General features: G+C 45.9%; 2 protein-coding genes and 1 pseudogene across 4 annotated transcripts; 1 reads left to right on the forward strand and 2 right to left on the reverse strand.

Annotated features, from left to right (window-relative positions):
- Positions 1 to 6,568: 6,568 nt before the first annotated feature.
- Positions 6,569 to 72,364, forward strand: Txndc11 (thioredoxin domain containing 11). 2 transcript variants are annotated; one of them, XM_036195531.1, is made up of 12 exons: positions 6,569 to 6,938; positions 11,798 to 12,014; positions 18,389 to 18,486; positions 21,758 to 21,887; positions 34,568 to 34,661; positions 49,542 to 49,654; positions 52,023 to 52,223; positions 56,234 to 57,026; positions 60,706 to 60,848; positions 61,200 to 61,309; positions 64,706 to 64,786; positions 71,625 to 72,364. In XM_036195531.1, the coding sequence occupies exons 1-12, from the start codon at positions 6,691 to 6,693 to the stop codon at positions 72,247 to 72,249; spliced, it is 2,853 nt and encodes a 950-aa protein (XP_036051424.1). In that variant the 5' UTR covers positions 6,569 to 6,690; the 3' UTR covers positions 72,250 to 72,364. The 2 variants fall into 2 exon arrangements, with proteins under 2 accessions (XP_036051424.1, XP_036051425.1); XM_036195532.1 differs by lacking the exons at positions 6,569 to 6,938; positions 11,798 to 12,014; positions 18,389 to 18,486; positions 21,758 to 21,887; positions 49,542 to 49,654 and having other exon boundaries at positions 34,600 to 34,661.
- Positions 72,365 to 73,052: 688 nt separating this feature from the next.
- Positions 73,053 to 81,042, reverse strand: Snn (stannin). Of its 2 annotated transcripts, none has more exons than XM_036196074.1 (2): positions 80,896 to 81,042; positions 73,053 to 75,397 (listed from the first exon to the last, which is right to left on the reverse strand). In XM_036196074.1, the coding sequence occupies exon 2, from the start codon at positions 75,308 to 75,310 to the stop codon at positions 75,044 to 75,046; it is 267 nt and encodes an 88-aa protein (XP_036051967.1). In that variant the 5' UTR covers positions 75,311 to 75,397; positions 80,896 to 81,042; the 3' UTR covers positions 73,053 to 75,043. The 2 variants fall into 2 exon arrangements, with proteins under 2 accessions (XP_036051967.1, XP_036051969.1); XM_036196076.1 differs by lacking the exon at positions 80,896 to 81,042 and adding an exon at positions 80,160 to 80,368.
- Positions 81,043 to 99,625: 18,583 nt separating this feature from the next.
- LOC118588233 lies at positions 99,626 to 105,939 on the reverse strand (annotated as a pseudogene).
- Positions 105,940 to 143,570: the final 37,631 nt, after the last annotated feature.

The following is a 143,570-nucleotide window of genomic DNA, read 5'->3' on the forward strand; positions in this document are numbered from 1 at the left end:
TTTTTAAGACAGGGTCTCCCTGTGTAGCCTTGGCTGTCCTGGAATTATGTAGACCAGGCTGGCCTGAAACTCACAGAGATCTGCCCGCCTCTGCCTCCCAAGTGCTGGGATTAAAGGCCTGTGCTACCACCGCCCGACTTGTTTGCTTATTTCTTATCTACACTTTTTTCCAAGGAGAATAAGATATGTAGATGTAACTGTCTTGTTAAATAAGAAACACAGAGCCAATTGCAGAATTAAAAGCCAAGAGGTCAGAGCAATAGCTGAGAGCTGAAAATTTTACCCTTCACTGCTGCTGCTGCTGTCTTTCCTCTCTGCAAGAGAGCTACTTCCTGTTTTTCTCTTTTTTTATAGACTTTTTGTTCTGCCTTCTCATTGGTTGTAAACCCACCCACATGACCTCCTCTTCACTGCCTGTCTGTACAGACCTCCAGGTCTTCTATGGTTGGTATCGAGATTAAAGGCGTGTGTCACCATGCTGGCTGTGTCCTTGAACACACAGAGATCCTGCCTAGCTCTGCCTCCCAAGTGCTGGAATTAAAGGCGTGCACTACCACCGCCCAGCTTCTGCTATGGCTTGCTCTGACCCCAAGGCAACTTGGTTAATATACATTTCAGTATAAATAAAATATCACTATATTTCCCCTTTTCTATTTTAATAAAAAGAAAAAAAGGAAAAAAAGTTATAACTAATATAAGAAAAACTATATACAAAAGTACAATAACTATATATACCATATATACAAACAATAAATACCTAAACAATGTCTAGTCCATTTGTATTTGACAAATTCAGAGAAAATAATTCCATTATCTATACTATTTTGGTAAGTCCAGAATGTACCTGATTCACTTTCTATCCTAACATATTACTAACAGAACTGTCTTATAACATCTTTCAAATTTATACACTTACACATCTAGTGAGTTTCTTTTCAGAAATTCTTAACAAGGAAAACTGTAACTAACAGATCTTCAACTCCCTCGGAGACCCAAGAAGGAAATAATACTACCTAATAAAAAATAAAAATAGGAAGTGCATGCAAGCAGCTTCCAAAAAAAAAAAAAAAAAAAAATGTGAGTTGACAGAAACAGCCAGCTGCCTGGACAGTCACCTGAGGTTTTTCCGCAGTGTTGGGGCATCATCTTCAGCCTATAGGCTTAGCGTATCTGACAGACAGAATTGAGATTAGTAATAGAATAGTCCCTTAATTAATTTGGTTTTTCGCCTGTCCCATGTCAGAAGATGGCTCTTTCTTCTGGTATGATATAGGGAGTTTGCATTTTCCTTTTAACAACATGCTTGAGTTTAAAGAAGGAGAGAGCCATTCTCCAACTCCAAAGCCAGCTTTAAATTTTAATTGAACTGGGACTACAAGAAAACCAATAGTGTTATTTTTTTTAGAGAAGAGCAGAAACAAACATTTAGGAAGACTTATGAAATTTTGTAGATGATATACCAATAGGTGTTATCACAGCAATAGAAACCCTAAGTACCTAAGATAAATTGTAAAAATAATTACATCCAACAAAAGAACCCAGCCATCAGTATATTTCATTTCTATGAAACATGTTTGATGGGCAAATTTCACAAAGACAAAAAGCAGTTTCATGATTACAGCTTGGGAGGCAAAGGGAGTTAGTAGACTTGGGAAATACTGGGTAGAAGGTGTGATTTTTAGGTAAGTAAAATATTACAAAATTGTGTCTAGCTCACACCTATCATGCCAACACTAAAAATGCTGAGGCCAGCCTAGGCTACAAAGTGAATTATCTTAATTTTTTCCCCCAAAAGTGAGGTTTATATTATGAATAGTGTATCAGTAATTTTTTTAAGCCAGGCCTGGTGGCACACAACTATGATCCCAACTACTCCAGAGAAAAGACAGGGGGACCACATGTTCTAGGACTACACAGAGAGTTCAAGGCAGCCTTGGCAATTTAGCAAGGCCCTATATCAAAATTAAAAAGGTCCTGGTTGAGATTGGAGACGTGTCTCAGTAGTTAAGAGTGTATACTGCTCTTGTAGAAAACCCAAGTTTGGTTCCCAATACAGGTAGTTCACAACTACCTGTAACTCCAGGTCATCCATTGCCCTCCCAGGATACTAAATGTACATGTACACACCCACATATACATACATATAATTCAAACCTTTTATAAATGTGATGGGCAAGTGGAACTAGTCCAGTATGTTTGAGGCCTTTGGTTCCCTCCCCAATACCAAAAATTTTTAATTAATTCAAATGCTGCCAAGCATGGTGGTGTATACCTTTAATCCTAGCACCCTCAAGAGGCAGGAGGACCTCTGGTGAGACAAGCCTGATTTCCGTAATGAGTTCGAGTCCAGCTAGCATTACAAAGGGAGGTCTTGTTTCAGAAAAAAAAAAAAAATCAAATGTTAGTATGAAAACCACCTGATGGGGGGCTGGAGAGATGGCTCAGTGGTTAAGAGCACTGGCTGTTTCTCTAGAACTCAGGTTCTATTCTCAGCACCCACATGAGGCTCACAAAGGTCTACAGCTCATCCCAGGGTATCTGACCTCCATGGGCACTGGGTATGTATGTGGTACACTAAAACATGTAGGCAAAACACCCCTACACATAAAATAAAATTACTTTAAAAATAAAAACTACCCCATGGATAACCAAGTCCTAACTGACATACCAATTATTATAGCTCCCCAAACTGTCATTAGGGGACAGGAGGGGGCCATCACTCCCCCCACACACATTACTTTCTCTGTCCAGTAGGACTAGGTATGATCTACCCACAGCATGAACAATCTCAGTGTTGTGATACAGAGATCTAGGCTGTGGCTGCAAGCCAGAGCATGAAATGGGCTGATTGAGGCAGAAATAGACTTTTCTGGAAAGATGCAAACTGCTGAGCAGGTGGAGCAGAGAGGATGAAGGGGAATTTGAGGGACAAAAAGTCATTAGTATGCCTGAAACCTCAAACTTTGTTCCCTAGTCTAGATTCCAAAGTTTAAATGAGTGTGTGGTGCTGAGAATTACAGTGTATGTGTAGACAAGTGCTCTACTTCACAGCTCTGTCCCCAGGCTACAATTCTTTCATCTTTAAGATGCAGCAGCAGCAGGAACAACTTCTCGGTGTATCTTTCTGGTGATATTTTATTTATGGGGTCAGACAGAGCAAGCCATAGCAGAAGCTGGGCGGTGGTGATGCATGCCTTTAATTCCAGCACTTGGGAGGCAGAGCTAGGCAGGATCTCTGTGTGTTCAAGGACACAGCCAGCATGGCGACACACGCCTTTAATCTCGATACCAACCATAGGAGGTCTGTACAGACAGGCAGTGAAGAGGAGGTCATGTGGGTGGGTTTACAACCAATGAGAAGGCAGAACAGAAAGTCTATATAAGAAAGACAGGACACAGGAAGTAGCTCTCTTGCGGAGAGGAAAGACAGAGCAGCAGTGAAAGGTAAAGTTTTCAGCTCTCAGCTATTGCTCTGACCTCTTGGCTTTTAACTCTGCAGTTGGCTCTGTGTTTCTTATTTAACAAGACTGTTACATGTACAAACACCAATAAAAGCTACTTGGGGAGGAAAGTGTTTTGCTCACATTTTCCCATCACAATTCATCATTGAAGGAAGTCAAGCCTGGAAACAGGAACTGAAGCAGAAGCCAAACAAGAGTGCGGCTTATTGGCCATCAGCTTGTGTTCTTATAGAACCCAAGACCACCTGCTTAGGGTAGCACCACCCCTTTGTGGATTCTCCTACATCAATCTTCAATCAAGAGAGTGCTCCATAGGCTTTCCAACACTGGATCTTACAGAGACATGTTCTCAATTGAAGATCCATTCTCTCAGATGGCTATAGGTTGTTTCAAGTTAATAAAAAAACAAAAAACTACAACTTATCAGAACGGCACTTCATCCCTTTTTGCGGCCAAATAGTATTGTATTGTGCGACAGACTACATTTTGTTTCCTCATCTACCAGCTAATGGATGTGGGCTGTTTCCACTGCTTGGCTGTTCTGTCTGTGCACATCACTGTGAACTTTGGTGCCTCCAGTTTCATTGGTTGTGGTAAACCTCCCCGTCTGTCCTGGAACAGTCTGAGGTGGTTGCAGGTTGAATCCCTCCTACTCTCAGGGATCCTCTTCTGCCCAGTCACTCCTACCCTATCATTTAGGTGCTGAGTGGCAAGGCTTGCTCCATTCTCCTCAATCTTTCTTTCTTCAAGGCTGCTTGTCTTCTGGGGACCTATTACATAACACTCACTGGTGAGACTTAGGTCCAGGGATTGTGATCAGTTGAGAAATGAAAGGGCAGTATCCCCAAGCAAGTGGTACAGCTTAAAAAAATCCTTTTAGCTAGAGACTGGAATCCAGGCTTCTTATGTTTGTTGTAAGAGATGAATGCTAACCTGTGAAAAGCTCATTTTAGGGTCATGATACAATGTCTCCATGGCTTGGACATAGAGGCTGAGGTAGGATAGCTAAGTTTTGGCCAGCCTGTGCTACAAAGTGAAACTCTCAGAAGAAAAAAGGGGCTGGGAAGATGGTTCAGTATGTAAGATACTTGCCATACAACTGTGTGTGGACTTGAGGTTGGAGCCCCAGTACCTACATTAAAAAGTGACCACACTGTGGCCATCTTTTGTAACTCCAGCAATGGGGAGGCAGATCCCTGGAACTTGCTGACCAGCATAGCTGAATTACTGAATTCCTGGGTCATAAATCTGGTAGATGGCATGGGTAGGTTTTCACTTCAACATCTGCCTCTTAGCCATGGTTTAGTCTGTGTGTATGTGTTCATATTTGTGCACATGAGGGAGCTAGAGGTGTCCTTAACCATTCTCTGTCTCTGCCTTATTTCTTTTTGTTTTTTGAGACAAGAGTTTCTCTGTGTAGCTTTGGAGCCTGTCCTGGAACTCACTCTGTGGACCAGGCTGGCCTCGAATTCAGAGATCTGCCTGAGCGCTGGGATTAAAGGCATGAGCCACCACTGTCTGGCTTCTGCCTTATTTCTTTAAGGCAGGGTCTCACCTTGAACTTGTAGCTAGCTGGTCTCTCCCCCACTTTCCCCCAAGCTAACAGAAGCAGCAAACTTCATGATTTTGTCTCTACCGTCCAGAGTACTGGGTTACAGGTGTATGCAAGACCAGGCCTGGCTTGTTATGTGGTTGCTGGGATCTGAACTCAGGTCCTAATGGTTGCCCAGCACAGCACTCTTAACTACTGAGTTCTCTCTGGCCCTCAGTTTTTTGTTTTTTGTATACATCATATGGCCATAATATTTTCTCTCTTTTGGTTGAGGCAAGGTCTCATGCCATAGCCCAGGTCTCACACTCTAGGCAACCCTCCTGCTACTGCCTTCACGTGCTGGGCTTTCAGATACAAGCCACTACACCTAACTTCTCTCAACGTTTTGTTTGTCCTGTACATCATTGCTGCTACCAGGGGAGCACAGTAGATTGCTAGGTTCCTCAGCTGAAGCCGGTTTTGGGTCAGAATTTCTCACTAACTTCCTGACCTCAGTGAAGTGAGTTTTCTAAGCCTGTCTTTCCACCAGTAAACGGAGTATGAGATGGTAGGACTGCAGTCAAGAGAGGCAGTACCCGGACACACTGTGTGATGGCTAAGGAAAGCTCTATTTTGTGATAGGCACCTATTCTAAATTCCTAAAAGATTTGCTCCCAGCAAATCGAATTCCTTGTCCCCTCCCCGGAACTGTAAACTGCCGAGGTAATTAGCTGCTTGCTTTGGCTTTTGTAAACTCGCTTATTGCAATGTAACAGGGAGAGGGACAGCTCTTCACTAGCTGAGGGGAGTGAAGCGGTTTCTCATTCAGCTACACATTACAGAAAAACGCGATAATTGTGGTCTCCACTTAAAAAATACCCTTCCTCTAGCCCCTTCTACGGAACGGCAGCACGCCTTCGATTTGGCGTTAAGGCTGTTGTTCTGCTAGCAGCAATTAATAAACTCATTTAATTATAATTTGGATGAGTCTGTGGTCTTTTCCGGTGGATTTCAACTCTGGAATGTAAATAAAATGGACTCTTTCTATGAGTCGCCTCATCCAATCCTGAGAGCGGAAGCGCTATTACTACCCATTACTCTGGTGCAGGCAGGTACTCCGTCTCTTTCCTGCCTCTTCCCCATTCCCACCCTCCTTTCTGAAAAGCAGAGACAACAAATCGCACCTGTGCTCTGCAGGGTCTGTAGGTCAGAGCACTAGCGACAATCACGGCTCCGAAACTTTAGGGAGAGAAGAGTAGAGCCCCTAACAGTAAGCGGAACAACTGAAGAATGAAAGGACCGGCTAGGACACGTCACCAACTAGCTTCTGGAATGAGGATGCAGCGCCTGCGCAGTCGCAGGACGAGGGGCGGGCCGAGCGTGAGTGACTGCAAACTGCGCAATTGGTACAAGTGGGGAGGGACCTGTGAAAGGATGACGCGGCCGCGAGTGCTGCGCCAGTCGCGCAGACACCGTAGGCCCTGGGGCGTGGCCCCAAGGGGCGTGGCTTCCAGGGGGAGCGTGTATTTGCGCAGACTCTGGGATGGTGGGCGGGGCGTCCCTGAGGTGTCGCTGACGTGGAGGGTTCGGGTTAGCCGGCGTCGCTGCTTGCGAGGTCTGAGAGCGACGTGTGGGGCCGGGTCCCCGGGTCCCGGGCGGCGGCAGCGGTGGTATAAAGCCGGCGACGGGGAGCATGTAATGTCGGAATGCGGAGGCCGCGGCGGCGGCGGGAACAGCAGCAGCGACGACGCCGAGGACGAGGGTGGCGGCGGCGGCCCCAAGGGCTCCGGCTCCCTCAGCTCGGCCAGGGCGGCGGCGTCCTCGGAGGGCCGGCTCCGCCGCGGATTGCGCGACGCCTCGCTCATGGCGCGCCGGCGGCCGGAGCTGCTGTGCGGGGCCGTGGCGCTTGGCTGCGCCCTGCTCTTCGCCCTCAAGTTCACCTGCAGGTGAGGCTGCCGGGACGCGGGCTCCGTGGCCGGAGCTCCGCCAGCCCGGCAGCGCGGGGTCAGCTCGGGGCCTCGGGGGTCGGAGGTCGTACGTCTCCCGCGGGGAAGTGGGCCTGACCTCGTCTGTGGCGACAGGCTTGACTCTCCCTGTGGGCCGCAGCCTCCCCTCCCCTGCTGTCCGGCTTTCTACCGAGGGCGTTTGGCCGTGTTTCTGAGTTGCTTCTCACCAGTTGGGTTTTCTGGGGTGCACATGCCAATCCACGTTGAACTCCGTTTTTCCATCAATTCCATTTTCCTTAATGCTTGCAGTGTGGTGATTTGAAAGCTGTTTAGGAATCTTAGTCACTTTTGGGAATCCAGGCACGCATTTGATGTGCTGACAACCAGTGACACTTTGTACTCAGCAGTTGTTAATGCTGAAGACAAAAATCCCTGTTCCCTCGTGTATTTTCATTGAGGTGATTGATACACAGGAAACAAACACTTCAGAGACCTTAGTAAGTGAACAGAAGGTTGAGGGTAGGAAGGGCAGAAAGGCTTTCATTAGGAGTTTACACAGGGAAAGGAAGGGGGGCCAATGCTGGAATATCTGATGGGCTAAGAGTGTCTACTACTACAGAGCAGTTAAGTGCAAAGATCTGGAATCTGGACAAGATTGGTCTTTTTTTGAAACTTGGGAAAGGCCTGAGTAGGCTAGAGTTTAGTGTAGGAAGAGTGGAAGCTAGTGTGCCTCTTTTTAGGAAATGCATAAATACAAAGTTTATATTTCCATTATACTTCTCAGATCATCATTTGAGATTTCAGTTTATACACTTTCTTGTCACCTAACATATCCTCTTGGCACTTCTGTCTGTCTAGAGGGAGATTTATCTGGGTCCATAGTGAGTGTAACAAACACAATATGAGGTTCCTGTGGTCAAGATGGGTCAAAGGATTGGTGGTTTTAGTGGAAAGGGACCAAGTTTTTTTTTTTTTTTTTTTTTCTTTTTTTAATCTTAGGACTAAGTTTTTCATGTTTGCTATGTGGCAGCTGTTGTGCTACCACTGGGATTAAAGGTCTTCATGCCTGACCTGGAGTTGGAATTTTTTTATCTTGAGCAGCCACATATTTTATTGTCTTCACAAGGAAAATGCAGAAGTATTTTACAAGGTGGAATATTTCAAGTTGGCACTTGGATTCAAATTAAGAAAACAGCCTTTTTCCCACTTCAAGGAGCTGATTCACTCCAGTTTGTCCAGCTGTGGAAACAGTGCTCAGTGTTTGATCTGAGACAACAGCACATCACTTTCATGATCTTTAATGAGAACAGAGACTTAGGAAGAATAAACGGGGTCTTTTTTAAAAATTTAATTTTATTCACAGGCCAGGTCTGAAATAAATTACTGCCCTCTTTAGTGTCTGTTGCTTAGCTGAGTTCAGAGTAAATGCTATATAAGAAGGTGGATTTGGAGTTGAACCACAATGAATTATTGTGCATTTCTGGGTATCTAATCCTTGTCCACATCATTTTATAGGCATTCAGTCTCCATGCATTCATTTTGCTTGCTTTCCCTGTACCCTGACTTGAAGGAGAAATGTGTATGTGCATAAGGAATAAAGCCGAGTGCATGTAGAGCTGCCTTTCAGAAGGGAGGTTAAAGGTATACATTTCATGTAAGAATTGAATTTGTAAGCTGACTTCAGAACTCATAGTGGAAGGAGAGAACAGATTCAAGATGATGTCTTCTGACTTTCATGGGAATGCCTACACTCACAAACATCTTGCACAGATACAGTAAAGTTGATCTTTTTTTTTTTTTTTTTTAAACAGGCTGTTATTATTCACAACCAACTCTCTTTTTTTTAAAATCTACTACCTAAGCTTAAAAGCTATAGGAAATCTCTGATTTACATATAATTTTTGAAAAATGTAAAGCACATTTTGAGAGATACATGAAAACTGTAGAGGGACTGTGATAGAACAGAGGGCCATGTTTCTCTTTCCTGACTGATTTTTGTTTTTGGTTTGGTTTGTGTTTTATCTGGCTTTTAACTTTAAGAACTCCTCCACCTCCATTGGTAAAAAATAATAAGTTGATGGCACATGTACTTCCCTCAGATTGTATTATTTTATGCTTAGCATACAGTTTTTCTTCTTTTGTTTGTTTTTGGACTGGATCTCATGTAGTTCAGGACGATTTCAAACTACTTTTACCCCTTAAGTGCTAGGATTTCAGGTGTATATAATCATTCTGGGCTTTAAAAAAAATCTAAATTATATGTATGTGTATATGAGTTGCATCTGTGTGGATGTATGCACGTGAGAGCAAGTGCCCACAGAGCCCAGAGGCATTGGAGACCTTGGAACCTTGAGTTACAGGTAGTCCTGAGCCACCCAACATGAGTGCAGGGAAGTGAACTTGGGTCCTCTGCAAGAGCAGTGCTGACTCTTAACTGCAGAGCTCTTAACAGCCTCCTGGCTTTGTTTTTGAGACAGGGTCTTACTTTAACCCAGGCTGGCATGAATGCTGGAATTGTAAGTGTGTGCCATCATGCCCAGTTCATCACCTAATGGATCATGCATTTGGGTAGGAATATCCACGAATGAGCAGCCTTTAGAATCTCTTCAGAATGTACCACTTTTTCTCTACAGGACCCTCTCCACTGCTGTGTATGGCTATCTATCTGCTTGTCATTCAGGCCTTAGCTTGAGAGTTGCTTGATTACCACCTTGTCAGAAGCTGCTGTGTCCATATCTCCATACTGAGTCCTCCCACGACAGTGCTTGTTTTGCGTAGCTTTTATTGCTGATTGTTTATGTACCTGTTTGTTTGCTGTCTTCCTCCTCCAGGAAGACAGCTCCTTGGCAGCAGCCTTTGCCTGTGTCAGAAGCACAAGAGCAGTTACTCAGGCAGGTTTTTGAAAAGTTGTGCAAGGGATTGCAGTTTTCAGGTTAGGAAAGTATCCTCCACAGGCAGAAAGCTCTGTAGAGACCACAATGGGAAAATGTTTAATATGTAAGCTTGTTCCTTTGAACTCTTTTTTTTTTCCCCTTCCTATTTTGGCATTCTTTTATGCTCTCTAATATCTAGCTTTTTTTTCACTTGGCATAATTGTTTTGAGATTCAATCAGGTTAGTATTAGGTTTTTTGTTTGCCTTTTCAAAAAAAGATTTATTTTTATTTTATTTGTATGAGTGTTTTCCTGAATGTATATAAGGTACACATGTATATATATGTACATGGTACCTGCAGAGGCCAAAAGAAGGCATTGGATTTCCTGGGACTGGAGTTACAGATGGCTGTAAGCCAGCATGTGGGTACTGGGAACTGTGCCTGGGTCCTTTGCAAGAGCAACTAGTACTCTTCACCAAGGAGCCATCTCTCCAGCCCCTTCTTATATATTTTTTTAAAGATTTATTTATTTATTATGAATACAGAAGAGGGCACCAGATCTCATTACAGATGGTTGTGAGCCACCATGTGGGTGCTGGAATTTGAACTCAGGACCTTTGGAAGAGCAGTTGGTGTTCCCAACCACTGAACCATCTCTCCAGCCCATCCCTTCTTGTATTTTTAAAGTTACTGCTACTGCAGCATTTATTTATTTATGTGGGGAATGTATGGTTGTCAGAGAACAAATTCCCAGAAATTGGTTCTGTCCTACCATGTGAATATCTGGAATTGAACCCAGATCCTCAGCCTCGGTGACAGATACCTTTACTTGATAAGCCATCTTGCTGCCCCTTGTCTTGTATTTTCCCTCAATTTAAGTAATATTTAATTGTAAGAATATTCTCCTGATGAATCATGCCAGCCTTTATGTTTACTACCAGCATTCATTTATTTGGTTTTTGAAATAAGGTATCCTTCCTTGTTCCTTGTGTAGCCCAGGCTGGCACTAGATCCTGCCTCTGCTTCCTGAGTGCTGTTCTCTGTGTCTTTATATTCTAAGACTATCTCTTTTAGGGTTTTTTTTTTTTTTTTTTTGTACTCACAGTTACTTCTTAGTTGAATGGCTTGATCTTTTATAATTAATTGTGATTATTGGTATAGTTGAGTTTTCTTGCTACTTGTTTTCATTTGTTCCTTCTGTGTTTTATTCATATTCTTTGGTCTTTTACTTTCTTTTGGGTTAATGTATTGTTTTAGGGTACTGTACTCAGGGCTTTATGCTCTGGCATTGTACACATGCACCTGATGGGAGAGTTGTGGCCCCTCTGACTGTGGGGAACCTTTCTAGTTTAGGCTCTTGCTTTGCTCTTCATCTTTCTTACCACTGAATTATTATGTTAGTGTTGCTTTTCCCTGGATGCTTTGCATAGCTATAGGCCAACTCCACTTAACAAATGTTTTCTAAGAGTGGAGTCAACTGTAAATGTGGGCATTAGGTAGCACCAGGGCCTGGAGATCAGTGGCTTGTGTGGAGAGTCAGGCTGTAAAGAGGTGAGACCATAGATCATGCCATTCTTCACTGCTCTCTTAGCCCACACCTGCAGGGACAATACCCACCATCAGCATTGTTCCAGTCAGGTGTTACCTTAGCACAGTGTATTATTGCTTTTTGTTTCAGGACAGTGACTTTCAAACTTATTTTCTTATTCAAAAGAGGCCTTTAATAAAACAAAAACCAAAAAAACAAACTGGGTGGTGGTGGTGCACTTCTTTAATCCCAGCACTTGGAAGGCAGAGGCAGGCGGATCTCTGAGTTCAAAGTTAGCCTGGTCTACAGAGCAAGTTCCAGGACAGCCAGGGTACACAGGGAGACCCAGTCTTGGACCCCCTTTCCCTAAAACAAGTCTTCTCTGGCCTTCCACACAAAGTTGTAATGGAAGAAGAATACAAGCTGAGAAATTTTGTTTGTGTTTACTCTTTTTTAGTCGAGCAAAAGATGTGATAATACCAGCAAAGCCGCCTGTCAGCTTTTTCTCCTCGAGGTCTCCAGTCCTTGACCTCTTCCAGGGGCAGCTGGACTATGCTGAGCATGTTCGCCGGGATTCCGAGGTAGTGCTGCTGTTCTTCTATGCCCCATGGTGTGGCCAGTCCATCGCTGCCAGGGCAGAAATTGAGCAGGCAGCCAGCCGGCTTTCAGATCAGGTAATACACCCCTTCTACCAAAGAGTCAAGTCTGTGTATCAGAGAGGATGGTTCTTCAGAGGAATTGTGCCAGACTGGCAGTGATGGCCAGGTGAACTTTGGAGACTGTCAGGTACAAAGCCTATGAAGAAGCAAGAAGGGTCCTGTCATGATGTTCAGAGTGGCAAGAATGGGAACCAGTTCTTTGGCTTCAGAAGGAGTTATGTGCTCACCCACGTAGCAGGCTGCATGTTACAGTGCTGAAGACGATAGAGACCAAGGATCCGAACTCTCTCATGACCAGCTTATGTGGCTTGTTATCTCTATGTTGTAAGTGGTACAGGCCATGGTGCAAATGTGGAGTTAGAGGAAAACTTTCAGGAGTCAGTTCTCTGGTCTACTTTGTATCCAGCTGCTTAAATATTTATACAGGAAAAATTTATGTATTAAAAAACTAACAGTTGTTGTGTGTGGTGGCACATACCTTTAATTCCAGCACTCAGGAGGAAGAAGCAGGCAGATCCCTGAGTTCCAGGCCAGCCTGGTCTACAGAACAAGTTCCAGGACAGCCAGGGCTATACAGAGAAACCATGTCTTGAAAAACAAACACACAAACAAAAAAGACTAAAGGTACTTTTCACCAAGCCTGATGACCTGAGTTCAACTCTTTGGGAATCAGTTCTCTCCTGCCTTTCTATGGTTTCTAGGGATTAAACACAAGTCACCAAGTTTTATGGCAAAGTGCCTTTATCTGCTCATCCATCTCACTGGCCCCATGGTTAATTTAAAAAAAAAAAAAAAGTGTGTTTGTACACAAACACAGAGATATATAAAATTTTATGTATATGAGTGTTTTGTCTGCATGTATGTATATGCACCACACATGTATAACTGGTGCCTTTGGAGGTCAGAAGATGTTGTCATATCTCCTGTAATTGGAGTTACAGATTGATAGCTGTGAGCTACCAGATGGATGCTGGGAACTGAACCCCCATCCTCTGAAAGGGCAGCGAGTGCTCCTAACTGCTGAGTCAGTTGCCAGCTGCAGTTAGTTTTTGAGATAGTGCTTTATGTGGTAAATACTGGTCTTGAATTCCTGATACTTCTGCTTTATTCTCCCAAGTGCTAGGATTAGAGGTGTGTACCACTCCACACAAACCTGAAAATGACTATTTTATGATGCTTCTTTTCTGCCTGTGAGTCAGTTCATATTTGACAAAACTTCCCTATGCATATAATTTTAAAGTAACGTAGTGTACTAATTGTAGCAAAGGTAGTGGGAAAATGGAAAAGTAACTTGTAGCTAAATCTTAAGTATTTTAATGCCGGGCGGTGGTGGTGTCCTTTAAGGAGGCAGAACCAGGTGGATCTCTGTGACTTCAAGGCCAGCCTGGTCTACAGAGCAAGATCCAGGACAGGCACCAAAACTACACAGAGAAACCTTGTCTCAAAAAAAAAAAAAACAACCAAAAACAACAAAAAACAAGCAAACAAAAACTTAATGTATTTTAGTTGTGAATACATGGGCAAAGCATTATGCTTTATGCAGAGCCATTGTGAATGGGACAGTTCCAGATGTAGGTCTGTGGTAAGAAGTGATGAGCTGGTGGCTCATATCCCACGGTGAGGTGATGAGTGACTGTCCACAATAGGAAGCAGCTCCTGAAGTTCCTAACTAGATCGTTTTCTGCCTCAGCTTATATAATAGTCCCATTTCTGAGAAATTCCATGAACATACAGTCATACCTTGGGTTCACATGTAAGATGGGCTTAGACTCTGGGTTTGGAATGTAGTGAACCAGACATTTCAGCATCAATGTAGGCATTTCAAACCACTGTGAGATAAGAGGCTGACTCTGACATGTGCAGAACAGTTTTGAGCATTGCAGGACATCTCACAGGACCTTTGCCTAATCATTGTAGCAAGCAAAAAGCACTCCATGGATTCCCAAGGGCCTGTGCTATTGGAGAAGCATGATTTGAGCTAACTCAGGTGAGCTCCTGAGCTGCAGAATTCATTCAGAACTCTTAGCTGTTTTTTCTTAGAAACAGGAAATATTACAAATGGTGCCTAGGTATCCTGTCTAGTTCCACAAAGCCTTTCAAAACTATTTTATACCTTAAAGTATACCATGTACATTCCTTATAGTGTTCATGTTTCTAGAGAGGAATCCCAGCACTTGGAGGTAGTGATGGGAGTGTCTGGAGTTCAGTGCCATGCTCAAATACATAGTGAGTTTGAGGCCAACCCAAGCTATACGAGACCCTCTCAAAAGAAAATAAATAAGACTGTATGTTTGTATGTGTATATATGTATAAATTATGTTTGTGTTATGTGAATACACACACACACACACACACACACCTGACAAGATGGCTTAGTGAGTAAAGACACTTAGTTCCAAGCCTGATGATCTGAAAATTGAAAATCATATTATGCCAGGCAGTGGTGGTGCCTGCCTTTAATCCCAGCACTCGGGAGGCAGAGACAGATCTCTGAGTTCAAGGCCAGCCTGGTCTACAGAGCAAGTTTCAGAACGACAGGCTTCGAAGCTACAGAGAAACCCTGTCTCAAAAGAAAGAAAGAAAGAAAAGAAAGTCATTGTATCATATATCATATTATATCAACTTTTCAGGGAGGAAACAGGAATTCAAGGGAGCCCTGGGCAAGCATGTAGTATATAAATAAGCATGAAAGAAAGCACCACTTTCCTAGTCTTTCCCCAATTCTTTGAATCTGAGAACAAAGGTCTGTTTCCCAGGTAGGAAGCAAAGGGGAAATCCGTTGTGTTTCATGTGAAAGTAGTGTTGTTTGTGGCTGGTTTAAGCAATGTGTCCTGAATAATGGAATAATAATAGCAGTAGTATTCTGTGAGCTGTGTACCATGTTCATCTTTACAACAGTCCTTCATGCTTTTGTTTAGCCTTGGCTTTTTTAGAGCAGGGCCTCTGGCTTGCAGGGGCTTAGTAGTCTGTTAAGTAGGGATTGTGCTACCCACAGTGACCAAACCTGTTCTTTTCAGTTCCTTTTAAATTGGGAGCTTATGGGTCTGTGTGCACAGTAGGGAAAAGAGAGTGAATTTATTTTTAGAAACAGGCAAAAATCATTTGAGCCATTTTGCTTAGTCAAATTAGCAAGATGGTAGGTTGTGCTCTATTTTTAAGTAAAGAAAATGAGACATCAAGCATAGGTAATGATTATTGCTTTTTCTCCCTTAGAAATGGACTAAAGGGCTGGGCGGTGGTGGCACACGCCTTTAATCCCAGCACTTGGGAGGCAGAGCCAGGTGGATCTCTGTGAGTCTGAGGGCAGCCTGGTCTACCAAGTGAATTCCAGGAAAGGCACAAAGCTACACAGAGAAACCCTGTCTCGAATAACCAAAAAAAAAAAAAAAAAAGAAAGAAAGAAAAAAAGAAATAGACTAAAGGGCCAGAGAGATGAGTCAGTGGTTAAGGGAGCTTGCTGTTCTTCCAGAGGACCCGAGTTTGGTCCCAGGACCCACGTCAGCCAGGTCACAAGTCAGCCAGGTCACAATTGTCTGTACTGGCCTGCAGGGACATACACACGCACCATACATTTACACAAACATAGATATATACATAAAAGCTAAAAGATAAAAAAAGAAAGAAATAGATCCTAAAAATTCTGAAGAGTCCCCACTAAGTTCGACTTGTGTTCTACTGTAGGCAGAAAGCAGTTTCGTTGGTGACTTTCCTATTGCTTTCTTCATAACTTCTTGCTGGAAGAGGTGGTGGCGCACACCTTTAATCCCAGCACTGGGGAGGCAGAGGCAGGTGAATCTTCGTGAGTTCAAGGCCAGCCTGGTTTACAGAGTAAGTTTCAGGACAGCCAGGGCTGTTATACAGAGAAATGCTATCTCAAAAAACAAACAAAAAATATTTTTATTTTATGTGTATGTATGTCTTCCCTGCACCACATGAGTGCCCTGTACTCATAGAAGCCATAAGGCATTGCATGCCCTGGAACTGGTTGCAAATGTTTGTTAGCAGCCATGTGGGGGCCAGGAACCAAACCTGGGTCCTTTGGAAGAGCAGTTAACTGCTGAATCATCTCTCCAGGCCTAACTTTTTTTTTTCCTCTCTCTCTCTCTCTCTCTCTCTCTCTCTCTCTCTCTCTCTCTCTCTCTCTCTCGACAAAGTTTCTGTGTAGCCCTGGCTGTCCTTGAACACACTCTGTAGACCAGGCTGGCCTCAAACTTAAAAGATCCATTTGTCTCTGCCTCCTGAGTGCTTGTACTAAAGGTGTGTGCCACCACGCCTGACCCAGCTTTTTATTTGTTTTTTTGGTGTGTTGGAGGTGTGATGTGTAGATATATGCTATAGCATGTGTGGAGGTCAGAGGACAGCTTTCTCGAGTTGGTTCCAGGGATTGGACTCAGCTCCTTAGGCTTGGGCAGCAAGCACTTTTGCTCACAGAATCATGTCACTGGCCCTCAGTAACTTAGGAAGAACTTGAAACATACAGAAAGGTAACAGATTTTACATGTACCCTGAAGTCAAGAATGTTGTCTTTGTTATTTAGTCTTGTGTTGGACTTCCTCTAGTCAGGTACTCCCTGAGAGGCAGCTCTGCTGCTGCGCTCAGGTCGCTGGAGACATTTGATTATGACACTTGAGAGAGGGGGAATAATGGTGTCAGGTGGGCAGGGGCAGTAGAGCTGGAGGACACTGCTCTCTCCTGCAGCAATTCTTAGACCTCTATACCACAACCAGACAGCCCTGTGTGCCAGTGTGGAGACTGTTTTGACTCATTGATTAATCTGTCTTAGCTTTGGTACATTTCAAAGTAAATTGCATATAGGGGCATTTTTCCCTAAATACGTCAACATCCTCTTGTAGATGTTTTCACTGTTTAGCACTACCTTCTAGAACATGGCTTAAATGTTATCTTTATTATTTTTTAAAATAGTCATTGGGCTGGGGAGATTGCTCAGTGGTTAAAGGCACTTGCCATCAAGCCTAAGGACCTGAGTTTAATCCCCAGGGCCTACACAGTGGAAGGACAGGTTATCCTCTGACTCCTCTGACCTCTACAAGCATGCCATGGTGCATCCTTGCGTGACTCAACTCAAGGTCTTTCAAATGTTAGGCTAATAATGCCCTGACACTGAACAACATGCCTAGCTCCCACCTAAGATATTCCCTTTAGCTTGGCTTAATGGTGTATGCCTTTAATCCTTTAATCTAATCCTTTAAACCAGCCTGGTTTACCTAGTAAGCTCCAGGCCTGCCAAGGCTACATAATGAGACCCTGCTTAAACAAACCAACAAACAAACAATAAAATAAAATTAAAAGCAAATCCCTCTAAAGTATTGCTTGTTCATTTTAACATTAAAAATAAATAATTTTCCTCTTTTGACAGACTCAGAGTACTAGCTAAACTATGGAGAAGGATTTTTCTTTGAAATTTATGTATTTATTTTTGAGACAGAATTTTACTATGTAGCCTTGGCTGATTTGGAACTTGCTATGTAGACCTTGCTTCAAACTCAGTGATAAGCCTCCCTTTGCCTTATAAGTACTAGGATTGGGGGGTTGGGGATTTAGCTCAGTGGTAGAGCGCTTGCCTAGCAAGGCCCTGGGTTCGATCCTCAGCTCCACAAAAAAAAAAAAAAAAAAAAAAAAAAGTAGTAGGATTAAAAGCACACTTGGTTATTTTTCATTAAAAAAGAGGATTTATTTTACTTTTTGTGTGTATGGGTGTTTTTCCTGCATGTATGTCTGTGTACTATGTCTGACGCCCCAGGAGAAAGCAGTGGAGTGGAGCTACTGGAGTTTAGATAGTCTTAAGCCACCATGTGGGTGCTGGGAATCAAATCCACGTCGGCTGGAAGAGCAGCCAGTGCCCTTCTGAGTCATCTCTCTAGCCCCTACTTTTCATTTTTTAAGATAAGAGCTCTTTCTGTAGACCAAGCTAGCTTGTATGTAACTCATGGCAATTCATCTGAGTCGGCTCCCTCACCCCCACCCTTCATTCCCATGCCCTAGGGGTGGAATTACAAGTATGAGCTACCACTTAGGCCTATCTTTTATTTTAGTGGTAAATGTCACCTCTGAAAACTTGAAACGGGCAGGCGTGGTGATGCACACCTTTAATCTCACCACCGGGGAGGCAGAAGTAGTTAGATCTCTGTGAGTTCTAGGCAAGCCTGGTCTACAAATTTAGTTCAGGACAGCCAGAGAGGTTTACACAGAGAAACCTGTCTCAAAAAACAAAAAAACAAAGCAAAAGCTTGAAACAGCTAGTTTGGTTTTTGTTTACTACTTCCTGCTCTGTGGAGATTGGGGGAGCTAGTTCTGTTTCTACAATTAGAAGTCTTGGTAACTGTTGAGTTGCTATTCATAGTCATGTGAAACCTTCTTTGCCTCTGCAGGTGTTGTTTGTGGCAATTAACTGCTGGTGGAACCAGGGAAAATGCAGAAAACAGAAGCATTTCTTTTATTTTCCTGTAATACATCTGTATCATCGGAGGTAAGGACTTGCAGTGGTATTTCTAGTCCCACCTACATTCATCAGTTTATCAGTGAAACTTTCTTTTTTTTCTGTGCAAAATTAGTCAATGTAGAAAAATGAGAAAATACAGATAGGCAAAAATAAATTTTAAAAAAATGTCAAGGGATTTGATGATTGTGCCAGCCATGAGTGACCAGTGTGTTTTGATTATCTTTTTCTGTTAATGGATATGTGGGCCCTCTAGCTGTTAACTAGAGATGGATTAAGACAGTGATGTTATTTCCTAAAATCTTCCACACTTTTGTGAGCATCAGTGTATGTTTATGTCAGTGTATGTTACAGCATTTTCAGAAGTATGAATTATTCCATTTATGGCTTTACTTACATTTTAGCTACTCAAAATGTCATGCAATGCAGAAGTACACCCTTTCCCTCATCTTGTTAACCTGGTAGTGTAGCATGCTCAAGATAATAGCTTTGCCAGGTATATAATCTAAACTACTTGGGAGGCAGAGGCAGGAGGATTATTTGAGGCTAGCCTGGACAACTTAGACCCTATCTTAATCAGTATCCAAATAGCTGGGAATATTAATTCAGTGGTAAAGTGATTTCCTAACATGGGTGACATCCTGGGTTCAATCCCTAGTATTGCAAATAAGGGGGAGGGGATATCATACCATTTGTTTCAATTAGGAAGAAAATTACTAGTGGTTCATAATTTTATGTCTATAGTTTTGGTTCTTTTTGCTTTTTCAAGAGCCTTGGCTCTCCTGGAACTTTCTCTGCAGACCAGGCTGGCCTTGAACTCATAGAGATCCACTTGCCTCTGCCTCCCAAGTGCTGGGGCTAAAGGCATGTGCCACCACCACCTGACTTGTCTGTAGTTCTGAAGTGACAGGGTGGAACCCCTAAAGTTTCATGATTTTTTTTTTGGTCTTCAGTTATATTCATTTTGCCAAAAGTGACAAGCTACCTATGGTTTTTATTTTAAGCTATCTTCTTGTTTTGTTTTGTTTTTCGAGACAGGGTTTCTCTGTGTTGTTTTGGCGCCTTTCCTGGATCTCACTCTATAGACCAGGCTGGCCTCGAACTCAACAGAAATTGGCCTGGCTCTGCCTCCCGAGTGCTGGGATTAAAGGTGTGTGTCACCACTGCCCAGCTTCTTGTTTTTAATCTTTATTTTTAGTTATGTATGTATGTGTGTACCTGTGTGTTGATACAAGCCTCAGTTTTGTGTGTGTGCATGTGCACATGATTGGTCCATTAGCTGAATGCTCCTGGGCGCTCTGGTAATCACAAGTTCTTGCTGACAGTGCTTGCACATGTCCTGCAGTCTCGTAGCTGAGCAGACACTGCTGTTGCTCTTGTTTGCTGTAATGCTTTATCATGTAGCTACTTAAATTAATGGCTTCTTGTTTTGTGGGACAGGTTTTGGTGTTTGTACTGATGTTATCTCAAGGTTGATGAAACAGAGTTTGGATCATGGAAATGGGTTCTCACCACCCTGCTGTCATTGTGCTCGAGACCAGCTCATCTTATACTGATGGCTGTAGTTTCTTCACTTCTGTATCTGCATCTTGAGATCTTGTTTGATTTTACAGTTCACTAGGACACTAGGAAAACTCAGCAAAGCCTCATGTCTTGAATAGATGAGATTTCTACATGGGTTGGGTTTTGTTTGTTTGTTTGTTTTTGTTTTGTTTTGTTTTTATGAGGCAGGGTTTCTCTTTTTCCTGGAACCGGTTTTTTAGACCAGGTTGGCCTCAAACGCACAGAGATCCACCTGCCTCTGCCTCCCAAGTGCTGGGATTAAAGGTGTGCGCCACCAACTCCAGGAAGATTGGCTCCTTTTTTGGCTGGACAAAACATGTTATCAGATGCTTTCTTGATTTTTCTCATTCATTCATTCATTCATTCATTCATTCATTCATTCATAATATGTTTGTTTGAGACAGGTTCTAATGTAGCTCAGGCTGGTCTCAGATTTAATACAGAGACATAGATATGTCTGAAGATCTCCTTGCACTCCTCTACCTCCAGTGTTCTGGGTGTGCACTACCATACCTAGTCGTCTTATTTTTTTCCCATAAATTAGAATTCATTGATTGATGGTGATGGTGGTAATTAAAATTTTTTTTAATTAAAAAAATACTTTCTGTTCAGCTCTGGCTGGCCTGGAACTCACTATGTAGATCAGGATGGTTTCAAACAATCCACCTGTCTATGCCTCCCATGTGCTGGGATTAAAGGTGTGTTCCACCATGCCTGGCCTTTTGAGTTGGTGGAATTCTTACTGCTGTTTCTCAGCGGTGCTTGTAGAATGCTGTGCTCTTTTTCACATTCCTATTTCTTTGGTATCATATTCTGTAGTGTGCACTGAAGAAATTATCACGTATTCAAATTTTTATAGCTATGTAACACCATTATGAGTACAGCATATATGTAATTCTTTCCTAAACTTTGTGCATTGCTGCTGTGAACAATAAACTTAATGTCATTCTCTGTAGAGAAAAGAATGGTTGCAGAATTTCTGAATTTCACATGCTCCTGACCCCTATTGTTCAGTAATATTTGTGTATATTGTGGGTCACTGAGAGACTTGAGAGACTTTTGATGAGTTTGGGAGGATATTGAGACAGCCAGGTGAAAATCTGATTAGCTCAGGAGAATACCAGAGTGGTGTTAGTTAGTGTTTCAGAGCTGGACCAGGTCCCTATGCATACCAAAGCATAGCCATAAGGGACACCTGACTTCACCTGTGCCATTTTGTCCCTGTTGTGATGACTTTTTAAACAGGTGTCAGGTTCACTTAATGATCCTTTGTGTGTGTGCCTTTGGAAATACTAATAATTACTTTTTAGTAGGCAATGGGTCAACTTCCCAATGATTCTTATTTCACAGTTTCATGGAAAAGGAAATCTGCCTACATGTGTTGAGTGCTATAGCAAAGATCCTGGAATTCTTTATCATGTGGTTAGTTTCCAAAGCCACTTTTTTTCTTTTTTAGTAGAAACTAAAATTTCTTTTGGAGGATAGAATGATTTTAATTTGCAGCTGGATTAAGATTGATCTCATAGAAGTGCTTTGTCTCTTCCCCACCTAAAATGCTGATTCTCTTTTCACCTCCTAAGCAAAGCAAGCTGCTTGCCTCTGAACCAATTGTTAAAGCAAAGATGTTTTCTTTGTGTAGTATTGATAGTTTTTGTTACACATTACAGGTTTAATGCATGGCGTATTTATTTATTTATTTATTTGTTTGTTTGTTTATTTATTTATTTTTTGGTACTAGTTTTGGACCAATCGAATACAAAGGCCCCATGAGTGCTGTTTACATTGAGAAGTTTGTTCGCCGGGTGATGAAACCACTTCTGTACATCCCATCTCAATCAGAATTGCTAGATTTTCTCTCAAACTATGAGGTACCTATCTTTCTTTTCTCTTCTGTTTCCAAGACCTTTTACTGGGTTGAACTGGATTGTTTATATTAAGTGGTTTTTAGTTTTTGTTTTATTTTGGTGTATATTAATTATACAAGATAGTGGGTTTCATTATGATGTTTCATACTTAAAAAAAAAAGCCTCCTGGATTTCAGCAATTAAGAAAATGACATTGGTGGCTAGAGAGCTGGCTTAGGGTTTAAGAGCATGTAGTACTGTCCTTTGGGAGGACCCAGGTTTAGTTCCCTCTACCTTCCTCAGGTGGCTAGAAACTAACTCTAGTTCCAGGAGATCCCATGCTTCTGGGCTCCTCAGGTAACTGCGCACGCGTGTGCACACACACACACACACACACACACACACACACACACACACACACGCGCGCGCGCACACACACACACACACACACACGCACGCACACACCCATTAAAAATAATAAAAAAAAAAAAAATCACCTTATAGAGAAGCCCCATTTTAGTGCTCCTTGAGTTGCTAGTTATAAGGGTGGCTGCCAGGTGAGCTTTAAAAGACTAGAATACTTGCAAAATCTTGTCTGTGTTTTGTTTGGGGATTTTTAAACAAATGTTGGCCTTATCTTATAGTTAACTCGAATATAAAATTAGCTCATAGTTTCTATGCAGCAATTCATTTCTAAGAATAGTCTTTGACCCTATAGAATTGCACAATGAGGAAGAGGCAGGTGAATCTCTTTTGAGTTTGAGGCCAGGCTGGTACAGAGCTAGTTCCAGGACAACTGGAGTTAAACAGAGAAACTCTGACTTGAAAACAAAACCAAAACCAAGAAACCCTTGCAAATGTGGTGATGGAGAGATGGCTCAATGGTTAAGATCACTTCTTCCTCTTCTAAGGGACTCAGGTTCAATTTCCAGCACCTGCACCAGGTGGCTCACAGCTACCCATTATTCCAGTTCTAGGGTGTTTGAACCCCTCTTCTGGCTTCAGTGAGTATGCCCACACATACACATAAATAAGTAAAATAATTTTTTTTTTTTTTCGAGACAGGGTTTCTCTGTGTAGCTTTGCGCCTTTCCTGGAACTCGCTTTGTAGACCAGGCTGGCCTCAAACTCACAGAGATCCACGTGGCTCTGCCTCCCGAGTGCTGGGATTGAAGGCGTGCACCACCACTGCCCAGCAATAAAATAAATTTTTAAAAGTAATTTTTTAGGGTTTACTTTATGTGTAAGGGTGCTTTGCCTGCTTGTATGTCTGTGCATCACATGTGTGCCCAATGTCCACAGGAGGCTGAAGAGGGTGTTAGTTCCTCTGGGCCTGGAATGACAGACAGTTTCAAGTTGCCATGTGGGTGTTAGGAATTAAACCCAGGTCCTCTAGAAGAGCAGCCAGTACTCTTAACCGCAGAGCCATCTCTCCAGCCTCTAAAAGAAGTCTTTATTTAAACAAACAAAAAAACCTTCAAATATATTCCTTTCTCTTTTATTCAGTCTTTTTTATAGAAAATATTTTAACTTACTAACATGGCTTTTTTCCTGTGACCCCATTGCCAGTTTCAACACATTTAAAATTATGAATCTTAGGTTGTTGGGAGTGGTGGTGTATACCTTTAATTCTAGCACTTGGGAAGCAGAGACAGGTGGGTATCTGTGAGTTAGTTCCAGGACATCCAGAAGTACGCAGTGAGACCCTATGGCAGGATCCTGTGCTGTTGTTCCCTTTTGGGGAGGGGGCCAAGTAGGCACAGAGTCAATGGCACAGACTCTGGGAGAATGTGGAAACAACAAGCTCAGTTTATTCAGGAAGAGGCAAGCCTTATACACCCTCCACACCATGCTGGGGAAGGTCTGATGAATATGCATCTCATTGGTCCAGGTCATCTCCAGATCATGTTTCAGCTGCTGTTGCTAAGGCCCTTAGGTAGACACAGGTTGGCTCTCAGAAAGTATCTTTTTTATGGCTGGCCCTCAAGCCTGTTAGGGATGAGTCATCCCACATATCCACCCCTTTTTATTATTTATATGACATGCTCAGTGAGAGCTAGGGTGCATTGCCCTAACCTTGTTGACCCACCTCAGGAGAGCTCAGTATAATGGACTGTGCCAGCATAATGGACTGTGTCTGCCTTAGGTTGGCTTGCCAAACAAGCTCATACCAGTTATTAACTACCAGCCCTAGAAGAGCATCAGTCCTGGAGAGCTGTCCAGGTGGTAGGCTTTAGGCAGCAGCCTTCTGTATCTCAGTGAGCCATGCATGCATTATCTCTCTAGGAGGACTTTGTTCTGGTTGTCTGAGAGCCAATAAAACCTGTAGGGCCACCTTTGTGGCCGCCTTCTGTTGATGAAAGACATTTGAACAAAAGGACGATTAGTCAAAAATTCAGTCTCAAGGACATGTTTATTGTGTCAATTGAAGTGTTCTGGTGATGCATTAGCAACCTTGTAGTGGGTGAGGTGTAGATGTATCCTGCTTGTTAAATAAGAAACACAGAGCCAGTTGCAGAGTTAAAAACCACGAGGTCAGAGCCAAAGCAGAAAACCTTACCCTTCACTGCTTCTGCGGTTCCTCCTCTCTGCAAGAGACCTACTTCTGCTTGTTAAATAAGAAACACAGAGCCAGTTGCAGAGTTAAAAATCACGAGGTCAGAGCCAAAGCAGAAAACCTTACCCTTCACTGCTTCTGCGGTTCCTCCTCTCCGCAAGAGACCTCCTTCTGTGCGTCCTGTCTATTTAAAGACTTTCTGTTCTCCTCCCTCATTGGTTGTAACCCAGCCACATGACCTCCTCGTCACTGCCTGTTTGTACAGACCTCCAGGTCTTCTATGGTTGGTATTGAAATTAAAGGCGTGTGTCTGCTATGCTGGCTGTGTCCTTGAACACACAGAGATCCGCCTAGCTCTGCCTCCCAAGGGCTGGGATTAAGGGCGTGCCCCACTACTGCTCGGCTTCTGCTCTGGCTTGCTCTGACCTCAAGGCAACTTTATTGACATACAAATAAAATCACATTTCAATACAAATAAAATATCACTATAGCGAGGCAATTGCTTTATATCTAGGGTCGCATGCCAGTAATGGCATGACCTTTACTAGTGCCGAAGTAGTGGAGTAAATCATACATCACCTCTCTGAACCTTTTTCTTTGGCCAAAGTCTCTTGGTCTGTTGCTGGATGCACATCTCTGGAGGGTATCCATATTGGTGTGGTGATATTCTGGGGGAAAAATGCATACATACCCTTGCCCCTGGGTTAATAGGGGAGCAGAGTGTTGCCATTGAAGGGTGATGGTGTCTCCTGAGGCAGGTAAATTAGCATGTTGTCCAATTTGGGCTTGTGTGACATGGTTAACATATGGTCCTTGGCCAGTGAGCATCTCAAGAGAAACAGCAATGTTATACTGTATATTAAAATGAGCTTGAGCCTCAGCCTGGTCATCATAGGCAGCTTGCCAGTTAAGGAAGTCCATAGGCTCTAACACAACCTTCATCAAATGGTACCAGTTTTAATAAGTCTATAAACACATTGCCCATTGCCGCAGGACTTGCTCAAAATATGACGAGTCAGCACCCAATTTATTAGTGGCCTTACGGACCAAAGACAGGTTTGTAAGAGCGGTAGGTATCCATGGTTGGTTGGCTTACTGGGGCCCACATTAACTGGAAATGCCATGGTGGGCATGTGCAGCGCCATAGGTGGAATAGGCTGGGAGGTATGTGGAGCAGCTGGCTCAGTGGGCAGACATCCAGGCAAATCACTCTGTGGATACTGCATTCGGGGGATAGCTACTCGAAGCATGGGGGAGCAGAGAGAGGGGCTGCTGGTGTAGGCTTGGGAGCTGCTGCAAGCATTTCCTCTCTCTTTCCATCCCTTTCTTTACTTTATGCCTATTCTTATCTGTTTCCTTGTCAGTAAAGGCAGAGGAAATATCAATCATGGACAGAAAGAAGGTGATAAATAAGTTGATGTTACATTGTTCCTGGCAGTGCTTATTGTGCACCTTAATGACCTCCTCAGTAGAGGAAGACTTCGGCCAGCGATTATAGCTAACAAAATGGGCATAAAAAAAACCAATTGAAGGGTTACTCCTGAGGCCACTTCCCTTTTTCTGGCCAGGAGCAGAGCTCTCATACAAAGATCAGGTTCTCACATGTTCTCTGGAGGAGCAGCACACACTCTTAACTGCTGAGCTATCTCTCCAGGCATCACAACCCACAAGCACATGCATGAACACACACACACACACACACACACACACACACACACACACACACAACTAAAGTTAATCAGATGATGGCTGTTGTTTCCTGAGGGACCAGCCCTTATATGGAAACACCAGGTGAGTCTGAACAAAAGTATGTGCCACATTACTGTACAGACAGACTCACAAACAAAAAGAAGAAAGTGGGGGTCCCAGCACTTACCTACTGAAGGGGCCTACTCACTGAAATACACTACTCGAGGGGGCTGCTCAACCAGCACCAGGCACAAGGAAAGGGAGACAAACAGACCCTGTTCAGGCACCAGATGTAACAGGGTCCTATGCTTTTGGAACGTATCTTTTTTTACTGATTTGTGCTGTCTGGCCTGTTAGGGATGAGTCATCCCACAAGACCCTGCCTCAAAACAAAAGAATATTGGGCCTGGCGTGGTGGTGCGCACCTTTAATCCCAGCACTTGGGAGGCATAGGTAGGCAGATCTCTGTGAGTTCGAGGCCAGCCTGGTCTACAGAGTGAGTTACAGGACAGCGAAGGCTACATGGAGAAACCCTGTCTTAAACCCTACCCTGCCCCCCCCCCCCCCAAGAGAACAAAACATTTGATAGAGGCTGACTTACAGTTTCAGAGGTTTAGTCCATTATCATGGCAGGAAGCATGGCAGCATGCTGGCAGACATAGTGCTGGAGAAGGAGCTGAGAGTTCTACATCTGGATCCACAGGCAACAAGACCAGTGAGCCACTGGGCCTGACTTGAACTTTTGAAACCTCAAAGCCCATTCATTCCCAGTGACACACTTCCTCCAACAAAGCCACACCTACTCCAACAAGACTACACTGTCTAATAGTGCCACTCCCTGTGGACCTATGGGGTCATTTTCATTCAGACCACCACACTTACTTATCAGTATTCTGTAGAATGGAGAGTGGCCCGTGTATGATAATCCTAAGAATGAGATGATAGGATCTAGGATTTTCCTCCTAGATAAACACTAGCACAATACTAACTTACACCACATGTGTGTAGCTAGAAACTGCAGTGAACTTTCCTGGGGACTGACTCTGCTTTAGTCATATCCTTGCAAGCATGTTAGATTGTACTTCCTGCAGTTATTCCTACTTATTCTCAATGGTTCTTCTTGCCTGTGTATAGACAGGAAGATGTAGTTTATTACTATGGACAACATAGCCAAACAGAATGTGACTCATAGTTATTTTGGTGGCCTTGAAGTTGATTGAAAAAGGAGTAGGACTGAGTAAGTGTGATAAAATTTTTACTGGTTTTATGTCTTCTAATTTTAGTTGTTTCTTTTTTCTTTTTTAAGGTATCATCTCTCAGGTATTGGTAGCTTCTATATCAAGAGCTTTATTTTTAAAGCTCATAAACAAAATCATTTGAGTTTACCTTACAACTTCCTACCAAATACTAACAGAATTGTTATTTGGAACTTTTATCTTGTATTTGTTCCAAAATATTTTCTAAACCTTTTTGTGAATTTCTGTATACTTAAGATGAATTATTTAGCATATGCCTATTAATTTATTCATAGAAATTCAATAAACTAAAATTAAGTGGGATAATAAGAGGTCTAGGAATCTTTGGGGTGTGTGAGAATAGCATGTTGACATATTGCTAGATGAGAGAAAACCTGAGCATTTTGCAGAAAAGCTTGAATGCCCAACATTATGTTTATGGTTCTAAGCACAAATCTGAGTGTTGAGCAAGTATGCAGCATTTCTGTTAGTTCAGAGTTTTATACTACTGTGAATAGGGTGGTTTTGTTTTGTTTTGTTTTGTTTTTTTTTTGAGCTGAGGATCGAACCCAGGGCCATGAGGTTGCTAGGCAAGCGCTCTACCACTGAGCTAAATCCCCAACCCGAATAGGGTAGTTTTACATGAATTAATACCACGGCAGAAATGGTTCAAGTGCCAATGAGTAAAATCCAGGCGGGGTGGGGGGGTTAGGGAGTGGAGTGGTTAGGAAGTGGGATGGTTAGGGGGTGGGGTTGTGGTGGCTGTGGTGGTGGCTGCAGAGATGTTGCAGAAGTTAAAAGCACTGGCTCTTCTTCTAGAGGACCCAGGTTTCATTCTCACCATCCATGTGGTGGTTCACAACCCTGCTGTACCATACCATTTCCAGGGGATCTGATGCTCTTAGGCACCAGGCATGCATATGGTTCACATACATACATGTAGGCACTTAACAGACATATATATGTCTAAGAAAGAAAGGGGAAAAGGACTTTTTAAAAAGCACATCAAGGTAATTGTTCATAAGGCCACCAGATGGTGTGTGCAGTGTGCCAAAACCTACACTATTCTGTCTTCAAATGGTGCATGCTTCCTCAACAGAGTGTTCCAGGAGGTATTAAGGATTTGCTGGCTATCTGTAAGTAGCTGTTTTCTTCTGCCTCTTCGCTAAATAACAGCTCCTAACAGTCTGTACTCATGGAATGGCATAACTTCACAAAGTAGTTGAAGTGACAGCCTGACAGTTGATGAAGGAGCTTTGTCCAATACATAGTGTTTGCTCTGTGTCAGGCACAGAGGGAGACTGTTTCATAGATGGACAGCAAATGAGTATACTCAGCAAACCTCAGAAGACACATGAACAAGAGGCACTAGGCTGACTACTGTCCTCCTGATATACATGTCTGTGGAAACTTTAAAATGTAACCTTATTTGAAAATAGGGTCTTTGGAGCTGGGTGTGGTGTGCACCTTTAATCCTAGCACTTGGGAGATAAAGATAGGTGACTTTTTATGAGTTCTAGGCTATCTTGGTCTATATAGCAAGTTCCAGGGCAACCAAGGCTACCTGGAGAGACCTTGGGGGTTGGGGGGAGAGGCAAAATGGTCTTTGCAAACATAATTTATCAAGGGTCTTGTGATGAAATCTTAAATCCCCTTGACTGGTGTATTGACAGAACAGTAGCTAGTATGTAGAGGGCCCAAAGACTGTGGCCACTGGAGCCTCAAAGCAGGCCAGTCCTGGAGCTATCTAAAGCTGGCAGAAACAGAGGAGACACCCCACCTCACCTCCCACACCCCACAATTCTCTAGAGAGTAGAGAGAATGGTTGCTGTGGTTCTACACCACTCATTTGTGGTAATTTGACAACCCTAGGGAATGAGGCAGTTTCAGATTGTAAGTACCATGATGGAAGAGTAGTGATCTGGGACTGGGGAAGGGTATAGCTAATTTGAAAGGCAGGAAGCCCTCACTAGGAAATGATATTTGAACAAAAGCCTAAACAAGATGAAGCCTGTGTGATCTGACCAGACCAGACCTGAGGAAGCTGGAGAAGGTACAGAACCCCAAGGAGGGCTGGAGTTGTTCAGGCCAAGGAAAGTGGACAGTGGGAGGAGATGAGGCTTCAGGGTTGCTCTGTCCCTGTTGTGTCTACAGATGATCCTGTCATTTGGCTGAATAAGGAACAGGCAGTAGTTTGTCCACTGGGGGCTGGTTAAGGTTCTGGGAACAGGGAGAGACAACAGGACATCAGCAGAACGTAAGGCTGCTGCCTGCTGCCTGCTGCCCAATACCAAGTTGGCCCCAGTCCTGTGCTCTCTTCTCTAGAAGGAGCTCTATGAGTGCATTAAGTAGAGGCTTAGAGTTGTCTGCTTTAAGTAAGCTAGCTCATGGATGTGTTTGCAGCTGAGCACACAAAAGCTCAAGTCTAGTAAAATCTGTGTGGAGATATATTTGTTCCTCACCCTTGTTTTCTCAGGTTTGAGCAAGAAAATTTGGAAAGAATTGAAAGATGTGTAATTAATTTGTGTTACTTATTGAATAATGACATGGCTTCTGTTGGAGAGACATTGGAATTTTGGGGAAATCTTTGCAGATTTTGCTTTACCTACAACATAACCAGAGTTGCTTTCAAACTTAGATAATCTGTAATAGAAGTGAACAGATCACCAACACCCCACCTTACTACTTACTGCACTCCATTCTTACTACTGGAGCATGGCCAAACTCCCCATGGCCAGCCCTTAGAGAACTGTGTCCTTCCCCACCCCTACCAGAAGCCATGCACTGTGAGGAGCTACACTTCAGGAGCCCTATCACAGTTTTTAAGAGTTCTCTTTGATGGCTTCCTGTCTAGACTGTTTCTTTCTTGTGGGTGGGGAAGGAGAGGTTGTCACAGATGCCTTCTATGTCTCGTATTCTCAACTGTGAGTCTGTGGGCATCAATACCACCGCAAAAGAAGCTGCCTTGCTCTTTACAGTCAGTGGCAGCATGGATCTGGACTTCCACATAGTTTCTGGCCACAGCACAGACCATAGACCTCAGCATGGTCTCCAGTGGCAGTACAGACCACAAAATAACATGGCTGTCAGTGGTGTAGCATACTGACATCCACATCTACATAGTCTCTGGCAGCATCACAGACCACTGACATCAACATGGCTTCAGGTGGCACCACAGAATGTGAACATCCGCATGGCCTTAGGTAACCCAGGCCATAGACATCAACACTGCTCCAGACCACAGCAGGACCATGGACACCATCACAGCCCCCAACTGCAGCACTGACCATGAAATTCAACATGGCCTGCAGCAACAGCATGGGCCTTGGACATCATCCTAGCTTCTGGTGGCAGCACAGACCATGGGCATCAACACAGCCTGGGGCAGCAACAGGGACCATGGACACCAGCACATTCCCTGGCTGTAGCACAGATTACAGATATTCAGGATGGCCTTTGGGAGCAGCACAGACCCTGGAGATTTTTTGAGGAGGCCCAATTCAGAAATGAACCATTCTCCTCCATCTTGGACATCCTGTCATTACAGTGCCTGGGTGCTGTGCAGTGTGTTAGAAGGCAGAGCCTGTACGAGCTGCTGCACACACCTGCCAGCCCTGCTTGGCAATGACATGTTCCCCTGTCCACCTCAGCCTTCTTCCTCACCTGTCACCACTGTCAAGTCTCTAGTTCCGCCCCTTTCCACTGCACATGCACTGCCCCAGTCCTCCGTCATTCCTACCTTTCTAGCATGTACTTGTTCACCAGAGTGGTACTGCATACTGCAGTATGTCACAAGGTATGTTTTTTTGTTTTTTTCCAAACAGCATTACATGCAAAAATACTCATTACAACAAGTCATTGGTCTGGTTCAAGGTTTCCTGTTTCTAACACACCATAAATACTGGATCATCGCCAAGGCTCGTCTTGGATATCCCACTGTTGCCCACAGTCAGGGTAATCTTTGGGAAGGGCATCTGGGGGCAGGATCCGTATGAACCATGGGTGGCTTCGTATCTCTCTACCTGTGATGCTGGCCACCTTGAGTTGTGCTTGCAGCCTGCTGGGGTCACTGCTGCCCCAAGCTCTCCTCCTCCCAGCAGGGCAAGTAGTGTGTGCTGCAGTAGAGATCTATAAAGGGCTGGCCCTATGGCTAATGTCATGTTCTTTGCTGCAGCTGCACTCTCTCACATTGTTCCCATGCCCTTGACGGCCTCAGCTCCTCCCTGGCAGTTGATGGGCTGACAGCCAAGGTAGGAGGGGTCACCAGCTCAGCTGCAGCATCTCATTCATGTACTAAGCCTCACATGGCTGCTGTGGGTCGTCAGCTGCGGCCTGTTGCAGGATACCAGGAGCAGTTTATACAACTTTTAGTCATTTTATATAGCCAGCTTCTGTTCTTCATTCTTTTGGTAGTGAAGAATGATTTTGCTGTATTTTGCATTGTACTGTTTGGTGAATTTCTTGTATTGTGTGGGACACATATTGTGGGGTACATTGAAGTTTGCAGTACCACTGTGATGAACAAATAGCTCGAACTGCTTGACAGTTTCTCTGAAGACAAACGCTCCTTCATCCACACAACACGTATGTGTTTCAGCAGTAGGGCTGGGAGTGTCGACATGAGTTAGAGGATTTGCCTAGTACACACAAAAGCCCAGGGTTTGATTCCCCACCACTGGCAAAAACTAAAAATTGCTATGCTGAGAATAAGCTTTATATACTTACGTGCTCTCAAATGGTACTGCAAATAGTCTGAGTGTTTCTCATTTTCAGAGATTAACATGGTGGCCTGTAAAGGTTCAGTGGGCAAAGGCACTTGTCCTCAAGCCTGACAACGTAGCAGAAGGAGAGAACTGACTCCTGAAGGTTGTCTTTTGATCCCTAAACATGCACTATGGCAAATGTAATAATAGTTACCAATGGAAAAAAAGGTTTAATTTGGATTTCTCTTGGAAATAAGAATTTGTATTCACTTTACTTTCAGTTTGTGTACTTGTGTGCTCACTTTTACCCACATGCAATTGCATGCATGCATGGGTATGGATAAATACTTATCTATAGATCATATTTATGTCCATTTTCATGAACCTCCCTAAGGTAATGTGATGTGGAAAGAGAAAAAAAAATTTTTTTTTTTTTGAGCTAAGGATCGAACCCAGGGCCTTATGCTTGCGCTCTACCACTGAGCTAAATCCCCAATCTGGAAAGAGAAAATTTACATGGAATGTTTATTTATTCATATTTAGAACTATTTTACTCCAGTGGCTTTGGTTCAGGAGAGTGATCAGAAATTAAAGGAGTTTAATTGAGTCATTATCTTTCTGTTTTTGTACAGTATTAACAGTTTCTAGAATTTCTGAAGGTTCTGTCTTTTGTTCATGATAGCAAACTTAACTCTGTTTTGGAATGGCTGGAAACCTTAAGAAAGCAAACTTGTTGTAAGTCCACTGTAGGCTGGCTTGTTTTAAGGCGTTCAGAAGGAAAAGGACAAAAGTTTCTAGTGTTTGCTTTTGTACTAAATGGGGCTAGGATTACATGGGAGAGTGTTCTTACCCATGTAAGAGGCCCTGGGTTCCATCCCCAGTACTTCAAATTACATGAAAAAAACAGCTTTATTTCTTCAGTTTGAGAAATTGGCTATTTGCTAGATTTTTCTATATGTTAGGATTAAATATTTCATCTCAGTTTTTTCCCCCCAGAGTGAAGACCAGTTGAGTTAATTGAATCTAGAGTTAACCAGATAGTTTAGATTGAAAAGACTCCTCCAGTATGGATCAGAAATGTCCTCTTTTGTGTAGTATACTGATTTTGGTGGGGGAAGGAATTTCGTTGTCTGAAATAGGGTTTCATGCAGTCCAGACTGGCCTCAGACTCATATATAACAACTTTGAACTCTCTTTCTCTCTCTTTTTTTTCTTCGAAACAGGGTTTCTCTGTAGCTTTGAGCCTTTCCTGGAACTTGCTTTATAGACCAGGTTAGCCTGGAACTCACAGAGATCTGCTTGCCTCTGCCTTTCAAGTGCTGGGATTAAAGGCGTGCGCCCCACCGCCCAGTTCAACTTTGAACTCTTGATCCTCCAGTTTTTACCTGCCAAGTGCTGGATTTATAGGTACCACTATGCTGGTCCTTTTCTTTGTTTTTCTTTTTTTTTTTTATTTCTGTGACAAGGTCTCATTGTGTAACCTGTGTAGAGCAGGCTGGCCTGCCGCCTCTGCCTTCTGAAGACTGGAATTATGTGCTTGTCTGGTGACTGGTTAGCAGTGGTTTTAAATGTTACCAACATATGCAATTTCTGTCTTAAATTTTTGAATCCAGTCTTGTCCCAAGGATCTCCCTTTTCAGTTACCTACTAGAAGCTGAGGCTGAGGGTGTTCAAGCTAGAAAGGGGCTCAACTACATGAAACTAGCACCTTATGCTTTCTTCACTATTACCAGTGAATTGGCCCTGATGCCAGTATGGAACAGCTGCTCACACAAAGGTCATTCCAAGGCTCTATACTTAGCTCCTGAAGCTTTGGCTTGAGCTTGGCTCTTCTGGTTCTAGCCCCATCATTCTTTCCTCAGGAATCTCACAACTGCTGGGCTTTTTAAACAGATGTGATTGCCAAAAAACCAATCCAGATGGGTGCCATAGGACCTTCAAAGAGGGAGCAAGCGAAGCAGATGTGTTGTGGGGAGCAGTTAATTTTAGTTTGTCATATTGAAGGGCTGCTCTGTGCTGAGCTTAGAGGAGCAGGTTAAGCAGGTGGCACTGAGTTTGAGGAAGGTGGGGAAAGAGGGCCAGAGTTGGGTCTCTGTAGCTAACCTGACCAGAAAACTTGGTGGTGTTGGGTGTGGGGGAAAAGGAGAGACCTGATAAGCCAGCCAGATACAATCCAATGTCTACCAAAGGGGGAGGTAAATTTGGAGAGGAATTGATTGAAAGAGAAACCTAAGAAAGATACAGTGAGGTTACTGATATGCTTTACCCAGAATGGTTGAACCACAGGGATGAAAATCTGAACATGGTGGTGTTTACTGCCAGCATTCTGTGCTGCCCACAAAAATGGAGAAGTTCACTGCAGCCCACAGCCCTCCTTGGGTGGTCAGGTTTAGAAAATGAAATGCAGCAATACATTCACCATCCTTGCCTTGCGTCACGTTTTCAGACTATTAAGGTAGCAGCTGTTCATCACGGGGCTAGCAGTGCCTCTGTCACCTAATTGTGCTCTTGTTCTTGCAGCCTGGAGTGCTTGGCTTCTTTGAGTTCAGTGGCTCACCCCAGCCCCCTGGCTACTTGACCTTCTTCACCTCAGCACTGCACTCTTTAAAGAAAGGTAAAGCTGATGTGTGTTAAGACATTGGCACTTTAGCAGAGATGAACTATTTTGATATGTTTTGGCATACAGTATTTTTATGATTATATTTTCTAATTTTCTAGGTTCCTTTTCTCAATGTATTTTTAATAAATATTTTGTTTAATTTCTATTAACAAAGCATTGTATTATTTCAAATATATTCTCTTGCTGGGCATGATGGTGCATGCCTTTAATCCTAGCACATGGGAGGCAGAGGCAGGTGAATCTCTGTGAGTTCCAGGTCAGTCTGATCTATATCGTGAGACCCTGCCTAAAAATGAATTAATTAATAAAATAATCAAATACATTCTTTATTACGTTTAGCACATTATTATAAAATAGTTTGACTCTTTGATGACAAAACTATGTTCTGTGCTTTAAAATGTGTTTGTTATGTTGTTATCATATTTTAGCATCAAGTTGACAGGTTTTGGTCTGACTCAGTGCTTACCTAATCTCCTAGCTGGCTATGCTATGCCATAGCTTAGCAGGACCTTCCTTCACAGGTGGTTTCCAAAGGTCACAGGTATGCCACCGTACATCACAAGCCTGTGTCAGTTTCACCCTTCTCAGGTCCATGTTGTGTGTATGAATTCCATATCCTCCGCCTCTTTCTGTGTTGTTTTGTGTCCTCTCAAGGTCATGACTGAGTCTATCAGTTCTGTTGGCTGCATTCATCTACACACTTGTCTCTGGCTCTTTTTTTTTTTTTTTTTTTTACCACTGGTGCTTTATCTACACCTGGACTAGACAGTGGACACTTAGCTGTTCCAGCCTCTGCCTTCCTCCTTCCATGATACCTTTTCAAATGTTAGTCTTGTCTAGAAGGTAATATGCCCCAAGCCCTCTACTTGTCAAACTCCTATTCACCCTTCACGGTCCAGCTCAAATATCATTCTTACAGTTCAGTGACTAATAAGTCCTTCCCCCAATCTAAATTGAGTTCTTTGTTATTTCTCTCTACTTAACACATGCATGGATGTATTTATGAATGTAATTATAAAGTAATTTGTTTAATGTCTTTCATCTTTCCCAGACTTAGGTTTCTAGGGGTAGGGAGCATGTGTTTTTGTCCAGTGGCTGGCATGTAGCAGGGTATTTGCCAAGTGAGTGATCACATTAATGGCTATACCATTTTATACTAATAGATTAGCCATCTGTTTTGTTTTGTTTGTTTGGCTTTTGATTCAGGGTCTCACTATGTAGCTCTGGCTGTCGTAGAACTCGCTCTGTAGACCAGGCTGGCCTTGAAGTCAGAGATCCTCCTGCCTCTGCCTCCCAAGTATTGGGATTAAAGGTGTGTGCCACCACTGCCCAGTTTAACCATCTGTTTTTTACTGGGTGTTAGATTACTTCAGGTTTAAAAACTTGTAGCAGCATATCATTATTTTATCAAACAATTATGTTAGTGACCATTTTAATGTGCACATTGTCATGGGGTGCATAGAGAACTGACTATGTTCACATTTCTTGTCTGGGAAATAATGGGGGAGAAAAACAAACTTATGTAAATGTCTCCTGTCTTCTTGAAAGACTGGGCTTCACAGCCTCAATGACTTTGGCTTAGTGAAGATCTCCTGCCCTTGGAATTGGACCCGCTGCCTTATGCTCTTTGACTGAGCTACCTCCCAATCCTCTCTTTTCATCTTGAGACAAGGTCTCACGAAGTTGTCCAGGCTGGCTTTGAACTTGGAGTTCTCCTGCCTAAGCCTGTGAAACAGCTGAGATTGCAGGAATGTTCCACTAGGTCTGGCTTCAGGTTTGAACTTTCAAAACAAAATACAACTTAATAAGTTTAAGGAGCACATATTCAAAGCTCTTCCTGGAAGACCATAAATAAAGTTATATATGAAAGGGAACCCATTCCTCTTTACTGTTTGAACTTTTTCTGTTTGCTTAGTTTCATGACCTGTTTTCCTGAGGCTTGCTCAGCCTTGGTGCTACTGTGTCAGCTGGTGTAATTTGTACTTGCTAGCAGGTACGAGCAGGAGCCCATTGTTGTATTTCTGCCTGTTATTTTTCCCAGCCTCCTACTGCTAGGAAATGATGCTAGCATTAGTGTTATTTATCTATTTGATATTTATGTGTCTGTCTGTGTGTGCATATGTGTGCCATGTGTGTGCAGTGCCAACAGAGACCAGAAGAAGGTGTTGGAGCCCATGGAGCTAGTTACAGGTGGTTGTGAGCCATCTAAGTGAGTCCTCTGGACAAGTAATAATACATGCTTTTAACTGCCATGCCATCTCTCAAGCCTCACTAGCATTATTTTTGATGTAGTTAAATCTTAGGTTCTGAGCCAGGCATGGTGTTGCATACCTACAGTACCAGCACTTGGGAGGCAGAGTCAGAAAGATCCTAAGTTCTAAGTCAGCTTAGGCTGCATTGCAAGATCTCAAACAAATAACACCCACTGGCTCTTTTTCTTAATTTATTTCTTTCTGAAAATACTTAGTAGAGTTTTTTTTTTTAATTTAACGGTTATTTGTTTAGCATTTTTCACTACTTGGTTTTACTTTGGCCTGAGTTTGGAGCACAGTTGATATTTTCCCTCTCATTTGCTAACCAGTTGCACCATTTATAACTTTTCTCTGTTAGTGCCTGCTTTAGCACAGACTGCAGTCTGTTGCTTATGGGTCTGTTTTGGTGTTTTCTTAAGTCTAGATTTCTGCTTTGTGCTACAGATTACAGACACATACCATCTATACTCTTAGGTGATCATTTTTATAGAAGTAAATATGATGAATTTATGGCTTTATAAGCTTTTACTACTTGCAAAACATGGATTTTACTTCTAGTTCTTGTGGAATTTTTTTATTAATATATACACCCATCCCTTTGACAGGATTAGAGTTTGAATTAATATTAAATGTGGGAATTGGCTTGAAGTCAGTTCATTCATTAGATCATAATGTTTACTTTCCCTTTCTCGGTGGTAGCATGGCTATTCATTTAATTAAAGCTTTCTTTTCCTTTAATCCCAGTACTTGGGAGGCAGAGGCAGGCGGATTTTTCTGAGTTTGAGGCCAGCCTGGGCTACAGAGCTAGTCCAGGACAGGCTCCAAAGCTACAGAGAAATCCTGTCTCGGAAAAAAAAACAAAACAAAACAAAACAAAAAAAAACTTCCTTTTGATTTTTCAATGTAGGTCTCAGAAGGCTCACATTAATGTTTGGTCATTTCCAAGTGCTAAGTAGTTAACCGTGGGCCTGCACCCTACCCTGTGTGCTTCTAGGACCTAAAGGCAGAGACTTACTCTTCGAGCCATGGTGGCCTATGTTTATAATCCTATCACTCGGGAGGCAGAGGCAGGAGGTTTACTGTGAGTTGAGACCAGTCTAGATTACAGAGTGAGACCTTGTCTTTTTGTCTTGTGATTATTTAATTAATCATTTTCCACAAAATGTACTGAGGTCTAGTAAAATACTACATTCTGATAAGATTGGTAGGTTTTTGTTTGTTTGTTTTCCGAGACAGGGTTTCTTGTGTAGCCACAGGCTGTCCTGGAACTCACTCTGTAGACTAGGCTGGCCTTGAACTCACAGAGATCCACCTGTCTCTACCTCACAAGTACTGGGACTAAAGGCTTGTGCCACCACAGACTGACCGTGGTAGCTTTTTAAAAAGAGATCTGCAGTGGCTTTTGTCTTTGTTTTTTCCAGTGCTGGGGATGGGAATCAGGGCCTTCTGTGTGCTAGGCAAGAGCTCTAATATTGAGCTATATATCTCCAGCCCTTTCAAGAAAAATAGAAATGTTTTTTGAGACCCTCTCACTCTGTAGTCCAGGTTGGCATAAAATACAGGGAAAACCTCCCACATCAACCTTAACAAATGCTTAGACAAGAGTCCTTACCCCTTGCAGCAAATTTTGGTTTTTCATTTCATCTGACTGACAAAAAGAAATGCAGTCTTGGGGAAGAAAGAGAAGCAGTGAACTAGAAGCTGGCAGTGTCTGACCCTAGAATAAGAACATTAATTTTTCTTTGATTGAGTTTATCAGTATGGAAATTTGGGAGGTAGAGGACTGGTGCTTGTTTTATACATCTCGGTTAATTTGTGTGTAAATGAACAATAGCATTAAAGTCTTTGGTTCCTCAGGAACTACACCCCTACTTGGAAGTGTCCAGATAAGCATAGTTTGTGCTTTTTTGTTTGTTTGTTTGTTTTTTCAAGACAGGATTTCTCTGTGTAGCTTTGTGTCTTTCCTAGAACTCACTTTGGAGACCAGGCGGCCTTGAACTCACAGAGATTGGTCTGGCTCTGCCTCACGAGTGCAGGGATTAAAGGTATGCACTGCCGCCGCCACCACCGCCACCGCTGCCGCCGCCGCCACCACCGCCACCGCCACCACCACCACCACCTGGCTAGTTTGTGCTTTTGAAAGACTCCATCTACATCACCTGATTGGCCTTAGGTGTGTCCACCTGGGGGTGCTTGTATAGGTGTGCATCTGCTTGTGGGAACCAGTGGTTGGTGTCAGGTGTCTTCCTCAGTTGTTCTCTATCTTTTGAGACAGGGTTTCTCTTTGAACCTGATACTCACCAATTGACTAGATTGGCTGGCCAGTGGACTCTAGGGATCCATCACACCTACCACCTAAGGGTTACAGACATGTGACCATGGTTGGCTTTTTTATGTGGGTGCTGGGGATCTGAACTCAGGGGTTGTCATGCTTGTGGCATCAAGCACTTTACAGACTGAGCCATCTCCTCAGATCAAGAAAGGTTTGAAAGTCTTGTGGCTCTTGTCCATCAGTGCTTCTGGCTTTCAGATTGTAGCTTAGTGTAGCAGTCATTGTGACAGGCTTCCTGGAGCCCCTTCTTGTCCTTCCTACTTTTCCTCTCCCTGGTTTCTCACTGTCCCAACATAAGAAACGTGAATTAAAAGTTTATGTGGTACCTAAATGTCACCTTGAAAATACACTGAATTATGAATTAATAACAATAATTTCCAATCCTTTTTGTTACTTTACTTTGTGGTGTTAGTTTTATTGATTTGCAGATTCAATTGAGTATAAAAAAAACAATAAAATAAAATTTAAAAAAAATCTGATTTGTTTTGGCTGGGATTTAGCTCAGTGGTAGAGCGCTTGCCTAGCAAGTGCAAGGCCCTGGGTTCAGTCCTCAGCTCAAAAAAAAAATTGTCATTTCAATAGGAGAATTTCCTGAGCTCAGCAGTTTGAGGCCAGCCTAGGTAACATATTGATATCCTTTTTTATCTCTTAAATTAAAAAAAAAAAAAAGATTTCTTTATTGAACACGTATAGATTTTAAAAAGTGTGTGTGTGTGTGTGTGTGTGTGTGTGTGTGTGTGTGTGTGTGTGTGTTCAGGTGCCCACAGAGGCCAGAAGAGAGAGTATCACATCTCCTGGAGTTGTAGTTACAAACAGCTATGAGCTTCTCTCTTTGGGTGCTGGGAACTGAGCTCTGGTACTCTGTAAGAGCAGCAAGTGCTCTTAGCCACTGAACCATTGCTCCAGCCCCATGTGTACAGAGTTTTAAATTACCGTTCCTTAAAGAATACAGTATAAAATTATTATCTAGCCTGGATTCAAAGCACACAAGTGGATGCAAAGGAAATATGCAAATGCTGTGCCATTTTATATAAGCAACTTCGATACCTTAGTTGTTGGTCCCCTCAGGGAGTCTTGGGATTCATCTCTTTCCCAGGTATCAAAAGAGAACTGTACAATTTTTCTTTTCCTCCAGTTTCCCCAAGTCTTGGGAGATCAGGCAGCTAGACTGTTTTAATGGTGGTGGTTTTTTTTTTTTTTTTTTTAGAAGGAACAGAGGAGGATCTTCTGGTTGCAGTATAGGTTCTCTGCTATACCTAGTGGCATCTGGTAGAATTGAGTGGGGAACCATGATTTGGTGATAAAAGTAAATTTTTGCACAGGAAAAAGCCCTTCTCCGTGTGCTTACTTGTAAATAAAGCTTCTCTTGAGTACTTACAGAGGGTGCTAAGAGATAGCTCAGTTGGTAGAGAGCTTGCTTCACGAGCACAAAGCCTTGGCTTTAGTCCTCAGCACTATATAAACCTTATGTAATTTCAGCACTTTGGAAGAGTAGGCAGGATTTCAAGGTATCCATATATATATGTATATATATATATATATATGTACATATACACATATATGTGTGTGTGTGTGTATACACAAAGCTTGAGGCTAGCCTGGGCTATAAGAGACAGTTAATTATTTTTTTTTAATTTTTATTTTATGTATAAAAGTGTGCCTGGTACTCAGAGAGGCCAGAAGTGGGTGTTGGGTCCCTTGGTGTTGGGTTACAGGTGGTTGTGAGCTACCTAATGTGGATTATGGGAACAGAACACTGCTTCTCTGGAAGAGCAAACAAGTGCTCTTAACTGCTGAGACATCTCACTAGGCCAAAGGATCCTGTTAGGAAACAACAATGAAAAAGAGTTGTGGAGAATCCAGGCAGTGGTGGCATATTCCTTCCCAGTCTATGGGAGACAGAGGCAGGCAAATCTCTGGGTTCAAGGTGTCTACAGAGTGAGTTTCAGGACAGCCAGAGTTATTAGAGAACTCTGTCTCAAAGAAACCAAAACAAATAATCACAGACAGGGAAGGATACTCTGCCCTGCACAACATTGTTTTTAAGGTTAGAGACATAAAGGCCTGCCTAGCCAGGTCAGACTGGAGGTTGCATTACTTTTCTTGGGCTATTTTGGTCTGATTCTTGAGACTTTGGGCTTAATAGTTCTCTATGGGCTACAGATGAACTTTCATGAACCATACTGTTTTTTTTTTTTTTTCAGTCAGTACCAACTAATGTGGACAATGGGTGTGCTTGTCCATAGTGAGTGGGGCACTGGTTTGTCAGGTAGGCCTTTGTAGGGAAGCATGGTTTTCCAGCTGGACAAAAGGCTCAGCAGGGCACTGCCTCCAGGTGACTGTGAGATTCTGCTGAGTCAGTAAGGTCCTTGGGGATTGGGGGAAAGCAAAACCTCGGGCATTGTCACCTCAGCTCCAAGAGAATCAGAATTAAATTGAGTGTAGATATTTCCAATCCTTGAGCCTGTTTACTTAGAGAATGACTCCATTATCACTTTCTAGTTTTTTTTTTTTTTTTTTTGGTTTTATTTTGGGGATACATTTGTATGTTCCTCTTTCTTCATGGTTTTTTTCTTTCCAATGTTTAGAAGTTGAAATATACTGCTAGACAAAGAATCAAAAGCACTGAAAATTTGAAAGAAATCCAAGGGTTCACAGAATAAAATCACAGGCTTACATTTATTTGCACATTTGTGCAAGATCCACTCCAGTTCGGATCCATACATGAGCTTCTGTTAACAGAGCTGAACACGGTAAGCTGATGTTTGAACATTTCTGTGGGCCAGGCTTTCCCTGTGTGATGCAGTCTTTACTGCCACCTTTTGAGATACAAACTGTTCTTAACCCAGTTTTAAAAATTTGGAAGCTGACACTCTGAGGTAATGGTTTATGTCTAAAGTCTACTTTTAAACTCCAGAGCCTGTGATTGTATGTCACATGGTGAGGAGCAAGTGAAATTACATTGCTAATCAGCCAATCTTGAGATAGGATGTTATCCTGGTGTCTGGTGGTATATTCTGATAATGTAGTCAGAATTCTTACATATTGATTGAAAGGCAGAAGAGTCAGTATGAGTGTTATGAGAAGGAGTTGACTGGCCATCACTGGCTTAAAGGCTGATGAAGAGGCTGCAGCCAAGCAGTGTGGACAGCTACCAGGAGCTAGAAGGACTCCCTCAACCTTCCTCATGTTGTGATGACCTCAACCATAACATTTTTCACTGCTACTTCATAACTGTAATTTTGCTACTGTTGTGAGCCATAATGTAAATATCTGTTTCCCAATAGACCCTGTGAAAGGTCGTCTTAACTCCTAAGGCGTCATGACCCACGGGTTGAGAACCTATTTATTCTTAGAGCCTGTTGAAGGAACATGTTCTGATGACACACAAGGTTGATTGTAGTCCAGTGCAGCTCATTTTTAAATACCTGACCCTTTATAATCCTAACATAAATTGTGTTGTTTCAAGCCATTAAATATCTGGTAGTTTGTTACAGGATCAACAGGAAACTCCTATAATACAACTGTAAATACAGAAGCTGAGATAGGGGCCTAGAACCATGGTGAAGAGCTCACCCCTTCTAGCCCTGCTCCCTAATTGGAACTCACTCCTGTGGAATTCATAGACAGCCTTTATCTTAATTTTCTCTTGGACTTTATTTAGTAATAGCTTTTTAGCAAGGACTCCCGCATGCACAGAGAACAAGTCACTCTAGTGGCAAACATTCATGGCCCAGGCACCCCTTCTCAGTGACCTTCAGTTTCTCATTGGAAAAATAAGGGAACTTTTTCAGCTGGAAAATGCCATGATCCTTCAGCCTGGAAAGCTCTTCCTCCTCCAAGGGTGGAGAGGAAGGAATTTAAAGGGAAGTGTGTGAGCACTTAATGCTGTGCTTTATAATTTAATGAGCAGGACTGCTGCTGTGCTGGTGTATATTTTACTGCCATGAAGCTGTGTGACAATGCCTATTTAGCTCTGTAGTTTATGATCTTCTAAAGTCACATGGTGGGCACTGCATTGCTCTTCCCTCTGGTCCAGCTCCCAAGAAAGGATGTTCCATGTTTACTTTAGCAGTGTCTTGTCAGGGACTGGCATATGTCTGTGCACAGTGCCCAAGTGCTAGATTTTTTCCTTATACAATTGCTTTAGTTTTATGTGGAGAATCATGAAAATATACAAACCTCAAAGTTACATTTCTAGGGGAACATTGGAGTACTGGCAATAGTTTATACATAGGAAACAAGCATTCTGCAATGTGTCCATTTCTTTGAAGGATTTTCATTTAACAAACATGTTTATCATCGGAGTCTGACGTCATCAGAGTCTGACGTCATCATTGTAAGTACACTGGGGAAAGAGTCACCAGCTGCACACTTCTTATTCTTTTCCCAATTCTTTTAAAACCCTGGGGTGGGGGAAATTAGAAGTTAGTGATAATAAAATAAGGCTTGTTTCCAGGCCACACTGGTTTACCTATTGGAATGTCACTGTTTCCCAATATAAAGAACTAAGAAAAATTTGTCCAGAAGAGAAATTTCCCAAGAGGTAAATTATGTCTTAGTTGTACTGATTAAAAGCCATTTAGCTTAATCTGGTGATGCTCAGTTATGAAGTAGACCGTGACATACTTATCGTTAGGTGTCTATATGCTATGTCTCTTGACCCAGTATTCCTCTTTGTTCAGATTGCCGAGAGATTTGCTTACACAGAAGTCTCCTGGGGGTCTAAGAGTTCTGCATTGTTCAGTTCTGGCCTGTTTGTTTTTTGGGGGATCTTTGAGTATAGTACTCCCAGCACACCAAGTGTTGTAGGCCTCTGAGACAGTTAAATTGTATAAGCTCAGTTTGTAGTTGGAGTGTGACATCTCTTTCTGAAGGAGTAGAGAGGAAATGACATCTTTGGTAATTATCCCGATGGGGTCCTGTCCTGTGTCCTTCACAGATAGCTGGCCATTGTTAAGACTGGTTTGCTGTTGCATGGACCATCAGACTAAAATAGGTTCAATTCCTCATTGCTAGCATTTCAAGTGTTCAATAGCCACACTGGACATGCACCATTACTGTATGCCTCCAAATGAAAAGGGTGTTAAAGACAGGGTTTCTCTGTGTAGCCCTGGCTGTTCTGGCTGCTCTGTAGACCAGGTTGGCCTCGAACTCTGAGATCCGCCTGTCTCTGCCTCCTAAGTGCTGGGATTAAAGGCTGGTGTCACCACACCTGGTCTTCTAGTCTGTTTTCTAATGAAAGTAGCCATTCTTACTCTTTCTTCAGCATTTGAAAAGTTAATATTTTGCCTTATTTATGTGGTTCAAGGCTCAAAAGGTATGTGCTCTCCCTAATATTAAACTGAAGTTTTAATATTTAATATTGAATTTAAGGCAAATGGTACTTAACAAAACAGACTGAGATGAGAATATTCAGAAAGCCCCTAACGAAATCCTTGATAATAGTCCAGATTGGCCTGAGTGGAAACCTTGCACTCTTGGTGAGCTACATAATGGGTGGTGACAAATGTGTGCAAGAAACAGGAAAGGTCACTGAAGCTGTTCCTAGGGTACTTGGGAATTGGAATGGTGTAATCTGTTATTGGCACAGAGCCCCAACCCTCTAACAAATGGCCAGGAGCTAAGACCGAGAAGTCAAAGCAAGATGGCTGACTACTCAGAGCCCACCAGACTGCACAAGTGCCTTTCTGTTGCGTCCCCTCATGTTCATGGAGCATATCCTGTCTGCGCTTAAGAATGGCACCAAACAAGCCAGTTGTCTGTCCGTGTGTTCTCCAGGAGTGGGTAGCCACAGTTCAGGCTCTGGTCCCCTTTATCTGATTAGCTTTTGGCACATGCAGTTGTTTCCTTACCAAGATATTCCTCCAGGAGCTTGACACATTTGTAGTCATCTTTGCTACCATTTGCCACTATGTGGTTACTAGAGATCTGAAACTGGTTAATGACCAAGCTAATGGACTTCATTAATTTAATTTTTCTTTTTTCTTTTTCGTTTTTTTTCGAGAGGTTTCTCTGTGTAGCTTGGCTGTCCTGGAACTAGGTTTGTACCCCAGGCTGGCCTCGAAGTCAGACCCACTTGCCTCTGCCTGGATTAAAAGCATGTTTTACCATACTGGGCTTTTTTTTTTTTTTTTTTTTTTGAGGGGTAAGGGAGGAGAGAATACGAGTTTCAATTTATTTTAAATTCTGCAACATATTCAAAGTTGTTTTGTGTTTTTCCTTTAGACAAACTTTCATGGAGCCTAGGTTAACCTCTATCTCCCTACATATCTGGAGATGACCATGTACTGACCCTTTTATCTCCTGTTATGCCTTACTTTCATATTTCTTATTTAAAATATTGGAATTCAGGAGGCTGGAGAGATGGCTCAGAGGTTAAGAGCACAAACTGCTCTTCCAGATGTCCTGAGTTCAATTCCCAGCAACCACATGGTGGCTCACAACCATCCATAATGAGATCTGGTGCCCTCTTCTGGTGTGCAGGGACACATGCAGAACACTGTATACATAATAAAAAAATATTAAAAAAAAAATATTGGAACTCGGCTGGGGATTTAGCTCAGTGGTAGAGCGCTTGCCTAGCAAGTGCAAGGCCCTGGGTTCAGTCTTCAGCTCCAACAAAATATATATATTGGAACTCATTACTTTTAGAACAAAAGAATTCATTTTATAAGTGACAAAGTACTGTTGTAGAACATGCTGGTGCCCACTTTAGACTGTAAACTTCTTATGTTGATCCAAGTGTTAATTATTCACATGAGATTGCAAACTTGAGATACTTCTTCCTGGAAAGTCTCCACCATGTTCAGGAGCTTCCCCAGAAGTATGATTTGTATAAATGTCTTTATGTGTGAAAAGTTAAGATTTAGAATTGCACTGTGTTCGAGTTGTTAGGCTCTGCTTTGTTTGGCAATCTGTCCAACAGTGTCCTTATTGGCTAATTTTCCTGTTCTAACTACAGCCTTTTCCTGTGTACAGTGTCGTATAGGTGCTGACAGTTCATACTTTATCTTAGGTGCTGCTTTCTTCCCCCTGATATTTTCATTATCTGAACTTAATGTGTTTTATCACTTAAATTTTTTAAAGGGACTTGGGGAGTGGCTTAGTAATAGAGTGTTTGCTGGTGTGTGGAAGGCCCAGGGTCCATCCCTAGGACTGTAACACACATTTCTTCCCCTCTTTCATCAGCCTCTTCTATAAGCGCCTGGTGCCTCTCAGTGGAGATTGATACTTGGAGATGAAGGTCTGAGTGCTGGGTGTACTCTTTGGTAGTATCACTTCAAGGTCTAGCAGATAGAACCAGGAAGCTCATGTGTTTATACCCTCATGATACAAATATATCCCTATTTTTATATTATATACATAATGTGAAAATTAAAAGCCAGCTTATTTCATGTTCTCTGATTCCAGTGTAACACATTTAGCTTCCCCTCCTACAGTACAACTTCTTACCCTACTAGTAAATATCCTGGTGCCCAAAGGTTGACAGTATACTTACATACAAAGAAGCATTGGTAGTTTCAGAACTGCTAGTTTATAGCCTTATGGGAAGATATTTCTTAATGAGTTTTATGGACTTGGTCCAGCTCTCTTTCATAGTTCTGCAGTTACTGAGGTTGGCTCTTCCTCCTCACTGTGCTGCTAATCACTTGCAGTTACACTTATTTGCTAGTGCCAGCATTCTATACTAGGTTCCCTCCATCTCCCTTGGTTTAGTTTTTGAATTTATGTGAGGCATGACTGTGACTCTGAGTCCTGTGCAGACAGCCCTGCTCAGGGATATACAGGCTTCCTCACAAACCACTCTTTTTACTTCTGGTTTATTCTTCCTATATTTCTCTTTTGTCACTTTAAACCCGTCAGGTTTAGAGTTGTTTACCATGGTAGAGAGGCATTCCCACTGTACTGCTCAGCAGCTCCTTACCTGGCAATGCTCCAGGTAGGGTTTAGGATTGAAGAACACTTTTTTTGTTGTTTTACAGGATCTCACTGTAACAGCTCAAGCTGTCCTGGAACTCTCTCTGTAGACCAGGCTGGCCTCAGACTCACAGAAATCCACTTACCTCTACTTCCAAGTGCTGGAACTAAAGGTGTGTGCCACCACACCTGGCTGAGGATGACACCTTTGTGTGTTGAATGCCTTCACATTTTTATACTTTGGTTACTTGGATATAAGTATTGAAGTTTAAGATCTTATTTAGCATCTGGGAAGATAGGAAAGGACACACTGTTCCCTGTGCCATCTTACTCATCCCCTTTATTTTAGAATTGTTCAAACACTACAGTATTGCATGTTCCTTGAAAAATAATGAAGACTAAGTGTTGCTGGGTCCTAACGGCTCCCTTGGGGGAGGGGTGAGAAGTGCGGTGTCAAGGGCACAGACACAGGAGTCAGGTAAAAGGCGAACAGCAGGCCGGGCAGTGGTGGCGTACACCTTTAATCCCAGCACTTGGGAAGCAGAGCCAGGTGGATCTCTGTGAATTTGAGGCCAGCCTGGTCTACAGAGCTAGATCCAGGAAAGGCATAAAGCTACACAGAGAAACCCTGTCTCAAAAAAAAAAAAAAAAAAAAAAAGCAAACAGCAGACTTGTTTATTCAGCAATGGGGAGAGCCTTATATACTCTCTTCCCAGCACCCAGGCTGCGTCCTGATCTGGTGACATTGTGTTCACACCTCATTGGCTGGGCATAATCAGGAGTTCTGACAGTGCCTGTTGCTAGACCCTCAGGCAGACTCCAGGTTGGCTCATCTCTCGACCTTGTAGGCCTATCTTCCTACAACTAAGCAGATAAGGGCACTTCCTACCAAGCCTGACAGCCTGGGTCTTATCCCCAGAACCTACAGCAGAAGTTGTCTTTTAACTTCTAGACTCATGATGTGGCAGGTACACAAACAGCAAATTTAAATTTAGTTATTTATTTTTACTAATGAAAGCTTCATATATGAGGCTATAACTCTCTTTGTGTCCCAACACCAAACCAGTTTTACTCTTCTTTCAGAGACAAGTCTCCATATTTTGCCCAGCTTGGTCTTAAGTTCCTCCTAGGTCAAGCATTCCTCTTGCCCCGTTCTTCAGAGTGTGTGGGACTGCTGTGCAGCTCTACCCCCTTTCAGGTTCTCTATACACTTCTACTTCCATGTGCCCATAAGAAAAGAATACTGTTTTCCAAGTTTGAGGTTTTATTTGTTTTGTTTCTTTAAACAGAAGTTCTGCTATCTTGGAGATGTTTCTGCACTTTATGATAGTTCTGCCTCATCATCTCTTCCATCTGTACAGTGTCTGCTGGCTAGTGTCCCTGAATGTGACTCCTAGATTGCTAGTGGTATCCTTCTTTGTTCCTAGCAGTCCACAAACTTCTGTCAAGTCCCAAATTTTACCTTTTCTGCTAGTGTTGTATCAGAGCTCCAATTGCTCTGCTGGTCATGGTACTCGGTGTTTCTTAAGCCTTAAATTTTAGCAGTTTGGCAGAAGTGGTACTGTTTTGCTTTACTCAGAGTGAGGTTGCACATTATTCAATGTAGTGATTAGCCAGGTCCATTCCCTTTCTGTGGTGTGCCCATTTAAATCATTTTTTAAATGTCAGTTTGTGTGAGTTCTTTGTATATGTTAGATTCATTCATTTCACATATATTTAGTGGCATGCAATGCCACTCAGTTGATAGAATGCTTGCCAAGTATGCATAAAACCCTGAGTTTGATCCCTCATCCCCCATAAACTGCTTGTGGTGACACATTCCTGTAATTACAGTACTAGGAAGGTGGAGGCAGGAAGATCAGAAGTTCAGAGTCATCCTCCTCCAATTAGGGTACCAGCAATAAATAAGAACTTGAATTCCTAAGAGGAATTTGGATGAAGAAAAATCTAAATAAATGAATAAGACAATGTAGGTACTTAAAAGTGTATATCAAAATAGGATAGCGTCCCAACATCTCCCCAGAGCTTCCGTCCCCTGGGTACATGGGTAGTCAGGGACGATGAGAACAAGATGCTGGCCATGTCCAGAGACAACAGCTTGTGCTTTGGCCCAGAGGTAGGCTTGTTTGAGCAGGGCAACAGGGTGGCAAAGCAGACACAACTGGCCAGCTCACTGCAGGTGGTTTTAGTCTCCTCAGCCTAAGTGCCTGGAGCGAAGAGTCCACCTTCTGCAGTTGCTCTTCCCGGGGCCAGGCCAGATTAGCAGCAGCGTTGTCCTAGGGGATAGGCGTGTTAGGACTGGATCAATGGGTTTGGGGTTGTTTTAAGGCCTAGGCCTCCTCTTTAATAAAGGAAAATTTTCTGTTTCAGATTACCTAGGAACAGTACGATTTGGGGTTATCACAAATAAACATCTTGCGAAACTGGTATCCTTAGTACACTCTGGAAGTGTGTATTTACATAGACATTTCAACACATCACTTGTAAGTATTTTAAAATCACATTTGTATTAGTGCAGTGGTTCTTAACCTTATGTAGGTCACAGACTCAATTGAGAACTGAATGAAATGTATGGACCTCTCCCTAGGAAAGAGCACGTGATTTTATGTCCACATTGAGCATTCCTGTAAGCCTACCCTAGAGCCTAGCCCCTGGTAAGAATCTGTGTTAGAGGGCTGTTGAATGCACTGTCTAGAACTTGTTTGCTTAGATTCTTAGATTGTGATACAGCTTTGTTAGTTGCCCTTCTTGAGTGAAACTGCAGTTACTTAGTTCATGATTTCTTGCTCTGGGCCCATGTTCTCTGAGATTAGCTTCCACTGCGAAGTGTTGTTCATTTGTTCTTGTATGAAGAGCAGGAATGGGAGGAGCTTTTCTCCTACAATATCAGTGGAGTGTTGAAGTTCTTGTCAAGACATTGGGAGAAGTTGATAGCCTCTCAGCTCAGAGGTCCTAGGTTCTCATTGTCTCCTTTTTTCCTGATTTCATTTGCATTTTGCTGGGACTGCTGCCACTTACCTACTTCTGAGCATTGAGCTTCACATCTGTGTCCCTGCTACTTCCACAGTCACTGCTGACAGGTTATCTTTCTGAAGTATTTTATTTTTAGTTATGTTTATTTTTGTCATTGAGCAAAGCTAGTGTGAGAACCTGAATTCAGATTCCCAGAACCACGTAAAGCTGGGGGTAGCAATCCATCTGTAATCTTATGTCATTCTATGGAGACAAGGAAGGAAAAGACAGAATCCTTGGATGCTCCCAGGCTGGCTAGCCTGGTGTACACAGTACTGAACAAGAGACTCTACCTCAAACAAGGTAGAAGGTGAAGACTGATGCCTATGGTTGTGCGCTGATCTTCACTCCATCCCCTCAACACCCCCCCCACCCCCCACCCCCACACACGTGTGTGTGGAGGTCCAAGGACAATTTGCAGGAGTTGATTCTCTCCTTCCACCATATATTTCCATTTCCATTCCTAGGAATGGAACACAGATCATCAGGCTTGGGGTCAAGTGCTTTTATGCACTGAACCCTCTCACTGGCCCTCTGAGGTGTTTTCATTGTTGACAGGTTTGCTGGCCTTCAACAGGATCCCTGGCTTTCAGATCCAGTGACGATTTCTGCCCTTAGCTTAGGGTCATGGGTCTTTCCAAGTGCTGTTGGGCACTCACCACACAGTGCCCCTTGTTTGCCAGTCATTTTAGCATCTGTCTCTCATATCTCAGATAGTGTGCTTTTCTTCTTGCTGTTTATATTCCTAAATGTATTTTTGTGTTTTCCAAATGGAAATGTTGATGATGTTTTTTAAGCCCTCACTGACATACTCTGAGCATCACTGCTGTGATTGCCTTTCCCTCTGCCTCCCACTTTCCTCATTCCTGTCTGGCTTGTCACTTCATCTGCTTTGCTACTTCTCATTGTCTTACGCCATTGTTTCAGCCGCCATGTATTTATAGCACGAGGCAGCAAGGAAGGGGAAATGGAGAAAAGGAGAACCATGAAGTGATTCTGAAACTGTCCAGGCTTGCCACTTCACTTGGGTGCTTTCAGTTGTTTATCAGCTGATGCCTTTTATCAGAAGAAGTGTCACTGGAATAGTAATGGCTTACAGAGCAGAAGCAGCAGGCACATTCATTATAAAGTCATTTAAATCTCCATTCTGGTGGTTACCACATGCTTCATCTTGTGATACCTTCCACTCTGGAAAGTATTTGAAGCTCTGATTTTTATCATTGGACTTTCAAACTTTCATGTTACAGAAGAACACAGCCAAAATGCCAGGTGTCTCTTTCCTTCCTGCTACACACAAAGTGTAGCACTTAGGTCACTCACTGATTTCATCAAATGTCTGCTGAGTCCCTGTTCTGTGCCAGGAATTTGTCCAGTTACTGGGGTGACCACGAACAAAGCCTTTGTAGCCTCTGCCTGGTGGAAGCTCCACCCGGGCCTCTGGGGCAGTACTTGACAAGCATAAGGTAAAGCTCTTAACATCCTGTCACCAAGGACAGTAGGCCTAGATTCTGTAACCCTCCTTAGACAAAGTGATTAGCGGTCATTACAGCCACCTGAAGGCAGGGGAGTATCTATGAATAGGTGAGTTGATCTCAGCAAAAGGTGGTGTGACAGTGACCTTCTGCTCCCGTGGTGGCTTTCTCCCATTTGTTGAGACACCTGTTGAGATTGTGTGGAGAGGGGCAGAGCGGGCTTTACAGCCAGCAGTGGTCCCTTCTCTGGGTGCTTTTTTTCTCCCTCACAGTGCGGCTTGACCAGGCCTCTGGAGGACAGTGCTGGCACTTTGGCTCTGCCTTGTCCTACTCACTTGTTTTATTCTCTCCAATTTATCCTTGGCAGGTCTTCCCCAGGGAAGTCATGAACTTCACAGCTGAGAACATCTACAAGTGGGCCTCAGAAAACCAAGAGACCCTTTTCCGATGGCTGCAGCCCCATGGAGGCAAGAGTCTGCTATTGAACAATGAGCTGAAGAAAGGACCAGCACTCTTCCTATTCATACCTTTTGATCCCTTAGCTGAGAGGCATCCTCTCCTGGATGAGGTAGGAGTCTGGTGGTCCTCTCATAGCTCTTCTTCCACATTCAGGGGCACTAATCTATCATCCAAGTGGCCACCAGGAATAGTAGCTGTGGCTCAGTGGTCTCTGCCTAGGACAGGGATTCCTCCAGATTCTCTGACCATCTTTATTTCTTGCTCTGGTCAGGGGTGAATAGGAGTGAAGGGAGGTGAAATCGCTTCCCCAGACACAGACAAACATCCTCTGTTGCACTGACGGTCCCATTTTAGAGGGTATTGGGGACACAAGCAAGCTGATTAAGGCCTAGAAAATGCCACTGTCATGGGACTGGCCAGGCTTCCAGACGGGCCATCCTGGGGGCAGCAGCACAGCGGCCAGGCACAGCTGCAGTCGTGCTGTGTGCCTTTTTCTCTAGATTTGTGTTGTTGCACGGAACTGACAGGTTTCCAGAGACAAATGTTTCCGCTTTCTGGGATATCTGTTCTCTCTAGGCGTGAGTTTATTTTATACATTGATCGTTTGGAGGCACTTGGAGCAATAATAATCATCAGAGAGAGCCTGGAATTGCTAAATTGGATTTACTAGGGTTTTATTTTTTTCTTTCCCTCAAGGATCCCTTAATTGGCCCAATGACAGCCAATGTAGCAGAGAGCAGGCCAGGCAGACAGTGCCTATCCCTGAGCCCCTCAGCACTGCTCTGGAGGCTGGGGCGGAACTTCTCATCATCCAGACTCACCATGCTATTCTTCAGCATCCGCTTCAAGTTGTTCTCCCTGCTGGGAGCCTTCTAACTGGTGTACAGCCTGGCTTCAAGGGAGGAAAAGAGGGAGCAGTGAAGTAGTTCTGTCCTTTCCACTGAACTGCTCTCAAGACTGCATTTCTTTAGAAAATGTGCACTGCATGAATGCTCTATGATCCAAGAGTCTCTTCACCATGCCCAGGCCTCTATGCCATCTAGTTTAAGAGCCATCAAAGGTTTTGCAGGAAAGACAAGGTTCCAGCCTTGCTAGTAGCCATGGCTGTAGCTTTTTACTTCTGGGATATTGTCTTCCTTGACTTGGGCATGCAGAGTGGCAGGGTTGTGTTGGCAGGAGTCCAGACCCTCACTCCAGAGGGCTGAGGTTGAGTTTGGCACCAGAGAGAGGCCTTGCTTTCAGCCTTCTGTTCTCAGATGAGCATCTCCCCAAATCTTCTGTTTCTAGTATCTACCAACAGGCATTTTTAAAAATCACTTTCACGTGTGACTCTTCACAGGGCTCTTAGGGTGCTCTGTAGTAGGTGGAGTCTGTCACCCTCCCTCCATGTAGGGATGGGATTGTGCACTTCCCTCCATTTGTCAGGTCAGTCTGGCCAGTGTTCATAGAGTACTGGGAGCTGGTAGGGAAAGAAGTGTGTGGCAACTGCAGGTGTCTGGTCTCAGAAGCTAGTCCAGTTGGGAACTAAGAGCCTGCTTATTAGTCAGAGGACAGTCTAACTCCAGCCAAGCCAAGTTCAGGAAGTAGCAAAGAGGGAAGTGGCATCCTAGAGAGCAGGAGCCCAGCAGAAGAGGGCAGGAGAAGCTTGGCAGGAAGAGCATCATCACACTTGGGTAAGGAGAGCTGTTGGCTCATAGAGAATTCAGGGCATCTTTGTTTTTTATTGTGAGCCTAGGTATGGGCAGAAAATTGAACTTACACTCTTGAGGGCATAGTAGGCAAGGACCCTTGTGACAGTTGTGGGCTTCCTGTAGGTCAGAAGTGACCAAGTGGTGGCTGTACTAAGCCTAGGAATGGGCAACTTCCCTTACGTATACTCCGCCAGCATACACACCCCACATCTGCATGTGGGCACACAAAGAAAACATAGATCCTTACACCAGGGACACTGCTCCCTAGTGTCCCTAGAGCATTTTTAAGATATCGTGCTATATATTATGAAACATGCTAATAATCAAAGGAAATGTCTGTCTCGGCCTGTAGTGTCCTTTTGACTTGTTCTCCTCTCTGAGCCATCTTTCAGGCAATCACAGCATGAATCAAGTAAGCAGAGGCATCTACACTTACAATTTCTTTGATAGAAGACAACAGAAGTATTGACAGCCCAAACATTTACAATTGTTTGCCAAGTTCTTAATTGCTTACGTTAATTAAACATGACATAGATTGAAACACATTAACAGGGTGTACCATGAATTTTGTTTTCGGAACTGTTTCTGTAAGAGGCTCGTGGTGTGAAAACCTACTTAGCTCACAGGAGAGAGGTAAGAGGCCTCACCCCTCAGGAGCAGTGGCCACCCACCATGCAGTCCTTCCTCCATTAAAAGTGGTCTTTACATGGCTGCTGTTTGAGGTACCAGGAACCAGACAAGGAAAGAAAATGATCTAGGAACAGTGTTCTTTCTGTAATGAATATTCATATTTGGGAGATTTTATAAAATATAGTAGTGGATCTTGAAGTTTTATAGGGTGTGTAGGGCCCTGGGGAGTAGTTATTGTATCACTGAATATAAACCAGTTCAGGGAGGGTGTTCCAGGGCTCTTTGTGGGTTGTCAAGGCCTGTCCTGTTGGCACAGTGTCAAGAATCTTGTCCAAAATGGATGATGATGTTTGTATGGGTGAGGGGTAATTTAAAACACCAGTTTACCACCTAAAGTGATGTTTTATTCCAAGAGCTAGTCTATAAATATGTTTTGAATTAATCTTTTACAAATGTTGTTATAGAAATTGTCTAAATTGAAAGTGTATTCATTAAATGGTTCATATATACGTACACACTTCTTTGTTTGTTTGAGACAGTTTCATGTAGCCCTGGCTGGCTTTGAACTCACTAAGTAGCTAAAGATGACCTAAATTGAGAGTAAGGTGGTTACTCTCCTCAAGAAAGGATATTGTGCACATTTTTCTAAAATGCCATATGTTCACATGTGCTCAAACTTGGTCCTATCAGTGAGGATCCATAAACCTGTAAAGAAAAGAGATGTTCTAGCAGAAGTTTTTGAGATTATGGGAGGGGTGTCAGGGACTAGACTTACAGAAGCTAGTTCGTTTACCATTCAGAGTGGGGTTGCCTTTACCTGAGCAGTCTCCCAATTTGAGGGTCTTAGCAACAGCTGGAGGAAGAGGCAGGGTCCCTGGCCAGGCATCAGTAAGGTACAGCACTATAAGAAGACCTGGTCTGGTCTAAAGGGGGCAGCATGAGCCTGGAAAGGCAAATGGGCCAGAGTATGACTGTATTTATCCTACAGGTAATAGAAAGCCACCAAATATCACTTGGCCAAGGAGTATCCATTATGCTTAGGGTTGTACTTTAGAAGGAGACATCAGTGTGGAAGTTCGGTTGTAAGGAAGAGGAAGGTGGTGGCCTGAGCAGACCGAGCAGAAGTAGAGGATGAGCTGGTCTCTAGCCTGATGATGCTGAGACCCAGTTACAATGGTACAGGGAGGGGAAGAGGTACTCTAGAAAGGAAAGATGGGCATGGACAGTTTGGGAGCAGGCTGGATTGGTGATCTGGAAGGCATGAATACATTTGGGAGAATATATGCTGTAAGTTTACTTAAATCTACACGTATTTGGGAAGTTTTCAGACTTACTAAACGTGGAGAAAAATGACAGCATAGGGGAATGTTAGAGGTGTGAAGAAAGTACATTCACCTGGAAGGCAAGAGGGTTCAAGCCTGTTCTGATTCTTTGAATGGTCTGGACACAACCCTGAGCTGAACAGCTTTATGGGCTGGACATCATTTATCTATGGTGAGCAGACATTTCTAGAACCCTCTAATTCAGAACAATGGTTCAGTGCTTGCTGATAGAGGGGCATGTTGTGAAAAATAGACCTGTGGCACACACCTTTAATTCCAGCACTTGGGAGACAGAGGCTGGAGTTGTGTGAGTTCCAGGGCAGCTAGAGCAGAAGGGTTTTGGTATGACCACTTCTCCTTTGAGGCAATGTTGGCCTGGGCTCTTCCTATGTGACTCAGGGATGCTGTCTAGGCAGCAAAGCTGCCTTCTCTATATCCATAGTCCTGTTTCTTACCAGCCCTGCACTGTCTTTCAGATCACCGAAGTGGCCTTGGAGTACAATAACTGTCATGGGGACCAGGTGGTGGAGCGCCTCCTTCAACACCTTCGGCGGGTGGAGGCGCCTGTGTTCCAGTCCCTGGCGCCAGAGCTGCTAGCTCCACTGCCTGATGTTCAGCTGATGTCAGCGTCCCCCTGCTGTAACACGGTGGTGGTGCCACAGGGGCCAGCCCTCTCTAGGACCCACAATGTCTGTGAACTGTGTGTCAACCAGACAGTGGGTGGTACCAAGCCGAGCTCAGTGAGTGTGCCACAGTGCAGCTTCTTCGACATGGCAGCCGCTCTGGATTCGTTCTACCTCAAGGAGCAGACCTTTTATCACGTGGTGTCGGGTAGCATAGAATGCAGCAATTTTTTAACCTCCTACAGCCCTTTCAGCTACTATACTGCATGTTGCAGGACCATATCCCGGGGCATGGCAAGCTTCACTGGCTCTGAACAGGATGTCTTTACAGCCCCGGCCATTGCATTCTCTTCCCTAGAGAAGAGCTGTGAGTCCACTGCCCTGAGCTCCATTCCTCACATTGAGGAGAACAGGTACCACTTTCCTGAAGTGGGCCTCACTAGCACAACCTTCACTGGCCTGAGCTGCAGAACCAACAAGACCCTGAATATCTACCTTTTGGATTCCAATTTATTTTGGTTATATGCAGAGAGACTGGGTGCACCGAGCTCTACTCTCGTGAAGGAGTTTGCCACAATTGTTGATGTGAAAGAAGAGTCGCATTATATCTTGGACCCCAAACAGACCCTCATGAAGTTCACTCTAGGTACTGTAGGTGGTTTGTCTCCCTGAGCACAATAAGCTTTGTTTAGCTTAAGAGCCATAATTTGCATTGATGGTCTCATTATTCCTGATTGTGGGGTGATGTCATACTTATTTGAAGTCTTCAGACACCTGACCATAAGTTGTCTTTATCTGTTGGTCAGTTTGAAAGGAAACTAGTTTGTCTGGTAAATAGAGTAGAAGCTTCAATTTGCCCAATTCTGGTTGAGTTTGTCAGCTAACCCATGGGGGTTAAGAGACCAAGATTGGCAACTTCTGTCACATTTCCAAGGCTGAGCAAGCATTAACCCCAGGAACCTGGCTTCCGTGCCAGACAGAGTGGCGAGGACCTTTCTAATGGGACGTGCAGGGGCTGATGAGCATGGCCATTAATAGCACCAGCAATTGAAAGGAACTGAAGCGGAAGGGAGTGAGCTTAGACTGTCTTGTTCATTCTTGTTTCACAGGGTTGAATGTATGAGTCTCAGGGCCAATCAGGCCCATTTGTTCTGCTGAAGTTTTCCGGCATGTTGGGGAAGCCTTCCTTGACCCCCAGTCCCTACATTGCAACACACAGTGTTGAGAGCAGGTTGCAAACCAGTGAAAACCACTTGGGATGACCTAAAGCTTTACTGTGAGAAAGTTCCCCAGAGCTGGCTCCTGGGACTTGGCAGCAGCAGCAGCAAATGGACTCATGCTGTACTGTTCCCAGGATGTTGCCAAAGTCCCTGACATACAACACAGGAAAGTAAAAATTAAAAAGCCTTGTTAGTTCAGCATCACTGGAAATGCAGGGAGAGTCATTGCTTGCCAAATGGAGAGAAGGAGAATCTGATAGTGAGAGGAATTTGATCTCCAAGTTGAGAAAGTATGAAAGCAGTGTGGACGCAGCTCTCCTTAGTACTAGTCCTTCTGGCTAGCCTTTCGTCGGTCCAGGTGAAGCAGTCACATTAGCCACCTTTGTTGTTGGAATCTAAGATGGTCCTTTAATAAAAACCCAAAGACAGACATCAGGGTGAAAGATCAGAGAAGCAGAGCAGCCAGCCACTAGTTTTTACCTCTATGAAATCCTCAGCCTAAAGAGTGAGTTCCTGTTTCCTCCTGCCTTATATATCTTTCTCTGCCCAGATATCACTTCCTGGGATCAAAGGTGTGTGCCACCACTGCCTGGCTCTGTTTCCAGTGTGGCCTTGAACTCACAGAGATCCAGATGGATCTATGCCTCCTGAGTGATAGGATTAAGGGTGTGTACCACCATTGCCTGACCTCTATGTCTAATCTAGTGGCTGGCTCTGTCCTCTGATCCTCAGGCAAGTTTATTAGGGTACACAATATATCACCACAACTTTTGTGAAAGGACTCATGTAAGGTTTCGTTTTTTTTTTCTGTATCAAATTATAATAATTACAGGAGCTCCTCAATGCTCAAAGCAAACCTATGATCAGTCACTTTATGGAGTTAATTCATGATATGTTGGTGTAGTGAGCTTTTTTTTTTTTTTTTTTTTAAATTTTATTATTATGGGGTTGGGGATTTAGCTCAGTGGTAGAGTGCTTGCCTAGCAAGTGCAAGGCCCTGGGTTTAGTCCTTAGCTCTGAATAAACAAAACAAAACAAAAAAAATACAAAAAAAAAAAAAAAAGATTTTATTATTTATGTATGAGTGCTTTATCTGCATGTACAAGTTTATGCCAGAAGAGGGCATCAGATCCCACTAGAGATGGTTGTGAGCCACCATGTGGTTGCTGGGAGTTGAACTCAGGACCTCAGGAAGAGCAGGCAGTGCTCTTAACCACTGAGCCATCTCTCCAGCCCCGTGAGCTTTTTCTTTCTTTCTTTCTTTCTTTCTTTCTTTCTTTCTTTCTTTCTTTCTTTCTTTCTTTCTTTCTTTCTTTTTTGAGCTTTCTTAAAATGAAACAACTGTGTAATTTATTTTGCTTTGATATTTATTTATTTTTATTTTATGTGCATGGGTGTTTTGTTACATGTATGTATATATACCAACACATGTTCAGTATCTGCAAAGGCCATAAGAGGACATCAGATCCCCTGGAACTGGTTACAGGTGGTTCTGAACCACCATGTAGGTGCTAGAAATCAAACTCAGGTCCTCTGGAAGAGCAGTCAGTGTTCTTAACTGCTGAGCTATCTCTCCATCTCCCCAAGCATGTAGTTTAAAATTTTATTTTTATTTTATTTTTATGTGTATGGTATTTTGCCTGCATGTATGTCTGGTACCTAGAGAGGCCAGAAGAGGGCATTGGATCTTTTGGAACTGGAATTGTAAGCAATTGTGAGCTACCATGTAGATGCTGACAGTTGAATCTAGGTCCTCTGGTAGAGCAGCCAATGAATGTTCTTCACCAGAATGCTGTCTTTCCACAACTCCCAACCATGTTTTTGTTATTGTTACTTGTCTGGCTTTTTTCCTTCTATGAGATAGGGTATGTCTATATAGTCCTGGCTATCAAGTGGTGATTGAATTCTCTGGATTCTGTGAGTAATACTTAGCTCAGAGAAGCTCAGACACGTAACTTTGAATTTTCGGGTTTCCTGAAAGAATCCCTCTTCAGGCTTCATTTTATCTTCTATATCAACTGGGGCCCAACTATTCTGTACTTGGTAGCAATTTTGAGAGTCCTTGTAAAATAAATTACTTAGGGGGTTAACTCCTAAGTCAGCTCGGGTAGCTTCAGAATTAAGGCTCCATTCAGATTCAGAAATCTTGGTTTCACAGTCCAGAACTATAGCCAACTGGGTGTTGTTCAGCTATGATAGGGCATGTCTTTAGTGTTCACATGACACTCTTTACTTTGTCCTGCTTCTGCAGAGCCAGTCATTGTCTGTTAAGACCTCCATTGGAGGGAGCTGGAAGAGAGAAGCAAAGTTCAGACTAGTATTGCTTCACTGAGGCAGAGGATTCTGAGATGATGGTATTGATGGGAAGGGTGAGATTATAGGCTTAAGTTAGAGCTTTTATTACTTGGTTTATTTATATATTTTCCACCATGTATAATTATTTTTGTTAGCTTTTTAAAAAGGGAAACTTGAAGAACTTTAATAAAGGAAACAAAAAGCTCCTTGGCCTCAGATTAATGATCATTAAACACCCTTGCATTGTACTGTCACTGCATTTGTAGTGATGCTTACAGAGCTCAGTGTTCAAAGCTGCCTCTCTTGCAAAAGGTGCTATGTGTGTTGCTATGTGAGTTCTCATGCTGTGTATATGTGGCAGTCTCTTTGGAAAAGAGCAGGATGGAATTCCCACTTTGTATTGAGCATCCCACCTACATAGTATTTTGTTAGTAAAGGACTGTCCTCTGAGTTAATACAAAGTCAAGCATGATGGCAACCTGGGCACTGTTATGCCAGGGTTTGCTTATCTGAGGGGATAAAAAACATAAGCAACCCATGGAGCTGGGTGTGGAGGTGAAAGCTATTACTCAAGAGGTGGAGGCAGGTGGATCTCTTGAGTTCAAGGCCATCCTGGTGTACATAGCAAGTTCCAGGTCAGCCAGAGCTACAAAGTAAGACACTGTCTCAAAACAAAACAAAACTAAAACCCCCAAATAAAATTACAACAATAAAAAAAGTAAGCATGGGAAATCATTTCAGTTCTAAAGTAGGTAAGCTGTCCTACTTGTACCTAGACCAAAGGTTATCTCATTTTCTCTTTATTTTTAGAGTCTTTTATTCAAAACTTCAGTGTTCTCTACAGTCCCTTGAAAAGGCATCTTACTGGAAGTGACTCTGCCCAGTTTCCATCTCAGCATTTAATCACTGAAGTGACAACTGATACCTTCTGGGAAGTAACCCTTCAGAAGCAGGTATGGGACTGGAGAGATGACGTCATGGTAGAGCGCTATAAGAAACAGGCTTAGGAGCTCAGGAGTGGGGCAGAAATCAAGCCATCCATTCCTCTTCATTTCTACAGTGGTAGTCATTGGAGGGAAACAGACTGTTTCTGATATGCAGAGTGGTCTGGTGGTGGAACATGTGCAGATTGCATGGTGCTTTCTAACTGCAAAGACTAAGGAAAACACATAATTAGAACTAAAGATGAAAAATATCTCACCATGAATCTTGTACAGTCAGTGACTCAATGCCTTCAGGATTCTGAGCACAGCAGGAAATGAGGTCCAGGACCAGGTGTGAGTAACTGTCTCCCCTTCCCACAGGATGTTCTGCTGCTCTATTATACACCGTGGTGTGGCTTTTGCCCATCTCTCAATCACATCTTTATCCAGCTAGCTCGGCTCCTGCCAGAAGACACATTTACCGTGGCTAGGTAAGGACACCAGTCTACAGCGTCATGGGTCCTGTCTGCCACCTAGTCCGTGGTAGGTGGGCTTGACTCTAATGATCATGAAGATGTTTATTGCTGATTGGATTCATAGGAAAACAGGTGCAGGTTTGGCTACTTGCAGGTCTTGGGAAGGGGATGCCCAGAATTTTGCCACCCAGCCCTGGGACTCAGAGCCTTTGCCCTACCCTCTTCATTGGTAAAATCAAGAGGAAGACTTTGATAATAGCCATGTGTCTAGGTTTGTGATCCCATGGTGCTTTATGTGGCCTTTTGTATAAACACATTTTTGAATCCTTTGTTTTAAGACAGGCTCTCTCTCTGTAGTTCAGGATGGGTTGAACTTACTATGTAACCCAGGCTGGGCTTTAATTCCTTGCAGTCCTTCTGCCTTGGTTTACCAAGTGCTAGGGTTACAGTTGTAAGTTACCATACCTGCCCTTCAAATGCCAGTTTAATTACATTTATTCCTTGACAATTATATATGTGGGTATGCTTGCTTTGTTTTATTTTGAGACAGGGTCTGCTATGTAGCCTAGGCTGGCCTGGAACTCACTATGTAAACCAAGTTGATCTTGAACTCAGAGCCACCTACCTCTGCCTTCAAATCCAGTTTGTAAGATCAGGAAGTGAGCAGTTTAGCTTTAATCTTCTCCTCTCTATCCTTGCCAGTAAATGTAAAAACAAAGTTCCATTGTTTTCCCAGATCATGGTGGGGGGGGGGGACACAGAAGATAGAGACAATTTTTCTGATGAAAAGATAACAAAATGAACATATTCCATTTTAAGTATGTATAATGAAAGCAGCATACTTGATGCTTTTTTTTTTGTTTTTTTGTTAGTAGTATGATTGAACCTGGGACCTCATGCATGCAAAGCAAGTGCTCCACCACTGAGCTGTAATCCCTAGTCCTAATAAAAACATGCTTTAAAAGGTAGTCATAAGCACTTGTATGTTTATATTTTACCTGCTGCCTGCTATGTATTCTCAGTAATAATCAGAGCCAAATTTGAGAAGTGTCTGTGTTGAGAGATTGTGACATACATATAGGCTTAAACCTCAGAACACCCAGTGCAGCTGCAGTATCTATCTATCCATTGTTTTCTTTTAATTAATTTTAGGCACAGAAATATTAAGCAACTTGCCTGTAATTTATGGAACATGTAAATTAGGGACCAGTATTCAGGCTCAGGAGTTCATATTCTAGGTATGCCACATTTAAAATGGATTGGGGCTATAGCTCAGATGATAGAGTGCTGCCTGGTATACACAAAGCCCTGGTTTAATCCACAGCTCTGCATAAATCAGGTGAACCAGGTGGTGGCTCATGTTGGTAATTCTAGCACTCAGGAGGTGGAGGCAGAAGGATCAGAAGTTCAAGGTCCTCTCAGCTGCATAGTGAATTAGAGACAAGCCTAGATAAGACACCCTATCTCAAAATAGTGAAGGAGTTTTTAAAATAATAAAATGCTTGGCCAGGTGGTAGTGGCGCATGCCTTTAATCCCAGCACTCGGGAAGCAGAGGCAGGTGGATTTCTGTGAGTTCGAGGGCAGCGTGGTCTACAGAGAGTTCCAGGACAGGCTCCAAAACTACACAGAGAAACCCTGTCTGGGGGGTAAAAAAACAAAGCCAAAAAAACGGGGGAAAAAAAAAAAAAGCTTAAGGACAGGTAAACTCCAGTGTAGACAAAGAACATAGGCATGTGACAAAAGAAACAAACTGGAAAATTATAACCTGAGAAATGTAAATTAAATTAAAATACCAATAAACTTACTAAATTTATAAATGTTTCCAAGTGATAGGATCTTGTACTGATAAAATAAAGTTGTTACAGTCAGACATAGCTAATGGAATTGACATGTACAAGAAGTTACAAGAAACAGTTTTACATTTTTTACTCCATTAATTCACTTTGGGACTTAGGAAAGTAGGGATTCCAGAGATGTGTGGGCTAGTCCTTACAGCATTCTTCACAGCAACAGGAAAGTGTATGTCAGTAGTGTTGGCACAGTGGACATTTCAGTCCATTGCTAAATTGGTCCTTTCCTTTAATTAATGGACAAGAATAAAGGGTGAGCCATGTGACTGCCCCTGTGTTAATTTACAAGCCATACCTGAAAGGATCCCAGGCAGAAGCCTCCAGTGGCCCAGTGCAGTTCCCCTGGGTTTTTACAGTATTTTCACTTCACAGTTGACTCTTCATTGAAGTATACATTAGGAGAGAAAAGGCACTCAATTATAAAATATGGTGGCCAGTACCACTCGGCTGAAAGGGTTTCTAGTGTTTCAGACAGGCTTTCAACAGGCAGAGGTAGACATGACATTTTGTTAAAGTGTGTGGGGGGAGGGAATTGCATTTGCATTTGACTGTCAGTTTTGGAGTTTTCTGTTTGTATACTTGAAACAGGGTCTCCTGTTTCCCAGGCTGGCCTCTAACTAACTGCAGCCAAGGATGACTTTGTGACCCTCTTGCTTTGTCTCCTGAGTGCTGGGACTGTAGGTGTGCATCACCATGCCAGGTTTAAGAAGGGCTTAGCTATGAATTATGCTAAGTGAGCACTTTACCAACTCAGCTACATCCCTTGCCCATATGCCACTTTGAGCAAATACATAACTCCAGTTTATACTGCCTGATCATCTCACACCATTTATACTTTTTGAAAACCTCCACCAGGCATTTTCATCCTCCGTGTGCACTGGTCATGAATATCCCCCACTTAAAGGATGCCATCAACCCTGTGTGTGGGTCAGCACACATGGATCCTCATCACCTGCCCAGCTCAGTGCTGCTGGAGGGCCATTCACCAGAGCAGTTGTAGATTATTCCACAGTAATTGACCACAGAGTGGGTGATTTAATAGATACCATTTTTTATACTCATAAATTAATCTGTTGACCTTGGTGGCACATGCCAAGTAATCCCAGCACTAGGGATGATGAGACAAGATGGCTGTTGAGAGTTTGATGCCATCCTGTGCTAAACAGTGAGAACTAGACTAGCTTTAAGCAGCAAAGCTCCATGATGGGGGAAATACAAACGTAAAAAGGAAGAAGAAGAAACGGCACTCTGGCCTTCAGATTCACAGACTATAAAATGTAATCTTCAAAGCTGTGTGTGCTGTGCTCAGTAGCTTTCCTTTTCTAGAACTAATGCACCAATTGAAATGCTCACCAGATCCTGTCAGTAGATGAAGTACTCCTTCACTGAGGCAGCTTGGGAGATTTATGTTTTGCTTTAGGTTCTTGTATTACCGAGGGTGGACAGTGGCTCATGTTGTTAAAGTGTAGGTGCCTGACTCACGCTAGGGCATAGAAATACTCCAGGTTCTTCAGGTTTGGCCAGTCACTTCTTACCGACCTGTCCCTTTGCCTCTGCCAGGATTGATGTGTCTCAGAATGATCTTCCTTGGGAGTTCATGGTCGACCGTCTTCCCACTGTTTTGTTTTTTCCCTGCAATAGGTAAGGCTGAATTTTTTTCGGGATTGGGCAGGTGGGATTTTCCTGTTGAAGCCTGAAGGTGAAATTGGCTTCTGTTGTAAATCTCTCAATGTGTTCTAAACTATTGTTAAAATCATGGCATTAGGGATACAGAGGACAAGAGATCCAGTGTTAGAATGTCATGTGTTGTTATTTTCTTTGTTTTTTGTTTGTTTTTGTTTTTGAGACAGGTCTCACTATGTAGCTGTGGTTGTCCTAGAACTTACTATGTAGACCACACTGACCTTGAACTCAGCCTCCCAAGCGCTGGGATTAAAGGCATGTACTACCACGCCTGACGTGTGCTAGTTTTCTTTGACACTTGCTCTTCTCTAAGGTCTTTTTTACATAAGCATTCATGTGGCTCTGGGAACTAATTAGCTTTCATATCTGTATGAACCTGTAGGAAGTGCTCATGTTTGTGTGGGATGAATCCTCCTGATACCTACTACTGGTCCCTCTCACCCGGGGAGATACTGGCAGCCCCTACCCACTGCTCCATTCCTAGGGAGCTCTCTCTGCATGTGTACAGTCTGCTCTTAGGTTGTCTGTCACCCAGCTGAAAGCTACTGTAAACAGGTGGGACATTAGCAGAGAGAGCTAGGCTTGGCAGTGAGTATAGGCCCAAAGGTTTCCACAAAAAAAGGGAACAAACCCTCAAAGCTAAGGAAGCTGGATGCTGACCCTTTCTCACACACAGGTTCCCATGGAGACCCACTCACATTCCCTGTGGAAAATGTGTTTGCAGGATCCTTTAGAGAGGGCCCTGGCCCATGCTGTGGCCACTGTTGTCACTTCTTGTGTTTCACAAGTCACTGCCCCACTACAGTGCTTATTCGGCCTCTCTGGGAGAGGGCTTCCTTGGACTGTCAAATCATTGCCTCTGTTTTTGCCCTTTATCTCAAAGAATGTATGCTAGAATACTTCCTGTGGTAGCAGGGGCTTGTCAGATCACATACTAAAAACAGAGTGTGACTCAGTCTGTTCTGCTGCTGGCTCTGCCATTTTCTCTCTGAGACTTGTTAAATTGCCATATAATCAAGAAATCATGGACACTAACACCAGCAATTTCATCTGTGTGGGACACAAGTTGGGCATGTAGCGTAATGATATATAATTTTTGAATTCCAAACATACTTTTAAAAAATACTAAAGTTAGAGCACACAGTAAATGCCTTGTCTCAGCAAGTGGACTAATGAGCATGTGTACATGGAAGGAAAGACACCTGCAGGACAGGTGCACAAGAGGGACGTGCTTGGCCAGCACTCCACTTCTAGAGCTGCCTTGTATAATAAAAGAATTAATGCAGGCCAGGTATGGTGGCATACACCTTTAATTCCAGCTTGAAAGGCTTGAAGCTCTTTGAGTTGAAGGTCCCTGCAAGGTCCTGTGTCCCTTGATTAAAAGTAGAAGACTGCCCGTGTCTGTAAAACACAGAGTGTGGTGAGTCCAAAGCCTTTATTGCTTTGGAATGGGGTTTTTCTCATTTCCTAAAAACAGATGGTGGGCACAGTGGAGGGAGCTCATCATTACCTGGTCTAGAGAGCATTTGGCTTACCCAGAAGGCGAAGAGAAAATTGTAATGTGACTATTGCTTGTATGGAAATAAATGAAAGGGTGCAGAAGGTGGTAGAGAGATCCACTGGCCCAGCAAGAAGCAATCAGCCAAGTAGGGGCTGTGAGGGCCAGTAGGCACCAGAGCTATAAGTGGTTCGTGACTATCAACTATCAAGTACAAAGGCTCATGGAAGGGGAAATGAAAAACACCGTTGGATAACTTGTAATAAGACTGTTTTCATGGCTCACCTGCTCCTGCTATTTTTTAGTGAAAGTATAAATGTGCAGAGGGAGAATGCTAAGGTGTTGACATGGCTGCTTCTGAGGTGTGAAGGCTATGAGCAGTGGGAGATAGTGCTTGTATGATTTCTACATCCCTGCAAACTACACTGATTGTGCCCCAATGCAGTCCAAGGCCTGCCGCCTGCTCACAGTACGGTCTGCTCTGGTCTCACCTTTCTTTAGAAGTGGAGGCTGGGATATGGATCTTCACCTTCTTACACTGGGCTATCTTAGAGCCAGTCCCCAAGCCAACAGCCTACCCTACTCCAGAGGACATTGCAGACTACAGATATTTGGGCCTAGCTCTGGCCCAGCAGATGTGGGTACATGCTCCACAAGAATACTCCAGTATTGCACACCCAGGAAGAACTTCATTGCTTCTACCACATTGTTTCTAGATTCTAGATATAAAGCAAAGAACAATCAGACTGCAACCCACAGAACCAGGGAAGCTATATAGCAGGGGGACCCCAGGATGACTGTGGCTTATAGTAAGTTTTGGTTTTATGTAATTGCTGGGCAAGCCTCAATCAAACATTTTACTATTAGGATAAGAATTTATACTATATCAAGCTGATAATAGAAAAATAAATAAATAAATAAATAAATAAATAAATAAATAAATAAATAAAAAAGATTACAGTCTCACATTGTTTCTCAAGCTGGTCTGAAACTCAGTATGTAACCCTGGGTGCTGAGATTAATGAAGGGTGCCACTGTGGTGATATATTGTGCATCACAATAAAACTTATCTGGGGGTCAGAGGATCGAGCCAGCCACTAGATTAAACATAGAGGCCAGACAATGATGGCACAAACCTTTAATCTTATCACTTGGGAGACAGTCTGGATCTCTGTGAGTTCAAGGCCACACTGGGAACAGAGCCAGGCATAATGGCACACTCCTTTAATCCCAGCACTTGAGATCTCACGCCTTTGCCTGGAAAGCACATGTGCCTTTAATCCCAGGAAGTGACATGGCTGGGTGGAGAATGGTACATAAGGTGTGAGGAGACAGGAACTAAGCAGCAGTTCAGCTAAGACCCTCATGGGTAAGACCCATGGAAACAGGATCGGCTGAGAAGTTGGCAAAGTGATGTTGGCTGTGGCTTGCTCTGCTTCTCTGATCTTTCAGCTTTCACCCTAATATCTGGCTCTGTTTTTTTTTTTTTTTTTTTTTGTTTTTAATTAATAAGACCTTATAAGATTCGTGTTACATCTCAAACAACAAGCCACCATTCCCAGATTAAAAGAACTACTTTTTGGAATCCATTTATAGATATGCTGTGTTCTAGCTACTTTATAAAAATGTATGAAAAAAAGTGTTTTAAAGGCCAACATTTGATCTTTAAAAAAAAAAAAAGTATACCCTGGGCAATGAGGGCATGTGCCTTTAATCCCAGCACTCAGGAGGCAGAAGCAGGCAGCTGAGTTTGAGGCTATCCTGGTCTACAGAGTGAGTTCTAGGATGGCCAGGGCTACACAGAGAAACCCTGAGTCAAACCCTCCCTCTCCCACCAAAAAAACAAAAACAAAAGAAAAAAAGAAAAGAAAAGAAAGAAAGAAAGTAACCAAGCATGTCACACTCACACTCTCACGATCCCAGTAGTTCAGGGAACAGAGATGAGGATCACAAGTTCAGGGTCAGCCTGGACCACATATTGAGTGAGACTCCTGTCTAAAACAAAACAGCTGTGACTCAGCTGGTAAGAGTTCTGGAGATGCAAAGGTGACAGAAGAGAACCAATTCCCATATCCCTCGACCGCCACAGGGTCACCATTGCAACTGTATACAAACACAAAATAAAATAAATGCAGTTTTAAAAAGGTGAATTTTTCTTTAAAAAAGGTGTGATGGCACAAACCTTTAATCACAATACTCAAGAGGCAGAGGCGGGCAGATCTGAGTTTATGGCCAGCCTGTTCTATATAGTGAGTTCCAGGCCAGCCAAGGCTACAGAATGCAACCCTGTCTCCAAAACCAAAACAACCAAAAAATGAATAAATGAATGAAAAGTATGAAAGCATTTTAGCATGACAGTTAACGGAACCATAGCATTGCCCCAAGACTTCAAAATAGCATTCTGCTTACCAGTCTCATTCTGTAAACATTTCTAGAGACATTCTGAGGTGTCTTACAGTTCTTCACAGGAATGGTGCATCTAAATTTGGCCCTAGAAGAGACAGGTCCATTGTTGCTTGATAGAGTGGCAGGCCTAACCATCCACTCTATAGTCATGCTGAGTGCTCCATGGGAAAATCTAATGTAAAGAGCACTTTCCAGGTTATTGATAAAAACAGCTGACATTGCAAACTCTGAAATTCTGTTTTCTGTTACCTGAAAGTTTTTAGGGTACTCCCCCCTCCCCTATAAACATTACATGGAGGGGGACATAATCTGTTTCTTTTATTGTTGTGAGATAGGATCTCACAGTATAGTCCAGGCTAGCTTCAAACTTCTAGTTATCTCTTGCTTTAGCCCTGCCTCCCCCCTCACTCCCCTTGAAAAGGTTTCTTTGTGTAGCCCCATCTGTCCTGGAACTCACTGTCCTCGAATTTGTAGACCAGGCTGACCTTAAACTTAGAGATCTGCCTGCTTCTGCCTCCCAAGTGCTGGGATTAAAGGCCTGTGCCACCATGCCCAGCCTTGCCTCAGCCTCCTAAGTGCTTGGGTTACAAATGTGAGTTACCATGCCCAGTTTGGCATATCTGATTTAATTCTCTTGTGATTTTTTTTTTTTAATAGGAAAAGGGTTACATATTAATAAAACAACTTTTGTCATTTTTAGGTGTTTGGCTTCTGGCTTTGTGTGGAATGAATGTCCAGGTTTTTTAATTAGTGCATTCTTTTCCCATTTTTGTTATTTTGTCTTTTTTCTCAGAGCTGAGGACCAAACCCAGGGCCTTGCACTTGCTAGGCAAGCGCTCTACCACTGTGTCTCTTTTTCCATTTTTAACTTTCTTTAATTTTATTAATTTATTTTGGTTTCTTCTTTAGACAGAGTGCCTTGGCTGGCCTGGAACTGCTACATAGACCAGGCTTAGCCTCAAATTCATAGAGACTCACCTTCTCTGTTTCCCTAGTGCTGTGATTAAATGTATGAGTCATCACACAAGTCTTTTTAATTAAAAAAAAAATATATATTATTTCTGGCCAGGCGGTGGCAGCGCACGCCTTTAATCCCAGCACTCGGGAGGCAGAGCAAAGCAGATCTCTGTGAGTTTGAGGCCAGCCTGGGCTACCAAGTGAGTTCCAGGAAAGGCGCAAAGCTACACAGAGAAACTCTGTCTTGAAAAAACAAAACAAAACAAAAGATTATTTCTTTGTAAATGTTTTTTTTTTTAAGTTATTTTTATTTTATGTATGTGCATTAGTGTTTTGGTTGCTTGTATGTCTGTGTGAGGGTGTCAGATCCCCTAGAACTGGAGTTACAGACAGGTGTGAGCTGCTGTGTGTATGCTGGGAATTGAACCTAGGTCCACTGGAAGCGCAGTCAGCCCTGTAAATGGGTGCTTTGCCTGCATTTATGTCAGTACAGCATGTGTGTGCAGTGCCTTCAGAGGCCAGAAAAGGGAATCAAATCCCCTGAGGGTAGAGTTACAGTTGTGAGCTACCATGTGGGTACTGGGAATTGAATGTGGGTCCTCTGAAAAAGCAGCCAACACTCTTAACCACTTAGCTATCTCTCCAGCCCCGAATTGGTACATTAAGGAACCATGGTTTTGTTTTGTTTTTGTTTTTCTCATTTTTGAGACTTAGCCTCACTATGTAGCTGAGGCTTGCTTCAAGCTTGTGATCTTCCTGCCTGGGGGATTATAAAGGTATGGACAGCACCTGGTTAAAAATGCAACTTTTTTTTTTTTTTTTTTTTTTTGGTTTTCTGAGACAGGGTTTCTCTGTGCAGCTTTGCGCCTTTCCTTGAACTCACTTGGTAGCCCAGGCTGGCCTCGAACTCACAGAGATCCGCCTGTCTCTGCCTCTCGAGTACTGGGATTAAAGGCGTGTGCTGCCACTGCCCCGCAAAAATGCAATTTTGAAAAAGCTAATGTTGAATATCCACTTAACTCATTTAACCCTTATAACAGCTTTCTGAGGCACATGACAGTCTTATCCACATTTTACAGAGCCCACACCACTTGTCTGAGAACACTCTGCCTTTGGGTTCTTATCAGCTGCATTCCTTTACTCTCTGAGAGTGTTGATTTCTGTATGTTGATTAGCCTCAGGCAGAACTGTAGAAAGTAGTGTTTTAAGTTATGGTAGCTAGATTGTGTATGCACGGGTAGACATACCCATAAGAGAAACTCTGGTGGCTGGACACTTAAATGACAAGTTCTAAAAAGGACCTTTCTGAATCAGAGCATGGAACAAAGACATAGGGACGGGCCCCTTTGAATGTCACCAAACTCACTTCTGTGGCTGGAATTCATCTTAGTCCCTTGGTTGGTCCATTTGCCAGTAATACCTGTCCAGGTATGAGCCCAGTGTCCCCAGCCTGGGGTACAGTCCCTGCCAGCCAACAATACTTTATGCTATAGATACTGTGCATTAAGTATATGCTATTACTGGCTTTTTGTTTGTTTGTTTTTTCAGTTTTACTGAGCACTGTTACAAGCCATGGTAACAGAGGACAGCCCTATTCCAGGACTGATCACCAACCATTGTAGATCAGACAGATTCTTCCTCCTTCCCAATTCACTGGCTTTGTGCTTAGGTATGAGCATGCTTGTCTGAAAGTTGAGTACGGACACTCGAGTTCTATTCTCAGGAACAGACAAACACTTTAAGTCAAATTTCATTACAATGGAAGTGCAAGTCTGTGGAGTACCTCAGCTCCAGAGACCTGCTTGCATGGGCAACACTTCTTTTCAATAATAACTCAGCAGAGTGGCCAGAGTGGCCAGCCTGACATCAAGTCCCATTTGTCTCTGCATTGTGCCTATTGAGACCTTCACTTTTGATTTTTTCCTTCCTTTCCAGAAAGGACCTAAGTGTGAAATACCCTGGAGACCTCCCCATCACCCTTCCAAATCTGCTGAGGTTCATTCTGCATCACTCAGACCCTGCCTCTGCCCCTCAGGACCTTGGCATCAGCCCTCCTACCCAAGAATGTGTCCAGAGCAAGGCAGTCCTGCAGCGTGAGCACATCTCTCATGTGGAGAATGCCATGCAGAAGCTAAGATCTGAGATGAGCAGCCTACGCCGCACACAGGAGAAGGTAGAGGGCCGGCTCTTTAGTGCCCGCAGGGATGGTCACCGCCTGCTGCGACGACAGCGTGCTCTGGAGCAACAGCACAGGTTGCTCCGTCGCCACAGCCAGAAACTGCAGGCCCTATATGTGCAGAAGGCCCGTGAGCTCCAAGAGCTGGCCAGTGCCTCAGAGACACCCCTCCCCGAGCACTCATGGCTCAAGATCCTTGTGGCCACTATGGAAAGGGAACTGGAGGGCCAGAGTGGAGCTAAGGAACCAGCCCCTCTGGAAAAGGCTCGCCCCAACCACTCTAAGCCCATGGGTGCTACCCAGTTACCTGGTGACACCCCTCCACCTTCTACCACCAGCTCCGCTCTGGCATCAGAGAGGAAGCATGAGAACAGGACAGACTAACTTTTGAGTGAGATGAAGGAATCGGAGGTGAAAACTGTACATTGGGAGCATACTTATGCAAATTTTATTGAGATTTATTGTAAATAAAGATTTTCTCAGTGGTCTAGAAAATGAACTTGAATGTCAGTCAGCATTCATTGATCAGGAATGGCATCCCTTCCCTTCCACTTATTGCACAAACTTGGTAGCTTTGAGACACAACAGTAGCACAGTCCATTTGAAGATTTATCTAGGAAAGTCAGTCTTGCTTCAGTGGCTGAGCCTTGGCATTCCTGCCTGCTCCCCAGGATGAAAGGCTAGCTTCTTACTCATCAGAAGACCTCACCACAAAGGTTGCACTATTGAGAAAGAATCTGAAGAGACATCATAACTTATTAACCATTGGAGTGTATGGCTCTGGTGTACACTTAAAAAACAACGAAGGTAGCCAGTGGTCAACAAGGACAGGGAAGACCTGTGTGGTTGTTCACTAGTTCTGTAGGCGTTTCATTTTTCTCCCTATGACCTCTACCAGCGCCCCACAGTGCCTGAAGTTACTCTGCAATCCATCCCACTCTGGATGGGCTGACTCAAATGCCAAAGACCTCCCTGGCAACTGGGGAGACAGGAAGCTCCCCGAAAGTGTATCTGATAAGAATGTGATATCTGAATCCACCACCAGGTTGAAAGGAATCCCCAGGGGAGTCTTGGCCCTGGAGGAGATGGGAATGGAGGGGAGGGGATGGGGGGAGGGTGGGGGCTGGGGCGGGAGGGGGGAGGACAGGGGAACCCATGGCTGATGTGTAAAATTAAAACACAAATATAATAATAATAATAATAATAATAATAATAATAATAAAATCTAAAAAAAGAGAATGTGATATCTGAGAAAGAGAAGTGTCACTAGCATAGTAAAAGCTGCAACATGTCTGACTGGAGTGATTTGAGCATTTCTGGGAGCCAGGCTCACACTGAAGCCTAGATCAACCTGTTCTTGGATTAATGGGTGGTGGAGCTAAAGGATCATCATTATATAGGCTGCTGGCTGCCAGGAGAATCAGAGGTAGAAAGCTGAAGTGGGGTGAGAATGGATCAAAACCCCCAGCCTCTGCCAGATCCTTTCATACCTCCTGTTCACCTCTTAGACCTGAAGGGTCACTGCTTTCAGGTCCAGCACGCATCAAGCTATCTTAAGCTGCCTCTGCCAGTGGCCAGTCTACCCCTCACTACCTCTTCCATGACTTAGTTATCTCACCAGGGTCCAAGAGTTTAAGCTGTTCTTACTGCAGCAGCCCACCAGAGGTATCTCACTCCTACCTTCACAAATGTCCTTCCAGCTGTCTCCCCTCACCTAGAGCTGTTCCTTAACATTGATACACACAGCCCCGCTTTGAGGCATACACTGCGAAAAAGTGTCCCCTACAGCTCCTCCCTCGGAGTTCCAGAGAATGGATTAGTTTCACATGCATTTTAAAGCTGTCTCCAGCCTGGCCTGAAGCTCTCTGCTTCCTGCCCATTGGTGTGCTGGCCAATCCAGGGCTGGCCACTTATTCATCACCAAAGATGCCAGCACATTCGTGTTTTCGTCATAATGGTTTAGAATGCACTTACAGTGGTGGGATTAACATCTAAGCAAGTTTATAGGCATGGACTTAAAGGATATCCCGGAGATACATGCTGCTGGCTCCCTTCCCTGAATTTGAATCCTGGTAGCTGTTGTAAATGCATATGTACACACTAGAAATGATCTTATATAACACATAGTGCCATTAGAGCTGGGGCGGGGGCTCTGTCTACAAAGCTCCGTGGATCAAAGTGAAACCCAATACCCAGCCAGTAGGCAGTCATTGGAGAGGAAAGGAAGCTCACTTATGAAAAGGTGGGAACAAAACAACAAAAAACCAAATCGCCCATACCCCCCACCCCCACTCCAGTGCAGAAAATATTAAATACAAAAACAAAACCTTGCTTGCTTGGGCCAACTGCATTTCAGACTTCAAGAAGCCACCAAAGGCTCTGGTGTTCCGTGAGGACCAGAGCAGGATCTGCAAGGCCTGTGCTGAAGGGGATGTACTGGGCATGCTCAAGACCAAAGGGCAAGAGACTGCTCTGCTAAGCTGCCTGGCAGCCCTCAGGACTCGGGGGACTCGTCCGTCCGTCACAGGCTTCCAAACAAATGCAGCAGCTTCCTTGCAGTGACTGCCATTCAACAAAGCTGAAGCTATCAAGGGAGGGGTGTGGTTTTTCTTCTACCCATTACTAACCAAGCAGAAGTCGCCCAAGCACCCAGCTGCTTAGCCCTTCACTTCCTTTCCATCCACACAGATAAACCTCCGTGAGCCCTGCCAAGGGCCCTGGGGCCTGACCAGTCAAAGACCCTCCACGGTCATGCCTCAGCTCACCGTGAGTACAGTCATCAAGCCAGCCCCACAGGCTCTATGTGGTATTTTAAAAAATCAGCCCAACGGCTTAAGCACGTGCTTCTGGGCCTATTTACAGTTCACAGGTTGGTGAGTTCACGCATTACAGTAGTAGCTCCATCAAAAACAGGCTCAGCTAAAACATTCAAGTAACAAAAGCGCTAAGGGGCCATGAGCCCCAGCAAGGTCAGGTCTGCCCACTGCCTGCAATGGGCAGCCCCACCAGGAGGCTGAAGGGGAGGCCAGGAACAGCCAGGACCTGCAGTCAGTGCATGCGATGATGAAGCCCGAAGAGACCGTGCCAGCAAGCCTCTCTCACATAGCATCATGTCTGCTTCTGCCCTCTCGGTGCTTCTGGGCTGGCCACAAAGGAACCAGGGCCTTCACAGCCCAGCTCAGCCATGCACTTCTGGGCCACTGGTGGTCACCAACTTGGCCTTTCTTTCCACGCATGGCCCCTTGGCAGAGTACTGCACCAGTAGAAAGGGCTCCTTTGTCTCACCATCACCCACGATGCTCTCCTCGTCCTCTGACTGGCTGATGCGCTGCAGCCGCAGGTAGCACCAGCAGCCCAGGATCAAGGCCCCCAGGGCAGCAATGGCGATGAGGATGACAATGACTGTGACCACCCCTGTAGTGGGGCTGTGGTCCATAATAGACATGGTCAGTGCTTGGAGGGGCTTCTCTGGTGGAAAGTCCTTGGTGTGGCTGGCTCAACAAGGCTGGAATTCGAGCTGCACAGGACAATCCTGAAAGACAAAGCCAGGAAAGACTATACCAGGGGCTTAGCTGGGGACTCAGCCACCCAGTTGGCCCTTGCTGGGGTCTGTTTTTAAGTTCGTGAACTCAACTGGTCCGGCTCTCGCTCGACCCAGTGACAACCGTGGGATTTCCTTTCCACTGTGTCTGCCCAGATGCTCACCCACCCTACTTCCCCCAGCTACTTTTGACACCCAGGTGTTTCCGCTGTCAGTAAGTCACTCTGAGAGAAAGGGAAATGGGCACCATGACAGTTGAGGCAGAGGCCGTAAGAGGACTGGCCACTGATCTGGTCTCTTGTTGAAGGCACACATTTTTTTTTGTTTGTCTTTCAACTGTCTCCCTCTGAAGCCCAGGCTATCTCACTCATGATTCTCTGGCCTTAGCCATCTGAGCCTTTAGGATCCCAGGCCTGAGCCACCATGCCTAGCTGGAGGTGGACACTCATGTCCAGTAACCACTAGTCCAGGGAGCTAGAGAGGAAGGGTCCAAAATAGAGAAACAGCATAGCCCCTGTGAGGGTCAGGTAACACGTAATGTCTCAGCCTTCTTGGACCCATGTAAAAGGTCACAACTGCCAACAGCTTTTGTCCTGTGGAGCCACAGCTGATCTGTGAAGACCCTGGTTTTCAGGAAGCCTGTGGATGTAGGGTGGACAAGCAAAAGTGAAGCAGGTCCTGGAAGACATAGGTACTGGGGAAGCTTCAGGGAAGGCAGGAGGGGTGGAGCAGCTGGCTCCTGTCTGTATGTCGCTTGGCATCTAGTACAGGAGCCAGATTACCAAGAGGTCAACACTCCCAAATGTCTGTCCAGGTATGGTCACATCAGAAGCACAGATGTAACTGGACGGGCAGGTAAGCTTCAGGGAAGCCACACTGGCAGGAACAGCATTCATGGCAGGGGAACAGTACTGCTAGCGCTCGGAAGGCAGGAGGGAGAACCTGGGGCATCATCCTGTTAGGAGTGGTAACAGGAAGTGAGTGCCAGCTGGTTCAGGCATGCTGAGGGAGTGATGCCAGGCCATGGAGAGCTGAGATGTTCTTAGCTACGGGACCTCAGACAACTCTGTATCACAGAGCCCAGTTCTCATCTGTAGACAAGGTTTTGAGTGGCAAAGGAGAAGGAGACCGTGGGATACACAAGGCCTGTAGAATCTGGACTCCAGTCTCTAGGTGGTACCCCAAAGCCCAGTCTGCCACTGCCCCCAGGATCAGGGCTTTGCTACTGTGACCTCCGAGCAGCTGAATCCAGCAGTGTCTCAAGGTCTCCCACTTTCTTAGTAATGCCAATTAGTAATGAACTTCAGTGTGGTTAGAGGAATGAAGGTGCCAGAGGAGTGTTCTGCACAGGCCAGGCACAACTTCCACTGAATGAGACTTGAATGTCCAAAGTCTACATACTCATCTACATACTCAGGTAGACAGTACAGGAAGATTCTCCCTCCAAACAGGATGGAACTTGCTGTGTCCTTGAACAATAATCCCCTTCATTAGAAATGACTCTCACTCAGCCACGGAGGCTGCCAGGGGTCAAGTCCGCCTCAAGGTCACAGGCAGCCGAATCAATGCCCGGGAGTGTCCAGGACCAAGGAGGCCCTGTAACTGAGGAGTACCACCTTCATCCCCTGCACCAACTCTGCAGGGAAGCTCCAGGCAGGGGAGGGGCAGCATCCTCTGTTTCTCAAACTTTGTGCTCTCTAGAGTCTGAGCTGCCTGGGTCCCACTCAACTGGCTGGCTGTCCACTCTTGGAATCACAGCACACAGGATATGCTCAAGTGCTTTTAGTGACTGACATTAGTGTCCCCATTCCTGCTCAAAGCTCCCCAGCCTTGTGCTCTCCAGTATCCTCCTGGGCCCAGGCCTCTGCCTCCACAGTTCCTTTTACCCAGGATGCTCCATTCCCTAACTTTTGATCACCAGATCTCAACTAGGGGCAACTGTGCACCTGACCACACCTGGTAGGCAGAGTCCAGGGATTCTGTTCAACACCCTTCAAGGTATAGGACAGTCCCCCAAACCTCAACAAAGAATAGCCTAGCCCCAAATGGCACCCACATGGAGGTGGAGGAAGAAACTGACCTAGTTTCCTTCCGTTAACTCCAGGAAGGAAGCCTCTACAACCAGAAAGCCTAGGAAGTTCTCTCCCCTGGCATGGCCACCGAGCCCCTAGCCTTCCCCCATCCCCAGAGCTGCATGTCCAAAGAGTGCTCTGCTTGCTCCGTAGCCTGGCACCTACCTACCCTGTCAACATCAATTCCCACAGCCCACGCAGCCAGACCTGGCCTGTGGCCTCTGCCTAGTCCTATGGGCTTCTTTCTTTTTTCATATACCAAGTGTTTCCTGAGAAGTGATCTAAACCTGACACAGTGGCCTCAGAAGGGGGTACTCCTGAGGTTGTCTCACCCTCTGCTGGAAGCCTGGCTACCCATGCCTTCTAACCAGACCTATGGCTACCTCTTTCCTTAGTACTGGACTGGGAACTTTCTCAGAGGTAACTCTTGAGGCTGCTTCCAGGACTCCAGGTACTGCCTCTTCCCACACTGCCCAGCCTGAACCCCCTACACACACCCCAGTCTTGCCTATGGCTCTCTGCTATCTGCAGGTCTCCTGGTTTAGGGAGTGTTTCCCTGGCTGTTATCTCCTGACCTGTGGCCTCCAGAGAGTCTAAGAAAAGGTCACTGTCCCTCATGTTCACAGCCATGCCTCACTACCCTACAATGATACACAGTGGGTGCTCAGTAAAAGCTGGCTGAGTGTTCCAAGCCTGTGGTGGTAAGTTAAAAGAGATCTAGCTCTCATGGGGATCAACCAGAGCACCCTAGTCCTGAGCCAGCTCCCTAACTCCACCTACTCTACCTACTCCCCCAGACTCCTAAGCACAGGTCCCTATGCCTGCCAGCAGCCTTTGGGAAAAGAGGATGTAAGCCAAGCTCAGGCAGGGGCAAGGCATGGCAGTGGTCTGATCCCAAACAGGAATACTAAAATAGTGGTTCTCAACTTTCCCAATGTTGTGATCCTTTAATATAGCTCCTCGTGTTGTGGTGCTAACAACCATAACATTATTTTCATTGCTACTTCATAACTTAAGTTTGCTATTGTTATGAGTAGTAATATAAATATGTTCTTTCCTATGGTCTTAGGCAACCCCTGTGAAAGGGTCATTAGACCCTCAGAGGGTCATGACCCATAAGTTAAGAACCACGGAGTAAACTCTTCATGCTTGGGGCAGGCAAGGGTGGCAGTAAAGAAGCAGAGTCCAGAGGAAGCTGGCACACCCTGCACCTGGCTAGTGCAACCCTCTGCACACCACTGACCTCCATTTCATCCACCAAGGCCCATGGGTCTGTGCAAAACACAGCCCAGTTGAGGACAATCCCAGGAGTACCTCAGAGCAATTACACCCCAATCCACCTTGTCTCTTCACTTGCCTTGACCATGTTATTCTGTGGATGAGCAAACTGAGACCTGGGGTCAGCTAGAGCACAGGCCCTACCCTGTCCCTTGTTGGAAGCATCAGCATTGAGAACTTCTAGGTAAGCACTGGTCAGCACGGACCTGGGTATTCCACAGCACCCCCATTTGAAATGCTTGAGAAATGTTGGGCCTGGTGTCTCAAGGCCCAGAGCAAATAACACATAGTGTGACTTCTGGGCAGCGGTCTCCTCTAGGAGACTCTCTTCTGGGACTTCCTTGGTGATGGTCTCTATTACCCCTACCTCTTCATGGGATCCCCAAACTCACTCTTCACCCCACCATTCATGCTCAGCCCAGAGGGCACATCAGGCAACAGGGAAAGCTGAGTCCCCTCTCCACTCCACAACAGACTGTTCCTGATGACCTCCCTTCCCTCCTGTGATCCCTTGTACCCCAAGGCACAGACCCAATGTCACAAATAGCCTCTTCTCTGGGGACACTGGCTGCCTGCTCCTCACTTAACTGAGCACACCACGAGTGCTGCTGAACTCAGCTGTGCTCTACTCCACCCGAAGCCTCCACTTCCTGGGGCACTCCAAAGGAGCAAGAAACATTGCCTGTTTTCAGGGCCAGCTAGTGCCCAGGAGCTTCCAGTACTGTCCCACCTTCCAACAAAGCCACCTGCCAAGTATCCTCTTTGGGGACCCCAGGCCAGAAGTATTTCCTGCTCCAGGTTCTGTTCTGCCAAACCCCAGCAGGCAGCATCACAGAGGGCTTCTGCCATCCAGGAGCTTTGATAAGGATAACAGCATCGGAAGGAGAGCTAACATCCAGCATGGCTGTGTCCACTGTCCCCTCACCCTCCTCCACCTTCCCCTCTAGAAGAGAAACCTGCTCCAGATGCCACACCACTGCCAGATCTTATGGCAGGAGAGGAGCAGAGGGCTGAGAAGTTTGGAGACTGCCCCAAGGTCAGTTGCAGTCTCATGGTCCAGGCCTGAGTCCTGGGCCTCCTCTGTAAATCACTTGCGGGGCGCTCTTCAGGATCCCATTGAGCCATACAACTTTGGTAGTGATACAATAGCAGATGCTGAAAAAGTTCCTTGGTGTCGAACGCTTGAGCTCAACATCGCATGTAGATCTCTCCAAAATTTCTGCCTCAGAACAGTCCTAGAGTTGAGTTACTACTCTTTCCACTTGACAAATACAGCTTAGAGAGGTTAAGTCAGCTGCCCAAGGTCACACAGCTTAAAAGTGGATGTGCAGTTATTCAATCCAGGCAGTCTGGATCCTAAATTACCAATTGCAAACCTGATTCTAAAACGTCATCTACCTCACCTGTCTGCTCTCTCCTGGAGGCTGAGAGCAGTGAATCGGTGCCTGACCTCTTCCTAGGAGCTAGTCTAGGTGACCTGGGCCGAGGACTAGACACCGATGACAAGCGCCCCAGCAGCTCCCGCGTGCAAAGCGCGGGCGACGTGCAGGCGCGGTGCCAGGCGACTCCGTGTCTCCCCCACTACAGAAGGAGCAAGGCGAGGAGTGAGGGAAGCAGGGGCCCTTTCAGGGGGCGACAGCTGCGGAGGAAACGACAGCAGAAGAGACAAATCAACTCCGCCTGACCTGGGTTTTTATTTGGGGGAAGGGGGGACAGACCAGGAGTCAAGCCCACGCCGCGCAGTCACTGCCGACGGGATCGAGAACAAACGCTGCGGCTCAGCCTCAGTTTCCCCATTGACAAAACCGATTCCAGATGTTCCCTGGGCCCCCATCCCCCTTGATCCCATCTTGACCATACTGGGACTCTGCCAGGAATCCCGTCAAGACTGGGAGTGAGTGTTCGGGGCAGCCCGGAGGATCCGCGCAGGGCGCAGAACCGCGGGGTAGTGGAGAGGGAGAGACGCCCCGCCGAGCAGCCTCCGCCCCCTACCGCCTTCTTTGTCCGGATCGCACCGCGGAGGACAAAGAGCCCCCGCCCGCGCGCGGCGTCCGCGGCGCCGACCCGTCAGCGCCGCACCCCGGCCCATCCGGCGCGTCCCTTCCCCCTCATCCGCCTGCCCTGCCCGGTCCTGCTCACCATGTCGCGGCCCGCAGTCCAGCACAATCTGCCAGCAGCAGCCTCGCTGCCCGGCTCCGCCCGCGCGATAGCCGGGCCCGGCCGCCGCGCAGGAGCTAGACGCCAGAGCCAGATCTGCGGCGGGCGGGGCGCTCCGGCTCCGCCCAGGCCGGGGGCGGGGCGCTCCAATGCAGCCAACGGGAGACCGCACTGGGACGACGGGGCGGAGCAGGAGGGGAGGGGTGGAGTCACGTGCGTTGAGGGGGTGGGGGCCCGCGGCGCGCCGGTTTGGGGGTAAGCGGGGAGGGAACCGCAAGCAGCGGAGGGGGATGAGAAAGGGTGCTGGGCGCCTGGCGAGTCCGCGAGCTGGGGCGGGCGGTGGGCAGCTGGGCTTCTGTGCGCGCCTTTTGGGTGCCGGCGGTATTGGGCCTGCTCCTGGAGTCCTTTTTGTGAGAGTAATCTCAGCCCAGCGACAGAGGGAAACTGAGGCTCACAACAGGTAAGAGTATGGCACACTGTCCCAAGGTTGCAGGCACAGGCAGAGTTGAATGACTCTGCTTTGGAAAGGAGCTGGCTGTTCTTTTTTGGTTAATCCCATCATTATCCATCCGTACATTCATCCACCCACCCATCCGCACCGGTGTCAGCTACAAGCCAGACAAACAAGGTCCCTGTTTGCAGAGCTGCAGACTGGGGCGCGTTCTTTTAATATAACTTCTTAGTTAAGACGCCAAGTGCCATGCTTTGTTCAGCCCGCTCATCAAATCAAAATAACCCCAAATAAAAATGTATCATCCCATTTGACATTAGGAACTCAAGGCTCCGAAAGGCTTAAATACTACCGATGTACTCTTGTGGAGGCCACACATAACTAGCTAGGAACACAGAGGCGCTAACTGGTGTAGTGACTGCCCCCAAGAAGAGAGTCCAGGGAGAGGATAGGACACTACATGGTGGCCACCTGGAACTCCTAAGAGGCCCACGGTACTCCCGAAAACAGGAAGGGACAACTTGGTCGGGGCAGATCAGGCTGGGGTCTCCTGGTAGCTAGGAGTCCAGGGGCTGCTAACTTTCTTTCCCAGATTCACACGGAAGGTCCTGCACACAAGCTGAGATCACCAAACTGTTTCCTACCTCCCATCTTTGGCCCATGCCATTTCTTTCTTTCTTTCTTTCTTTCTTTCTTTCTTTCTTTCTTTCTTTCTTTCTTTCTTCCTTCCTTCCTTCCTTCCTTCCTTCCTTCCTTCCTTCCTTCCTTCCTTCCTTCCTTCCGTTTAAGATTTGTTTATTTATTATGTATACAGAAGAGGGCGCCAGATCTCATTACAGATGGTTGTGAGCCACCATGTGGTTGCTGGGAATTGAACTCAGGACCTCTGGAAGAGCAGTTGGTGCTCTTAACCTCTGAGCCATCTCTCCAGCCCCAAGCAGATGGTTTTTTTGTTTTTTGAGCTGAGGATCGAACCCAGGGCCTTGTGCTTGCTAGGCAAGTGCTCTACCACTGAGCTAAATCCCCAACCCGCCATTTCTTTTATCTTGAACATTCTTCCACATCATCTTTTAGATCTCAGCTCTCATGCCCTTGCTCTGGAGGCTTCTATTTCCCCACTCAGTAGACTCTCCTGTCCATTGTGAAATTGTGTTTTCCAAGGGGTGTCTGATTAACTTTTGGTCTCTATTTCAGGACGAAGACTGTGCTATCCACTGATGAGTGTACGAAACAGTCAGTGTACAGTAGGTTCTTTTTTGTTTTGCTTGTCTGAGACAGGGTCTTACTATGTAGCTCTGGCCGTTCTGGAACTCGCTCTGTAGACCAGCCTGGCCTTGAACTCAGAGACCTGACTTACTCTTGTCTCCTGAGTGCTGGGATTAAAGGCATGCACTACCACTTGGCTACAGTAGGCTCTTGATAAAATATATTAAATGAGCTAGGCAGTGGTGGCACAAGCCTTTAATCCCAGCACTCAGGAGGTAGAGGCAGGTGGATCTCTGTGAGTGTGAGGCCAGTCTGGTCTACAAAGCAAGTTCCAGGACAGCCAGGGATACCCAGAGAAGCCCTGTTTTAGAAAAAAGAAAGAAAGAAAAAAAAAAAAAAATGGAAGGGCTAGCTTTGCTGCTGAAGGAGACCAGACTGAGGAGGTGAGCTGGGTTTAAGCAAGAATGGAGCCCAGATTCAGAAGGAAGCAGGGTTCTAGGCCAGCTGCCCATAGGCCAGAGCCAGGGGCCTCGGAACAGCTCCTGTCTACTGATCTTCCCATCGTTGTCCTCAGAGCTCCTGCCCTATGAACCGTGTGAACCATGGCTGGCGGTGCACAGGAAGGAGGCAGGTTCTTTCCCCAAGCAAGGCCAGGGTCTTCGGTATTGACCTTAGGTGGCCAAGAGCTCATTAGTGGTCTAGGCCTGAAGTGTGCAGGTTCGGAGCTCCAGAGACTGGCAGGGAGATGGACAGGGAGGCAGAGGTGTGATGGAAAGGACATGTTGAGAGGTCAGCAGCGTAACACAGAAATGACGTGGTCTTCTCTGCTTCAAATCTAGTCTTGCCTCCTGGAGGGCTTTGGAAAAGCAGCCCTAGCCTCACTTTTCCTCATCTGAAAAATGGGGACAACAGCAAGGTAGACCTCACAGAGTTGGGAACAGGGGAGGAATTCCTCCCTGCACACTGGCATCTTAGTAACAGGGTGGGTTTAGAGGAGACACAGATGTCCCCTTTTGGATCTTGGGTCAGTGACTTTACCTCCCTGAGCCCTGGCTTCCTCATCTTTGTGCTGAGTCTCACGCGTCCCAGTACTGGAGATGGGGAGAACGGCAGTGGCTGGCAGTAGCCCAGAATTGCTCAGACTACTTCACTGTTGGTAACAGTAATAAGCATGAGATTTTAAAGTGGCAGGCTGGGGATGTGGCTTGCCTAGCATTCAAGAAGCCTGGGTTCCATCCGCAGCACTGCCTAAAGAAAACACAGCAGCACATTCCTGTAATACCAGCATTTGGGAGCTAGAGGCAGAGGCTCAGGTTCATCCTCAGCTACATGTTGAGTTTGAGGCCAGCCTGGGCTACATAAACCCCCCAAAAAAGTGGCAAACACTTAGGTAGGTAGAACTTACCACGAGTTGACTCCTTTCCTAAGCACTGCAGCTTCCCAAACTCAGCTGCCTCTGCACAGACAGGAAACAGACACATAGGTGCATGCCTCAAAGTCACCCAGGGGAGTGCGTCACAGTGCGGATGTTTCAGTAGCTGTTTGATCCTGAGCTTCTGCTTGTTCTGTTTGGTTTGGTTTGGTGTTGAAGACAGGTCTCGCTAGGTAGCCCTGGCTGTCCTGTAATTCACTATGTGGACCAGGCTGGCCTTAAACTCACAGAGATCTGTCTCTGCCTCCCAAGTGCTGGGATTAAAAGCGTGGGCCACCACTGCCCATCTGATATTTATTATGAGCTCCCAGGAGGTATTGATCATGTGGGAACCACACTTTGAGCAGTCAGGGGCTGTCAGCTACGGAAGGTGACAGGCAGTAGGCATCCTGCCTGTGGTTAAGCCCGCATGGCCAGCTGGGAGCCCTGCGCTTGTAACTGTGAACCTAACTACTTGTCCTGTACCCTAGCTTTTTCCTCCCGACAAGCAGGCAGGAAGTCTTGCTCTGCTCCTGCAACCCATTTCCTCTTGTCCCTTCTTCCTCCATGGTGACATGTGGCTCAGGGTCTTCCCAGTGGGACTGGCTGGAGGTTCTCAGATTTTCATTAACAAGAAAGATAATTAAGGGCTTGCTGGGGCCCAGCTGGGCCTGCTTTAGGCCAGTCTGGCCCTGTGCCCACTTTCTCAGTGTTCCAGAGGCACTGGGACAAGAAGGAGCTTGTTGGGGTTGGGAGTAAAGAGTCCTCAACTAGCCTCAGAGGAGACACCCTGCAGCTGGGCCTCCCACATAGCCGGCAGTCACCAGTCTGAGCTGGTCAGCTGTTTCCCAAGCATTACCAACAGGGGTTTAGGCTTAAAAACAAAGTGAAAATTAGTTAGCCACAGGGGAGTTTCCTCATGGGTGAGATGGGAACCACTGGTGAATTCTACAGAATGAGGCTCAGTGGCACAGAGAGCTTCCCATTGCTCTGAGAGGAACACAGCTTCTCTCTCAGGGAGAGGGGGCCTCACTGGCTGTTGGCTTTACTGATTTATCTATGGTTGCTTCAGCCCCTTAGAGAACCAGAGAGAGGGCTTGCTGGCCCATCTCAGGTAGCTAACACCCTTGAGCTAAAATGTGTTGTTTTCTATGCATTTATGTCTCAGTTCTCTTTGATTTATGAACCACATGCTGCTTTTTCATTTTTGATAGTAACACACGCTATCCTTTTATTTTTCGTTCTGTTTTTTCAAGACAGGGTTTCTCTGTGTAGCCCTAGCTGTCCTGGAACTCACTCTGTTGACCCGGCTGACCTCGAACTCACAGAGATCCACCTGCTTCTGCCTCCCGAGTACTGAAACTAAAGGTGTGCGCCACTGCCGCCTGGCTCAAATGTTCAGACATGTATGAATTACTTTCCTCCTTGCTCAAGTGCTGGAATGACCGCCCCAGTAATGCTTGACGTAGATGGAACCCAGGGTTTTGTGTAGACTAAGTGGGCCTCTACTGCCTGTGCTGCAGCCCCAGCCTGTATTCTGTCATGTTTTCAACAAAGGACACTAAGCCCTGCATTTGTCCTCCATAGTCTAGAACCATAGCTAATGGGAGCAGGAGGAATGGTCTTGCCTGGTGTCCTGGCCCACACCTGTCATCCTTGTACTCAGGAGACAGAGGCAAGGAGGACTGAGAGTTCTGGACCATTCTGGGCAATTGGGAAACTGTCTAAAGGGAAAGAGGAGGAAAGAAAGGAAGGAGGGAGGGAAGGAAGGACAAAAAAGGATAGACCTCCTTATCTTGTGCAACTGTCCAATCACTGTGGAGATGAAACCTTGGGTCCCTGGGTGTGGCGGACTACCGTCCTGCAAGCACGGTGGCCATTACCATCTTTATCAGAGCAGTTGTTACTATCCACAAGAGACCTTCAAGAAGGGGTCTGTGACCTTTTAGAGATGGAAGGGTTGGGAAGGGTCATTAGACCCTCATCTGAGGTCCCCTCCAGGTGTATGCAATTCTGCCCCAACTATTCTGATCCTCCAGAGGTGCTAGAAGAGGAAGAGGAAGGTTGCCAGAAAGCCAAGGCCACAGGAAGGACGTCATCCATGCTGGCTTGAGACTCTTCTGTGACACAGCTGTTTGGGGATGATGCTCACCTGTGCTCCTGTAAGTAATCCCACCAAGCTTCTGTCAGTAAGCTAAATAAATGCACCGGCTCACAAGCTAGACCTGGATGGAACTGTTTTCAAGTCTGTTCTGTGCCCTATCTGAGGCAAGTAGATGTTGCTCACAGCTCCCTAGGAAAAGCTAATGCAATGCTCAGTCATGCAGTATTCACACCACCATGGTATCAGCTTGAGTTCTGGCAGGAGCTGTTCCCCAGACCCATCAGGGCTTTTATCTGTGGCTGAGCCCAGCACAAGATGTCCTGTTCTCTGGATCCAAACTTGGGGGTCTCCAGCAGAGAGGGGATGGAGAAGCCAGATGGAACCAGAGCTGGTGGACATACTGACAAAGGATTGGGAGCTGCATATGAGCCTGGTATTGCCATTTGCCAGCCTTGGGTTCTCAGTTACCTTCTCTGGGCTGGAATGTCCTTATCTAAAAAATGTAAATGTCTGCCTTGGCTTGCTAAGACCTTAGACATACTGTACACACGAACCTGGAGCAGCTATGTTGGACTTGATCACAGGAGTTTCACACTCATGTGCTTTTTAAAAAATGTTTTAATTTTTAATTTTTTTGAGATGTCTCATGTAGCCAAGACTTGCCTTGAACTTCTAATCCTCCTGCCTCTATGTCCAGAGTGTTTTGATTACAGACATGTGCCAACATTTTTGGTGACATATGCTCTTACATCTTCCAGGATGACTCATTCACTGGACTGTGGGCGGGGCCTCAGATCTTTGCTGTGCACACCTGTTTTAGGGCTGCTTCAGTGTCTTGACTGCTTAATGGCTGGCTTCCCTGGGGTAATTTCCCCATAGACCACAAGAATGCCTTTTGTGACCTAGTCCATCATCTCATTCTGTTCCTTAGTGAGGCACCAAACCACACAGGCAAAGGAAGGAGGAAGGGCCTATGTTTTTTTCTGGCATGTGTGTGTGTGTGTGTGTGTGTGTGTGTGTGTGTGTGTGTTGCACATTCTTAAGTGTGTGGTGTGTGCATGCACTTTTTCTGAGTGTGTGTTGTGCATTCATGCACGTTCTCATGTGTGAGCAGAGGTGTGCATGTACACTTACTTTTGTGTGCACATGCAAGTGAAGGCCTGAGGTTGATGTCAAGTGTCTTCCTCCACTGCGCCCTACTTTGTGTATTGAGGCAGGGTCTCTCACAGTTTCTTCCTACACTGCGCCCCACTTTGTGTATTGAGGCAGGGCCTCTCACAGTCTCTGCCTCATGTTCACACCCATCTGGGGATGCAAACACCTGTCCTCAGCTTGCTCAGCAAGTGCTTTACCTATGGAACCATCTCCCCAGTCCCTGAGAAGTTCTTTTTTTTTTTTTTTTTTTTTTTTTTGAGGTGGGGTCTCTCTGTGTATTCCTGGCTGGCCCAGAACTCCTGACGTAGATCAGGCTGGCCTTGGACTCACTCTCTTGCCTCTTCCTCCTGAGTGTTAGAATTAAATAGATAACTAATATGGTGGATATTAGTGGGATAAGGGAAGCTTCAGAGGTATTCTAAAATTTATGCTAAAGAGAGTTGAGAAACAAGCCAATTTCAAGATATAGGCCTGATTTGGACACTATGTATTTATTTGTGTGTATATATGTAGGTATATATACATGTACATATACATATGCATGTATACACACACATGTGTGTATAAATGTATGTGTATACACACACATATTACTATTCAGGGTTACTGTTGCTGTGATAAATAAATAAATACTATGACCAAAGCAAGTTGGAGAGGAAAGGGTTTATTTGGCTTACACTTTCATCTTACTGTTCATCACTGAAGGAAGTCAGGACAAAACTCAAGCAGGGCAGGAATCTGGAGGCAGGAGCTGATGCAGAGGCCATGGAGGATGCTGCTTACTGGCTTGCTCATCATGTCTTGCTCAACCTGCTTTCTTATAGAACCCAGGACCACTAGTCCAGGGATGGCCCCACCCACAATGGCTCAATTACTAATTAAGAAGATGCTCTACGGCTTACCCTGCAGCCCAATTTTATGGAAGCATTTCCTTTTTCTTTTCTTTTTTCTTTTTTTTTTTTTTTTTCCCGAAACAGGGTTTCTCTGTAGCTTTGGAGCCTGTCCTGGACTAGCTCTGTAGACCAGGCAAGCCTCGAACTCACAGAGATCCACCTGCCTCTGCCTCCCGAGTGCTGGGATTACAGGCGTGTGCCACCACTGCCCGACATTTCTTTTTCTTTTTAAAGATAATTTATTTAACTTTTACTTCATGTCCATTGGTATGAGGTGTCATATCCCCTGGAACTGGAGTTACAGACAGGTGTCAGCTGCCATGTGGGTGCTGGAAATTGCACCTGGGTGCTCTGGAAAAGCAGCCAGTACTCTTAACCACAGAGCCATCTCTCCAGCCCCTGGGAGCATTTTCTTAATTGAGGTTCCCTCCTCTCATATGACTGTAGAATGTGTCATTGACATAAAACTAGCAAGTGTGGGTGCGTGCACACACATGCACACACGCACGATTTTTTTAGTTAACCAAAGACTTTTATTATCAGTTAATACACCAGTTAGAGTACAGAGAATGGATCAGGGTCATAAGAAAAACCCAGGTTTTTCACACATCACTGTTTAGACGTGGACCCAGGGATGACTCACATCAGGTGCAGCAGCTACACTGGTCAGGTGTGCAACCCCGAGTGCACTTCACACAGTCCATGTGACGGACGGCAGGCACACAGCTCTTCTTGCAGGAGGTGCATCTGCTTTTGCAGCAGGTGCAGGAGCAAGTGCATCAGAGGCATGGATGCAGCTGGTGTCCACAGAGAGTGGAAGCAGCAGTGGGAGTCGCCTTTGGGGGTTGGAGAAATGGCGCAGCAGTTAAGAACACCCACTGCTCTTGCAGAGGACCTTTCCCCAGCACTCACATGCTGGCTTCAGTTCCAGGGGGCCTAGTGCCCTCTTCTGACCTCCGAGGGCACTAGACATGCATGGGGGCACACATACATATATGCAGGCAAACATTCATACACATATATTTAAAAGATTTAAAGACAGGCATTTTTAGAGATAGCTGATCAAACACTGACATTTGAGGTGAAATGCTTTTAGAAATCTGCTTCAACATAACCTGTGTGGAAGGCGTGAGATGGAACGGCTGGCTGAAGACTAACGGCTGCTGGGGCTTTTGGGGTGCGCGGTGTGTATGGAGGCTTCTAGCACTGTGTTTCAGTGTGGTGTGGAATTCCACGTAGTTTTATAATATAGCAGGAACCACACAGTCAAGGCAACCCTGTGAAGTGAATAGGAGGGTCAGAAGGGTCAGGGGACACAAAGGTGTCGTCACTGAGGTGCTGTCCCTGGACCACTCTGTAGCTTGTTCATTGTGGAGAAGTAGCCTGCATGGGGACTGAGACCAGACCTGTGTCCCCAACAATGCCTAGGGCATGGAGGAGGACCCCCATGTTGGGACAGTTAGTTCTCAGGCTGTCACACTCATCCATCTGAGGCAACTGGTGGCTATTATGCTCAGACTTATGACAGATGGCTTTTAAGTATTTGCGTGGGGCTGCTGTTTTGTCTTAATATATTAAGTCATTACAGTGGGTGTTTCATTGTATTTTATTTTAGATCTTTCTGGTTCAAAGAAGATTCTTAGAATGAATATAATCAAATTCACACTGAAATCCAAGACGGTCATTTCCCAAGGATAGTCACTTCATTTTTAAATGGAAGAATTAGGAAAATATTTTATTAGCTAATGAACTGATTTATTTTGGAGATGGGAGCCCAAGATGGCTTCAAGCTCTCGATCCTCCTGTATCAGCCTCTTGAGTGCTGAGACTATAGGCGTCCTCCAGCAGGCCCAGCTCGCTGGCTCCTCCATCTCCCTCCCTCCTGATCTCTTTATTTCAGTGCTAGAGCTGGAGCCCAGTGTCCTGAAAAGACTAGGGAAGTGCTCTATCACTAAACTATACCCTCAGCCCTTAGTTCATGCATTTATCCAGCACATATATACATACAAACACACACACACACACACACACACACACACACACACACACACACACACTCACACATTTTAAAATTGTTATTTTAAGACAGGGTTTCTCTGTGTAGTCCTGGCTAGAGCAATTGAGGTACATGGATGGCATTTGTGAACAAGTAGACACTGAAAACTACTGTCTTAGAGTTTCTATTGCTGTGAAGAGACACCTTGACCACAGCAACTCTTCTTGAGGAAAGCATTTAATTGTGGGTGGCTCTGAAACTATTTTCAGAGGTCTAGTCCATTATCATCATCATGGCAGGACATGGTGGCATGCAGGCAGGCATGGTGCTGGAGAGGGACATGAGAGCCTACATCTTGATCCACAGGCAGCAGGAAGTGACTATGTGTCTTTTGAGAGTAGTTTGAGCAAAGGCGACCTCAAAGCCCACCCCCACTTCTTCCAAAAAGGCCACACCCACTCCAACAAAGCCACACCTCCTAATAGCCTATGGGGGCTATTTTCTTTCAAACTACCATAACTACTAACTGCAGAGAAATGGCAAACTCAGGAATTTGGTACTAGCAAATGGTTGGGTTTGAGAGATCTTCTTGTCATACAAAAGACTAATACAGTATTATAATGTATAGTATTAATATGTAGTAGGATATATTAACATAATATATTTAATATATAACAAATATATATGGTAAGACTAATGATGTTTCATGTTATAAATCTGTAATACATAAGAAAATATGTGAGATCATAAGATAACAGGAATTTAAATAATTAAGAAAAATTACTGGAAAAGAGCCAGACTAGGCAGAGCTAAGGGCTTCCTCAATCAGACACTGAGGGTGGGGCAGCACGTTCTAGTGGTGGTTCTAGGTGGTTGTGCAGGACAAGGGTAGGGACAGGATCCTGGGGTTTTGGAGTCTGGCAGGATCTGATCTCAGGCAGAAAGAAGCTTCCAGAAGTGAAGTGGTATCTGGAATGAAGGTAGACCCTTCCTGCTGCTGGCCTGGGTGCCTGTGAGGTGAGAGGCGGCACATTCCTGTAACAGTGTACTCCAGCCCAGAGTACACTGGAGTACACTGCACTCCAGAGGAACCTCTGCATATGGTTCCTCCTGTGTGCGGTGTCCCAGTGCTCTGCCACCACTAGGTTCCTGGCAACCTGGATGATGGACAACCCAGTGACTGCCGTGACTGGACGAGGTCACAGAACTGCCTGCTTCATCTGGCCAGGTGAGATCAGACCACATGTGTGAAGTGCTACTTCAGGCTCTGCTGCTGCCCCTGTGCCCTTAGAGGCCCTGAAAATCCCGAGGCCAGACTGCTCAGCTGGGGTGGGCCCTGCAAGACACTAATTCAACACAGTGTTTCTGAGCCTTAGTTTCTCCATGGATAGCATGGACTTGGGATGCTGACAGACCGGTAATTGCTCAGAGTCCTGTCTGGGTGGTGCCTGTAACAGGAACGGCAGGATGCAGAAGGGTAAGGGTGTTGTCAGTAAAGTATTTATCATCCTTGTGAAAGTCCAGATGTGGTGGCAGAGACAGGATCCCTAGTCTTGCTGAACTGGTGACATTCAGCTTCAGAGAGAAAACAAGGTGGAAAGGGATAGTGGAAAACATCCCGGGTTGACCTCCGGCCCCACATGCATGTGCACACACATGACCATATTAAATATATTACCATGAAAATAAAGGAAACTGGGATAAATCCTGCATGGAGCGAAGTTCCTGGAGCTCTTTTCAGAGTTGCCTGTGCTGCCCTGGGCTTCTGCCACGCCTGTCTTTCCTGTGGCTCTGCTTCCTGGGGGGAGGAGTGAGAGCAGGAGCAGCTGTAGCCCTAGGTCTCCATTTCCTCCTCAAACTATGGAAGCCACAGAGCTCAGCCCTGTGGCCTCCACTGCAGCCACGTCTCCTCTAACTTCTGCCGTGTCCCTACCCTTACATGAGCTGTTTCTGGGCCTGGGATGCTATTCCTCTCTCCACTAACTCCTCTCTTCCATTCAAGGCTCTGCTCTGGAAAGCATGCCCCTACCCTGCCCTTTCACCACACTTCCGTGTGCCCAGCCAGGTCTTACCTTACCTGATGGTCCCCACCAGACCCTGGAACCTCTGAGGAGCAGCACAGGTTCCATCTGGGTAACCAGGGACAGTAGATTCTCTGTAAATGTTCATCATAAGCAAATGAATGGATACAGGTCAGCAGACAGACAGGGCCAGGGAAAGGAAAAAAACACACCAGACCCACAAAGCCTCAGTCTCAGAAGGCTTATAGGCTATTTACTTGCTTCCAAGATGTCCAGACTTGGTGCTTAGCAATTGCTAATTGGTAGTTAGCAATCTGGTCTGATCATGCCCATGAAGGGATAGCCCCTCCCCATGATGTGACTGTTGGGCATTTGGGGAGTTCTTCCAAAAGGCCCTAAGACAAGCAGGATGCTGAGCAGTGGATAAGTGAACAAGCCCAGCCAGAGAATGTGTTAATGGGCAGGACAGGACAGGAGCCCTCTCAGCTTCTGTAGGCCTTGGCTCTCCAGCTCAGCCATTCTGCTGTGCACCTTCACCTCTAGCCTTCTGCCATCGGGAAACTTGACCGTCCTGTCTCCTGCCTCGGGAGGGGCCAAGCAGGAACCAGGTTATCTGGAAGCAGGAGCTGAGGACAACAGAGTGTGGACACAAGAATACATTACAGCAAGCATCAAGCTCCCTCCTGAACTGTGGGAGGCTAGCTGGGAGACTGGCTCCCATATTTTACCCCAGGGTACTCTTGAGGAGTGAGGGATAAGAGATATAGATAGAGCGGTGTTGGCGCATGCCTTTAATCCCAGCACTCAGGAGGCAGAGCCAGGTGGATCTCTGTGAGTTCAAGGCTAGCCTGGTCTACAGAGCTAGTCCAGGACAGGCTCCAAAGCTACAGAGAAACCCTGTCTCGAAAAAACAAAGAGAGAGAGAGAGAGAGAGAGAGAGAGAGAGAGAGAGAGAGAGAGAGAGAGGTTTGGGATTTGGATAGAAGGAGAGAGGGGAGAGAAACAGAATACAGGATAGCCTCAGGAGAGTCTGGATCCTTATCCACCAGCCCCTCCTGTCTCTTCTAAAGAGCTATTGTAGGAATGCCGAGGGGTGGCGCAAAAGACCTCCTCCTAGCACATCCAAGTGCAGACCCTTCCAATCACCTGGAAACCATGCACATGGTCAAGCAACCCTCTAATGCAGCTCTGCTGGGTGAAGCAAACTCAGATCTCTCTAGGAAACCTTTGTGGGCCTCCACACTGGACAGTGACCTTCCCTGTTGGCAATACCTGAGGGACCATCGTTGAGACCCCCAGGATCCTCATGAGACCTCCTCCCAATAAGCCTAGCCCAGACACAGCCTGGTCCCAACTGAATCTCCACCTAGCTATCTAGGAGGTACAGGCCAAGTCCTGGAGACAGATTCCAGCCATCATGGCTGCCCTTCCAAAGAGGACGTGCATACATGAGCCCTATATTATTATCTCAGAGAGAAATCAAGAGATTATGAAGTAGCAGGGCTGCCGACTGGATTAGAAAGATCAGGGGGTACCCTCTAGGCACACAGCTCAGGCCTGACAAATGCCAAGAAGTCAGTCTTCAAAGACCCCCCAGGAACCACCAGTGCGAAAGTTTGGAGGAACCCAAGGGTACAGGAGAAGGGCTGGAGGAGGGAACCCCAGCAGGCCAGGCCCATAGGTGAGAAGCACCCTAGAGAATGTGGCCTGAGAGGGGTCTAGGGTTCCCAGCTTGAGAACTGTGTCCTTTCCCTCTGCTACCACAGTCTTCTCCATACAGCTTGGAGAAGACTCCCCTCACCCATGCTGCCCTGCCTCCTCCTCAAGGGCCTTTCCTTCCCTCTCAGCTCAAGTCTAGTGCTCTCTGAGCTGGAGTTTCCCTGTGGGTTGACAGCCCAGGGAACTTGCATTCTATAAGGTCTGTGAGTGATCCCTACCTATTGTGTACTTGCTAAGTGGTGGGAGTGATGTAGGTCATCAGACCCTCACAGCCCACCTATTTCAGCCAGATTCTACAAGTGTGCCATACAGAGCAGGCCCAGAGCAAGTCAGTTGAAACCACAGGACTTGGGAGGCAGGGTGGGCCCAGCATAGTTGAACCCCAAAAGCTTGCCAAGCCTTGTTATGCCTCATAAAGGTTGCGGGGCACTGGGGCTCGTTAGGCCCTTTCCTAGTGCAGCTGAGCCCCTGTGGCTGAGGCCTGACCTCCTCAGGCCTGCAAGCCTGCCATCAGTGCTCCCCCTCCGGAGGAGGAAGGACCTTAACTGACAGTTGATCTGAGAGCCACAGTGAGGCCTGTGGGCGCCACTGTCTAGAGATGCACATCACAGGACTGCAGTAAATGCAGTGTCTAGAAGCTGGGCCAGCTGGTGCCTAAGTGCCAGTGACACCTCAAGGCTGCCTGTCACCCCACCCTGTGGAGCAGTGGCAAGGTGGTAGCCCCCATCAGCAGATATTTTTGTTTTAGGGAAGCCATAAGCAGGCCCAGGACCTCTCTAACCATGTCCTGAGTGTGGATAATGTTTCAAACTGTGTTGAACACAGTCATTAGCTGTGCTAAAGCATTCACCAAGCTGTACACTTCAAATGGGTGACTCCTATAGGATGTGAGTCACATCTAAATAAGCCCATTAAATACCCTGAGTAGAGTGTAGTGAGGGCCATTATTCCAGCACTTGGGACGCTGACTCGTGGGGTTGTTAATTTTAGGTGAGCCTGGGATACTGCTCTAGCCTCCTCCATGATGCTGTGACAAAACACTTTGATAAAGGCAGCTGAGGGGACAGAGGGTTTATTTCAGCTCACACTGTGATGGGTCACAGTCCATCATTGAGGAAGTCAGTGCAGGAACTTGGACAAGATGCCCCTGAGAAACGGTGCCCATGCTAGGCTGCCTGCCTAAGGATGGGGCTGCCTTCAGTGAGCAGGACCCTCTTACATCCATCAGCAATCAGGACAATCCCTTCTAGACAGGCCTACAGGCCAATCTGACCTAGGTGGTTCTTCAGACTTTCCTCTCAGATGGTCCTAGGCGACAAGTATTGCTAACTATCATGGCTGCAAAGAAAGACCTTCACAAACAAACAACAATGCACAGAGTGGTGGCACTCAGGCGGCTGAGGCAGGGGACTTATTCAGAGTTCAAGTCTATCTTGGGCTACATAGTGAGGACCCATCACTCCCATCCAAAAAAAAAAAAAAGTGATTTGGGTTTGGAATAGTGGAGCATGCCTTTAATTCCAGCACTAAAGAGGCAGAGTCAAGTGTGTGTGAGTTTGGGACCAGCCTGGTATACAAATCGAGTTCCAGGACAGCCAAGGCTGTTACACAGAGAAACCAAACCCTGTTTCAAAAAATCAAAACAAGGGCTGGAGAGATGGCTCAGAGGTTAAGAGCACTGACTGCTCTTCCAGAGGTCCTGAGTTCAATTCCCAGCAACCACATGGTGGCTCACAACCATCTGTAATGAGATCTGGTGCCCTCTTCTGTATACTAAATAAATAAATCTTTAAAAAACAAAAAACATAACAAAACAAAAAAAACCCAAAACCAACAAAACAAAACCAAAGAATCTGTAGGGCCTTGTAGCAAAACAACCAAACAATACAGAGACACCCCAGATACCCTACACCCTTCTCCCAAAACACAAGAGTCTAGATCTACTCATATAAACAAAAAGTTAAAACCAACCATACAACCTCCTGGCTTCAAAAATAATTACCTCAGTGAACAGTAACCCAAGCTGCAGTTCCCTGAATGCCTGGGACCCGCCTGACCTTGTTCTAAGTGTATAATATGGGGTCAGATGGTGCTTATTTGGAGAGGGTATATAACATGAGGGTTGTTTACTTGGGGAGGGTATATAACATGAGGGGTGCTTACTTGGGGAGGGTGTATAACATGGGGGTGTATAGCATGGGGAGGGTGTATAACATGGGGATGTATAACATGGGGAGGGTGTATAACATGGGGAGGGTATATAGCATGGGGAGGGTGTAGAGCATGGGGAGGGTGTAGAGCATGGGGAGGGTATATAACATGGGGAGGGTGTATAACATGGGGAGGGGTGCAAGTACACACAACTTGCCTGAGGAACTCAGAGGACAGTTTTCAGGAATCAGTTCTTTCCTTCCACCATGTGGGTTCCAGAGATCAAACTTGGTGTGGCAGGCTTGTTGGCAGGCATCTTTATCACTGAGCCCTCTCAGCAGCCCCCATCATATTCTTCACTGGCACCAATAAACCATAACTGGCTCAAGTCCTAGACACTGTCTATCCACTGTGGTAATGTCAAGCCAATCTTTTGTTTTGTTTTTTGGCACAAGGTCTCGCTATATAGCTCAGGCTGGCCTGGAATTATCAATGTGGCCAGAACTCACAATCTTCCTGCCTCAGCCTCCTGAGTGCTACAGCTAAAGGCTTGTACTGCAATCTGGCTTGCTAATTATGTTTTGTTGGTTGATTGGTTCAAGTACAGCAACAAAGGCCATTGTGTTTAGTTGCTAAATCTCACATCCCTTCTAATCTAGAATGAGCCGCACCTCCAGTTCCTTGCCTTTGGTTCCTGCGGAGTGTCTGACCTTCCATAGTCATTCATTTGCTGTCTCTACATGGTCTCCAGCTGAAGTCAGCAAGGTCTCTGCAGCTTTGACCTTGAATGTGGGACAGGGATTGTATTAATTATTTTCAAAGTCAGCAAGAAAGCTACACCTGGGCAGAAAGGGACTTGCATAAATTCTCGCCAGCAGCTAAATGAGTCATTTCTCCATTTTGTCAAAAGCCCTGTTTGCTCAAAGCGTGTCTGGGCTCTGCCGGCATTTCTTGTGAAAGTGGACTGAGGAGAATGAGGAAGGAGATAGGTATGGGGGCATCCTGTTCACCTATGGTGGCCTGGCACCCCAGGAATGAGATGTCCTGGAGGCAGATGAGGTTAGAGGCTCTGGTGGGGTGAGGCACAGGGAAGGAGGCAGCAGGGTCCTCTTGAGAGCCTACACCCTTTTCTCCTCACTTCTCACTTCTCACTTCTCGCGCATCCTGCCACTGCGCTCCCCGGCTGCAGCTGGGGGGTGACCCTCAGCACTCCTACCCTCCCTAGAAGGCTGAGCTATCTGGCAGGAAGAGGTGAAATGCCCCATGGGTACAGACACCTGGGTCAAAGACGAGCTCCAGGTGTTCATCAGTGTTTGGCCCAGCGTCAGTATTCCCATTTGGGAAGTGGTGCACAGTCTTCTCTGGCTGTTGCCAGGAACTAAATGACAATCACCACTATTTAGGGATGGTCTTTAATTTTTTTAAAATTTATTTATCTGGGTGAGTAGGGTAGGGATAGTGAGTGCCATGGTGTATATAATATGTGGAATCAGAGGACAGCTTTCAGGAGTTAGTTCTCTCCTTCCACTGTGTGGGTCCCTGGGATCCAATGGGTTGTCAGGCTTGGTGGCCACCTCTGAGCCATTCCATTGGCTCCTTGAGGTATGGTCTTGAAGAATAGAGCCTTGAAGGTATGACTGGCAAGGAATCTGGGTTAGTGAAGGCTCTGTCTGCTGCTGCCCAAGATAAGGACCCAGGTGCATCCTAAGCTCCTGGGTTCCCCCTAGTGCTGGCCTTTGAAGCCCCGGTGCACACACAGCTGAACTAGGGTGGGGTGCTGTGGGTCTGAAGCCCCGGTGCACACACAGCTGAACTAGGGTGGGGTGCTGTGGGTCTGAAGCCACTCTCACTGGTAGCTGTGAGTCTTGGGGGCTTCCTGGATTTTTCCATTCCTCTCTTGCTGCTGAAGACCCTGCATTGATGAGGATTGATCCCAGAGGCACACTTCCTGGATTTGAATCCCATCTCCGCCACCCACCAGCTGCAGGACTCTGGGTAAATTTCTTAGTTGTCACCCAGTGACTAAGGTTTTTCATCCATAAAAGCAGTTGTGGTGGAGGCCGACGGCATTTTCCTAGTCTGAGTTAACACTTTAAGGCGCTCAGGACTGCCCAGCACAAGCAGTTTGGAGCTCCTTGCTCCGGGTCCCCTCTGCTAAGACACAACCTCATTATGTGTCAGTGTCCTTGGTCTCCGCATGATGATACATGACGGACGTGTCTTACACATTTTCCACACAGGACCAGCCGTTTTCCCCAAAAGGTAGTGCTGTGGATATCGCTCTGTGTAAATAAAGTTCTGATTGGCCAGTAGCCAGGCAGGAAGTATAGGCGGGACAAGAGAGAAGAGAATTCTGGGAAGTAGAAGGCTGGAGAGAGACACCGCCAGCAGCCGCCATGAAAAGCAACATGTAAAGACACTGGTAAGCCACAAGCCATGTGGCAAAGTATAGACTAACAGAAATGGGCTAATTTAAGATAGAAACGGTAGATAACAAACAGCCTGCCACGGCCATACAGTTTGTAAGCAATATAAGTTTTTGTGTGTTTTCTTGGTTGGGTCTGAGCGACTGTGGGACTGGCGGGTAAGAGAGATTTGTTCTGACTATGGGCCAACCAGGAAAACTCTAACTACAAGGTAGTGCTCCTTTTGGTGACAAGAGGATTTGGGAGACCATATCATCATTAGCAGAATGCTCAGTGGCACTGGGTTGTCACCGCAAGTGGGCTTGAAACTAGAAAAACTTGTTCTTTTTTGTTTGTTTGTTTAATTGTAGCATTTAATTAGGTTGATGAGCTGACAATTGAGGAATTAAAGCTCAGTCTTTTTGGAAATGAAAATTAACAATTGTTAACACTGTCAGTATTCCGTTATGTAACATGCATTCACTGAGACAATCCATTAAACCTTCTGTGATACCTACAACCAACACAATCAATATCTAGTTAAAATACCAAGCTAAGCATGTTAAGAAACTTTCCATAGAAAAACTTAAAGGAAAAAAGCAGCCCATAGTTGGATTTGGATGTGTGATGGTCTTTATTTACAACATTATTGGCAAAAAAGGGCAGAACTTGAACAGCTTTACCTCGGGGCATTGCAGCTACCCTGTCAGCTTGGACAAGTCCCATTCTCTGTGTCCATCCATTTGTCACAGATGGACAATACTGAATCTGCATATGCAGTTTCCTTTATCAAGCACAGTGTTTGCCTTTTAGGCAGTCTTTAAAACAGATAAATACAAAGGAAAGGAAACCACTCATTAAAAACTGCCACAAATGGAAAGTATTTTAAGGAAAAATTTGTTCTTCCTGGAAATAATCCATGCCCATTAAAACACAAACTCCAGAGAAGCAGTTACACTCCCGATGGGAGTGGACAGATACAACCACTGCCTACCTAAGACCATTTCCAGTTTATCAGCTACTCAGAACTTATTGTGAGATGTCGTCAGAGTCAGAAGACTGAAGGGCAGCATCCCTTCAGTGCCACCAGAGGAAACAAGCAAGCATCCTGTTGATCTCGGCGGCAGAACATCAGAGTCAATTTCAATTAGCATTGATCGTGTTGAGCTGACCTGATTTTCTTCCTTGACTTGTCTGGTATCATTCTTCTAGATCAAGTGTGTGTAATTCTCCTTCTAGCTCATCCAGGTCTTCCCCAGTGGCAGATTTTCACCAAGGGAACAGCATTGATCCTGGGTTGTTTTTTTTTTGTTTGTTTTTGGGTTTTTTTCCCCCCATTTTCTTGGCTCCCTCCACTGTCCTCATCCAAATTGCTTCTTTCGCCATCCTCAGTCCGGCCTCCAGACACTTTACTTAATTTGTTTTCGTCTTTATCTGAAGTGTGTGTGCTGAACCTTTCAAGACTGGCCATAGAGATACCAGTCTCTTCTACATCTCTTGGGATGTGCAGGCTTAAATTTGGGTCATTTACATTCATAGAATCATCAACCTCACCACCTGTCCCCTGAATGTTCTGTGTACCATCTGTTCCCTCCTTTCCTCCTCATTGACCAGCTTGGGACCAAACTCAAACACCTCATGACCACTGGTCACCACCCTGCTTTGAAGTCAGCTTTCCATCTCTCCATGTCCTGTTCAAGCGTATCAATCTTTTCTTGTCTTTTCCTTCTCTTCTGAAGTGGTTAAACTCTCCCACTTTCACAACTGAGTTTGGGTTTCAGTTCTCTGAGAGGGGCAAACAGGTGTCTGTCCCACAAAGGATCATTTCTCCACAAGGCCCTTGCATTCAGGGATGAGGCTTGAGCCAGCCTCACAATGTCTCAAGGACAAATCCAGCAGCCCCTTCTAAATCACGTCCAGACTTTCCCAGGCTTGTGCAGATGTGTCCAAAAATGAGACTAAACCTCAGCCAATTAAAAGTATACTAATGTAACTGCTGCTTGTATAACCAATCATATTGAAGATGACCTAGTCGTCCCTGAACCCTCTTAGCTGTTTAAAAGGAGCCTGCACACGCCTCTCGGTGTCGTTGGCATTGTGTACAGGTGAACGACCCCACACGCATGCTCAGTTATTAATAAACGCGCTTTGTCTTACATACTGTTTGAGTCTGGGGTCTTCCTTCAGCATTTCCTTGGACCCTACACTTCCACTTGAGAAAAGATTCTGCAGTGAGTTTGGTAACATTTGAACATAAGGCAGATTGATCTTTCAATTAGATCATCTAATAAAATTTCTTCTTCTTTCTCTTTTCTTTCTGTCTTTCCAGAAGGAAGGGCAGGGTGATGCATGTGACTGTTCCCGCCTCCAGGACTCCCAACCAGCCATACTTGTTCTTTTCAATAGCTTCAAGGAAATGTCTGCACACCATGTGAGTTTGGTTTTCCTTTTCTGCCTCGTGTACTACTTCCTCCATCTTGTTCTGCTCCTCATTACCCATAGTATGTATTTCAAGTTCTTCATCTCTGGCTCAATGCAGACACTTTGTTTTTCCCCTCTTCTCTCCGAGATGAGGTCAGGGGAGAGCAGATGCTTATCTCCTTTAGTGCACTGTCCTTGTTTGAAAAGTGCACACATCACAGCTTTGGGAGCTTCACCTTAGTTTTTTGTGCAGCAGCTACAGGTTTGAACAACTCATTTAGTTCCTGTAGTTCTTTCTTCTTGACATCTTCCTTCAAGGCCTTTTCATGACACTTTGTGTCCCTGATGAGGGTTCTGTTGACGATTCCACTGGAGGAGTGGCAGTCTTAACAGAAGACCCCTGCTGTCTTTGCGCCTTTAGACTCTTAAACTGAGAGCTTTGTCCTCTGGGACCTTCTCCTTGCTGCCCCAGCCTGAGGCTGGAAAAGCTTATTCTTTAAGACAAATTTCTTTTGCTTGTTTAATTGTTTTTGTTTGTTTGTTTTGAGATAGGATCTTGCTTTTTAGCCCCAGCTGGCTTCAAACTCATTATCTTCCTGCCTCAGTGTCCTGAGTGTTGTGGTTATTGCTTCTCATCCTCTTTATCCTGTGTTATAAAGCTACTAATGTGCTGGGCAGTGGTGGCACATGCCTTTAATCCCAGCACTTGGGAGGCAGAGGCAGGTGGATCTCTGTGAGTTCGAGGCTAGCCTGGTCTACAGAGTGAGTTCCAGGACAGCCAGGGCTACACAGAGAAACCCTGTCTTTAAAAACAAAAAGGAAAAGCTACTAATGTAAAACAGATCGTCCTGGGATCATCTTTACCATCAAGACATCTGAGTGAAGTTTGGGATTTTGTCATGGTTCTCTTTCTTGGCTAATCATTGTCTATAGAGTTGAGTACACCAGGGATGCTTGTACAAGCAAAATTCTGTTTTAGGGGCTGGAGAGTTGACTCAGCAATTAAGAATACTGGCTGCTCTTCCAGAGGACCCGAGTATGGGTCCTAGCACCCACGTGACAGCTCACAACCATCTGTAACCCCGGTTCTAGGGTATCTAATGCCTTCTTGCCTTCTGTGAGCCCCAAGCTTACATGTGGTTCTCATACACACATGGAGGCAAGACACTCATACACACAAAATAAAAGTAAACTAAGCTTAGGGTTTGAGAGTTGGGTTGGCAGTTAAGAGCACCTGTTTCTCTTACAGAGGACCCTGGTTTGGTTCCCAGTGCCTACATGGTGGCTCATAACCATCAATAACTTCAATTCCAGGGACTTTGACCTCCACAGGTCCCAGGCACACACATAGTATGTACATATACATGTAGCAAAAACACATACACATATGATAAATTAATTGCTATTTAGTTATTTTAAAATAGATTAATTAGAAGATTAATCAGTTAAAATGTAAATTAATTTAATTAAATCTTAATCTATAATCCTAGCACTTGGAAGTGTGAGGATTTGGAGTTCAAGGGCAACCTTGGCCACACAGAGAATTCCAAGCCATCCTTAGTAAGACCCTCTCTTACTAAAATAAACAAACAAAGCAGCCCCCCCCCCCAAAAAAAACCCCTCTTTTAAAGTCACAGACTGGAACCTGAGAGATACTGGATTGGGTCTAAATTCCAGCTGTGCCATATGACCCTGGGCAAGCTGCTTACTGTCCCTCAGCTTCCCGTGTGACCTGCCTTCATGGTGACAGTGCTGCTGTAGGAGCCTGGCCAAGGGCCTCCCATTCAGTAGGCACACAGGAAGGAGTTGCCTTCTAATAGAGCAGCAGTTCTCAATCTGTGGGTCATGACACCCTTGGGGGTTGGCCAACACTTTCACAGAGGTTGCCTAAGACCACAGGAAAACACACATATTTACATTAGGATTCATAATAGTAGCAATGAAAATAATGTTATGGTTGGGGTCACCACTACATGAGGAACTGAATTAAATCAGGAAGGTTGAGAGCCACTGCTAAGGAAGTCTGTCCGGCTGCCCCATGATAGCATGAGGGCTGAGATGGACAGTCATGCCAGGCATCCCCCAGTGCAGGGCTGTCTGGAGACAAGGCTGTCTGGAGAAGGGCTCCAGTGCTCCCCGGCCCTGCCTTGGCTCTACAAGGTGACAAGGGAGTTGCCCCAAATGAAGACCTCTCCCAGACAGACCTCTCTGCCCACACAAGCTAGGTCCAGTAGTTCCCGCAAAATTCATTAGCATGGGGGAACCCATCCTGCTGTGGTTCAAATCCTCATTCTGCCTTTTTCTCTGCCTGAATCTTCAGTCAACCTTCTGTTTGTTGGGGGTCATGAGATCACCTGTCACTTGGGGATGTTAGGAGGCTAAAATTCGCTCTGAGGGTTGGATGTGTGGAAACATGTTGAGGTAGCTGAAGGTGCTGGGGAACTCCTGACATCCTGACAAAACCAAACCAAAAAGCGATCCTTGAGTACCACTTGTGAGCCCGTCCTCACAACCTTCACGTCACTGACCCATCCAGCTGGCCACAGACAGCAGAGAGGCCCAGAAAGACCAGCCATCACCATTTGCCATGAGTTCAGTGCCAGCCTGGGTTACACAGTGAGTTTCAGAGCAGCATGAGATGCTGTCTTGAAAAGACAAAGGTAGAGGCTGGGTTGGTAACTCAGTCAATAAATTCTTGCCTTGCAAGCTTGAGTTTGCTTGTTTATTTTACTTATTTTGAGATTTTACTACTAATCAAAGGATACTTCAAAAACAGCCATCAAAAGTGCTGAAAGGAGTCGGATGTGGTGGTGCACACCTTTAAACCCAGCACTCGGAAGGCAGAGGCAGGCAGATCTCTGTGAGTTGGAGGTCAGCCTGGTCTACAGAGAGAGAGTTCAGGACAGCCAGGGCTGTTACACAGAGAAACCCTGTCTTGGAAACCCAAAACCAAAGCAGAAGAACCAACAACCAAAAACCAAATGAAAATTAATGATCAAGTTATCAGAGACTGGGGAAGTGTTTGGCAGGTCCTTAGAAGTCAGGGCTGGGATGTGGCTCAGTTGGTAGAGTTGCCTGACAAAGCCCTGGGTTCAGTCCCCAGCACCTCAGAAACTGGATGTGATCACTTACTGTAATCTCACAATCAGGAGGTAGAGGCTGGAGGATCAGAAATTCAAGGTCATCCTCAGCTGTGAGTTTAATGCCAGCCTGGGATACCTGAAGCACTGCCTCAAAAGAAAACAAGGAGGTCACCTGTTTCTGGCTTTAACCAAGGTCCCATGGGGCTCTGGACCTCATGGCTGCAGCTGAGCCACCATCTGCATGTCCCCAGGCTGTGGTGGTGGATTTAGCTTAGCTGGTAGAGGGAGGCTGCTTGGGGACAGCTAGCCATTGATGGCGTGGGCAGCCGTGTGTAGAGAACAGGGGGATTAAAACCTGGACAAGTAGCTTTGCCAGACACAATGGGTGTTGAGGGTCCCACACCAATGCCTCCCAGCCAGACGACCTTGGCCCTAGGCCCTCCTTCCCTGTGTCCTATCATACAGCTAGTCCTTCAACAACCCATGAACATGGACATACGAGCCTGGGGAGCAGACCCTGTGACCATGGTGAAGTCACTCTGCCTCTGTGGGCCTCAGTTTCTTTAGACGTAAGACAAGGCTTCCACATGGCCAGCCTCCTAGGGCATGTGGTAGTTAATTTGAGTGTCTGCCCAGCTGGGCTGGTAGTGCCCTGGTGGCTGGTAGACATGGTTTCTGCTGCACATTTGAGGGCTCCTGGAGGTCCTCCAAGTACAGAGCTACACCTTCACCACTGGCCGGATCGGTTCTTCCCAGAGTAGGGTGTGAACAGTTTGCTCTTGCCTCTGAAGCTTGACCCTGCTCTTCTTCCATCTTTGGACAATAAGACCTCTGGATTTTTGGGCCTATGGACTCCAGCACTTAAACAACAGCCCCAGGGCCAGCGAGATGGATTAGCAGGGAAAGAAAGGTGCTGATAACCTGAGTTTGATCTCTGGGACATATAGTCGAAGGAGAGAACTTACTCCTGCATGCAAGTTGTCCTCTGGTCTCCATGTACACTCTCTCTCTCTCTCTCTCTCTCTCTCTCTCTCACTCACACACACACACACACACACACACACACACACACAATGTTATAATAAGCTAGATATGATGGCACACACCTTTAACCCCAGCACCCGACAGACAGAGGCAAGTGGATCCTCTGAGTTTGAGGCCAGCCTGGTCTACATAGTTCCAGGACAGCCAGGGCTACAGAATAGAGAGATCCAAGGTGGGTGGTGGTGGTGGTGGTACAAAGACAGGTGGATCTCTGTGAGTTCCAGGACATTCTGGTCTATAGCATAAGTTCCAGGACTGCCAGGGCTGTTACACAAAGAAGCCCTGTCTCAAAAACCAAACCAAACCTACCAAACAAACAAACAAAAAAGAGATCATGTCTTAAATAACAAAAAAGTAGTAAAGTAGTAATAACAACAACAACAATAATAATAAATACCCCAACAACAGCTGCAGTACACATCCCTGGTTCTCAGGCCTTCTGGCTCCAACTAAACCACTTGTCTCTGCATCTCCAGCTTGTGGCTGGCAGATTGTAGGACTTCGTGGCCTCTGTGGTTGTGTGTCCATAATAAACTCTATTGCTTCTACTCTTTTAGAAACTCCTTCCTAACAATAGGCTGGTGTGTGCTTCAAACCACAGGTATTTAAGGACCTGACATACACTGAACCCTTAATTTAGTTACTGTCAAGAAGGCAACAGTTTGGTAGGGCCATGAGGTGCCATGGGAGGGCACACTCTCCCAAGTGTGGAAATTGACTTGATTTCCTTCTCCTTGTCAGGTGGCTTTGCCCAAGTTACTTCTCTTGCAGCTTCTGTGTCCTTTTCTGTAAGAGTGACAGTCAGCTGTTCCCTTTCGTTCGGAGCAGCAGTGGTCCTGCTACATAGATGTGTGCAGGAGTTACTGGGAGAGAGGTGAGAGAGGGGGTTATGGTGTGTGGGAGGCTGGGTGGCGCTCTCTGAGGGCTGGGATATATTCAATGATAGAGCACTTACCTGGAATGCATAAGGCCAGGATTTCATCCTCAGTACTGTAAAACATGAATAAGGGGCTGGAGAGGTGGCTCAGTGGTTATGAGGACTTGCAGAGGACCTGGATTCAAATCTTAGTCCCTACCTGGCAACTAACAATTGCAACTACTGCTCCAGAGAATCTGATGCCTTCTTCTGGTGTTCTCAGGTACTGAAACTACATGGTGCACAAACATACATACAGGCAAAACACTCATATACATGGTGATGTTGGGAGTAATGGTACATACCCTTAATCCCAGCACCCAGAAAGCAGAAGCAGGTGGATCTCTGGTCTAGTTCAAGTTCGAGCCAGCCTGGTCTACACAGTGAGTTTCAGGACAGCCAGAGCTACATAGTGAGACCCTGTCTTCAAAAGAAAACAAACAAACAAACAAACAAATTGTGGTGATGCAATATTAAGAAAATATCTCTTACATTCTAAGAGACTGGGGCTTTTTCTGGGCCTTACAGGCAGAGTTGTTAGTATACCTTGAGGTCATGTAAGACTTAAGACTGTTTTCCTAATGTGTACTCAGCCTGTTTGCTTAAGGCCTTGTTCAAGAGAACAACAATGTATCAACCACTATTACTTGCCTTGAATTTCCTATGTAACCAACCTTTATAACCTAAGCTAATGCAAACCTGTAATCTTAAATGATGCACTCCTCCATGCCTGGGCCCACAGGAATGCACTTGTGCTCTGATAATCATTTGTTGAGAACAGCAAAAGTAGATGTCAGAGGTGGCTTATAAAATGGATGTCCACCATAAATGCTGAATAAAACATTTGGATATTGCTTAATAAACAAGTAGTTCTGATTGCTGTGCAGGTCAGTTGCAGTCAGTGACATCATCCCTTGCAAACTCTGTGAAAGACTTCTGTAAAGTGTCCCATTGCTTCCCCATGGGACACTTTCTGTGCTGTGCAGTAAAAACGGGGCAAAGGCCTTTGTTAGGGACAGACACATTCAGACAGACAGACACAGACACACAGGGACACATTTACCAGACAGCTTTGAGGCAGCACAAATTCAGACTCACACAACGGACAAACAAGAGGACAGAGACAGAGGGAGCATGAAGCAGAGAATTGAAATGGGGACCCCTCGCTTTTGGTTTAAATGACACCAAGGATTTCTTCCCTTATCATGATATTGGTGATGCAGAGTTAATCACTAATGTGTTTAATCTACACAAAACAAAAAGCAAATCATTTAAAACTTTTAAACCACAAAATACATAAAATCAGACATGAATAATGGCCCCTGAGAACTTCCATGCCCCCAATCCTGGTACCTGCCATTGTTGACTATATGTCGAAAAGGACTTTGAGAGATGCTGAAAGAGCCAGGTGAGTCCACTACAGTCATAGAGATACTCCTAAAAGGCAAGTATAGGTAGGGTGGGCACCAGGAGCAAGAGTTACAGAAGAGACCATAATGAAAGAGCTGTAAGCAAGGGAGGCAGCAGCCTCAGGGAGCTGAAGAGCTTCCCAAAGGCTTTTAGCCACAAGAGAATCACTGTGGATCTCTACTTGGAGGACTATAAAAGGATTTGTGAAGGGCACACTCCCCTGAGCTTGTGGTCAATGATTAGCACAGCTTCAGGAAATAACACAGCAGTGGTTAAGTGAGGTGGGCTTGGTGTGGAGCTGAGTGTGAATGTATGTGTGCATAAGAGCATGATGCGCACAAGGATGGAGGTTGGACAGGCCATGGTCTCCTAATGCTCTAGAGCTATGGGGACACTGGCTGAGGTCTAGCTCTGGTCCTTAAGTCACCTGTGTGACCTCAGGAAGTCTCTGTCCTTCTTTGAGTCTTTGTTCATTCCTCTGTCAGCCACAGAAGTTGGACCTGGAACCCTATGGGCCTGGCCATCTCCATCCCTGTCACTTGGCAGCAAGCAGGCTTGCTTGGGTGCTTGCCTGGGAGGGTCTGGCATAGGGTAGGGATCCCAGTCTCAGGAACTACTGGAGGAGGGTCCCTGCACACAAGGCAGGCCCAGAACCCCAGAATAAGACCTTATTTGGAAACTGGGCCTTGCCAAGGTGATCAAATAGAGATAAATGGAAGACACTGGATCAAGGTCCCCACCAGTGTCTGTGGTCCCCCAAAGAAGAGGAAACACATACCTGAAAGGACAGCGGTGTGTAGCTGGAGTTCTCCTGCCTGGCCCAGTCAGGACAAATCTCTCACCCGCCAGGCCCACAGACGCTCAGAACCAACCAAGAAAGTACACAGAAACTTACATTGTTTACAAACTGTATGGCCATGGCAGGCTTCTTGTTATCTACTTCTTCTATCTTAAATTAACCCATTTCAGTTAGTCTATACTTTGCCACGTGGCTTGTGGCTTACCAGTACCTTACATCTTGTTATGGCAGCGGCTGGCGGTGTCTCTCCCCAGCCTTCTACTTCCCAGAATTCTCTTCTCTCTTGTCCCGCCTATACTTCCTGCCTGGCTACTAGCCAATCAGCATTTTATTTATACAGATCAATATCCACAGCACTTCCCCTTTCCTTTTTTTTTTTTTTTAAAGGAAGGTTTTAACTTTTACATAGTAAAATTATATATAACAAAACAATTATTAAGCAAGAATTACAGTTACAATATTAAGGAAGATATCCTATCTATCTTAAATTTGTGAGTCTGAGGTTTTAATATCTAACTTATCTTTTATCATAACTGAGGAAATTATAACTATCTAGTCTTCAACCACATCAGAGACCTCAGAAGGATATAATATTATCTGAGAACCGGGAGAAGGATGCAAGCAACTTTCGGGAGTCTTGCAGGGTAGACAGAGACAGCTGGCAGCCTGGACAGTCACCTAATGTTCCTTTGTAAAGTTGGGGCATTTGTCTTCAGCCCACAGGGCTAGAGTCTCTCGGTCACTTCTCTCAGTGTCCTGTAGAATGTCTGGCAGTTTCCTCTGTGAAGCAGGAACCTGAAGGACCATTTTGTCAAGCGAAGTTTAGTGGTCACCTTTCTATGGGTCCTGCATGTCTAGTTGATCAAGCAGTCCAGGCAAGAACAGTTTCTTGCCCAAATGGCTATTTTTGCCAAGATGAAGATAAGATATGAAGTGTCTTCAATGCCCATCTTCCTCTCTGAATTAAATTGGTGTTGCCAGGAGCAGGCATGTCTCACCGTGCAGAAAGTCTAAATTTTAAAAGTATTTTAAATGCCATATTCTGTAGGTCTTTAAAGTATTTGAAGATTGCCTATCTATCTGAAATATCTCTATGTGTACCTAGGAGACTTAACTAACATGGCTATGAGTATGATTATCATAGATGACTAATTATCAATCTACTTTTAATTATCCATTACAATTTAAAATGAGCTATACAAACATAATACCTTAAACAAGAGTAGAAATATACCCACAGTATAACAAAATTAACTTTAAGTTTGTATCGATAGACCAAAATCCATACCAATGTAAAACATTTTAAACAAGTTGTTGCTCTTTAGAAGTAAGTTCCCTAATCTACCCTTTCATCCTATATCATATCCCCTTTTCTTCTTTAGAAAGAGATCTCATTTATAATCAACCTGCTTTAAATAAAAATATTGGGTTTTTTTTCTGTCCCGCACCAGAGGGCTCTTCTGATTTGGGACAAAAATATCTCTTAACCTTTTCTTTTAACAATATGTCTGGTTTTAGAGAAGGAGTGAGCCAATTCCATCTCCAAAGCCAGCTTGATAATTTTGGGAAATTGGGCATAGTTTTTCTTACTACTTCCTGCTGGAGGGGGCACTGTATCTTATGGGGACACAAAGAAAATTTTAGGATTATGGAGCAGTCCATGAGGGTAAACCTCTGAGCTAGTTGCCTTGAAACCATTCTGGATGTTGGATCATCTGGGCCATGGTGTCATCAGAGACCTTTCAGGTGGTCTTGGCTGATCAAACCTGATGTATCTTAATCTGGAACAAATCCACAGCCTCTGGCTTTCTGTGGAAACAAAAGCAGAGACTCTTTTCCAAAGCAACATATCCTTATATCCAAATTTTGAAGTCAAGGTGTCTTTAAAATTTACATATTTTTTTAACTCAACAGCTTTTACAATCAAATCTTTTTCTGTAGTTAAAAATCCCAAAGACAACATAAACCAGATTCTCTGTGTAATATCCATCTTTGTAAGATTGAAACGCCTCTGTGGCTGCTGGCTCCGCCCGCCTCAGCTTCCCAAAGTGGTGGTGGTACAGTTCACTGCCAGCTCTGTGTCTGGAGCCATGTGTACCATCAACTATCAGAAGCAGTTCTATCAAAGCAGTGCATAGCCCAGAAACTTTTTTTTTTTTTTAAACTATCAAAGGCTAAATCTACCATGCAGCAGAGTAAAGTGCCGCTTGTAGACTCCTCATTCTTGTCACACTGCAGGTCAGACGCACCCGCCATAGTAGCTCAAACCAGCAAGCTGCCGCTAACTTGAGAGAGACAACTAGGGAGCTGTTTTTAGCTCCATTTTAGAATCTTTTTTGTCAGGTTTTAGGTGGAAACTCTTGCCAACACATTGGGCACCATTTGTAGTTAGAGTTTCCCTGCCTAGCCCACAGTCAGGACAAATCTCTCACCTACCAGGCCCATAGACGCTCAGAACCAACCAAGTAAACGCAGAAACTTAGATTGCTTACAAAGTGTATGGCCGTGGCAGGCTTCTTGTTATCTACTTCTTCTATCTTTTTTTTTTTTTTTTTTCTCGAGACAGGGTTTCTCTGTGTAGCTTTGCGTCTTTCCTGGAACTCACTCTGTAGACCAGGCTGGCCTTGAATTCACAAAGATCCGCCTGCCTCTGCCTCCCAAGTGCTGGGATTAAACGTGTGCGCCACCACTGCCCGGCACTACTTCTTCTATCTTAAATTAACCCATTCCTGTTAGTCTATACTTTGCCACATGGCTTGTGGCTTACCGATGTCTTTACATGTTGCTTGTCATGGCAGCAGCTGGCAGTGTCCCTCCCCCAGCTTTCCACTTCCCAGAATTCTCTTCTCTCTTGTCCCGCTTCCTGCCTGGCCACTGGCCAAACAGCATTTTATTTATACAGAGCGATATCCACAGCAGCAGTGTCAGTAAAAAGCCCATGGAGAAGGTCATCTAAAGTCATGGGCAGAGATTGTGGTGAAGCCATCAGGGGTCAAGAACCTGGGACTCATGATCCTCAGTGCTGGGATCAGTGATGTGTCCATCCTGACTCTAAGAGGAGTTTTGGTAGGTGTTGCTAAGACTCTATTTGGACCCTCACTGGTGACCTCCAGGAGAAGAGAGCAAACACTGTCAGGATTTGGAAGTCCTGGCCGTGATGGGGATACAGTGGGAGTGGTCATGGGTGAGTATTGCACTGTTTCATAGGGTTTGTTGTTGTTATTATTGGTTTTTGGTTTTTTTTGGGGGGAGCTCTGCATTTTAGACACTTGAGATGAGGTTTTAAACCTCTATCCAAAAAAAAAAAAGTGTGTGGCTTAGCAGGTAAGTCCTCTGACGTCCACACTTGCAGTGTCGTACACATGTGCATACACATGACTAGAGGGGGGGATGACACAGGACACACAAAAACATGCCCGGCATGGTGTCTCACACCTGTAATCCCAACACTCAGGAAGCAGAAGAAAGTGAATCTCTGTGAGTTCTAGGCCAGCCAGGGCTACGGAGTGAGACTTTGTCTCAAAACCAAAACACACAAACAAAAAAGAACAAGGCTGGACGCAACAGTTAAGAGTACTTGTTCTCACAGAGGACCAGAGCTGGGTTTCCATAGTGCAGCTCACAACCCTCTGTAACTTGCAGTTCCAGGGGATCTGACATCTGATCCTTTCAGACGTGAGGAACACATATGTATCCATGTAGACAAACAAGCATACACCTAAAAATGAATACATATTTTAAAAACCACAAAAGATTACAGGTAGCAAGCATTGGGCTGGGTTTTCAGCAGCTCTTTCCTGCCCCTTCCTAAGAAGGGGCTGAGACTGGAATTTCGTTGCCTGCAGCCTTCTTGTGGAGGTCAACCAAGCTGCCTTTCCCAAAACGGCCTGCAGGGGAGTCAGAGAGCTGAGGTGCCCAGAGAGCACCAGGCGGCACCTGGCCAGCAGGGGGTGCAGCAGTCTTAGGCAGCAAGAGAACCCTAGGTGTCTGGGCCAGCTGAGCTAACTGGTAACAGACATTGTCAGGGTAGGGCTTCCACACGGGGTGATTGACTGTGTGTTGGGGACACAGTGACTCCGTCCAGCAGAAGATTACCAAACAATTCACCTTGCTCAGCTAGGTGACTGAGCCACACAGTATTACAGGATGACGAGGACACTTCCCTCTGGCGTCTTCCTCCCACTGCCTACCCCACCATCCACCGCCAGTCTGCCCTTGAGGCAAGCAGGAGGCAAACTGCAGTGAGGAACACTTAGAAAGTGTTCTGGAGGCAGTCATCAGAACTGTGAAGAGAGAGGACAAGAAGAACCCGAGCACTGTCAGCCTAGAGGACCCCGGAGAGACAGGGCAGACAAATGTAGGACAGTGCATGTGGAGAATACATGTTTGATCCCGAGTGCCTCAAAAATAAATAGATAAACTAAAAATGTCTTCAGCAGGGCTGGAGATGGCTCAGCAGGTAGAAGCACTTGTCACACAAGCCTGACAACCCGAGTATGATCCCTGAACCCACATAAAAACCTGATTAGTGGCTTGCATTGTTCATCCCCGCACTCCTGAATTGGGATGGGAGGTGGAGACAGGAGAAAGAGAGCGTTCTGGCAACCGCCTGTAACTCCAGCACCAAGGGATGTGACACCCGCTTCTGGAATCTGTATGTACCAGTACTCACATAGACACACACACACACACTCACAGAGGGAGAGGGAGAGAAAAAGAGGTGGGTAGAGATGCCATCCAGTCCTCCCTCTAGTCACAAACGCCAAGGCAGACACTCTTGTAACAAAGACTGGCTACCTTAAGGAAAACACAGGCTCCACAAAGCAGGACAACGGTAGAAGCAGGAGGGGCCAAAGTGGGTGGCCGGACAGGGATGTAGCAAGCCTGTCTGCTCAAATGCTTCTGGCCTCTCCCTGTGGATTCCCTCTCCTGGGAGGTGGTGCAGGGTCCCTGTGGTATACAGGTCATATCACTTACAACCAGACAAGCAACGTGGAAGAGTTCCTCATAGCTGGCTGCTGCAGGGTTCTCCAGTGCCTTCGGGGAGGACTTTGAGTTCTTCCTGCCTTGGTGGAGGAAGGGAAGTAGGCTGGCCAGAGGGACGGACACTGCATCTGAGGCCCAGCCCAGTGTCCCCTGCAGAGGCCCCTGCAGGCCTAGCACTATTTGGGATATTGTTTCTACATACCAGTATTGTTGATGTTGCAGAAGGCAGTGATAATCCGGGACACCTCAGCAAACTACTCCCCCAAGGCCCAATAAAGAGCTGTTGGGAATCACAGCTGCCTCTCCAGGAATAGAAGACAGGAAGCAGGCCATATCTAGCCAATGAGCCCCTGAGACTCCTCATATGTCTCAACTAACAGAAATCAAGAAATGCTGGAGTTGGTGTTGGGAACCATTAACCTTGGAGAATGTGGCATGGGGAGAGATGGTTAAGGATGGAATGTGGCCCTCTAGATGGTTGAGAGATTGGAGCTGTCCTTAGAGATCTGGAGTGCCAGGTGTTGGGGAAGGTGGGACATAATGGTAGGTGCGGACTTTGGAGACAAGAGGGTGACCAGTTTTTCTGGTATGGCTTCCAATTTTGAAACTCAGCAGACCTGGACAAGCTAACCAAACTGGGGGCTCTGCTTACATTTTTGGTCACCTTGACCCAAGCTAGAGCCATCTGGGAAAAGGGGTCCCACAGTTGAGAAGATGCTTTCTCAAGATGGCCTGTAGGCAAGACTGTGGGGTCATTTTCCTGATTAATGACTGGTAAGTGCCCAGCCCACTGATGGTGGTGCCACCTTGGACAGATGGTCCTGGGTTTTGTCAAAAAGCAGTCTGAGCAAGCTTTGAGAAGCAAGCTAGTAAGCAGTGTTTGTCCATGACCTCTGAATCAGTTCTCCAACACCTGTAGAAAAAGCCATGTGCAGCTGGGCGGTGGTGGCGCACGCCTTTAATCCCAGCACTCGGGAGGCAGAGCCAGATGGATCTCTGTGAGTTCGAGGCTAGCCTGGTCTACAAAGTGAGTTCCAGGAAAGGCGCAAAACTACACAGGGAAACCCTGTCTCGAAAAACAAAACAAAACAAAGAAAGAAAGAAAGAAAAAGAAAAGAGAAAAAGCCATGTGCAGTAGCATACATCTGTGATCCTAATACCGGGAAGGCAGAGAAAGGAGGATTCCCGGGTTTTCCGTGAGCTCCGGGTTCAATGAGAGACCCTGTCTCAAAACTATAGTGGAGAGTTATTATAGCCAGTTATTATGTGGTTATTCTAGCAAGACACAAGATGTCAGCCTCTGGTCTCTGTGTGCTCATACACAAGGAGAAAAACCACAAAGTCCCCCAAACAACCGCAAAATTCTTCTCAAGCCAAATCAAACACAGTAATTGCCATCTTGACACCAGGCTGCCAGTTTGAGACTCTTGGGAGTAGGACTACATAATCCCTTTTCCAATACTGTGAAATGGAACCAGTCTTGCTTACTTTGTGGGCCATGTGGTCTGCCAGCATGTCAAGCCTACGTATAGGAAGCTGTCATTCAAAAGAAAATGGACCATTGGATTACGGAGCAGTGGGTAAACTTGAATATTACTCAGCCATAAAAAAGAAAGAACTAGGTAGTGGTGGCACAAACCTGTAATCCCAGCGCTTGGGAGGCAGAGGCAGGCAAATCTCTGGGAGTTTGAGGCCAGCCTAGTCTACAAAGCAAGTTCCAGGACAGCAGGACTGTTATATAGAGAAACCATGTCTTAGAAAACCAAAAGAAAAAAAAGAAAAAAAAAGGAAGAATTGTCCTATTCTACTTCATTGTTCCCAGAGGAGTGTGGCTGACATGACAGACTGCATACCCTTCTGTGAGGGAACCTGCTGCCTGCCAAGCCTACATACAACCTGAGTTTGATTCCCAGGTCCCCCATGTAGGAGAGAACAGCTCCCACAAGTTGTCCTCTGAGCTCTACATACATACACACTATACCATGTACATGTGTGTACATGTGCACACGCACACACACAATAAATAAATGTAGTAAGACAAAAATGTAAAGAACCCTTCAGAAAAGGTGGCTCCAGGGAGAAAGCAGTGATTTTGAGGCTGCTGGGAATGGGAGGTGCGGAGAGTGAAGGGACGGGGAAACAGCATTTGTGAGTAAGGGGTTTGTTTGCTTTTGAGGCAGGGTTTTTTTTGTGTAGCCCTAGAATTAGCTCTGTAGCCCAGGCTGGCCTTGAACTCACAGAGATTCACCAGCCTCTGTCTCCTGAGTTCTGGAATTAAAGGTGTGTGCCACCACCGCCTGGCTGAGTATTAGGTTTTTAGGAGTGATAATAAAATGTCCAAAATTGATCCTGAGAATGGTCATGATGATCTACACAGGGGCTAGAAGCTATGGAATGGCCCACCTTACATGGTGAACTGTGCATTGTGTGAGTTTTATCTTAATTGATACCTTGTTTTTTATTTCCTTATCTTGTTTGATAAATAAAGCATTGCAGGTGGTAGCCCCAAGGTCTAGTTCAGCTCTCTCCTGCTCCCTGTGAAGCCAGGGTGAAGGACTGTACCTCTTTGGGCCTCAGTTTCCCATCTGGTGCCATAGAGAGTGACTTGGGAGTACCCAAGGGTATTCCAGCTTTAGTCTTGCTTGATAGATGTCTACATTGTTTGACCATGCCACCTGATCAGTGAGACCCAGAGAAATTCAGGCTAAGGTGCCCATCAGGTCCAAGCCCACTGTCTGCAAAACTGTGAGGGGTCAGAGCAGGGACAGGAGAGAATTCATGGAATCCAGCAAGGCAACATGATGTTTGCATGCAACTACAGACCTGTGGGTGGGATGCACCCACAGCAGTTCGCTACCTGCTTATTGTAATGCCTCCAGGGAGATCCAACTCAGCTCACAGAGATGGTGGTTTGGAGTCAGGTGGCCTGCATGGCCTGCTTATTGCATGTCTCTCGGGGAGGTAGAGCCACTGCTTGCATGGTAGTAGTTAGGACTTGAAACTATATGTGAGGTCTGGTCCTAGCACAAGGCTGGCTCACAAGGATGCTGCCACTGCTCCTCAGCAGTGCCTCCTGCTGGGGTTCAGACAGGATGGCAGCCTGGGGCCGTTTTACTCCCAGATCATGTTTACAATGTCTGTGGGCATTTTTAGTGGTCTGGCATTTTGGGTACTACCATCGTTCATTGGGTTGGTGTCAGGATTACACATCCACTGGCCAGCAGGACATGAACAAGTGCAATGCTGAGAGACACTGCTAAGATCATTGCTGAAGGTTCATCACACTGTCCTACAGATGTGAGTTCATCGTGACCTTGGTTTAGTAGGTTTCCTGAGGCAGTTCCAGCAACTGCAGTTTCCCAGGGTGTTAGCCCTCTGCAAAACTCTGCATGACTCTTTTTTCCCACTCCATCACTCTGTTGTGTAACAGTTTCCTCCAAGAGTGAAATATTCCAGCCTTCAGGGAAGCTCAACAACTTGAGAAAGCAGAAAGAAAAACAACTCAAAAGAGCTTCAGGAAGTCCCTGAAACCCACCAGATCTACTGGGCCCCTCCCTGCCAGAGTAAGCAATAAAAGCTGAGAGTCCCTTTCAAGAGCAGAGTCAAGCTGCAAAGAAGATTCTCAGACAAGACCAGCTGCCTAGAGGAAGCAGAAACCAGCCCGGCTGCTCAAAGAGGTTTAGACCAACTGAGGCACCTGGAAAGGACACTCTTCAACCTTTGGGCTGTCTGCAGGCTGTGCAGTGTGATAAGGTTCCCAGCCTTGTGAGCTGTCACCCATGCTGGCGTGGGCTTTGGTGATGCAGCGGTCTTTGAGTCATTTCTGCTCCTATAAGTAACCCCTCACCCATATTCCTGTAAGTAATCTGAATAAAATTCATTGGTATACAATCTGTGAGTGTCCCATCCACCTACCCCCCAGTGTGCACTTTGGTGGGGAACAAGGCAGAAACCACTGCGACTCCATAGTTGGTTTCCTCCTGCAGGGGTGGCTTTGGGTTATCTGTAGTCAGATGGACTGTATGTACTGGCATGTTATAGCCTGTGAGGTGATATGGCCTGTAGAAGGACTGGGGAGGCCACTGTGCAGATGGGGAGGGACAAGCAGGGTTGGCTGTGGCCTGGAGGGTTGAAAGGAGATAGCTTCATGCATGTGTGTGTGAATGATTGTGCAGTTATGTGCACACTTTCCTATACACATGCCTGCGTGGGGTGCATGTACCTCCGTCTCATATCCTAAATAAGGATATTTATTTGTGTACCTGCGTGCATGTGTGATGATAAATAAGGCTATGTTGCATTTCCTTTTTAAATATTTATTTATTATGAATACAGTGTTCTGCTTGTATGTATGCCTACACACTAGAAAAGGACACCAGATCTCATTATAGATGGTTGTGAGGCACCATGTGGGTGCTGGGAATTGAACTTAGGATCTCTGGAAGAGCAGCCAGAGTTCCTAACCTCTGAGTTCTCTCTCCAGCCCTGGTATGTTGTATTTTCACGTGTGTACCCCTGTATCTGTTTATTTGTGTGTGTGTGTGTGTGTGTGTGTGTGTGTGTGTGTGTGTGTTGTGTTTATATGTGTGTGTCTCTGCCTCGCCATAAGCATGCACCACTGTGCAGCTTTTTACATGAGTTCTAGGGATTGAACTCGGTCCTCATGCTTGTGTGACAAACATTTTCCTGAGCCTGCTTTTGCTTATTTTCTGAGACAGGATCTCATGTAGCCCATGCTGGCCCCCAAACTCCCAAGGATGATCTTCAGCTCCTGATCTTTTGCCTCTACCTTCTGAGTGCTGGGATGACAGACATGTCACCATGCCTGTGTGTGTGTGTGTGTGTCCAACCCTGTGTGAGGGGTACACTTAGGATAGGGTCAGGACTTTCTCTTTCCTCTGGTCAATGGCAGAGGGTTGCAGAGGGATCATTTAATGGCAGCCTGGGTGGCTCCTGGCAGCTCAGCCCACCCCTCCTACGGCCCTGAAGGTGGCCTTTGTTTCCGTTACTAGGGGTCTAGAGTGGGCATGCCTGTGGAATCCCAGGCATTCATCCTTTCAAGGAGGAGGAGATGGCCATGCAGTCATGAAGACAGGATCTGCTTTTTGTTCTCAGAGCAAGTGGGGCTGGTGGTGTTTTTGGAACTCATGTGGACCTGCGGAGTTTGCATCTGCCTTGGGCTTGGAGCCTGGCCCAGTGGGGCTTTCTTCAGACCAAGCCAAGGGTCCCAAATGCTGGGGCTCCCAGCACGCAGGGTTATACATCAGCTGGCTACAAGCAGCAAAGGGTCATCAAGCAGCTCTGTCTGTCTTCAGCTGGTGCTGAGGGAGCTGGGAGCAGCTCCCTTCTCTGTGAGGTGGGGGACATCCTGCCTCTGCTCTCCCCAGCCACTCAGACTCTCCCCGGTGAAGAGTCCACCTGGAGAGGGGCCAGCTACTCAGCAGCCCTACTGCCAACTGCTTCTGTTGCACGGTGCCCTCAATCCTGTTACCTCTAGATGAGACTTGAATTTGAACAGGGTCTTGTCTGGTGGATGAAATACCTCACTAGCATGTAGGAAGCCCTGGTTTGACCCCTAAGCCACATAAATCAGTGCTCTGGAGGAGATCAGAAGTTCACGGTCAAATCTGAGCATGGTCTGCAGGAAACAAAACAAAACAAAAAATGGCCTTTGCAGAGGTAATCAAGCCGGGGTCAGCTTCCCTTTTAGACACTTCTCACTATGCAGCCCACACTGGCTTCAAACATAGAGCCTCCTGTCTTTGCTTCCTGGCATATACCACACACCCTGCTACATCATGGTTGCTCTAAACCAGTGGTTCTCAACCTGTGGGTCAAGACCCCTTTGGGGAGGTCCAATGACCCTATCACAGAGATCACCTAAGACCATAGGAAAACACAGATATTTACATTATGATTCATAACAGTAGCAAAATTACAGTTAAGAAGTAACAAAGAAAATAATGTTATGGCTGGGGGGGCAGTCAGTCACCACAACACGAGGAACTGTATTATAGGGTCACAGATTGAGAAGGTTGAGAACCACTGCTCTAAGGCATTCCGCATTTGGTCATTTATCATAGCAGCCTTAGGACCATAACAGTACTGTCGCTGCCCCCATCTCCTCTTTATGAAACAAGGTTCCATTGTGTGACCCTGGCTGGCCTGAGCTACCTCCGCTGGGCTCCAAGGTCATGTTCTAGAGCAAGGGATTCCTGCTGTATAGGGAGATTGCTTTGTCCTCAACACAAACCATCCTGTATCCTAGTTTGTCAAATAGACCACATTACCCTGTACCCGGGCCTGTCAGAGCATAATCATCAGCCAGGCTATTTGTTTTCTGCGACCGTCCGTTCAAATTCTGATTTTATGGTGTGCTATGGACTAGAGCCCTGACTGTGTCAAAGTCCAGTTCCCACGAATTAAAGCAGGGACAGGGCCTTATTTAGGGTTTCTGCTGCTGTGATAAACACCCTGACCAAAGCAGCTGGGGTAGGAAAGGGCTTATTTTATCTTTTGCCTCCACATTACTGTCACGACCCCCTCGACCAGCAAGGAAGATGCAACACCGAGCTCTTCTTTCTGCAGTTTATTCAGGAACCTTGAACAAACTTCTGACCCCGGGGGGAGCCCTCCCTCAGCCCTAATAGCCTCTGGGTAGCCAACCCTAAACCGCCACGTGGGCATCGCAGACAGGTCCAGGTATTCAGAAGCAAGCCAGATCCTAAAGCCAAGCCGAATATGGAATTGTTTACCACTGAGAGTGCTCACCATCGGGAAGGTGGAAGGCAGAAGCCAGCGCCATCTCTAGGGTGTGGCACGCAGCTCTCTACACATTACAGCCATCACTGAAGGAAGTCAGGGTAGGAGCTCAGGGTAGGAGCCTGGAGGCAGGAGCGGAAGCAGAGGCCATCGATGAACACTGTTTGTTGGCTTGCTCTTTGTGGCTGGCTTAGCTTGCTTTCTTATACAGCTCAGGACCATCTGACCTGGGGCACCCCCACCCCACTCCACCAACCCACCCACATCACTCAGTAAATCCTCCCCAGACTTGCCCACAGGCCGTTCTGGTGAGAGTGCTTTCTCAACTGATGTTCCTTCCTCCCAAATGCCCCTGTTTGTGTCACGTTGACAAAAAACTAACCAGCATGGATAGAAACATCACAAATCACTTGGACAGTGCCCTGCTGAGCTGGGCTTAGGGAGAAAAGGCTGTCAGTAGCCCAACTGTTGCTTCTCTGGGCCAGTGCCAGGTCTGTGTACATCCAGCCCAAGGACTTCCTGGAAGAATGTGCCATCTCAATGAGGGTGTGTGGGTGGGGGCAGATAAACACAGCAAAACAGTGCAGGGGGTGGGGAGATATGCAGGGACTAGGAAGAGCCCACCTAGAGGTGCTTGGGTCCAGGAAGGCTTTCTTAGGTCAGAGGAGGCCTGAGGTCAAAAGAGAAGGGACAGGCATTCTGGGCAAGGAAATCAGTGCGCAAGGGCCTGGGTACAGGGTAAGGTGGTCTGTTTGACAAGCTAGGATGGAGTGGTTTGTGCCGAGGACTGAGAGATCTCTTCACAGCAGGGATCCCTTGCTCTAGAACATGACTTTGGGCCTCAGGGCATCACTGGGAGGTGTTGGTAGTGTTGTATTTTGAGACAGAATGTCATGTAGCCCAGGCCGTTATGGAACTCCCCGAGTAACTGGGGATAACCTTGAATTTGGATCCTTTACTTGCCAAGTGCTGGGATCACAAGTGTGTGCCACCATGACCCATTGCCTCTGGATGCTTTGAAGCAAATTCATATTAGCACCTCCAATTAATGAGTTGCTCCTTAGATAGTATCCCATTTTGTATTCTAGACCAGCAGACTCTTTATGCCACTTGGGGTATTTTCCATCCATTGGGTTGCAGGTGGGAGGAGAAGTAGAGGGCCAAGATTCTCCAACTGGGAGCATCTGGCATCCAGAGGCTTGTGTCTGGATGACATTTACCTGACGCTGACCTCCCTGCTTCTGGAGTCCCATAGCCCTAGAAAGCAAAGCCAAGACTTGGCTTACATGGGAGCCTGTCAGACTCTGTGGATGCTGGGATGGACCAAGAAGACACCCCACTCTCCTCTAGAACTACAAAGTGATATCAGAACTCCCCCTGGGGCCCAGGTCTTCGACACCTGAAGACAGGCAAAGCTGAAACGTGTAGGTGCTTTCTGCATGAGCTCCGGCTAAAAAGCATTCACCCCATATTCCTCATCTTGAGCCAAACGCTCCACACTGTCCCCCCCCCAGCTCCAAAAGCAGGCATCCCAGACGTAGGATTAGAACCTACCTTCATGTGCCCCAAAGCCTGGGCACAAACAGGCAAGTAGCTTCTCAGCCTCATTTGCACCCTTCTTGACCAGCAAATTTCAAGTGTTTTGTCTGGAAGCAGGTGAGAGGAGGGACAGTCAGTGCGTTTGGCTTTCCTAAGCTCCCTCACTCCTCATACTTCTGGCCCTGAACCCTTCCTCCAGTGGAGGGCTTGGTGAAGTCTCTTGCAGAACCAACTGGGATAGATCAAGTGAGACCCTGCTGGGCCTGGCCCCCGATGAGTTTCCGGCTCCTACCCTCATGCTCCTCTGAGATCCAGCCTAAAATTACATCATGTCTGATATCCCTAGCTGTATGACTTCCTAAAAGTCTTCAGAGGCTTCCAGAAAGTGTCCCTTCTTGCCTGGCTCCTGCTGACTCTAGTGTTTCTGGGATTTTGATGGGAGCCCAATGCTTGGAAGGAAGAGCAAAGCCAACATGTGCCTGTTCTTTGGTACCAGAGCTTCTTGTGGAAGCCTAGCCGGTCCTTCTGTAAATTGGAGTATGGTATGGGCCCCTTTGTCTGGGCAAACTCCTGAACACCCGTAATGACTCCCCTTCCACACGATGTGTTCTTGTGCCTACCTACCCCACAGGCAGCCTTGAGCCCTGACTCCCCACTCTTCCATCCAGGTCCTAACAGCCAATGTTCTCAACAGTTACTCTATCAACCCCAACCCTTCCCCACAAAAGGGACCTCAAAAGCCAGTGGGGGGCTGCTCTCTGAAACCCCGACTCCAGAGGGAGGCAGTTATCTGGCCAGTCCCTTGTACACACCTAAATACAGCTTGCTTTAATCAAACAGCTGTGGAAATCTAACATTCCCTCCTTGAATCTCTACTTCCCTCACTGATGAACCATGACATGGAAGTGTAACCCGGATACCCCTCTCCTTCCCAGTTTGCTTTGGTCATGGTGTTTCATTACGGCAATGGAGACTTAACTAAGACAACACACAAGATGTTTTCTGGAAGCTTTAAACCCGCTACTGGGCTGGAGATGTAGCTGTCAGGAAAAGAACTGGCTTAGCATACACGGAGCACTAGCCCTATGATCCATCCCCAGTACCATGTAAACCAGGCATGATGGCACACATGTAACTCCAGTAAATGAGAGATGGAGACAGGAGGGCCAGAAGTTCAAGGTCATCCTTGACTATATAGAGAGTTTGAAGTCAATCTGGGCTACATGAGGCCTTGTCTCAAAAACAAAGTAAAACAAAACAGAAAAACTAAGACATAACTCAGCTCCTGAGGCTGGGAGCTGAGTCCGGTGGAGATGACACAGGCAGACCAAGGAGGCCCTGGGAAGGCTCTGAGTGTGCCGGCTTCTCAGCTCCTCCCTACTCTGATGTGAGTCACGGTTCTCAGGCAGGATGACCTGCTTGGGAAACCAGCAGGCTCTACTTTTATCTGCTGATTCATCCCAGAAGAATGGGAAACATTTCCCCTCCCTCATCTCCTTTGAAAAGCACCGTGTCTATTCTCAGCAGCTGTGTTTGCTTTGGGCCAGTGAGGCTGCTGCTGCTGCTGCTGCTGGTGGTGGTGGTGGGGTGTGTGTGTGTGTGTGTGTGTGTGTGTGTGTGTGTGTGTGTGTGAACTGTAGTACATTATTCAAGCCTAGTAAAATGTTGCAGAGGACAGAATCAGAACTAAATTGCCTTATATGAAAACAATGTATATTGTATGTCATGGAGAGTTGGCGATAAGGTATCTTGAGGCATGGCTGGATCTAGGGTTCTGGCAGCAATGCTAATATTTGTACTTCCTCTAGGGGCCTGTCTCCACCTGCTGGGTGAGTGAGTCTTTCGGCTCCCAGATTGATTCCCTTCTACTGGCCTAAGAGAGAATGCCTTTGCTCAGGAGCTCAGGTGAGTCTCAGGGAACAGTTTTACTAGCTGAATTTGGTAGTAAACCCCATACCCTTGGATTAGGTGATCCAGAAAGCCGTGCCATCATTGGCCAGCTGTGGCTGCATGCAGGATGTGCTGGGATTACAGATGTGCACCACCATGCCTTATCTATCCAGTGCTGGGATTACAGATGGGTATCACGATGTCTGGTCTATACAGTACTGGAATTACAGATGTGCACCACCATGCCTTGTCTATACAGTGTTGGGATTACAGATGTGCACCACCATGCCTTGACTATACAGTGCTGGGATTACAGATGTGCACCACCATGCCTTATCTATCCAGTGCTGGGATTACAGATGTGCATCACCATGCCTTGTCTATACAATGCTGGGATTACAGATGTGCACCACCATGCCTTGTCTATACAGTGCTGGGATTACAGATGTGCACCACCATGCCTTGTCTATACAGTGCTGGGATTACAGATGTGCACCACCATGCCTGGTCTATACAGTGTTGGGATTACAGATGTGCACCACCATGCCTGGTTTATAAGATGCTGGGACTAAACCTAGGACATTACTCATGTGTGACAAGCACTCTACCCATGGCCACATCTGTCTCTCTTTTGGTTTTCTGAGACAGCCTCACTGTTACTTAAACTAGCTTTGAACTCACACCAATCCTCCTGCTTCAGCTTCCTGAGTGCTCACATGACCAGCACCACTGGCTGCTTCCGGCTAATCTGCAGTGTCACAAGCACTGGTTCTACCTGGTGGAGTTTGCATGTGGGTCCCTCGACCAGCCCAGGTAAGGTGTGAGGAAGTTGGCACTGGCCTTGATGGGAAGGATTGCCAAATACCGTGGTCATGTTTTTCAATCTCTCACGCTTCCTTCCTTAAGAAAGAGCCTGTCATATGTGGAAGAGTTGTGATAAATATGTAAATGTTTAGTGGTAGTGAGAGTAAAAAAAAAAAAACCAACCCTGGGTAAGTGCTATTTACAACCTGCTGTGGTGAATCCACCTGCTCTCAAATGTCCCACTGTAGCAGTGATCTGTTGTTGTTGTTGTTGTTATTGGTTTTTCAAGACAGGGTCTCACTATGTAGCTCTGGCTGTCCTGGAACTCACTCTGTAGATCAAGCTGGCCATGAACTCAGAGATTTACCTGCCTCTGCCTCCTGGGTGCTGGGATTAAAGGCATGTGCTACCACCATCCTGTTGCAATCTGTTATTTTTGAATGTCCAGCATCCCTTCGGGGACAGTAGCTACCTGTGTCCCCTTGCATTATAGTGGGCTGACCCTTTCAAACTCAAGGGTGGCATGTGATCAGTCTCTGTAGAGACTGGGAAGAGATATAACCACATGGCCCACATAGGACCAATACGACTTTTGCTGGGATAGTTGGGAAATAAAGGTTCTCCCCTTGAGAATGCTCAGCTCACTGGGACGTACCTAGGGTTGCTGGGGACAATCTTGGCAGTCACAGGGGAAAGGCCTGCCTGAGGAAGAGATAGCCAAGAGATGGAGAGAGCTAGGAGTGCTGGTGTGTGCCACCATAGAGGGTCCAACTTCTCATGTTCGGATTAGGCATTCTGAAAAGCCCACAGGAAAGTGGTGGTTTTAAATGACCAATCCTGAAAGATGCTCCGATTTCACTGTCTTTGGGAGAAGAGAGAAGGGAGGGGAGGGGAGGAGAGAGAGAAGACAGGGAGGGGAGTGGAGGAGGGATGGGAGGGGAGGGGAGAGGAGGAGAGGAGAAGAGAGGAAGAGATAGGGAGGGGAGTGGAGGAGGGATGGGAGGGGAGGGGAGAGGAAGAGAAGGGAGGAGGAAAGAGGAAGGGAGGGGAGGGAAGGGTTCAGATTGAGCTAGGAGGATCAGACCACATTTCCCTGCAATCTTACAGCTACTAGAACATTCATTACTATGTGGCTAATTGATAATACAATCCAGAAATGTCTTCCTTAGTGGCTTTAGGTAACTATTTCCTCTCTCCTGCAGATCTACCTTCCTGATAGCTCAGCCTTTTTAGATTCAAGGATAAGCTCCTGGTCACAGGACATGGGCTACCATACAGCTCAGGCTTTGAATAAGAAGCCACGCCTGTGCTGGACCTTCAGCAAGCTGCGCCCGCTTTGTTTGCTGCTGGGATGGAGAGCATTAAGTGTGGAGAGTTAGAATGTTGCCAGTTCAAAGTGAAATCATAGTGGGCTATTATAGCTTTTTGAATACCATCCTCTGGGTACTGCATAACATGACTGTAACTAATACTCGAAACAATGGAATTACTTTAAAAAGATCTATCTAGGCAACCCTATTAAGATACATCTTTACTCTCTGCCTTCCCCTATAAACCTCTAAAGTCAAAACCTTCAGTCTTCCAGGGCTTCCCTCTTCCAGTAGGTACTAGTACCTGTAGTATTGCATGAGTGGCATCTGATTGGTCTCTAGTTCAAACCTAACAGGAGAGGAGATGGTATGCTAAAGAAGTGGGGACAGTCATGTCCATCTTCACAGGAGGCAGGACAGTGTGGCGGTGACTCTCATGCTTTGCACTCTGCTGGAGCCCCGGCTGCCCAAGTTTGTTTTTCCTGGGCTTAAGCTTGGAAGTCAGATGAACCAGGGCCTCCCACCCAGGAAGCAGGTTTGGCATCACAGCCTGGAGTGTGCATGTGCAGAAAGCTTTGCAGCTGTCTCCAGGGGCCAGTGAGCAGGCAGTGGTCTGCCCAGTGTCTCCTGTGGCTGAAAGTACTTGCTGCCAAGCCTGATGATCTGAGTTTGATCCCTGGGACCCACATAGTGGAAGTGTAATGAGGTCTTGGTGGGTTTTGGAGCCATGATGCCCTGCGGTGGGTGAGACACGCCATGCAGGCAGTGACAGTGGAAAGTTACACTGTAGATGAGATGTCCATGTGGTAAATTTATTTCCGGGGGAGGGTAGAATGGAAGAAAGGAGAAAGGAGAGAGGGATAAAAAGAGAGAGAGAGAGAGAGAGAGAGAGAGAGAGAGAGAGAGAGAGAGAGAGAGAGGGAGAGGGGGAGGGAGAGGGAGAGGGAGAGAGAGAGAGAGAGAGAGAGAGAGAGAGAGAGAGAGAGATGTGCTACTTCTGGCAAGGGTGGGAGGGGGTTTTTCACTTAAGGGAGCTTTAATGCAAGATGATGTCAGGATGCTGGGTGGGTCCCCAAGGGGCAGGTAAGAATACTAACATTCCTCCATTTTGATTATTATAAAAAGGTGAGTTATGGATAGCAAGTGGGGGAATAAGGGTGCTGAATTCCCGAGACTGCTTCCTGCTGATTTTAGGGCAAAGTGGGAGGGGGAAGTTGGGAGTCGGGGTCGTGCATGTCAGGAGGTGTGAGTGAAGAAGCATCATTGTGGAGTACTCAGACATCTGTTCCTTGAGGGAGCTGATAAGGCAGGTTTCAGCAGTGATGTTCCAGGAGCTTGGAGGAACGGCACACCAAATCAGGAGTACAGGAGCCATCACATCTGCTGTTCCTTTGGAGGTGGAAGTGCCTCTATTTATCCTGTAAAAGGTGTCAATGAATTAGGAGATAACAAAGTTTTTATGAGTGGGCATGTGGGTGAAGTTAACCTATCAGTATTCACCTGGTTGGTGTCCTTGACTTGTGGTTAGGATCCTCAGAGCTGGTGCAGGGGCTGGTGGTGTATCTGAAGAACCCCTGAAGGTTGGTCTTGGCACAAGTCTGGCAGGAGGGGTGGACCTAAGCAGGAAACTTTAAGTGTGTAAAAATGGAACAGATTTACATCTTGGTGACATAGCAAAAGACTATGGCTTTGAGTTAAAAGGCATGAAATTTTTTTAGATCCTGGTTTCAGCCCAATGAAACATATCTTTAAATCTATAACCAGAGGAAATGTAGTGAATGGAAGAGGTTGAGTGAGTGGAGGAGGAGGGAGACTTCCCTAAACACCATCAGATCTGAGAAGGATGTGTAGTGGACAGAAGTGAGACAGCTTTGCTATCTTCATATAAACAAACCTTAAAACTGTTTCTTTATCTAATTCTCTAGGGAATACTGAGAGCAGTCAGCAGTAAAAAGTTACATTGAATTCTGTTCTGTGAGTTTATCTGATCTGGTAACAAGGTAAATTGTGTCTAGACCTAGTAGCAGCCCTAGGAGAGGAGATCTGTGAATCTTACATAGAGAACTGAGAAGGCAGCTGAAGCAAAGCCTGGTCGTCCAATGGAATCAGAGATCTGAGAAGGATAAATCACATCTGAGTGCAGCTTTCAAATCTATTAAAAATGACAAGGACCAGGCCATACCCAGGTCTCCACATCATTGGAGGCAGAAGTATCACAACAGCATCAATCTTCAGCCACCAGGCCCATAAGGTGGGAGTTTTTTACGTGAAAGAAGGACATAGGGAAGATTAATCTTACTTTGTCTAGGCGAAAGGGGTGCAATCAATTCCCTGATGTCCTGCTGTTTGTCCACAGTCTGGGCCAGGTCCTGGCACCAGGTGTTACATTAGAGAATCTTGCCCAGAGGTCAGCATTGCTATCATCCTAGTGGAGACATTTTCTTTGGAGACCTTGGGTCACTATTAGGATCTGGGAGTCTCTGTCTGATATAATAAGCTTATATATATATATTATGTGTTTTAATTTTACACATCAGCCATGGGTTCCCCTGTCCTCCCCCTCCTGCCCCCCCCCTTTTTTTTAAATGGTGGCACTCATGCCTTTTTTAAAAAAAGATTTATTTATTATGTATACAGAAGAGGGCGCAAGATCTTATTACAGATGGTTGTGAGCCACCATGTGGTTGCTGGGAATTGAACTCAGGACCTCTGGAAGAACAGTTGGCGCTCTTAACCTCTGAGCCATCTCTCCAGCCCCAATATAATAAGCTTTTTGATCAACATTTTAAGTACCATATTCTGCAGATCTCTGAGCATCTGAGGACTGCCTGTCTATTAGGTAGGAATGACTGACATCAGTTTACAGTCTCCAAGAAGGCAAAGAAGAGTGATAGGGGAAAGATCCCAGGGCCGAATGGGAACAGAAAAAAGGGGCTTGGGAGTCAGAGTGTGGCCCAACTCTGAGAAAAGGACCCTCTGGGGTGGGGTGGGGCACAGAAACTTCATCATAGAATATATATCTTGTTTATCAAATATCTTATTTATCAAGCATATGCCATCATTTATTTAAATTCTGTAGAGGTATGAATCTCTTTAGCTTTTGTTAATCTAAACAGATAAATTTGGCAAGGACAAGGAGGCTTACATTCTTAAGCATGAATCGACCTTGAGTAAGGAGAGATACTTTTAAGCCATTGGCAGTGATATCTCCATCTATTACCATTTTAAGGTCATGTAGTTCTGATTTTTTAGTACAGCCAGATTATAATCCTGAATGATTTATATAGAAATAATAATTTCTTAAGGTCATATAATGTCTTTTTAGTTCTGCATAGAGAAGGTCAAGTGTCTTATCCTTTTTAGTTAATAAATCTATTAATTGACAATATTGGGTCCAGTATCTTGGTATATCAGTCAGTGGGCATTAGGTAGCCGTTTGTCCCCTATGCCAGGTTTTTTGTACCTTTAACTTGACCTTCAGCCTGTTTGGGGCAGGGGTGGGGGGCGATATACTCACTTCTATAGCTGCTTCAAGCTGAAACTGGGCTCTGGTGGTCAGAGCCCAGGGAGGCTGAGAGGCCAGTCAAAGGTAAGGAGGGACCCCAGGCAATGGGGTATTTAATCAGAAGCATGTGGTCATCGGACCTGACTGTAGAGACAGGGAACAATTACGTTTGGTTGGACTGGTCCACATCATATGAGCCGTCAGCAAGTCCAGAGCTCGTGGTCCTTTGGAGCATGTTGCAGCATTGACGCTTGGATGTGTCTGCCAGACAAGTGGAAACCTGCTGGAGCAGGTAGACTAGAGACAGAAGTTAAAATCTGTGAACTTGTTTGGAGCCTTTAGGCCCATGGCTTAGTGATTGGGAAAGGGAGACCAGAAGAGAGAGAAATACCATCCTCAGGAATAGAGGCAAGGAAAACTTTATCTGGAGCAGGGTTGGGACATCTGAAAAACAGCAGTAGACTCATACCTATAAGTTTATATTTGGAAGACAACCAAAGAAAATCCAAAATCCTGAGTTTGTGACCCAAACTGCATCAGAACTCTATTAAAGGTGGCACTGTGGGAGGTCACTGGGCCCCACACATAGGAGCTCAAGAGCAGTAGCAGAGGAAAGCAGGCCTTGACAGGAGGCTTGAGTCAAGGCTCAAGGCAGAGCTTTTCTGACCTCCCTGTACAGATGACCTGAGCACTGGGTGCCCAGTCATGCTTGAGCCACTGACAGGAAGAGGCGTTTTGCTGTACTTAGTAAAGACGGCCCCTGGCCACGTGATTGCCCTTGGCAACTGACCACATGGTCATGTGGGTTTCTTGTTTTGTTTTGTTTTGTTTTCCAAGAAAAACTGAACAGATCTCAAGCATTTAAAAATCAGGCAGAAATACAGTCAAGTGGCCAGACATTTCTGTGGCTCATCCACCATCCCTTCGGCTCAGCAGCTGGAGGGGCCTGGGATCCCCAGTGCACTGGCTCCCAGCCCACTTGCTGGCCTAGGCTTGGGCTCAGGGCCATGCCATCATGCCACCATCCACTAGGAGAGCTCCAGTGCTTCCCATTGGGCTATCACATCAAGTTGTGACATTCCTGGCCCCCATGCTGGTCTGGCAAGAGGGACAGGCAGCTGCAGGAGAGAATTTTTTTTCAGTTCCCGACTGTCTGGCCTAAGAAATATTGAGGCTAGTCTCACATCGAGGGATGGTCAGAGTGGTGGTACTGAATGGAAGGAAAAGCAGCCAGTGACTGAGAAAGCAGGCTTGTTACAGGCGGGAGGGAGCAGATCTGCCTCGGGTGAGGGCAAGTGAGTGTGCACCTTTGGTGGGCCCTGCCAAGGTGAGCCACCAAACAGACATGCCACACACAGCAGTTAGTGGAAGAGGTTTTATGGAGGAGGAAAGGAAAAGAGTGAAAGACCACGTTGGAGTGGGGGCAGTTTCTGATCGCTCACATGAGTCATACATGTCCCGAAAAATCACAGTTCCTATGGATGAGAGAGGAAAAGGAGTCACTACAGCCTGTAGCCGTGGGCATCCCCAGGGCTGGCGGGGAACAGAACGAGCCAAGCCATCAAAGAGGGCGGTTGCCACACTCAACGGGGATCAGCTTAGCCTGGCTAAGCCAGAGGAGTGTCAGTACCTAGTACTGGGATGTTTGAGGGGGTCCAAGAAAGAATCTCAACCATAGGAAAGGTCAGGAATCGTGTCGCAAAAGCTGAAAGAGCCTAAAGGAGCTGTGGGGCGATTGCCACTGGTGAGTGGGCTGGCGAACGATGGGGGCGCTCTGTGTGAGTAGACTGGTCCAGGATCCTGGTCATGGAACCAATGTAATGATACAGCGCCGGAGGCCTTGGAGGGTTTTAGAGCCAAGGTGCCCCATGGCAGATGAGAAACGCCACACTGCACACAGTGGAAAGTTACTCACAGGGCAAGTTTATTTGGGGGGGAGGGTAGAGGGAATGGAAGGAAGAGGAAAGGAGGGAGGGAAGGAGAGAGAGAGAGAGAGAGAGAGAGAGAGAGAGAGAGAGAGAGAGAGAGAGCGCTACCTCAGGAGAGGGGAGAAGGGACAAGGGAGGGGTTTCCTCTTAAGGGGGCTTTAAGATGACACTGGGCGGGTCTGCAGGGGCGGGTCAGAATACTAGCAGGGAGGAGGGAATTGACTCCTACAAATTGTCCTTTGATCTCCATGTGTAACCGTCACACACTCATTCACACACACACACACACACATGGGGGGGGGGGGGGGAGGGAAAAAGAGAGAGAGAGGGAGAGGGAGGGAGAGGAGGAGGTATGCACCTATGAACATGCTAAAGGAATTTTATATATATATATATATATATATATATAAAATTTTTTTATTTTTATATTTTGGTTTTTCGAGACAGTGTTTCTCTGTGTAGCTTGCTCCTTTCCTGGAACTAGCTTTGGAGACCAGGCTGGCCTTGAACTCACAGAGATCCGCCTGCCTCTGCCTCCCAAGTGCTGGGATTAAAGGCGTGTACCACCACTGCCCGGCAGGAATAAAATATTTTTGTTTCTGTTTTTTTTAGTTAAGATCTCCCTTGGAACTTGTAGAGATCTACCTGCCTCTGCTGGTATTAAAAGTGGATAACACAGGGCTGGAGAGATGGCTCAGAAGTTAAGAACACACACTACTCTTCCAGAGTTCCTGAGTTCAATTCCCAGCAACCACATGGTGGCTCACAACCATCTGTAATGAGATCTGGTGGCCTCTTCTGGCCTGAAGTCATACATGCTGTATACATAATAAATAAATACATCTTTTAAAAAAAAAGTGGATAACACCACACCCAGTTCATAAAGATTTTAAAAATTAGAGGATTTTTGCAGGAAACCTTTCTCTACCTTTTGATCTCTCGTGGAAAAAAAAAATCAGAGGGACTCACCAATTTTCCTACTCAGAATAAATAGGCTATATGTGAAGCCATTGACTCTTCCCCTTCCCGGCCCCCAGGCAAACCTGAGAGGACACATCAGGATCTGGAACAATTGGATTATAGGGCTAGAGTCCTAAGAAGCTCCAGGGAGGGGTGGGAAGAGAAGCAGGTAAGGCAATAGCGAGCCAGGCCTGTTGCCACACACCTATCACCCAGCACTCAAGGAGTGGAGACAGGAGAATTGGGAGTTTACCTGCCTCTGCCTCCCACGTGTACCACCACATCTGCCTTTGACAGCTTTGGTTGTTCTCATTACTTTAAATCATGTATATGCATTATCTGTGCACCTGAGTGCAGGTGCTTGCTGGGGCAAGAGGCACCAGGTCCTGTGGGGCTGAAGTCACAAGGTGGCTATGAGCCACCTGACATGGTCCTCTGGAAGAGCACCAGTCTTTGGTTGCTGCATCCACGTACTGCTCCAGGGACTCGCCCTGCCTGAGGATATGAAGAAATGACAAACACAGGCAGACACAAAGGAAAGCTGGGGATGGGTGAAGGGAGGTAGGGTTATTACACACAGGAAAACAGGAGGCAGAGTTTATGTTATACAGCTGAATCAAGGAGACAGCTTTAGCTAACCATGGTAGGGGCTCTCACTGTGGAGGAGCAGTCTTCAGGCTGTAAACATCTGGAGTGGTGCTATGGTGGTCATTTTCTTCACATAGTATCAACATTTGTTTTTTGGACCAAGAAGGAAAGCTTTGCCATTTTCCCATGAATCTATGCCCATGTCAACAGCACACACTTACTCAAGACTTCCTCTGTTCCCTACACTTCTGTAGATGGGCTTTTTCTGTCCTGCCTGCCAGTTCCCATATAACTACATGAAGACTTCTTATTAATTATGAAAGCTTGGCCAATAGCTTAGGCTTGTTCCTAACTAGCTCTTATAACTTAAATTAACCCATTTCTATTAATTTATTTTCTGCCACGTGGCTTGTGGCCATCTCCTACTGTCTTGCTTCCTCTGAATCTGGTTGTGACTCCTCCCTTCTTCCCAGCATCCTCTCTGCCCTGAAAATCCTGCCTAGCTATTGGCTGTTCAGCTTTTTATTAAAAAGAAGCTACATCTTGATCCCACAGGCAACAGGAAGTGAACTCAGATATTGGGTATGGCTTGAGCATATGTAAGACCTCAAAGCCCACCCTCACAGTGACACACTTTCTCCAACAAGGCCACACCTCCTAATAGTGCCACTCCCTATGGGGGCCATTTTCTTTCAAACCACCACAGGGTCTCACTTTGCAGCCCAAGTTGGCCCACAACTCACAGCCTCCCAAGTGCTGGATGATGGGAGTGTCCTACCTCTCACAGCTTGCCAGCAAGATGACAGTCAGAGCTCAGCCCACTTGTCCCTGCAGCTGGGCCCATGGGCTGTCCAGGGAGCAGCTGCTTGTGTCCTGGACAGGTGGGCAGCTGGCACCTTCACCAGGCAGCTTTCTGAACCTTTGCCCTTCTCATCTGTCCAATCAATCTGTCCCATCCACGTGCTAGTGGGGACAGTGAAGAAGATGAGGAGCTGAAGGTCAGGGAGTGGTTTGCCTGTCAGGAGACAGCACGGGCAGGGCAGGGCCAACTCTCTGTTTGCAGATCTTGGCTTCTGAGAGCCTGTTCTGTTCCTTGGCCACCACTCTGTGATGGACCTCACAGCCTGCTGTGGGGAATGTCACTTCAGATACCGTTTCCCCGTGGCAGCAGCCTTGCTGTTCCTCAGCTACTCACAAAGGTTGAAACTTCAAGAGTAGCCTCCTCCAGAAATGCTGACAGCCAGCCCCCAGGGGCTTCTGGAGCTCCACGGCAGGAGAGTGTGCCCAGAACCCACCCTACAGCTAGACTGCTCCTTCTCCAAGTGCTGCTCTCTGCAGAGCTGATGCCTGGCCTGGAGAAGGCCCTGGGTTCCATCCCCAGCACTGCAAAACCCCAAACAGCAAAGCCCTTCATCGGCTGGTATAGGTACTGGAGTTGTCAGGGTCAGAGCCTGGACCAGAGCATCCCTGACTGCTGGGCTTGAATTAAACAGACAAGTGACAGTGAGGAGACAGGAGATTTATCCAATGAAGCCACGCCAGGAAGAGGAACAGAGAGGTCCTGTGACAATTTGGGGTCCCCAGTCTCCAAATCCATCTTCAGGATCCTGACATAAGGTTTAGATTTAAATACAGGGCCAGAGGCCTACATGGCTGAGTGGCCTAATCAGGGTATGGTTCCACCCATTTCATTGTCTGGTGGTCTGACAAGTTCAGGCATGTAAAACCTCAGTTCCTCTGACTGCCCTTCCTTCCTCCAGCATGAGATCCCTGGGGAACTGCAGCTTCATGGGGACCACTGTTTCAATAATCTGACAGCAAGAGGGAAGTGGGAGGGACAGCGCAGCATCTCCTGGGAGGGAGCACCCTAGGCTTTGACAGTCGCTTTAGTCACTACAAAATGCCCCAGTGTGTCTCCAGAGATCAGAATTCTGGGGTGATAGGAAGCCACTAGGAGGTCAGAGGTGTCAGCTGAGTGCTCACTTGGGTCCAGCCTGGCCTCCAGTGGAATCCCGGAGCAACTGACTCACACCCTAAGCAGTCCTCTGTCCCTCTGTCCTCTTGTGGGAGTGGTGCATAGGGAAGCCAGTCTGTGCTGGAGCTGGAGCAGGTGGGTGTTCCCCGGAGGCTGTGGGTGGGGGAGGGCAGGCCTGGGGTTATTTCCATCTAGGAAATAACCCTGTGTGGGGGTGTTGGGCTGGGCTACCTGACCACAAGTATGCAGTGTCCTCTGAGCACCTTTGTCCCACCTGAATCAGCAGCCATTGCCATGGAAACAGCCCTGGAGTTACCTGGGTGCTTTCCTCCTTCTCTATCCCACAAGTCCAGAGAGGGAGGAGCCTGCCCTTCCCAGTGGATCCTCATAGCCCTGTCACAGAGGCCCCAGAATGCTCCTGTCACTGTCCTGGAAGGTCACCAGAGCTGACTTTCAGAAGCAGCTCTGGGTGGAAGTCTGGATAGGACTTATAAAGATTGGTTTGGGAACACAGTGTTCCCAATAAACCTGTTGGTGCCAGGCCCACTGAGGTGTGTGTGTGTGTGTGTGTGTGTGTGTGAGAGAGAGAGAGAGACAGAGACAGAGAGACAGAGAGACAGAGACAGAGAGACAGAGAGACAGAGAGAGAGAGACGCTGTTCCCAAAAGGTAGAGGGTAGGGGAGGTTTTGCTCTTAAGTAGTTGCAGGTTTACTGGTATTTCCTGGCAATGATAGGTGGTAGACTCCTCACAGGCCTGGCCCTGGTGGGTGCTAGGATTAATGAAAACACAGGACCTCCAGCTATGCCTGAATGTCTGATAAGCAGCAAATGACATATATATGTATGTATAATTTATTTATATTTTATTACATTAGTGTTTTGTATGCATGTATGTCTGTGTGAGGGTGTCGGATCCCCCTGGAACAGGAGTTACATGAGCTGTCATGTGGGTCCTGGGAATTGAACCTGGGTCCTCTGGGAGAGCAGCCAGTGCTCCTAACTGCTGAGCTCCATAAGTGGCTTTTTAAGTGTATTGTGTGTCACAGTGAGGCAACTGTGGTACTAGAAATTGATCATTGTTTACCTGGCATTCAAATTGAGCTGGGTATTGTATGTGATACCCTGTCACATCCTGTAATCCAAGCACTTGGGAGGTCAAAGCAGAAGGAATGTCATGAGTTCAAAGCCAGCCTGGGCTATATAGTGAGTTCCAGGCCAGCCTGGGCTATATAGTAGGGGGGCTTTGGGGTTCCTAGTCTCATTAATGAAAGAATTTAAGAATGGACTCAAAAGGAAGCTTGAGGAAGACTTTATTAGAGTATAAAGAAAAGCCTCCAGGGCAGGCTAGCTTACCTCAGCAGCTGCCAGAAGGCAGAGAAGCAGAGTGGGAAGGGAGAAGGTCTTCCTGTTGGATGACTCAAACTGGCACAGAGGTCAGCCGCATGACAGACAAGAGCCTCACGTCGGGGAGGGAGCTTTCCAGAAAGACTGTGTGTCCTCAGTTGCTTCCTGTTGCTGTGGTAAAACACTGGCCTGAGGCAGCTCAGAAGGATCAGGTTTGTTTCATCTTATGGCTCTCAGGTGGTTCTGCCCTCCAAGGGAAGTCAGGGCAGGGACTCACGGCAGGAACCTATGGCAGGAACTCACGGCAGGAACTGAAGCAGAGGCCATAGGACTTGCTCCCATGGCTTACTCAATCTGCTTTCTTACATCACCCAGGCCCACCTGCCCTGTAGTGGCTCACTCACAGTAGGCCGGCCCTGCCCACATCTGTCATTAATGGAAATGCCACACAGACTCAGCCATAGGCCAATCTAATGGAGGCATTGCCTCAGTAGAGGTTCCTCTTCCCAGAGGATCCGAACTTGTGTCAAGTTGACAAAACTTACATCACAGATCACAATGAGGAAGCCCAGAGTGCTAGGGAAGGCATGCTTAGAGAGCAGACAGAAGAGAAGGAAGTTACACTTTCCTGAATAATTCAGAAAAGCAAGTTGTTTCACAAAGCTGCATGGCTGTGCTGTGGAAAAGAGTGCTGGGAGGCAGGGATTCTGGGAAGGAAAATTACCTTATCTCATCAAACGGATAATATTATTAAAGGGATAAAATAAAATTACCTTACCCTATTGAAGGGATAATATTGCACCCTCCCTCTTTTTAGACTTAATTCACTATTTTTCTAGTATAGAAACCCTTATGTGGTAACCACAGCTGGAGCCTGGGTCTTGTGAATAAAGGTTCTGGTGTGGGTTTTCACAAAATGGTCACTGAATTCCTGATGGGGAGACTTTGTGAACACAGTCTTTCCAGAGGTCAGGGGTCAGCTAAGCTGTAGGTTTTGGAGATGGTATCAAAGGTGGCCTTGGCAAAGGTGCCCAGGGGGGCAGTGCAGCCCCTGGCTGATGTGTAGTGGTCATCAATACTGACCATCAGCAGCAGCTTCTTGGGAACAGGAGCAGAGATGATGCCAGTGCCTGGGGTGGAGGAATGAGACCACCCAACACAGCCACAGCGGCCGTCATCTTGCACAGAACAGTGTGGGGCTGCCAATCTTATCTCCCTAGTGGCCTCTCCAGAAGGGTGATGGAGAACTTGGCCAAGATGATGGCCCCTTGGATGGCAGTGGCTACCTCCTTGAGCACTTAACACGAAGACCAATGTGACCACTGTAGTCCCCAATAGTGACAAAAGCCTTGAACCTGGTCTGCTGGCCAGCCCGAGTCTGCTTCTGCACTGGCATGATCTTTAGAACCTCATCCTTTAGTGATGCACACAGAAAAAAAAATCAATAATCTCTGATTCCTTAATGGGCAGGGAGAACAGGTAGATCTCCAGGGATTGATCTTTGTGTCCTCAACCAGGTGGTCCAGCTTGTTGACAAGCTTCCACTCCTTGTCTTTGACTTTACCTCCATGAGCCCCCATGCTGTGGAACAATCATTTTCTATACTATGAATATGTCTTACTCTCATTGGTTAATAAAAAGCTAGCAGGCTGGTAGCTAGGCAGGAAGTTAGATGGGAAAACCAAGCTGAGGATGATGGGAAGATGGGAAGAAGGAGGGTGGAGTCAAGAGAGACACCAGGCAGCCACTGAGCAAGCAGGACTTATAAAAATGAGGTAACAAGCTATGAGCCATGTGGCAAAGCATAAATAGAAATATGGGTTAATTTAAGTTTAAGAATTAGCTGGTAACAAGCCTGATCTATTAATCGAGCATTTGTAATTCATGTTCAGCCCTTGAGTTGGTTATTTGAGACTGGGAAGTTGAGACAGGAAACACCATCTACACAACCACAACCAAACTGCTGCTGACCTCCACAGAAGCCTGGGTCCCCAGTTCCTCTAGGCCCTCCCACTGCACTGGTATCTTCTGCCATTTGGTGTTCTTCCAAAGAAGAAGAAAGCACACATGTCTCTTTAGCATGACTAAGGTGAAGAGTGAGTTCACCTTCCTGAGGGGTGGTTGTGAGAGCTAAAGTTACATTTTAAGTTTTTGTTACTGTGCCTTAGAGATCTATGAAGCAACAATGCCTCTGATCTGCAAGCCCCTTGCCTAAGGACAGTTAGTTCCTGAAATGCTGGAGGTTATTATTTATGGGAGATAACAAGCCACATGTTTTCACTCTACTAAACAAGTCTGTTTAACCCATCTGCACCAATGTGCTTGATCACATTTGGGTGAGAGGTATGTAGGCAGGAAATAATACATCAGGATGCTTGTCCCTGACTGGACCTGGTGGGAAATGCAATGAATTGTGGGTTTTCCTTCTTAAGCCCTTGCCACACTTGATTCTGGGCCATTTCCCAGGAATCTGGGTATTGATCTACAAGAGCCCATCTACCTGGCCAGTATTTAATTAGAGATTGCTTCAAATTTGACTCTAAACTGTGTTAGTGTCTTTTTCAGTAGGATTAACATGGTCTCTTAGCCAAATGATTGCCATGGCCCTGTTGGAAGTTCTCCACTCAGGCCAGAGATTCTATTCTCTGACCAGAGAGCAGTTATGGATCTTTGTTGCTGCTCTAACAGAACTGTGTCTCAATACACACACACACACACACACACACACACACACACACACACACACACACCAGTGGGAGGTGGTACACAACCTCATGGCCTGCTGTACCACTCCTGGGTGGATTCTGGAAGGACTGTACCAAAGAGATGCCCTCTTATCAATGTTTATGGTACTCTACCCACAACTGTCAGGAGATAGAAGCAGCTAAGATACCCATCAACACAGGAATGAACAAGCAACATGTGGCACATGCACACAATGGAATTTCATGTATCTGCAAAGAGAAATGAAATTATGGTATGAGCAGAAGGATGGATGGAGTTGGAAATCATAAACCACACTCAAAGTGACAAATACCCTGTGTTTTCTCTTATACACTGAACCTAAATTTAAAATTATATATGTATGCATGTATGCCTCTATTTATATATGTGTACATATCTATCTATCAATATATGAACATGTATATCTTTATCTATATGTGTGCACGTATATCTATGTGCAAATTATATATTTGTATGTGTGTATGTATATATCTATATAAACACATATATTTATCTGTCTATATATGAGTGTACATATGCCTATCTGTATATGTGCATGTATGTCTCTACATGTGTATTTGCTGGCTGAGAAATGGAAAAGAAGGTCTTGAGGGAGGAAGCGATCTCAGGAAGGAGGTGGCAGGGTAGCAGAACTCATTTTGCAGGAGGGTAGAAAAGGCACTATGTGGGAGAAAGAAGGGCCTTGGCTGGAAGGCAGTAAGGGCAGGGAACAATGAGAGGAAACTGTGAAGACACTCAGACTGGAGCCATGATGGTGCAGCCCCTTGTTCCGAATGCACCCTAAAAGTGAACTGAAGGAAAGAATGGTTGCATGCACAGCACCACCACCAGACAAACTGAATCGTGCAACATGCCCAAAAAGCAGGAGTGCCCTGCATTTTGAGGACTCCCCTGAGCTTGCCCAACCCCACCTTAGATGCAGAGGGGCAGGGTACTTGATGAGGACTCTTGTTTGTGATTAGGCTTTGTTCTGTCTTCCACATGCCTGTTGGCCACTGCTCACAGACCCATGGAAGAATGAGGACCTGGCCACCCAGGGCACCTGGTACCTTCTGGGACATTATGAGCCACCACGAACAGGTCTGTAGGGTTTTTGTTGTTGTTGTTGTTTGTTTGTTTTGTTTTGTTTTTTGTTTTTTGAGACAGAGTTTCTCTGTGTAGCTTTGCGCCTTTCCTGCATTTCGCTCTGTAACCCAGGCTGGCCTCGAACTCATAAAGATCTGCCTGGCTCTGCCTCCCAAGTGCTGGGATTAAAGGCGTGTGCCACCACTGCCTGGCGGTCTGTAGGTTTTTACCCAATGGGACTCTATTTCAGAAGAGTGTCCCCACAGTTGTGCAATCAATATACAACCTGTACAAGCTAACACAGTGACCCTGGTTCCACTTGCTGGTTTGGACACTGAGTTTTCTCTTACAAATATTTCTTAAACAGAGCAGCCAAAGGCCACCATTCCATTCCTCTTTCATGATATGGAAAGCCTAGTAACCTGAGACAGCACAGTGGCAATGTCTGAACAGCATTCAGCACCCGGGCAGCCATGCACAGAAGGGCTTTTGATTCTCTGTGCTGATATGACATCTGCAGGCGGGTGCTCCCTGCCCACTACCCAGCACGCAGCTAACATGGAGGGACTGGGTTGCAAATTTCCTGCCTGCCTACCCATCCACTACATCCTCTTCCAACCCTCACCCGTGCCCACCCCCAGCCTAGGCATAATTTTAGAAACTTAATAGATATTGGCTGCATTCTTGGCCCTGTGCCTGTAGGGGTGGGTCCCAAAAGGAGACAGACATTTCTTTCTTCAGCCTTGTTGATTGAGATCCTCTGTCTTCCCCAGGGACTGGCTTCTGAAGGGCCATTGTTTGAGAACAGATTTTTACACACTCGCCTCTTTGTGGTCCCTATCACACTGCCCTGTCAGCCTGGATAACCATGCAGGATTAGTGGCAGTTGTTAGCGGTCCTCCTGGAGATCCCCAAAACCAACAGTAGCAATGGGAATAGACTTGGGGGACCAAGATGTTGAGGCCATGTGACCACTTGCCATCATTCATTCATTCATTCATTCATTCAATTTATCTAGTCAGTTAATTGGGTAGTTTGTTAGAGACAAGGTCTTGCTTGGTAGCCCTGACTGGCTTAGAACTCACTCAGTGGCAAAAGCTGCTCTCAAACTCACAGTAATCCTTCTGTCTCAGTCTCCTGAGTGCCGGATTTACAGCATGCCTCACCACGCCTGAACATTTTGTTGTCTTAATACCAGAAATGGGAGGTCACACTCATATTTGGGGAGGGCAGATTGGGCATGGCTCAGGGCCTGGCACTTGGACATAGGGAAGGCTTTAGTGTCCTTTCTGGTGGGGTCTGCTGATTTCAGGGGCTCGCCCCCTTCCTGGAGCCAGCTTTGGCAGACTTCTGGCAAAGGATGTAGAGGAAGGGAGACACACTCAGAAGCTGGGTCTTAGCTCCAGCAACAGCATCTCAGGCTGGCTCTGGCAGGATACCTTCCTCTTTCCTCATCTCCCACCCCAGCCAGCGGGACCACTTCATGCCCATTTGCAGACAGGAAAGTCAAGGCTCTGTTAAAGTAGCTCACCTATGACCACTCAGCCAGTGCCTTTGAATGAGTCTTTCCCCTCCCTATCTTATTTTAAGAATCTGTAGCTTTATTGAGATACATTCATCCATTTAAAATGACAGCCAGCCCTTGAGTCTGCTCTCAGTCTTCCTTCACTCTGTGCTGTTATTGCTTTGCTCCAGATAAAAATTGTCTCGCTTCTTTTGCTAAGATAAATAGGCAGCCAATAGTTTTTCTTATAAGATAAATAGGCAGCCAATAGTTTTCCTTATACTGAGGATAGCACAGCTAGCCCTCTGGTCCATTCCAAAAATTCCATCTCTCAAAAGACCCTTGATTCTCTTAGCTGACCCCCTCTGGTCCCTGTGGTCCCCCGTGGGCACTCTGCCCTAAGGCTTCTGGGTCTGTTCTTCCTTCCAAGGCATGTGGTGTTCTAGGATTTCAGAGATACATCAGTACTTCACGTCACACGTCTCTGTGGCGATGGAAGCTGGGGCGTTTGGTGGTCAGGCTGATGTGGGGATGCACTCACGAGTTCTGGACACAGGTCCTCCTGTGAATGGCAGTGTCTTCTGGACTCTCCACTCCAGCTGGCTGCTCAGATTCCTGTTCATGCTGCTTCCATCCTATGCTGGACGCCCTCGGTAAATCTGGCTGTTGCAGAATGTGATCACACATGCCTACCATCCTAGCTAGCACTTGGAAGGTTGAAGCAGGACAAATCTGACTCAGATTACTGCCCCGAATCAATGTTTTCTTCCTTCCTTTGTGTTCTCTCCTTGCAGTGATGTTAGCCATATGTTTGACCTCTGTGAACTCTACCAAAGAACAGTTAAGAAGCAAGGACCTGCTCTGTCCCCCGGAGTTGTGGTGAGAGTCGGGATGGCAAGAGCTCTGCAAGTGAGAAACCTGGGAGGGCTGTGGCTTCGGCCGGAAGTCCTCTGCTCAGGGTCCCCCCCCCCCCCCCGTGCGGGCCCACCGGTGCAGCAGTTAAGTCCCTTAGCCTGTCTCAAGGAGCCTAGGCTTTTGCCTCCAGAGGTTTCTTGGCATCACCCAGAAACATCTTGGGACACCATGACAGTATGTGGTGTGTATATTCATGACAACTATTAGGTAAAGTTTTGTATAATATTCTAGGTCCTGCCTTAATATTATACTATCCCAGGGTTCCAGATATGACACTACCAGCGACACATACATGGAGCTCTTTCGTCCAACTTGTTTATTTGTCCACCACCATCATTCTGCCATCATAATTCTTCCCGCTTCTATCAGGACTGGTCTATATCTATCCCAAGACAGCAACACCTTCATGTTTACAACACAACATAAGAATTTGCGAGATCTCCACCAGAGGCTCCCTGGCAACTTCTTTTGCAACCCAAAAAGGGGGAGAGAATAAAGGCAGAGTTAGATAGGAGCTGGAATAAATCAGAGAAGGAATTTACGCACTAGGGATCTATCCTTACTGTGGTTAGGTGAAACATTACGAGTCTATCATAAATGTGCTCAAACTACAAACCTACAGGTGATAGGGTAAAGAAATCTGTAAGTCACTAAAATAAAACTGCCACTGTTTCTCTCTGTTGCCAGTTCCTGACAGGGCGGGAGGAGCGCTGACAGCTAGTCAATCTGCAGCACAGCTTGAAGCTCCTGGTGAGAGGAAATCCCTTCCCTCTAAGAAGTTGCTCTGGGGCAGTGGAAGATCTGAACTTGATTTGCACAATAAGCAAAGCTATGCATCTAGTGGCCTGTTAGTCTCCTAGGCCTAGTGGACCAGTGTCTGAGAAGCTTAGCTGTTTGCCAAGATGGTTTGGAAGTATTTGGGCACGCAAGAATTTCATAGCAGAAGACAGATGAAATATTAAAAACTGGATAACATCAAATATTCATAATACATGGCTTGCCCTTTGACAGACCCTTGGCTGGTTAAAGTATAGCTTTAATACACAGCTGAATCTCTATAATATATTCTTGTAGCCCACAAGAGTAGAGGCCAGGGGCAAACACTCCACATCACACAGGCCACCTGACAATGAGGAAGAACCTGACCCTAACCGGGAAGTGTGCCAGAGTACAAGTGGGGAGCTTGCAATGTGTCCCTTACAAGGTGTGTACTCTGCCACTTCCTGGCATGGATTTGAGGTAATTTACAAAGGTACCAACAAAATCAATGGGAAATAAGGAAAGTGTGGTTAAAATTAACACAAGGCAAGGACATTAAACCGGACACAAATGATACCCAGGTTAAGACACACTGGGACGTGCAGAAGTGGGATGTGCTTTGAGCGTCCTAGCAGCCAGAGCAAAAAGAACAGCGATCAATTCTGAGATTCGTTTTCACCAGCTTTAATGTTAGAAACAGTCAGAGCTCTCAAGGGCTAAAGGACTGCGGCCTGAATTCTCCTGCAGATCACAATAACAGGCTGGAGCTGACATCACTATCCTCAGCAGCAGCTATGCAGGGGACACAGCAGGGCAACCGTGACAAGTAGAGGCCTGCAGTGGTTGTCCATGGATCACCTGCTCTAGGTGGGTCACTGTCCCAGCTGATTAC

The sequence above is a fragment of the Onychomys torridus genome, chromosome 8, assembly GCF_903995425.1.
Source record: "Onychomys torridus chromosome 8, mOncTor1.1, whole genome shotgun sequence".
In the NCBI taxonomy this organism is placed as follows: domain Eukaryota; kingdom Metazoa; phylum Chordata; class Mammalia; order Rodentia; family Cricetidae; genus Onychomys; species Onychomys torridus.

Bases quoted from the DNA above. Each gene is read 5' to 3' on its own strand.
- Txndc11 (XM_036195531.1), top strand. From the start codon at position 6,691: ATGTCGGAATGCGGAGGCCGCGGCGGCGGCGGGAACAGCAGCAGCGAC. The intron at 6,939-11,797 runs GTGAGGCTGCCG...ACTCTTTTTTAG, and splicing joins GCCCTCAAGTTCACCTGCAG to TCGAGCAAAAGATGTGATAA. The intron at 34,662-49,541 runs GTAAAGCTGATG...TTTCTGTTTCAG, and splicing joins ACTGCACTCTTTAAAGAAAG to ATTACCTAGGAACAGTACGA.
- Snn (XM_036196074.1), bottom strand. From the start codon at position 75,310: ATGTCTATTATGGACCACAGCCCCACTACAGGGGTGGTCACAGTCATT.